The 108690-nt window shown below is 44.3% G+C and overlaps 1 protein-coding gene across 3 annotated transcripts; it reads left to right on the top strand.

Moving 5' to 3' along the window:
- Window positions 1–13798: 13798 nt before the first annotated feature.
- On the top strand, window positions 13799–79509 carry KCNG1 (potassium voltage-gated channel modifier subfamily G member 1). Of its 3 annotated transcripts, none has more exons than XM_088472202.1 (3): window positions 13799–14114; window positions 63612–64417; window positions 78158–79509. In XM_088472202.1, the coding sequence occupies exons 2-3, from the start codon at window positions 63659–63661 to the stop codon at window positions 78926–78928; spliced, it is 1530 nt and encodes a 509-aa protein (XP_088328328.1). In that variant the 5' UTR covers window positions 13799–14114; window positions 63612–63658; the 3' UTR covers window positions 78929–79509. The 3 variants fall into 3 exon arrangements, with proteins under 3 accessions (XP_088328328.1, XP_088328329.1, XP_088328330.1); XM_088472203.1 differs by having other exon boundaries at window positions 13799–13947; XM_088472204.1 differs by lacking the exon at window positions 13799–14114 and adding an exon at window positions 15584–15632.
- The last annotated feature ends 29181 nt before the right edge of the window (window positions 79510–108690 follow it).

The raw sequence follows: 108690 nt of genomic DNA on the forward strand, positions 1-108690 counted from the left end.
ACCTTTGATTTGCAAATTCCGAAATCTGTGTTTTTTTGGGGTTTTTTTAACTTGTATTTGCGAAGTAATTAGCGCATTTTTATTACTTTCTATTGTGACTTGTATTTGCGAAGTAATTAGCGCATTTTTATTACTTTCTATTGTGACTTGTATTTGCAAACTAATTAGCGCATTTTTATTACTTTCTATTGTGACTTGTATTTGCGAAGTAATTAGCGCATTTTTATTACTTTCTATTGTGACTTGTATTTGCGAACTAATTAGCGCATTTTTATTACTTTCTATTGTGACTCGTATTTGCGAACTAATTAGCGCATTTTTATTACTTTCTATTGTGACTTGTATTTGTGAACTAATTAGCGCATTTTTATTACTTTCTATTGTGACTTGTATTTGCGAAGTAATTAGCGCATTTTTATTACTTTCTATTGTGACTTGTATTTGCGAAGTAACTAGCGCATTTTTATTACTTTCTATTGTGACTTGTATTTGCGAAGTAATTAGCGCATTTTTATTACTTTCTATTGTGACTTGTATTTGCGAAGTAATTAGCGCATTTTTATTACTTTCTATTGTGACTTGTATTTGCGAAGTAATTAGCGCATTTTTATTACTTTCTATTGTGACTTGTATTTGCGAAGAAATTAGTGCATTTTTATTACTTTCTATTGTGACATGTATTTGCGAACTAATTAGCGCATTTTTATTACTTTCTATTGTGACTTGTATTTGCGAACTAATTAGCGCTTTGTGAAATGCTTATTCATCCTGTAAAATTGTTTGTGTTTTCTCTTGAACATTTGTTGCTTACATTTGGCCTCAATTTGACGTAGTGTGCGCAATGTCGTTTTGCTCTTTGCCCAAATGTGTGTTTCTCCCCTTTTATGTTTTGTCTTGCTTAAAATTTGGAATCAGAAATGGCCAGCATAAAATGATGTATATTTATGTTGTGATTATTTCCAGTTTGCACATATCATGACAATACCCTGCCATGTAAGCATCAATGGATGGTATCTTCAAGCTAAGTTAAAATTTAAATTTTTGGGGGGTTTAAAAAGCCTGACATTCAAATCTTGCCATTTCAGGTTGATCTGGGTCGGATTGTTCTGGCCATGCTCCCGGAAGCCGACCAACCTCAATCTCGTCCCAGGCGTAGGCATCGTAGGCGTGCAAGGCCCCAGATATTATGAAACACGTGTCACCCTTTTTGGAATGCCCGATGGTGAGGTTTTAAGATGCTACCGTCTTCCTCCAAAAATCATCATAGACACTCTCTCATTAATAGAGAGTGATCTTGAGCGGCAAATTGACAGTCCTACAGCAATACCACCACTTACGCAATTTATGGCGGTGTTACATTTCTGTGCCTCAGGATCGTTTCAAACAACGGTGGGAATAGTGGCGGGCATATCACAATCCTCCTTTTCCCGGATCCTGAGGGCAGTGATGGAGGCACTTTTCAAGCACCTCCATCATTTTATTCAAATGCCTTTGGATATGGGTGCCCTTAGTGTGGCCAAGGCCAATTTTTACCAAATAGCTGGCTTCCCACACATCATAGGGGTTGTGGATGGTACTCACATACCACTTCAGCCTCCAGCACGGCTGGAGGCAATATTTAGAAACCGGAAACACTATCACTCCCTCAATGTAATGGTGGTATGTGATGCCTCCCTCCAGATCCTGTCCCTGAATGCAAAATTACCAGGAAGTGCACATGACTCCTTCGTCATCCGGCAATCAGGGATATGGCACAAATTAACCAACCTACAAGCTGGTGATGCATGGCTTCTGGGTAAGTGGAGACCTTTAGTACATAACAATGTTAAGCTTCATACAGAGTGATCCTGATGTTGTCTATTCTTTTTCACAGGAGACAGTGGCTACCCTTGCACGCCCTGGCTGCTCACTCCTTATTTGGCTCCCACACCAGGGCCACAAAGTGAGTATAATTCCACACTTACAGCCACCAGGCAAGTGGTGGAGTGCTGTATCGGCCTTTTAAAAGGCCGATTCAGATGCCTCCACCGCTCTGGTGGCGAGCTCATGTATTTGCCGGATATGGTTTCGAAAATTGTGGTCCTGTGTGGGATATTTCACAACATCGCCATAAGGAGTGGTGTCCCAATGCAGCCAGAGGATGCCTTACCTGAGGATGGCCCCCCCGAGGTTGGTCGGAGGTCAGTATGTGGGGGGGCCATACGCGATGATGTGGTGGCCAGATTTTTTAGGTAATTATTGTCAAAACAACAGTGTTTATACCCAATGTGGTAGGGTTTGTTTGAGAACATCTAATTAATTTTTTTTATTTTCTCCATCTTCTGTTTTTTCACATAATCTTTGGCACTCCAACGATGACTACTTCCTGCTACCCTTAAAAAACCTGTATGTGGACATTTTGGGGATATATTATGGAACCCATATTGCACCGCCATATTTGTGGAATCATGTTGGCATGGTCCTTCGTCAACCAGTTCTTGATTTGTTGTGGTTTTTTTTGGTTTTGTTGGTATGTGTTGTATTTGTGATTATCATTGTGTGTTTTGTTTGTGAGTGACCACTTTGATTTTTGAGTTATGTTGTGAATAAATGTTTGGAGAGTGAAATTTTGTACCTTTTTTTGAACGTTACAAGCAAGTGTAACCAGGTTCACACACGTTACATTTGACTAAGGGGTAATCCAGTAATGACGCCAGTTGAGCTAAAATGTAATATGTTTTTAGGGTCCAAACCAACACCCAAAGGAATCCTGTACAATCATTTGGCTTCGTAATATTGGCCTAAGCAGCTTGCACCCCAACTAGGAACCTGTAAAATGTAGTAATATCTAATTGTGACTACACCAAAAAAGGGAAATGAGATTGTTACTGTTAGGTGTTTCTTGTGGCTGTTTTACATAAAAATACAACACACAATCTTAGGGTCAGGGTAAACAATCTCTGATTGTGAAAAAACGAATGAGCCAGAACGTTACTTAGAAAATAACAATTTATTTATAATTGTGCAAAAAACAAAAAAACTAGTCCCTAAGGAGGACCGACATATGGTCAAGGACCACCAGCACACCGATGATATTGTGCCGCATACGGGCCACACAGGCGGCTAATTTGGCCCGACGCCTCTGTTCCTCTGTGGGTGAGAAAAGTGTGGGGATTAATACAACAATAATGAAACCACATTAAAAAACAAGCCAAAACCAAAACCCCCCCCAAAAAAAAATAAATAACCATAATTACACCATTAAAACCCATCCACCCAAAATGGTGTAGGCCAAAAATACAAGGCCAATCTACAAATTCCGACAGGTGTGATATGTGTATGTTGAAATCAGCAGTAACAGGTAAAGGCAATCTGCAAAATCACCAAAAGTCTAGCAAAAAACGCCAAAAAAGGGAACGACACATGATTACATACAAACAGTTTGTGGCGATAAAAAAAACCAAAGAAAAACATACTGGAAGATAACACGGCAGCTCCAGAAGGCCCTCCCTCGTCCTCCTCGGAGGTGCCTCCATTCCCCAACGATCTGGGTGGGGTAATTACCGATTCCGGGGAGGGGGTAATGCGAAGAGGAGTGGTTGGAGGAGAGGGAGAATTGGGATGGAGGGGAAGGAGGCCCGAAATTTCACCCAGAGGGTCTTGGAAGGCTGGGGAGGAGTGGGGAATAGGGGAATTTGTGGTTATGGAGGGTTGGCTGGGGGTTGGGGAGAGTGGCCGTGAGCGCCGTCTGGGCTGACGATGACAGCGTAGTCTTCGCTGGGCCCCTAAAAGATGTGAAACAAATTGTGGTTAGTTTCAACACAAATCCAAGAAAAACACCATTTTCTAATCCCCCCCCAAAAAAAACAGGGCCATGCAGATATGAGTACATTGAATAAATATGAACTACATGGAAAACATGGCCATGCAGATATGAGTACAATTAATAAATATGAACTACATGGAAAACATGGCCTTGCAGATATGAGTACAATTAATAAATATGAACTACATGGAAAACATGGCCATGCAGATATGAGGACAATGAATAAATATGAACTACATGGAAAACATGGCCATGCAGATATGAGTACAATGAATAAATATGAACTACATGGAAAACATGGCCATGCAGATATGAGTACAATGAATAAATATGAACTACATGGAAAACATGGCCAGGCAGATATGAGTACAATGAATAAATATGAACTACATGGAAAACATGGCCATGCAGATATGAGTACAATGAATAAATATGAACTACATGGAAAACATGGCCATGCAGATATGAGTACAATGAATAAATATGAACTACATGGAAAACATGGCCATGCAGATATGAGTACAATGAATAAATATGAACTACATGGAAAACATGGCCATGCAGATATGAGGACAATGAATAAATATGAACTACATGGAAAACATGGCCATGCAGATATGAGTACAATGAATAAATATGAAGTACATGGAAAACATGCACACGCAGTTAGGGCCACAAAGACAAACATGAAAACCACAGTCCATAAAACTTACTTTCGGCGATCTGCATGCGAAAGCATGCCAGCAAGCAGGGCGTCCGCCGTTGCAGGTCCGACCACCTGCGCTCCAGCTGCCCGATCTGGCGGCGTGAGCCGAAGGAGCGCAGACGGGCCCGTACCTCCGCATATGCGGAACGCTTTTCGCGGTTGGTGATGGGTGGAGGCTAGCTGGTGATCCGCCTATCCATGACCTCCGTTAGCACCAGCAGCTCGCGCCTGGTGAATGCGGAGGCTCTCATGATTGCAATGGTGTATTTGTGAAAAATCATTTTTAATAAAGTGCCCAAAAAAATTTTGATTGGCTAATGTATTTGGGTAATTAACAGGACCAATTCTATTGGTTAGTGTATGAGTCATGTGTTCGACAGGGCCAGAAATCTCTTGAGACTTATGATAGGCTTGATGCAGTGACATGCGTAAGCAAATTTACATAAAGAAATGAACTCCAGGAAATATGCGGGTAGAAAAACAAATAGAACAATTGTTTAATTGGGGCTAACATGTATTTTGACAATTAAAAGCGAATGTTTAAGCCGTACGTATTCTGCGGGTAAACACAAACACGCACATGAATAAAGTTTATTGCATTGTGTTAAAAAAAAACAATTAAGCTAATTGATATATTGATTGGCAGGATACGATTGAGGGAGGTAGGCAGAATAAACGAGCAGTTAATCGAAATCTGACAGTCCAACTTCCGGGTAGTACGTGTGCGTGCGTTCCCTTCAAGCCACTTCGGGGATTTACGCTCGCTATTTGGCATGCTCGTTAGTTAGAGGAGGGGTCGCTTGAGTTTGGGGAGGATGTTTGGCTGCGAGCGAAAATACGAGCGAGTGCTTGAATTTAAATATTTTTTTACGTACGCCGAACGTACGAACGGCCACTTACGTCCGGGTCTGAATGAGGGCCAATGTGTTACTGTGACAGTAAAAGTGGTTTACAGGTGATAATTCTACATACAGTATGCTGAGAAAGCTGAGGACAGCAGGCAGGTATAGTGTCTCTGACTGTAAAGTCTGTTTTTTACTCACTAATCAGTTATCTCAAGTTACAGTCGGAACAGGAAGCATTAACATGATAACAAGAGTATGGTTCAAAATGTTGAAACGTTCTGAATGTCAACATTGATGTTATTGATGTTATGTCAACATGTGACATATTGACATGGTCATAATGTCAACATTGTGTACGTCAACAGTAGGCAAGTCAACATAACGTTTTTATACTATTAGGAGTAGGACGCAATTCAATTATTTTCAGCTCCCTTCACGTCTAAAGGAGATATTCAATTGTTGCTCCCGTCAGGCGCGACCAGCTACCGTTGCCGGCATTTCAGCTCGTACCCCCCAGGGGGTGGTGAGCTGAAATGCATGAAAAGTGACCTGTTTAGGCACCAAGACGGCACTTTTCAGGATCGCACCCAACACTTTGGTCGGTGTAGCCATTGAATAGCACCCTGCGATGTCCCGTCACTTTAGACGGAAGATCCAGCACGCTAAAACAATTGAATTGCACCTTTAGAGCCCAAACCCTATCCTAACCAAAACCCTAACTGTAGCCTACCCCCAACCCATATCTTGTAATGTCAACAATGTGACTATCGACATTCACAACGTCGACATAATGCCTATGTTGAAATTGTGAATGTCACAAAAATGACTACATACCATAACTGGATGGTGATCTACATGATAAGAAGAGGGCATTTTAACATATCTAAGAAAATAGTAAAGAGAAATATTGTGTACAGAAAAAAAATAAAGTGTAAGCAAACCAAGAGGAGAATATTAGAGGAATACAAAAAGACCACTGGGAAGTTGTTCTCTAAGTTCCTGGTGACACCAGTTTTAGCAAAATTAATATTAATAACTGGACTATGCTGTAAATTTACAGTACCTCTTTAATGAAGTGAAGATATCATGCAACCCACTAATTACCACTGCAATATGTATTAAAGGCTGTGCATGACTGGACTGGGATGAACAATATACTATACAGTACATGAAATAACTGGAGAACTCATGCCAAAGGATGGCCATCACGCTCTTTGTCACTCCTCTGCCGCAGGCTGCCATATTAGCAGGGAGATGATTTTCCAACTACGGCAGGCCATTAACCATCAATGCTTTTTTCAACCATCGATGGTCTATGGCCAGTGGGAATTGGGTTTTTTGTTTTGCCATCAATGGCGTGTCACTGATGTCACATGGTCACACCATCAATGCCGGCGTCCGATGTTGATGTCACAGCACTTTAACTGATCACATCTTTTTCCCCTCTATCATTATCATGAACTTAAGATGGCTTTAGCTGTCTCTAATGAAGTGGGATCGGATGGAGGGTTATATGCTTATGCATTTTATGTTTTAACAGTTCTGCAATTGCAATGTCAGTGTAACTCTGAACAATGGGCCTGACTCAGAGATTTATGTAAATCCGATATTTACGTAAATCACTGATGTTTAATGATCTGCGAATGTGCGGGAGATGCAATGCGCATGTGCAGATCTGGTCCTGTGATGTTGGTCGCAGTGCCCCAAAACCACAGTACGATTGACATGTTGCTGGCATTTAGAGACAGCGACATGGAGCGTTCCAGAAAACGGGTGATGTCAACCCAGTTTTCTGGGTGTCCAGAACCCATTGTCTGCATCCTTGGACACTTGACTGGCCCTGGCAGCATGATTTTGAAGGATATCCTGAGTAACCTGAGGGTTGATCAGATGTCCAATGTCCACACAGTTGAGCCGATGCTGCGTCTATGGATGCAGCAACGCATTAGAAAAGCCAGCAGTGGGGTCTTTTTATTTAAGATGCCTCCTGCAGCTTTCACATAATTTTGAGTACGCAGCGCAGTAGTATACATCTCTGAATCAGGCCCAGTGTACAGTGCAACACTTGTTTTGTGTAAGACATCTTTATTTTTGGTGTTGCAACTAATTTATGAAAGGGTGCTATGCCATTATGAAGCACTTTGCACCTATTAATAAATAAGGTTATTCACTTTAAAAGCTGCAAGATGGTATTTGTACAGCAGATGATTTTGGGCCTGATATAGAGATGGACACTAATGTGATCGCAGCTGCGTTTTCGTACACAACGCAGCTGCAAATATACGCTAATGTTTTGCAAAGACCACCCGAGTATAAAGATGTCCACTGCTGCCTTCTTACTTGGTGCAACCACGCATACCCGCGTAAATATGGGCAACATTGATGCACATCGAGCGGCCATCTTGCCCTTGCAGTAGGTCTGACCAGCCGCAGACTCAGCAGCTCTCTCTCACGCAGTGGGCTCTCACGCTGCATAGGTAATCGCAGTGGCTAATTTATGCACACCCATGACAGGGCATTTAAACTTACAGGCCAGCGTTTTTCTGACCACCCCCATTACCACCCCCAAACGCTGACAACATGTAAATCACTGGGTGATCTATTCCTATGTGCATCCGTAATCGCAATGTGATTGTAGCGCACGTGCAGTGTGACTTGTACGCTTGTGCGATGGCAAACAATCGCTCCATCTGCGTTCAGAATCACCATTGCGTTTATGTCTATATCAGGCTATCTGTGTGATAAAGAGGTTACTTTAAGTCTGGAATTAGAAGTTAATACATCAGATTTTACCTCCCAGTTTCCCAGGATGCAAACAAATCATAGTGTCGTTTCTACAGAGGAGCTTTCCTTACTGTATTGGTTGTGCTGCTCATGCAGAAGATTGCAGTGCAGAAAGATTATGACACCATCTCTGTAGTGTTTCACAGTTGCCAACATTTTAAAATAGTTTCCAGGGACTCTTTGCTGCTAAGCTGGTATAGCTCAGCACACTATGTGTAATATTATTTTGGCGAAAAAAAATAAATACTGAAATAGAATATACCGTAACAAACTTTTTTCAGCTTTAAAAAACATCAACTTAAAAAGAGAAAATTAAAATAGATTGTAGAAGCTGCATCTGATGAAGAGGAATTTGATTGTGCTTTTTGGACTATTTGATTGTGCTAAAGCCAGGGACTGTCCATGGAAATTAGTATGGTGTTTGTTGAAATGGACAGTGAATTTGGATGGCATAGCACTGTTCTCCAACAAGGTATGTACAGTATGTGCTCTGTGAGAGTTATGAGTTTCCAGGAGGTTGTGTGAAGAAATGTGCAAAATATATAAAATGAGAGAGTAAAACTGACTTTAATTAAACATTCAACCTGAAGGACGACATTTATAATCTGTTCTTTGGAACAAATCTGCACATTGGCAAATTCCCAACAAGTTCAGTTTCTCCACAATCCTCTACAGAGAGAACATTGCTGCAGATGACAGGTAGCAAAGGCTTGATAAATACCTTTACTGACAAATGTCCAACTTAGCCTCACACAGGTCAGGCGGTCAGGTCGCTACTGGCATAGCTGGTGCCTACTTGTGGGATTGGAAGTATGGTGCACACACAGACTCATTTTACCAACTTGCACGATAATTATTAGATCAAATTCAGTAGAATGAATATTAGACATCAGGGTTTCTGAGGCACATTGCCCAACAGCTCAGTATGTCACCAGCTTTACTGTACTTTGTGCTTTTCTCATACAGCATGTATATCTTGGCATAGGGATGGACATCAGAAGCCGATGATTAGCAACCATCATGTTCCCAATTCGATGGTACTACTTTTTCCATTGAATTGTGGGTATTCAATGGTTGCCACCCATAGGATGCAGCTTTCCAATGCCCATCCGAGGGCTGGCTGTTATTTTTCAGCTGCGGACACCTAGAAGTGGTGATGCCACATTTGCTACTTCTTTCTTTGGGAGACGAGAAACCTTGGCTCCACAGACTAACAGGGTGGAGCTTGGCTGTAGCATACTAGCCAAGTGCCACACTTCCAGCCTAACAATGACATGGAGCAGGGGTGTATCTAGGGATACAAGCGCCCCTGGCAATGTAATGTACTGGCGCCCCCTACCCCCCTTATGCAGTGCCCCCAGTAGTAATCCCCCAGTAGTAATCACCCCTATGCTGCATTGCCCCCAGTAGTAGTCCTCCCTATACCGTGCCCCCAGTAGTAGCCCCCTATACAGTGCCCCCAGTAGTAATCCCCCCTATGCTGCATTGCCCCTAGTAGTCCCCCCTATACAGTGCCCCCAGTAATAGTACCCAGTAGTAGTCCCTATACAGTGCCCCCAGTAATAGTACCCAGTAGTAGTCCCCCCTTTATAGTGCCCCCAGTAGTAGTCCCCCCTATATATTGCCCCCAGTAGTAGCCCCCCTATAAAGTGCCCCCAGTAGTAGTCCCCTATACAGTGCCACCAGTTGTAGACCCCCTATACAGTGCCCCCAGTAGTGCCCCCCCCCCCCCACTAAATTGCCCCAGTAGTGGCCACCCCTATACAGTGCTCCCAGTAGTGGCCACCCCCATAAATTGCCCCCAGTAGTGGCCACCCCAATACAGTAGCAGGCACCCCCCCCCATAAACTTCCCCCAGTAGCGGACAACCCCTATTTCACACACACACACAAAGAACAAAAGAAAACTCAACTTACCTGGTCCCCGCTCCTGACGCGACCGCCGCTGTCCGAGTCCCGGCCCGCTCTTCTCCTGCATGGGAGAGACGTCATGACGTATGATGTCTCTCCCATCACATGCTGCGGGGGGAGCCGGAACACGGAGCTCATGAGTGATCCAGCCGGCTCCCTCCGCAGACAACGCAGCAGCTAATGAGAGTCAGGCAGACTCTCATTAGTTGGCTGCTATTACAAACACACAGCACACTGTGTGTGCAGGGCCAAACGCAGCATTTGTAGGGAGGGGGATTCCAAATATGTGCTCTCTCTCTCTCTATATATATATATACTGTATATACAGGGAGTTGGGAATGTCCCTCTGCAGTGACTGTGTTCTAAGTGTGTGACAGTCCAAAATTCAAATAGGGGAGACAGACCAACTGCCAGTGAGTGGCGGCCGGCGATGTTTGGCAGCATTTGGAGTGGCAGTTGGTGTGGCTCCTCTATTTGAATTTTGGAGTGTCACACAAATAGCACACAGTCACTACAGAGTGACATTCCGAACTACCTGTACAAATATATAGAGAGAGAGAGAAATAGAGAGAGAGAGAGAGAGAGAGAGAATGGAGGGGCACACTCCTTCCTGGAGCAAGCCCCTGTACTGGGTGAATATGCTATTTTTTACCATTTTTTGGGGAGGGAACGTGGCCATGCCTCCAGAACTTTAGCCAACTCCCCCCTGCCCCCACAGTGTCAAGTCTCGCCTGAGCTCTCGACGGCCCTGCTGGTGAGGGTGCCGCTTGGGTATTAACTCGTGATAGAATCGGCACTTGACACTGGATCACATTTGTTTTTTATTATACATTTTCTTAATAAATTAAATACATTATTAAATTACCTATTCTGACAGTTTATTAAATTGAATACAAGTATGGTGAATCCTAAAAGCATAATTGTGTGTAATTACCTGCATTTTATTCCATAAAAAAGTAAAAGTAAATATTTAAAAAGTCATCCATAAGTGGTATTTGATGTAACGAAGAAACTGTTTTCATTGATTTTTATGGATTACTAGCTGAAGTATCCGGCGAGGCCCGGGTTTTAATCTTCAAGTTAAGTTTTATTATGCGATGTCATCCAAACCCATCCAGTGGAAGGCCCAGAATAGGCTCCCTAGGTCAAAGTTCTGCCCGGCGCACTCTGCCATGAGGTCCGACCAGGACCCCAACCACTCCATTAGGCATCCCAGACGAATACCATCCCTGTGAAGTTTTCATCCAAATAAATCCAGTTGAAGGCCCAAAACAGGCTCTCTGGGTCTAAGTTCTGCCCAGCTTACACCAAAGCAGGGGCGTATTTATAATGAGTGCAGGGTGTGCGGTGCACATGGGCCCCTGGGTCCAGGGGGGCCTGCACCGCATAACTTGCACCCATATTATAGTTACCTCTCCGGAGTGCCACGTTGGCGCCAATGTCAGAGCTGTAAAAAATGCCTGGAAAATGGCCGCCACGGCCTTTTTCCTGTCATTTTGCACAGTACAGGGAAAATGGCCACCGCAGCCATTTTTCTGATGACTGCGCATGCACTATAGACTCTTGGCACACTCTAGTGCCCAGAGTCTATCAGTGCGGCACTGGCCACGCTGCACTCAGTGCGCTGACTGAAAGGAGGGGGCCCATGACAGAGACTGCACACGGCTCCCTCCTCTCTAGAAACGTCTCTGCACCAATGAAGGGTCCAACTGGGACCTCAACCCCCTAGTATGTCTTCTGGGATCCAGTTAACCACTCTGTGAAGTTCTTGTCCAAATCCATCTAGTGGAAGGCTCAGTACTGGCTCCCCGGGTCAAAGTTCTGCCCGTGGTACAACAACGGAAGGTCTGACCTGGACCCCAACAACCCCCAAAACCTCTCCAGGATCCAACTGGACCAACTCATGTTGGTTTCATCCCAATCGGTGCAGGGGTGTCCAAGTGCATAATCGGGCAGGCAACAAACAGACCAATGAATTTTATATTTGAGATACTGATGCTTTAAAAACAAAACAATATTAATAATTTGGGCTGAATGATAAATGTGTGCAATACAGCAGATGATAGCTGTATTATTATGGGTGAAACCTCATGAAGTGTGCAGTAAATGATTCACATGCCTCCGATATTTGCTTTACATGGTAATATAACTCGGTTTACACCAGGGGCTTACACTGGCTCTTGTTCATTTGTCTGCACTTCCGAAACATTGACAAAACTTGATAACAACTATCTACATCAGAGCTTTTACTTAATAAAATGACAAAGGGCCTGATTCGTAGGTGCACATAATCTTGATTGCCGAACGCAAGCAGACAATGTTTCCGTCTGTGAATGCATCCTGATGGTTACCACTCTAAAACGCAGATCGAAATTCCATGCAGAGAGATGCAATTTCGGTCTGCATTTCAAGGAGGTAACAGGGGGATGGCTAGCCAAACGCAGGCGTGTCACGGCCAGCGACTCTATCCGAAGATGTAGTCCTACTGACACCGACGTCCATGTTCAGATGGAAAAATTGCACCTGCCATAAGATAGGTTCAGTCTTCTTTGTTGCGGCCTATGGTGCAATGACGGTGCATCTTAGTACATGCAACGAAGGAATATCACCGCTGCCAGTGGGTGTCTCAGTATGCTGCGAATCGATTGCAGCATTTGCATAAAGATGCAGAAGCTGTCATGTAAAAAGACGAAGCCACGGCTACAACCGCAACCCGCTCTGAATCAGGCCCAAAGGGGGTAATTCAAATGTTTTTTAGGTTGTGATAATAAATGAAAGCCCAGTTTGCTATTCAATTGTTCTCGGCGCTCATCAATTATCGCCCTCTTCGCCACCTATGAGACGAGGTTTAGAAGTGTAAAACGGCTAAACCTATCTAAAATTCTGGTTAGGCGCGCTAACTGCGGTTAGCGCGCCCTAACCAGGGGGTTTCACACACGTTTCTGCTTGCACCCTCCTGAGTGCATGCAGAAATGCCGGCGCCAGCGGCTATCGCGCCCTGACAGAGCAAAAATTGAATTGCTCTATCGGGCATCTTAAAAAAAAGCAGCAAGCAAAACATTTGAATCGCCCCCAAAGAGTGATCTCTTCCGACTCTGCAAAGACAAAGAAAGCTGTCAAAGGACAGCAGTTTAGGTCAGGGACGTTTCTAGAGTGGAGGGGGCCCGTGTGCATTCTCTGACACGGGCTCCATCCTCTCCGCCCGGTGGCCAGCAGAGCACTAAGTTATAGACTCTATAGCGTCTGCACAAGGCACCGGGAAAATGGTGGCCTTATTCCCTGTACTGTGCATGCGCAAACGACGGGAAAATGGCTGTCGCGGCCATTTTCTAGTCGTTTTACAGAGCCGGACGCCCGCAGGGTGTGCGGTGCTGGGCCCCAACGGACCCAGGGGCCCGTGTTCCCCGCACACCCTGCACCCATTATAGATACGCCCCTGGTTTAGGTACTATGCTTACATTAAATTTTGTACGGTGGAAAGGTGTATGGCTGTATACCTCTGAGCAGAAATGGTGACTGTTGCAGAACTTCTTTAGAAGCAAACAGACACAGAGCAGCATGAGTGAACGATGAGGGCTCTGTTCCATGAGTTTGTATGATGAAATCTACAACATATATGAAATAAAAAGCCAGCCCCCAGTTCTATCACCTCCTCTCTTGCTCGGGGACTTTTAACACCTCACACATTTTTCTCCTTTGCAACAGGCACAGCACAGGCCCCTCCTCAGTGCTCTGCTCAGTGATGGGAGCCTCCTCCCTCCTCAGCCACACACACACTGACTGAGCTGTCTCCGGCAATGCTAGCACCGCTTTCTCTTCAGCCACCTGCACTGGGAGCACGGGCAATGTCTGCAGCCTGGGCACCTGCTGCCAGCACGGCATGGTGTGTGACGAGAAGTAAGTGAGGTCCTGAAGCCCATGCATGTAGACACGTGTTGCATACAGAGTTGGTGTTGTACACTGACAGCCACTGGCACCTGGATTTGGCGTGAAGAATGGCACAATCTGCATTACTGCATGGGACAGCTTCCCAGGAACTTTAGCTCCAAGTTGGGACATAGCAGGTTTGTTGTTTGTTCTTCCTCCAATCGCCCGCAGCCTGGTGCATAGTATACATTGTTACTGTGTCATTTGTTACAGACTTCACAACATGCAGTCCTGTTGCTAATTCCAGCTCTGTGTATCTGCATAGAGAGGGACTTTCTTATTAGACCATAGACTTTGCAAATGTTTTAAGACATTATATTACAAGCTATTATATTATTTGTATTATATATGCTGTGTAAATAAGCATGTTCATTATGTGTTTTATAAGCATATACTGCAGTTCAATAACATTTTATGGTGTGAATTTCATTTACTAAAATTATCAACATATTTTATAGTTCATATTCCTACTTTGTAAACTATTCGTATTATGTAAAATAAATGTAAAATCTTAAAACAAATTAACTTATATTTAATCTGTATTGTACAATCACTTTGACCAATTTCAGGCGAATGCAACATGTGTTTGCCAACTAGTAGCCGCCAGTTACAGATTCATTTCCATTTGAAAAACAAATGTGTTTATTTGGAGACTGCATTGTAGTCAGAGCACACTGAGATTATCTGCAGATCTCTGAATGCACAACAAAAATACACTGTCAGGTTACTATGCAATTCTTTTTATGTGTGCGAGATAACAGAATATATCCAGATTAATATATATATATATATATATATATATATATATATATATATTATGTGTGTGTGTAATGTGGTGTTTCATAGTACTCTCCCCTTGCGAAATTACAAGAATCATATACTAGTAAAGTAATAAGCACAGCAGAAAAAAAAGGGTTGGGTACGCGATCCTGGCGCTGATAATGCCGGTGTTCAGAACCGGTATTATCAACACATGCAGGTAAGTATTCTAACCCTTTCCCTAACGAGCCCCTCCTGCAGCCTAACCCTAACCTTCCCCTTTGGCAGCCTAATTGTAACTGTCCCGTCCCCCTGCAGCCTAAAGCCGCACATCCACTAGGTGACGCCAGTATGACAGTACGATTACAATATTGCTGTTCCCCTGCAGTGCCTACACTGAACGATTGACCATTCAGTGATGGCACATCAATCATCTCTGAACATGGGCAATCTGTCGTTGACCAACATGTTCAGTAGATAATTGATGTCGGAAACGACCAGTGGGAGCGCGCATTGCTGGTCGTTTCTGAAATAATAGTGCCCGATTTGTGCACAATTACTGCGCGATTGCACGATTATAATGTCGTAATCATGCAATCGCTCAGTAACATCACGTAGTGGATACGTGGCTTAACTCTCCCCTCCCGCAGCCCAACCCTAACCCTAGTGCCTAAACCTAACCCTAAGCCTCCCTCTAACATTAATACTCACGGTCGGGATTCTGGAGCCTGGATTCTGACTGCTCTCGGGGTTCCGTTGCCGGGAATCTGACCGCCGGCATTGTGTGCGCCACGATGGTGACTACATCCCGAAAAAAAAAACCCATTAAAATTGAGGTCCATACCCTGAAAACTTTGCCGTCTAACAGGGTGATGGGAGACATACAACAACAAAAGGTAAGCCAGTGCTGGACTTCATTCAGCTTGCAGTTCACATGTACATGGCTATAACATTGCAGCAGTGCTACTGATTTAGGATGAAAGATTTCACCTTGTATTTCAAGTTGCATTTGGATGGATTTAGTAGTAGAGGGACAGAGTCCCAGAGGTCAGGAACAGCTAAAAGGCAGCTTTATGGTGTGAATTGGCAGTGATAGTGCATTGTGTAGGATGGAAGCAGCTTTGAGAAGAATGAAGAATACAGAGAAATAAGTGATGATCTCTAGAATGGACAGTTAAGGACGGTGCTTTGAAGGTGAGTGTGAGGACTTTAGGGCTAATATAGAGAATGAAGGGATTAATATTTCTATATGAAGTATATGGAAGAGTTTTTAGTTATACACATAATACCCCCATCTGCCTGCATTGGATTGATAGAGATTGTGTTTGTAAGTGGTTGAGGTGGGCGCTAAGGCTGGACAGATGGCATATCAAATAAAGTATGAAGGGAAGAGACATAGGTGTAATAGTTTATGGGATTGTGGATGTTGTGTCAATGGCACAAATATATTTCATATATTTCCATCTAATTTGAATGACATTATCAGTAGAGTAATATGCTGAGGTTTGTTTTACATTACCCAAGAAATTTGACTGTGCCAAACCCAGGTGCATGTCTGTTGTAAGTACAGTGTGTGTACACAGTCTTGTTTGGCTTCTGCATACTCTCGTAGCACAAGTACAGTATGTTTGTCCTTCAGCCTACATGTCTCATTGCAGTATCTGTAAGAATGAGACATGCAGCAATCAATAGAGTTGTATTTTGCATCTCTCCAGTTCCGGTGCAAATATCTTATGATTCAGATTTGAATTTTGTGCAGCACCAGAAACTCCTGATGGTTCAACACCATCAGCAATAAATCTGCATAAGATTTAAAGCATCACTTTGTTATACTGTGTACATATGTGTGTGTGTGTGTGTATATATATATATATATATATATATATATATATATATACAGTATATATATATATCTATATATCTATATCTATATATTTTGCTCATATACAAGTGGAAAAAGTTTTACACCAGTTTCATATATTTCATCCAGTCATAAAGGTCCAATTACACATTGTTTTGCTAAGACCTACAGCAAGTATTTGTTCATTAAAAATGAAACACGTGCACAAACAGTACTAGTAAGGTATGGAAAATACACAATTGCATGTGTATTTCCTTAAAGGACATCACCACCTTTAGTCATGATTTCGATAGTCTTATATGACCCTCACCTACAGCAAGTAGAGGAGGGCTCCAGGGGTCGGAGCACCCTGTGCCGGCTCTTTACAGTGCGCCCCAACATCGCATGGCACGCCTCCAAATAACGTCAGGCTGGCGGGAGCCTCACTAGCTGGGCTTCCCCCAGCCCCTCTCCCGTCGCTGACTGGATGCAGCACGCATGCGAGCAGCATCCATTCAGATTCCGGGGTCCAGCGGGGGTCCCCAACTTCCCGATTTGACCACCCGCAGGCCACTTCGGTCCTCGAGTGGAACAGCGGGACAGTACTGTCCCGCTGAAATTAGGATGTTGTCGAGCGGTGCATCCTCTGTGAGTGGCGCCTCTGTTCGACCGCACTGGTCGAACACCCCTAGAGCCGGTCCTGAGGGCCCCCATTGCCTGAAGCCATTAGCTAGCACGCAGCCATCAAAAGCCTACAGTAAGGGTTAATGTAACAAGTTCAGAGTTGAAGGAACTTTAAGTTTAGTGGCGAACTTATCGAAATCACGCCAGTTCCTTCATCTTGGAACCTATTACATAAACCCCCTAAGTCTGTTTATAGGTGTAAAGCATAAATCTGTGGACAGCTTTGCAGTGTGCTTGATTTGGCTGCAGTGAAAAAGTACAATTATGTGAGAAACAGCTCTTTATAGTCATAGGGGGCATATATAATTTGGGTAATAAGGTCGACAGGTTCTGAATGTTGACAGTCAGAAGGTCAAGATGGTCATTAGGTTGACCCTTAATATGTAGACATATATTTAGGTTGACAAGATTAACTTGTCATCACATTCAAAAGGTCGACATTTAACATGCCAACACAAAATGTCAACATATGTTTTTTCTTTTTAAACCTAACCCTAACAATCATCAATAAACCATGCTGCCGAGATGTTAACCCTTTGATATGTCAACCATTTAACTTTGTCGACCTAATTACATGTCTACATATTGGTGGTTAACCTAGTGACCATGTCGACCTTTTGAATGTTGACATTCTCATTCTGAATGCTGACCTTTTTACCATATACCATATAATTTATGAACATTACATTAGATGTGGCTATGCATATGTTCTTTTAAGGTTAACCCATCTTTTTATGGAGTTCTAAAGCCTGTTTTGAGGACAGATCTTACTACACTGTACCTGAGCATACAGAACTTTGAGCAACTGCGGGCAGTTCAGAGTTATATACATCTCTGCTGTCTCTCCACTTGCAGATGAGTGGCTGTAAGTGGGCGGTATTGGGGTGCTTGCATGTAAGATAAGTGTTCTGTGGGAATAAAACGGATATTCGGAGGTGTAATCAGACAGATCTTTTGCACCAAGGATAATGATGACAGCTATTTTCACAAACAGATGGGGCGGCGTGGCTGCATAGATACGGCAACTCTGAATACAGGCAAAGATCCACATTTATTTAGCCAATTTAAACAAAACCTTCTCTTTAAATATTTTATATATACTTGTCCTTGACTGAAGCCACCCCTCCTGCTGTGTCAAAAACCTAACATCATAGGGGTTTAACTAAGTAGAGTGAATTGATTTTTTGTGCTGCTCTATTTAAATCCAATGAAGTCAACTAGATTAAGTCTACTGAATTGCAACAGAAGTTTTAGAAAACATGCAATCAGTCCGAAGTGGTCGTTTTTTTTCCCAATTTGAACTGCACAATTCTTGATTTTTTTCACATTTAATCAGTACCAAAAAACAGAATATATATTCTACAGGTTTCACCAAAATGCTGCTTTTATTTCTCTTTGTCATAGTTGTTTAATGCAATACCACTTGCTTAAAGGATAAAAGAAGGTTCCCTTTAAAGCCATAAATCTTAATGGCTTCTGTGTTCGCTGTTTAAACACTCTAGTTATATCTTCACTGTACATCTTGATGCTTTTTTCCAGTTTACAATATTTCACCGCTCTACTTGAGGTACAGTGAACAGAGCCCATGGTGTGAAGACTGCTTGCTGGAGTTAAATTCTTAAAGCTGACAGTGTCAGAAATACATTTATTATGACTGTTTGCGGGAATCCAAACATGTTTAATTACATGATTCCCATAAAACAAAAATTAAACTACATTTTCTCTCTGCACACTCCCACGGCAAGCTGTCAAAACACACAATTAATGTGACACTGGCCAGAACGAATCTTTGTGCCAGGCATAGGGTGCATGTGATAAGATGTGAAAGACATTTCCGATCTTGATGAGTTGAATAGTTTCTGCACATTTTATTATGATATTTATATTGATAGCCTTTAATTTACTAACTGTAGAGATGGGTACGGGATGTCGGCGGTCGGGATGCCGGCGGTCAGAATCCCAACGCAGGCATCCCGACAGGGTTAGAATACAGACATTTGTTGGTCAGTACTCTAACCCTCCCCCTCTCCCTACCCTAACCCTAGCCCACCATCCCCTGTGTTTGACCCTAACCTCTCCCCCTAGTGCCTAAACCTAACTTCAACTTCCCCGCACCCTAAACCTAACCCTCCCCCCCTTAGAGTCTAATCCTAACCCTCCCCCTAGTGCCTAACCCTAACGCCAACCCTCCCCCCAACCTTGCTACTATCCAGCCGGCATTCCGAACGCACCCCCGTCTTTGTTGTGTTCATCTGCACAGGCAATTAGAAACATGCATAGAAACTTATGAAAGTACAGTACAGGTTGAGTCTCCCATATCCGAAATGCTCGGGACCAGGAGCATTTCGGATTTTGGATTATTCTGGTTTTCGGAATACCTGGGGGGGGCCCGGCGGGTGGGTCTGGAAGGTGTCGCGGTGGTCCGGCGTGTGCTACAGATGTCCTGCGGGGCTGTCGCGCGGGTGTTGCGGTGGTCCGGCAAGTGCTACAGGTGTCCGGCGGGTTTCATGAGGGGTCCGGTGACTGAGGCGGAAGGGTCCGGCAGGTAAGGTGGAAGGGTCTGGCGGGTGCTGCGGCTGTCACGAGGGTCCGGCGGCTGCCGTTGGGGGTCCGGAGGGTGGTGTGGACCACGCTCAGGCCGCTAGTCATTGGCCGCTGATACTAGTGATGTCATGACGTCAGGTCACGTCGTGACATCACATATGCACCGAAATATTCCGGTTTTTGGAATATTTTGGTTTTTGGAATAACGGATATGGGAGACTCAACCTGTACTTGTATTTTTCTATATTCATGGCCTGAAGAAGTGTTAATGCCATCACACACAGTACTTACTGCTATCAAGTTTGATTCTGCCCCGATTTATTTTTAGAAATTTCTAATAAAAAAATAGTATAATGTAATGTGGCGTTTATTTCATATGATAAAAATATATTTTTCATGTATTTACATGTGTCAAAAAATGTGATCCTGTAATGTGGGTTGAGAGATCTTTAGTATTCAATATTAAATATTACTCTCCCGATCTAAATGTTCAAGAGACCTCCTGGCATGATCTAATATTTTCCATAAAACAACCATGGATGAACCAGCAATGAATACAACATATCCCGCTTTATATTATAGAGGAGTCTCAAATCTAATACAAAATGTATTGCATAAAAATAGATAGAACCTTGGTGGTTAGTATATGATTGTGTGAGGGGCGGGTGCGGTGCAATGCCTGCTGCCATGCAGGTGTACGTCTGTTACTTACCTTGCGTCGCACCCTCTCACCTTCAGGCCGTGTGTTGAGCAGACGGTCCTGGAACCTCCGAATAGAACACGGACACGATGACCTAGGGGAAAGGAGACGAGGTGAGTACCGTCCTTCCTCACGTCGACCGACGCGCCCTACCGAACCGGGGGATAAATTCAGGTTTTAAGTGAAGATCATCATTGGCACTTTTGGCCTCAGATCCCGAATTTTCACCTATCGGTACTCACGCACCAGGTGAAGATCCGTCCTTGCACCGGGTTGCAAGGTTCACCGTCCGCCCAGAAGGAAGGAGATAGATAGTGACAAACAGGGAGAGACAGTACACACAGATATTCCTCACCGTGTCCACTCTTGCTCTTCGTCCGCTCACTCGCCTACAGGTCCCTGTAAGGAGATACACAACACAGCCGTGCAGGGCCTAAACCTATGTCAAGCAACTACACATACTAAAACGGCATCACCCTCAACCTACAGTGTGTGTAGTGCAACAGATATAACAAAAACTAAACATTTGCCCTGCACGGAACACCAAACACAGACTAAATACACAAGAGCAAAATACAGTGCTGTCCCTTTAAATGTCTGCTACCTATCCAGAGCTGGCCAGCTCCTCTTCTCTGTGACTGGGGAAACCACTACCTCATGGGTGGAAGCCGTACAGCTCTCCACCACTGCTCACACCTCTAACCATCTATGCGGGGGCTACCTTTCTATATGAGGGGCACACCTAATGGGCTCAGGGCCCTGGACCTAACGCCCAGGGTCTTACATGCGGCTCAGGCCTAGATGCCTGCCAAACGGTGGTAGGTAGTGGTCTAGGCCTAATGGCCAGATCACTTATTATGGGGCTCAGGCCTATTTGCCTGCCTATCTGTGGGGCTCATATATTGGGCCTAGTGCCCTCCTGTATGGGTACAGGCCTATGCCTGATTTATGGCCACGGGCCTGGTGCCCGCCTACTTTATTGGGTAGTGACCTGGGCCTAGTACCCAGGCCACTTATACCTAAGAGGGGATCCTTTTTGGGGCCTAATGCCCGCTATAGTGCCCCGGGCCTTGTGCCCGACTAATTGCCCACGGGCCTAGTGCCTGACAATGCTCCACGGGCCTAACGCCCGACAATCCTGGCGGTCTAGGGAGGGGGTATATGGTGGGCCTCACGGAGGGCCTACCTGCTACGTTGGGAGAGGCTGCGGGGGGGAGCTTTGTGACGCTCTTTTACTTCCCTCCCCCGCAGTCCTCTCCGGTCCTCAGCCGCATTCTTCTGCCGCTGGCCCGTCCTGGCCAGCGGCGCCGCCTCTTCTTCTCTTCCTCCAGCCGGCGCCGCCTGTCTTCTCTCTTGACAGCGGCGTCTTCTGGCCTCTTCCGCAGTCGCCGCCCCTGTTGCCGCGCCGATCTTCCACTCTTCGGGAGGTCTTCTCTCCTCCCTCTCCGCCGCCGAACTGCCCTTTCCCGCTCGGCGCCGTCTAATACAAGACGGCGCGAGTGGGCGGGGCTATGACGCAGCGAGCCGCGATTGGCTCGTCGCGTAGGCCTCTGATTGGCTGATGGCCCGCGAGCCAGGTTTGGCTCGCGGCCAGTGCCAATCGCCCACCGCGCCCAACGCCTGACTGGCGCTGGGAGCAGGTACTTTCTCCCAGCACCGGCTACCCGCCGCTTCTTGGCTGCCAGGCGCCAAGCTCCGCTGAGCTTGCGCCCGGAGCCAAGCTTCTCCCGGCGCCACAGTACCGCCGGCACTGGTGAAAGGGACCAGGCGGTCCCTTCACCAGGTGCCCGCGGTATCTGCACCGACGCTAGGGACATTACTGTCCCAGCGCCGGCAACGGATGTGTCCCGCAGAGGACACATCCCTTCTGCCTGCCCCTGCACGTCGGCGGATGCTGGGATCAAACACGTGATCCCAGCACAGCCTTCCACATTTCCCCCCCCTTTTTCCTTTGTAGTCCCTACAAAGTCTTCCTCCATCTCCAACATCCGCGGGTCAGGGTATTCTATGGTCCCTCCAGCGAGGATCTGTTCAAGGGCCCAGCCGGGACCGACTATGACCCCACATTCCTTCTCCACTGGCTCCGGGCTCTCCATCTTCGTACCTCCTGACTTCACTCTGCGGATCCTCTGTGGGAGTGGCAACTCGGAAGTGCCACTCACGATGGGCCACCATGGGGAATTTTCTTCTTAGGGTGCCGCAGCCACCCACTCTTCTTCCAACTTGTCTGGGGCATCTTCACTGAATTCAGGGTGTGGCACTAACCACCACCCAATAGTCGATTCCTCCGGGGCATCCTCTTCCTCCCAGGTCTCCGCCGACATTTTCCATGAGTGGACTCATCTCCACAGACTCCTGCAGCAAGCAACACTTTCCTTCTTCAGCGTACTCCATCTCTTCCTCTGACATCTCCGGGTATCCAGGTCTCGGACTCTTCCAGCATGGGGAGATCCTAGACTTCTTTGCCACTGGGTCTTCAAGCTCTTCCTTATAGTGTGGCATCTTCACCTCCCAGTCATCCACATCCGTCCTCTGCGGGCAAGGATCCTTCTTCACTGGGACCTCTTCGGGGCATAACAGTGTCACTGCCTCTTCCCAGGGACACTCATGGGCCAAGTGTCCCTGCCGCCGACACTTCCAGCACGGGGGTGCTGTTGCCATCTTCATCACAAAGGGGTCTCTACCCTTCGGCTCCTGCTCAGGAACAATGGGCCCCTGCGAACGTACTTCCAGCAGGCTCTTCTGCTCCACTTCCCTGGCTTCTTCTATCCACTTCTGGGCTCTGCCATTCAAGATCATCTGGTCTTCGTCCCACGGACAATCTCGAAGCTCATGCTCTGGATCTCCACATCCTTCACACCGGAATTCTTCATCCTCCTGGTGCCACTCTTCATCACGTGGACAGCTATTATGCTCATGCCCGTAGGTTCCGCAGAGCATACACCAGAGTCTCTTCTTCACAGAGTTCTTCTGACCACATCTCTGGACCGCTTGCTGGGCCATCTGTGTCATCTCCAACGGGGACATTTCTTCCTCTTCTGTCGCCCTAAACTCTCTCCAGGGACATTCGCTGGCAACATGTCCCAGCCGCTGACACGTCTTGCAGGGGATCACAGCGGATTTCTTGCGCCCCTTCTCCCGGCGCTCTTCCTTGCCGCGCTGTACTGACCGCTGCACCATCTTCATGATGTCTTCTCCCGACACCGTAATCCAGTCTCTCTTGTCCTCATACGCCCGGGGATGGTTCCACTCCGGAGCTGTCCGTAGGGGGGTCCTCTTGCCGGTGGTCCACATCGTGTCCGTGATCCTGCCGACTACGCCAAATGTGAGGGGCGGGTGCGGTGCAATGCCTGCTGCCGTGCAGGTGTACGTCTGTTACTTACCTTGCGTCGCACCCTCTCACCTTCAGGCCGTGTGTTGAGCAGACGGTCCTGGAACCTCCGAATAGAACACGGACACGATGACCTAGGGGAAAGGAGACGAGGTGAGTACCGTCCTTCCTCACGTCGACCGACGCACCCTACCGAACCGGGGGATAAATTCAGGTTTTAAGTGAAGATCATCATTGGCACTTTTGGCCTCAGATCCCGAATTTTCACCTATCGGTACTCACGCACCAGGTGAAGATCCGTCCTTGCACCGGGTTGCAAGGTTCACCGTCCACCCAGAAGGAAGGAGATAGATAGTGACAAACAGGGAGAGACAGTACACACAGATATTCCTCACCGTGTCCACTCTTGCTCTTCGTCCGCTCACTCGCCTACAGGTCCCTGTAAGGAGATACACATCACAGCCGTGCAGGGCCTAAACCTATGTCAAGCAACTACACATACTAAAACGGCATCACCCTCAACCTACAGTGTGTGTAGTGCGACAGATATAACAAAAACTAAACATTTGCCCTGCACGGAACACCAAACACAGACTAAATACACAAGAGCAAAATACAGTGCTGTCCCTTTAAATGTCTGCTACCTATCCAGAGCTGGCCAGCTCCTCTTCTCTGTGACTGGGGAAACCACTACCTCATGGGTGGAAGCCGTACAGCTCTCCACCACTGCTCACACCTCTAACCATCTATGCGGGGGCTACCTTTCTATATGAGGGGCACACCTAATGGGCTCAGGGCCCTGGACCTAACGCCCAGGGTCTTACATGCGGCTCAGGCCTAGATGCCTGCCAAACGGTGGTAGGTAGTGGTCTAGGCCTAATGGCCAGATCACTTATTATGGGGCTCAGGCCTATTTGCCTGCCTATCTGTGGGGCTCATATATAGGGCCTAGTGCCCTCCTGTATGGGTACAGGCCTATGCCTGATTTATGGCCACGGGCCTGGTGCCCGCCTACTTTATTGGGTAGTGACCTGGGCCTAGTACCCAGGCCACTTATACCTAAGAGGGGATCCTTTTTGGGGCCTAATGATCGCTATAGTGCCCCGGGCCTTGTGCCCGACTAATTGCCCACGGGCCTAGTGCCTGACAATGCTCCACGGGCCTAACGCCCGACAATTCTGGCGGTCTAGGGAGGGGGTATATGGTGGGCCTCAAGGAGGGCCTACCTGCTACGTTGGAAGAGGCTGCGGGGGGGAGCTTTGTGACGCTCTTTTACTTCCCTCCCCCGCAGTCCTCTCCGGTCCTCAGCCGCATTCTTCTGCCGCTGGCCCGTCCTGGCCAGCGGCGCCGCCTCTTCTTCTCTTCCTCCAGCCGGCGCCGCCTGTCTTCTCTCTTGACAGCGGCGTCTTCTGGCCTCTTCCGCAGCCGCCGCCCCTGTTGCCGCGCCGATCTTCCACTCTTCGGGAGGTCTTCTCTCCTCCCTCTCCGCCGCCGAACTGCCCTTTCCCGCTCGGCGCCGTCTAATACAAGACGGCATGAGTGGGCAGGGGCTATGACGCGGCGAGCCGCGATTGGCTCGTTGCATCCGCCTCTGATTGGCTGCTGGCCCGCGAGCCAGGTTTGGCTCACGGCCAGAGCCAAACGCCCGCTGCGCCCAACGCCTGACCGGCGCTGGGAGCAGGTACTCTCTCCCAGCGCCGGCTACCCGCCGCTTCTTGGCTGCCGGGCGCCAAGCTCCGCTGAGCTTGCGCCCGGAGCCAAGCTTCTCCCGGCGCCACAGTACCGCCGGCACTGGTGAAAGGGACCAGGCGGTCCCTTCACCAGGTGCCCGCGGTATCTGCACCGACGCTAGGGACATTACTGTCCCAGCGCCGGCAACGGATGTGTCCCGCAGAGGACACATCCCTTCTGCCTGCCCCTGCACGTCGGCTGATGCTGGGATCAAACACGTGATCCCAGCACAGCCTTCCACAATTGTGCCAGTATCTAATCAGCATTACATTATAGTTAACACCTCACTTTGGTCATTACTAGATGAACTGATGAATGCTCATAGCTTAATTGATGTTTTAAATATGGATATATTACGGATATGGATATCAGGGCCGTAAGTAGGGTAGTGCGACTAGTGCCATGGCACAGGGCAGGGGGCACTGTTCAAGCCATGGCCCTGGCACCAAAAAGTCTAGTTATGGCTGTGATGGATATATTATCATCAATAGACTGTTTCTTGCCACACTAAAACCCAAAGGTTTATTTGTATTGATATAATACTGTTGTCTAGAACACTGCTACCATGTTCGATGGAAGATGCATACATTACTATAGCTATATCTTATCCCGTTATGCTTATTACTGTATAGCCTCTAGTGTAGTGGGACTATGAACCTAGAGTTGCTAGGTGCTCCTCAAATTGCACAATCCTGCAATCAGTTGGTTAAATCCTTCGGGAATTAGATAATCTCCCCTCATGACATCACTCTCAATCTGGAATGCTTTTAAAATACCACCAGGGGTCCTTTTTATCAGCTATGCCTGGTCATAGAAAAGTGTTTAATCCAGGACTTGAATTCTCTGTAAATGCTTTACCAAACTTAAAATGACCGTACAAAACGTATAACTTAATTATAGAACATTGGCATACAGGCATAGGTAATATATCCCGAAATCGGTAAAGGAAGAAAAAGTAAATTATTGGTGTATTTGATAAAAGCTGAATCTACCACTAGAATCCTGATTGGTCACAATATATGAAAATAAAAACACAAAAATGTCCCCCAGCGGACCACTAAAATCCTAAAGGCAAAAAGCTGGCATTCTATTAGCATATAAAATGCAGAAGTCTTAATTAAACACGTTTGCAAATATATAATAAGCAACTCGCCATGTCACTGCAAAGTGTTTTTGGTTCCTATATTTGGTCATACATTCATGTGTTTTTAAATTGAGAGCTAATTTACCAGGATGTACCCCAAAAGCGTCCAATATGGCACTACTTGGACCTGCGATCCCTGCCAGTTACTAATCCCATATATGACTACTGAATAGTGATACACATAATGGAAGTCTTGTAACTAAGGGTCAGATATATCAATAGGAGATAACCACACTTTTTCTTTTTAATGCAATAAATATTTATTGGCAGTCACAGATAAACACAAAATAGCAATCAAAACATCAAGTACAACCAGATTAGTGCTTCTTTCCAAATACCAAAAAGACGAAAGAGACAGAACCTGGGAGAAAGCAATGGACAAGAGAGGGGAAAGGGTAGCCTGAAGAAGAAGGCAGAATAGCATTGGTCATTGCCAGCTGTTTGTTACCATAATGGTTGTTCTCGCAGCATGGGGATGGATCTTGGTTGGATCTCTCTTTGTGTGGATGGCCTTCAACTCAGAGGCAACGCTGTGGTTGTACAAAGAGATCTGTCTCCTCTGAGTGTCATGGGAGTGTTGTAGGTAAGGGATCGGTATGAATGACCCCCAGACCCACAGTATGTCCGGCGGTTCAAATCCCAACGCCGGAAGACCGGCAGCAGTAAAGATCCCAACAAGGTAAGTAACTAACTATCCCTAACCTTTCCCCCCTAACCCTAACCTACCTTTAGGTGTGCCTAACCCTAACCTACCCCCCTAGTGCCTAACCCTAACCCCCCCGTAAGTGCCTAAACCTAACCCCCTCTCCGCAGTCTAAAGCTAACCCTCCCAGGGGACTCCCTAACTCTAACCCCCCCTTCCCCTAGCCTAACATTCCTGGGGGGGTGCCTTACCCAAAGTCCCCCCCGGGAGCCCCTAACCAAACCCTCCCCCCGCGGCTGTCCATGCCTGCCACCCGGCTTACCTTCGTTTGGTATGCCGGGCATCGGGCTAATGATAGGCGATGGGATTTCGACACCTATCATTAGTCCCCTGTCGGGATTGCACAGTCGAGAAGCTGGCAGTCGGCAATTCGACCGTCAGCTTCCTGACTGCATCCCGTAGGTAAGTAGCTATGCTTTTGTGCTATTCTAAGTACAGAGAATGGAAGCCTGTGTCTGACGGATTGCACACAGCAAGCATAGAGGATGTGCAAGTGCTGATACTAATGCTGATGGCTGCAGATGTGGACAGAAAATTGTCAGTGAATTGGCTTTCCGCTTGAATCAATACTGATACCCGCATTAGCTTTAGGTAGTAAATCTAGCTTCTGCGAGTGCCCGCAAACACAGCCGACTCAGAATCAGGACTATTGTATTGAACTTTGGCACTACAAAAGGCTTCTCCAGTGATGCATTATTTGAGTATTTGAGAAAAATGTTTACCTCTTTAAGTAAAGATTACATACACTTATCAGCCATAACATTAAACCACATGCCTAATATTGTGTAGGCCCCCTTGTGTTAAAACAGCTCGGATCCATCGAGGCATGGACTCCACAAGACATCTGAAGGTGTCATGTTGTGTCTGGTACCAATACGTTAGCAGCAGTTCCTTTAATTTCTGTAAATGGCTCAGACTTGTTTTTCTAGCACATCCCACAGATGCTCAATCAGATGGAGATATGGGGAATTTGGAGGCTAAAGCTGGATACACACTTGCCCAATTCTCATCCAATCCAACGTCAGACCATCTGGTTTGTCAGACATTGTAGACCTCTGATTTCATACAATCTTGGTCTTCTGGTCTTGTGAAAAGATTTTTAAACCTGCTGAAAAATCAGGAGACCAGATCGCCAATCACCAGACCAATTTAGAAGTGTGTACGCTCCCTAGACTGGTTTGTCCAATTATTTTCCCAATTCATCCCAGTAAGTGGCAGCCGGTCTGACAAAGATTGGAAGAGTGTGTATGGTGACACAATCCTTTCATTAGATGGATTCAGCAGATGCAGATTGGAGTTCTGCTGCAAAATAGGACATGTGTGTATGCATAGATTGGATTTAGAATCCACGATGAGGTCTGCAGTAGAATTGCATCAACAATCTGATCTGGAGTTGGATCCCCAGAGGATTGGAAAAGTGTGTACCCACGTAAGTAAACACTCTAAACTCTTTCACATGTTCCTCAAATCAATGTTATTTTTAATAGCATTTTTATTGACACATAAAAGAAAAAAATACAACAGTTACTACAAATAAAATAGGTTAGGATAAAAAAATAAATAAAGAAACAGTGATTAACACAGTTATGAACGTAAAAATGTAGGTTAAAAATCAGACAATAAGGACATTAATGTTGTTAACACATCAGCAAAACACAGTAATAACTATAGAAAAAAAATAGAAAGAGAAAAGGGAAGTTACTCAGTTTTAATGCTAGGGCCAGTTATCTCGTTGTAGGACACAGCTCCTATGAAAAGTTTTCATTGCTTAAAAAAAAATGAAAATAGGAAATGACCCCACAATTAAAAGGGAGCCATTCCCCATCAAGAAGTGCCGTATTATACCAGAGTTTTAGCTGGAAGCTGATTTTAAGTCAGGTATACACTAAGCGATATGTGTCCGATCCAGCGCTAAGCTGGCAAACTATTGCGCAACTGGCACTTTAGTAGGATTTCTCCTCACACCCTCAGGAGTCCCCAAAGTTCAGTAGTGTTCCCCCTAGCTCTCCACAGATGCGTTTCAAACACTATTTTCTTTATCAAGGCTTCCTTGTCCCATTAAGGCTGCTTAGACATGATCTGAAAATTCACAAACCTATTGAATTTCTGCCACTCAAACTCCAAAAAACAATTAAATTACGATCATTAAGGCTGATGCCTTAATGGACGTAATACAGATATGGTATGTGAGATTGATGTCACTCACAAAATGGTGGAGCTGCTAATTCACAGAATTGTGTGCTCATTGGAATACACACATGCAGTCTATGCAACTGAGGTCTGAGCAGTTATGTGGCACACACATATCATTTAGTGGCCACAATCTTCCCATTCAATCACCACAATAATCCCACTGGATTCCAACATCCTTCTAAAGCAATACATATATATCATTTATTATACACATTCAGCTTTCTAATTGTTAAAACTATCATGCTCTGTCTATGCATGTACACTATCTTCGCATCCATGCTTCTATAACTTCCCTACAGTTGTGTGTTTTCCCAACTGTGCTAGTCTGCATGCCCTCATCTGCACCAATATGTCTTTCTCCATGTGCACCGCCCTGTCTTCCTGCATCCGTGCCACTGTTTCCTTCCATCTGCACCACTGCCTTGTACCCAGCCACGTCACGCAATGTTTTCCCCTCATCTCTGCCACTCTTTATTCCTCCATCTGCACCACTCTGTCCCTCCCAACCATGCCACTCTGTCTTTCCCCTCCCACCCGCACCTCTCTGTCTTCCCCTCATCTCTGCCACTCTTTCTTCCTCCATCTGCACCACTCTACCCCCCCAACCGTGCCACTCTGTCTTTCCCCTCCTATCTGTACCAATCTGTCTTCCCCAATCCCTATTATTGTGTGTTCTCCTATTGTGCTAGTCTGTATTCCTCATCCACACCAATCTGTCTTTACCCATCTGCGCTGCTCTACCTTTCACGCATCCATGCTACTCTGCATTTCCCATTCATGTTGCTCTGTTCCCCCAAACCGTGTCACTCTGTCTCCCCCCCATGTGCACCACTGTTTTCAACCCATCTGCATCACTTTGGCTCGCACCCCTCTGTACTGCTTAATCTTCTCCTGTGTCTGCCCCATCCACAACGCCCTGTATTCTCTCCCCATCCACCATACTCTTATCTCATCTGCGCAGCTCTATATTCTGCTCAGACTTCAGTTGCATAGACTGCATGTGTGTATTCCAATGAGCACACAATTCTGTAAATTAGCAGCTCCACCATTTTGTGAGTGACATCAATCTCACTCTGTGAGAGTGCTGAATCTGCAATTAACCACATGTCCATTAAGGCATCAGCCTTAATGATCATAATTTCATTGCTTTTTGGAGTTTGAGTGGCAGAAATTCAATAGGTTTGTGAATTTTCAGATCATTTCTAAGCAGCCTTAATGGGACATGTGAAACCGTAAGGTTTTTTGTCTATGTAATTTCATAGCTTTTTTAAAATGTATTAACTATCAGGGTTTGGATGAGCAAACCGGGCCACCTGCAGGGAAGAATGGCAATAAAATGGTACACTAATGCAGGTGGAAGAGGAGCCACACACAGGAGGTAGTTTGGGAGGAGCAGAGTGCGAGACGGCTGCAGGGGCAGGCTGTAGGCATGCGGGGTAGCGGCAGCAGCGGTGGTGCAGAGCAGTGGCAGCGGTGCAGTGCGAAGGGGGCATCAGCAGGCGACAGAGGGTTCACTGGTAGTGCGCATGCACCTAAGAAAATAAAATCAATTAGTCACAGATGCACGAATGCAGCAGTGAGATCCATCTATGCATCTACAGTCAGGTGCATAAATATTGGGACATTTTGACAGACTTTTCATATTTTGGCCTCTATTCACCACCACAATGGCTTTGAAATGAAACAAACAAGATGTGCTTTAACTGCAGACTTTCAGATTTAATTTGAGGGTAATTGCATCCAAATCAGGTGAACGGTGTAGGAATTACAACGGTTTCTATATGTGCCTCCCACTTTTTAAGGGGCCAAAAGTAATGGGACTATCAACTCAAAAGCTATTTCATGGACAGGTGTGGGCTATTCCCTCATTATTTCATTATCAATTAAGCAGGTAAAAGGTCTGGAGTTGATTCTAGGTGTGACATTTGCATTTGGCATCAGTTGATGTCGACTCTCAATATGAGATCCAAAGAGCTGTCACTATCAGTGAAGCAAGCCATCATTAGGCTGCAAAATCAAAACAAACCCATCAGAGAGATAGCAAAAACATTAGGTGTGGCCAAATCAACTGTTTGGAACATTCTTAAAAAGAAAGAACGCATCGGAGAGCTCAGCAAAACCAAAAGACCCAGAAGACCACGAAAAACAACTGTGGTGGTTGACAGAAGAATTATTTCCCTGGTGAAGAAAAACCCCTTCACAGCAGTTGGCCAAATCAAGAACACTCTCCAGGAGGTAGGTGTATATGTGTCAAAGTCAACAATCAAGAGAAGACTTCACAAGAGTGAATATAGAGGGTTCACCACAAGATGTAAACCACTGGTGAGCCACAAAAACAGGAAGACCAGATTAGAGTTTGCCAAACAACATCTAAAAAAGCCATTACAGTTCTGGAACAACATCCTATGGACAGATGAGACAAAGATCAACTTGTACCAGAGTGATGGGAAGAGAAGAGTATGGAGAAGGAAAGGATCTGCTCATGATCCAAAACATACCACCTCATCAGTGAAGCATGGTGGTGGTAGTGTCATGGCGTGGGCATGTATGGCTGCCAATGGAACTTTTTCCCTTGTATTTATTGATGATGTGACTGCTGACAAAAGCAGCAGAATGAATTCTGAAGTGTTTCGGGCAATATTATATGCTCATATTCAGTCAAATGCTTCAGAACTCATTGGACGGCGCTTCACAGTGCAGATGGACAATGACCTGAAGCATACTGCAAAAAGCAACCAAAGAGTTTTTTAAGGTTAAAAAGTGGAATGTTATGCAATGGCCAAGTCAATCCCCTGACCTGAATCCGATTGAGAATGCATTTCACTTGATGAAGACAAAACTGAAGGCAAAATGCCCCAAGAAAAAGCAGGAACTGAAGACATTTGCAGTAGAGGCCTGGCAGAGCATCACCAGGGTTGAAACCCAGTGTCTGGTGATGTCTATGCATTCCAGACTTCAGGCTGTAATTGCCTGCAAAGGATTTCCAGCAAAGTATTAAAAAGTGAAAGTTAGATTTAGGATCGTTTAGTTTGTCCCATTACTTTTGGCCCCTTAAAAAGTGGGAGGCACATATAGAAACCGTTGTAATTCCTACACCGTTCACCTGATTTGGATGTAATTACCCTCAAATTAAATCTGAAAGTCTGCAGTTAAAGCACATCTTGTCCGTTTCATTTCAAAGCCATTGTGGTGGTGAACAGAGGCCAAAATATGAAAATTCTGTCAATGTCCCAATATTTATGCACCTGACTGTATGTTAAAAATGAAATGTGTAAACCCCCCCCCCCCCAACCAGCACCGGGCTTTTAACAGCCAGTCCTGGTTGAATTTAAACACAGGGGAATGATGTAGGGGTCTTCTGTACTTAAACACAACCAGCATCGGGCTAGTCAGAACCAGCCCTGGTTGCCAAAATACGGGGGACAAATGACGTAGGGGTCCCCCATATTAAGCGCAACCAGCACTGGGCTCTGAGTTGGCCCTGGTTCTGGAAATACAGGGGGACAAATTGCCTAGGGTCCTTCTGTATTTACCAGAACCAACACTGGACTCTTTCTAGCAGGGGGGTGATGCCACAGCCATGGGAGCCCTTTCACCGGGCCCCCCAGCCGCAGTATCACCCCTGACCGCTAGTCAGCCCAGGCCGAGGAAAAGTGATGTGGCTGGGATATGGGGGTAGGGGTTAGCGAGCGTTAGCTGTGGCCGGGAACCAGGGACGGTAGCGGGCGTTAGCAGTGGCAGTGTAGCAGGCGTTAGGACCCGGAGGAGGTAGCAGAACACAGATGCAGTCTCGGATCTGGAATATCCGTAATACCTGAATCTGTGCTTAAAGAAAGTCAGTGATACCCGTCTGTGCTTCTGTGTTTAATTAAATAAAAAAACCTGTGTAAAAGAAATGGCATGGCCCCCCCAAAAAAAACAACAACCAGCACCGGCTTTGGAAAGCCAGTACTGGTTGTGCTAAATACAGGGGACAAATGATATACGGATCCCCCGTATTCAGCACACCCAGCACTGGGCTCTGAGTCGGCTCTGGTTCTGGAAATGAAGGAGGAAAAAATGCATATGGTCCCCCTGTATTTACCAGAACCAGCATCGCTCTTTCTAGAGGAGGGGTGATGCCACAGCCAGGGGAGCCCTTTCATCGAGCCCCCCAGCCCCAGCATCACCCCTGACCGCTAGTCAGCCCAGCCGAGGATCCCTGGGGACCCCCCCAATAAAGGGGTCCGTCTCCAGGGCACCTCAGGTCCAGGCTGATAGCCCAGGGCTATCCCCGGCACTCCTGGGCGGTGGGTGCCAGGTTGATTGTGTAGAGTGTGCTGCGGCCGGGATGTGGGGGTAGGGGTTAGCTGCGGCTAGTAACCGGGGATGGTAGCAGGCATTAGCAGCGACGGTGTAGCAGGCGTTAGGACCCGGGGGAGGTAGCAGAACACAGATGCAGGCTCGGATCTGGAATATCCGTAATACCTGCATCTGTGTTTAAAGAAAACAAACACAGAAGCAGGGACGGGTCAGTGAGACCCGTCTGTGCTTCTGTGTTTAATAAAGAAACCTGTGTAGAATAAATAAATAAATGGCGTGGCCCCCTCCCCAAAAACAACAACCAGCAGCGGGCTTTGGAAAGCCAGTACTAGTTGTGCTAAATACAGGGGACAAATGACGTAGGGGTCCCCTCGTATGAAGCACAACCAGCACCAGGCTTTTGAGAACTAGTCCTGGTTGCCAAAACATGGGGGACAAATGACATACTGGGCTCTGAGCCGGCCCTGGTTCTGGAAATACAGGGGCAAAAAAATGCGTAGGGTCCCCCTGTATTTACCAGAACTAGCACCAGACTCTTTCTAGCGGGGGGGGGGTGATGCCACAGCCAGGGGATCCCTTTCACCAGGCCCCCCAGCCGGGATCCCTGGGGAGCTGGGGACCCACCCCCCCAATAAAGGGGTCCCTCTCTCCAGGGCACCCCAGGCTGATAGCCCCAGGCTATCCCCAGCACCTGTAGGTGATGGGTGCGGGGTTGATTGTGTAGTGTGGTGCATATGAAAATCTAAATATTGTCTTTTGCAGTAGTACTACAGGTCCCAGCAGGCATCCCCACATATTGGCACTTGGAGAACCACAAGTACCAGCAGGCGGGGCACTAAGGGCCTGCTGGTACCCATAGTACGCCTTGAAAAGAAATATCATAATAAAACAAACAGACACCGTTTTTAAAAACATTTTATTTAGCAGCACCTTTACCTGGGAGGCGGCAGCCTTTAAGCTCTTTTTCATGGCTGCTGTTCCCCCAGGACTTCTGCGGCGTCTTCACCTGGACCTTCACCATTAAGCTCTATTTCCCGGCCGCCGCCCATCCAGGGCTTCCGCGGTGTCTTCTGTCTTCGGCAGCTCTTCTATGCTGCCTCCCAGCCGACGACTGAGTGGCCGGCGCCTCGTGCTGGCTGTATTTAAACCAGCTGGAGGGGGCGGGGCGATGACGTCGCCAGCCACGATTGGCTCATGGCGGCCATCTTTGAACTTCAAAAATGGTGCTGAGGTGCCATTTTTGAAAAGGGCACGCTCGGTTCTCACCATTGAAGTCAATGGTGAGAACAGCTAATTGGCTGAGAGGCGGAAGGATCGCCTCTCTCAGCCAATGAGCGCTCCGCACCGGGATTTCTGAACTGAAATGCCCGGCGGAGCTGTCGTTCGGGTAGTAGTGTCCTTAGATGACACTACTGATGTGCGAGGGTCTGCGTATTTGCATTTTTTTATTTTGCCAAGACCCTGGATTGCCTGATGAAAAGGACAGAGCCACGCATAGGAGGAGGTGAGTATGGAATTTTTATTACAGGTACTCCATTGGATTACCTACTGGAGAAGTGATTAGCTCGCGGTGGCCATCTTTGAATTTCAAAAATTTTGAAATTAGCGCCGCTGCCGTACTCAGCAGAATGGCTGGCGGGGAATGGATCCTCCCGGATCCAGACCCGCCGCCAATGCCACAACAGCCGCCGGTTCCCCCACCGCCTGGACTGCCGCCACCACCCACGAAACCACCGCCGCCGCTTTCGCCACTGACACCCGCACCGCCTCCGCCACTGATGGCTGCACCGCCACCAGTTCCCCGCCGCTGCTACCGCCCGCTGCCTATGCCGTTTTCCAGCGCCGCTACCACCCACAAAAGGCAGCCAACTTGCTGCACCCAAGTGAAGACACAGTGAATACACCTGCTGGAGGCTCCAACTGCGGCTGCGAAGGAATTGAATCTTCCTATCTCTATAATGGCGGGTTCGTGAGGTAATAGTTTAAAAACTGTAATTTTCTCAGTTCCCTGAACCCCAAAAGGTTCTATTCTGGAACATAAAACAAACCCCAAGACTAAATACGCCCCCTAGCCTGAGTTATGCCTTCCCAAAAATCCCCCATAGAATACAGCAGAAAAGTTGTCCTAATTAATAAGTGTCAGAAAAATGTGACAGTTGGAGCTTTAGATTACTCCCAAATCCTCATTTTTTTATGCTTTTGCCCTGAAACTTGGCACGCAGCACCGAGCGACAGTTCTACCTATTCGTGCCAAATTTCGGCTACGTACCTCCAATAGCTTTTGAGCCCTTATAATATAATGGCTTCCTTGGGGTTATGAATATATAACAGTAAGTTGTCTAGTGCTCACTCTACGTCCTGCATGGGGCAGGACGCCGGACCGTAGAGAAAGCACTGTAGCGTGCGCCGACGGTGCGCTCACCTGAGGCAGGTCATGGCTACTACAAAAGGTAGCATTTCTTTAAGACGCGCCCCCATTTTCATCCGGCACTTACCGACATGACAGGCTACCCCCAAGCTCTCCCCTCTCTATGATTAAAAGCCGTATGATGATCGCTGCACCACAGTTTTTCCCACCCACGGGACAGCACCTGGCAGTTTGTTTTTGCAGGGCGCCGCCAAAAGGGCAGGGCGGATTCTGCCCTTTTGAAATCGTGCAGGTCGCGGAGCCCCGCTAAAAAAGACTAGCATGAACACTAGTTGTCTACAAAAGCAGAAATTTTAATTTAATGTTTGGTTACAGAGATCAACATTTTCTCAAAATGTCTGAGTAATGGGGCATCTGGGTGTATTGAAAAATAGTGGCGAAAGGGGGCAACCATGTCTAGTGCCTTTATGTAAAGTAAAACTACAGGTATTTCAGGGGGATGTAGTCATATTACCGGCGGCCGGGATGGAAAGATAGGTGGAGAAATCCCGACGCCTAATTTTAGCCAAAATCCCGAACGAAGGTAAGTGGGGCTTCTTAGCAGTGGGGGGGGAGGGTTAAGTTTAGGCTTAGCCCCCCCCTCCCGGGGAGGGTTAGGGTTAGGCTATGGAAAGGGGGGGTTAGGGTTAGGCACCACCGGGGGGGTTGGGTTAGGCACCACCGGGGGAGGTTAGGGTTAGGCACCACTAAGGGCAGGTTAGGGTTAGGGATAGCATACTTACCACACCTGTCGGGATCTTCATGAATCGGCGGCTGAATACTGAATTACCTAACCCATTTCAGGCATTAATTGATAAAAAAGCGGAGGGGGAATTATAAAGTGTTTAAAATATATGATTAAATTCAGGACCAAAACGCCGAAAGTGGAAAAAAGGATTAAATGGGACCAATAAACTCTGTCAAAGGGTTTGCCAACGTCACAACTAACTACTAAATGTTTAGTTTCATGAGCTTGGTGCGGACGAATCATTGCTGTAATAAACGTTCTAATATTAAGAACAGAATGTTGCCCTTTAGTAAATCCTGTTTGGGCAGGATGAATTAATGTGGGCAAAATAAAAACATTTTGTAAACATAAAGCAATCAACTTTGAAAAACTCTTTAGATCCTGGTTTAAAAGAGAAATAGGGAGATAAGGAGATACTAGGACATGATTCCTGTTTGGGAAGAACTATTATGCTGGCTGTGTTGAAGTCTGGGGGCGTCATTACCATTTTAAAAGGAATTTTAGAGATTTGTTATAGGTTGTAATATGTAGGACATACTTAATGACATTCTGGCAGCACCACCGGGAGGGGACTGCCAGGTCGGTGCAGCAGGGAGGGTAGGGGCGTCTTAAGTGGGCAGAACGGGGGGTGTTGGCATGATCGCGTCATTGCTGCCCTGCCCCTCTCTTTATAATGCCGATATTACCTGCATTGTAAAGCAAGGGGTGGGGCTACGATGACGCGGTTTGCGTTGAATCGCGTCTTCGTTCCACTAAGTGCCAAATTTCATATGCGGGCGCTGGGGGTCACGGTGATCCGGCGGCCATTCCGGGGGACTTGCCTACTCTTGCAGTCCTCATGATTTTCGGGAGGCTCCTGGTAGTCCCTGAACACTAGGCAAGTATGTCGGAATAACAATTTGTAATAGTCCGCACTCAAGCCATTTGTGCCATGTTTCTTCCCTGTGGGCAATGATTTAATGACTGCCTGACTTAAATATCTGCTGTTGGAACAGTCAGATTGAACCGTTAAGTCTCTGTGGGGGCGATTCAATTCCTTTATTGGGCGCCTTAACTAATGGATCCCCGACGGAGCAATTCAATTGCTGCTCCGTGCGGGCACGCATTGCCGCAGGTAGACACATTTCTGCTCGCCACCTCCAGAGGTGGCAAACAGAAATGTGCGAGAAGACAGTACTCCCATTTGGGCACCCAGAGCAGTAGTTTAGATTAGTTGAGAAACTTTCCGCAGCTAAACCCAGTATTGTTGGGCGCACTAACGTGGCACGGGCCGACCAGACAGGGCAACAATTGAATTGCGGCCCAATAGAAGAATTGAAACGCTCCCTGCCTGTAGGTTTGCGTAGCCCAGCCTGATGCCAAAAATGTATGACAAGATCTGCATTGTTGACCCGGGCAACAGAGAAGGATTCATAATACTGAAAAAACTCATTGGCAAATTTATGTGGATGAAAGAAAATAATCCCAGAGGAAGTAGATTGAATTTTAGTAATATATTTAGGGGTTGTTCTATATTTAAGTAGAATAGCAAGCAGTTTCCTGGATTTATTACCCCATTTGAAATTTTATGTCTTGGAAATTCAAATCCATGAGAACGTGTTCTGTACATACATTATCATAGAGAATCCTTATGTCTAGATTATGCAGTTGGTTAACATAGAAAATATGAGTATGCCACTGACGAATCATTACTTAAAGCTTGGAATCTATGAGGGTTTTGCGTTTGTGAGCCGCATAGGATATAACATGACTCTGCATGCAGTCTTGGAGGCATCCCAAAACAGATTACTATCCTGACAATTTTGCAAATTGCCCCTCCCTTCCTAAAGCTCAACCAGCCCGGGCTTTTCAGAGCCAGTCCTGGTTGTGAAAATACAGGGGACAAAAGATGTAGGGGTTCCCTGTATTTAGCACAACCAGCACTGGGCTAAGCGAGCCGGTCCTTTTTTTGAAAATACAGAAGGCAAAAAGAGTAGGGGTCCCCTGTATTTTCCATAACCAGCATCAGACTCTTTCTAGCAGGGAGGTAATGCCACAGCCAGGGGAACCCTGGGCTGACTAGCGGTCAGGGGTAATGCTATGGCCGGGGGACCCTGGGGAGGTGAGGACCCCCCCAATAAAAGGTTCCCCCTCACCGGGGCACCCCACCCCTGTGCGGTGAGTGCTGGGTTGACTTGTATAAAAATGTGGTGTAAAAGATAGATGTAATAATATAGTATTTTGCAGTCAAACTACAGGTCCCATCAAGCCTCCCCCGCATGCTGGTACTTAGTTGCCCCAGGGCCCCCACAAGCTTTAATCCAGCCCTGTCAGGCACCCAGGGCCAGCCCAATTGCACAAGAGTACGCTGACACCAGTCAGCAGAGGGTGCCATGAGCAACAGAAACGTTTACTGCATGGAGCTGTCCCTGCCGGAAGAAGGATCACCGACAGTGCTCCCCCTACACAAGTCCACTCTGCCTTGAACTCTGCTCACTGGAGGCAAGCACTGCTAATACACAGTTTCACCTACCCAGAGCCTGTCATACAGTAGTGAGATGCAGAGGGAGCGCACAATGTGCTGCTGCTTACCTCCTGTAATAGCCCGGCTGTATAAAGTCTGGGGAGTACACCTGGTATACGCTTCTTACCAGGCGTATATGCAGGTTTCTGCTGGTCTGCATTTGCGTGAACACACATCAGTATTAGTTTTATACTTTTATGTAATTGCTTTTATATGCAATTATTCAGGAAGGGCTGAAGGTAGATTATTAGTAATTGTGACTCTTTGCTCTGTAACACTTTAGCAATAGGATAAGATTATTGTGTAACCAAATTGCCAAGTGATAAGCCTTGGTCATTAACAATGTACACATTTGATGCTGTTATAGGGTGGGATGTACTAAGCATCGCATCCGCAATGAGGTACTTTCTGCCTCTGAGAATATTGCAAAGTACAGCTCTTCTGATAAGAGCTGCCCCCCGACACCCAGAAGCCCCTCTGGTGGAAGGCCGCAGTGGTGATGGGAGGGATCCGATTGGTTCTCTCTCAGGGGGAGCGTCCTGAAAAGAAGCCCATATGCTTCTACTGGGTAATGCCACCTGAAGATGGCGTTACCCATCGGGACGTAGCGGTGCTTAGTACATATGGTGTATGAGGTAAAACGCCAGAAAACGGTATTTCAGGGGATTTAGTGCATTTTCCCCTTTAGTACATCCCGCCCAATGTCATATTGTTAGGAAGAACTGTAAGCTAGAGGTTATGCACTTTTTTGTAATTCTAATTTGAATTATATAATGAAAAATTGTTTCCACATTACTCGGCAAATATATAATTATATAATGCTTCCTAGTTTTTCATTAGCTGTTTATTATTATTTATTGCACTTTTTGGGCTGCAGTACCAGATAATGAAATTAAAACTTCACATATCTCCTCAGATGTCCGTGGAAAGAATATGAGTATTCTTGAAACTCCCTTTTATATGGGGATCTCTGAGAATACAAAAAATCCTGACATTAAGCGGTGAAACCAATGTATTTATTTTTTTTGTATTTTATGAGGACAGTTGCCATGGAGACAGGTGAAACACTGAGTAATTCACAATATGCTACACTATATCGGGCTAGCAATTTATTGCTGTAGTTGCCTTTTTATTTGACTAGTTTCTGCCCTTTGTCCGTGGTATTATGTGCAAATGTGAGAGGGGAGGCAGATTCAGCAGGCTCTATAAATATTATTGTTTCTGAAATGTAATTTATGAGACATGTAAGCAGTGGCGGAACTAGAGAGTGGTGGGCCCAGGTGCAAGAATATGCTTTGGGCCCCCTATGCAGTGCCCCCAGTAGTGGTCCCCCTATGCAGTGCCCTTTATACAGTGCCCTCAGTAGTGCCCCTTATACAGTGCCCCCAGTAGTGACCCATATGCAGTGCCCCCAGTAATGGTCCCCCTATGCAGTGCCCCCAGTAGTGGTCCCCCTATGCAGTGACCCCAGTAGTGGTCCCCCCTATGCAGTGCTCCCAGTAGTGCCCCTTATACAGTGCCCTCAGTAGTGGTCCCCTATGCAGTGCCCCAGTAGTGGTCCTCCCTATGCAGTGCTCCCAGTAGTGCCCCCAGTAGTGGTCCCCCTATGCAGTGCCCCCAGTAGTGGTCCCCCCTATGCAGTGCTCCCAGTAGTGCCCCTTATACAGTACCCCCAGTAGTGGTCCCCCTATGCAGTGCCCTCAGTAGTGGTCCCCCTATGCAGTGCTCCCAGTAGTGCCCCGTATACAGTGCCCCCCAGTAGTGCCCCATATACTGTTCCCCCAGTAGTGGTCTCCCTATGCAGTGACCCCAGTAGTGGTCCCCCCTATGCAGTGCTCCCAGTAGTGCCACTTATACAGTGCCCCCAGAAATGGTCCCCTGTATGCAGTGCCCCCAGTAGTAGTCCTCCTTATGCATTGCTCCCAGTAATAGTCCCCCCTATGCAGTGCCCCCAGTAGTGGTAGTAATCGGTCGGCTGGACGGCCATACTCTTCAGCCAAGTGTGAACCTGGCATAAGACAAACTTGGGGGCAATTCAAATCAGATGGAACTGAATAACGCCAAGAGGGAGCTCCCGGAGCTATTCAATTCAGCACGCTGGTTAGTCCGACTAATTAATTATTCTGGCAGCACCTGAGGGTGTGAAAAGAAATCCAACTAAAGTGCCGGCCGCGAGGCTGTTTTCCGGCTTAGCGTGGCGCTAACAGCCTCGCGGACTGCACCCATGTTAAGTTGTTAGAACCGTCATTCTCCAAATTAACTACTTCCCATCGGAGTAAACATCGATGTGAATTGAATAGCTTCGGGAGCTCCCTCCTGGCGTTATTCCCACTGAATTGATCACCCACATTGATTGGAAGAATGTTTTCATGTAGAACTCACACTTGGACAGATTCATGAGTAGACTGGTCAACTGCTCTCAGATGCATTCCTCTACCCTGGCTAGCTTAGGGGTGTGGGCAATTAGTAACTAAAGGGGACCCTGCTGGCTTTAGAGCAGTGTTTTCTTGTGTGGACACAGATGACGTGTAGTGATAATATAGTTGGGTTCCTGACCATATCTATTCCAAAATGTGTTCCCTTTATTCAACAACTCCAGCACATTACTTAGTTGCAAAATGATAAAGGAAAATTATCTACATCTCATTCTCCACACTTGGTCAGTACTTGGGTTATGACAATGCAAATTAAAATATATCTTCTAGCTAGAGCCTGTCATTCCAACCATATCCCCCTTCATTAATCACTGATCTTCACAGTTACAGGCACTAGGCATATGCTCAGCTCTTATGAAGTTACTACACTCTCCAAAGTGTTACATGGAGCTGCATCTCTTTATTTATCAAAGCTCTGCATCTCTTTATTTATCACAGCTCTGCATCTATTTATCACAGCTCTGAGGGGCCTATTCATCATTACTAAACTTTCCCTGGAGGTAATTAGGTTTAGAACTCGCATGGAGTTCTACCTAATTACCAGAGGAATTCATCATTCCTCCTCTCTATAACTATTTATTCTGAAAAGCTGCCATTTATGCGATGACAGCTTTTCGGGAAATAGATAGTTATCCCTGTCTACACTACCTTACCGCAGCTGGAACCAGTGCTGCGCATGCGCTGTTACATTTGTTAACCCAGTGCATGCGCAGCACTGCCTACATATGCGGTAAGTTTGTGTCCCCCCCCTCCGTTCTCCCCCCCCCCTTCAGCACTTACCTGTCCGCGCAGCAGCCTCCGGCTCCGTCCTGCTGGTCTGTCACATGGTCTCCCAGCAGACCACAGTACAGATTAGAAAAAAAAAATTTTTTTTTTTTGTAATCTTTATTGTGTTCTGCTGGGAGAACACAGTGTCCGACCAGCCTCCGGAGCCAGAGGACGCACCAGACCGCCGGAGGAAGACGCCGGGGTACCTGTTCAGCTGGAAGCAGGTAAGTTTCACCCGCTATTCGCCACCTCACAGTGGCAGATAGAACCTCCATCAAATTCCGAAAATTCATAGTTTTTGGAATTTGATGAATACCATAATTTCCACATCCCCATACTAATGTATAGTATGGGGAGTGTGGAAATTAATGCAGGGGGACTTACCAAGGAGATATCAGTGATATCTCCTGTACTAAGTGGCTTCATGAATACTAAAATAACGTTATTTAAGGAAAATGTCCTTAAAAATGTTAATTTAGTGTTGATGAATAGGCTCCTGAATCTCTTAATCACCGCACATGCTCTCTTTATCAAAGCTCTGCATCTCTTTATTTATCAAAGCTCTGCATCTCTTTATCATAGCTCTGCATCTCTTTCATTATTATATCTCTGCATCTCTTTATTTATCACAGCTCTGCATCTCTTTATTTATCATAGCTCTGCATCTCTTTATTTATCACAGTTCTGCATTTCTTTATTTATGACAGCTCTGCATCTGTTTATTCATCACAGCTCTGCATCTCTTTATTTATCACAGCTCTGCATCTATTTATTTATCACAGCTCTGCATCTCTTTATTTATCACAGCTCTGCGTTTCTTTATTTATCACACCTCTGCATCTCTTTATTTATCACAGCTCTGCATCTCTTTATTTATAACAGTTCTGCATTTCTTTATTTGTGACAGCTCTGCATCTATTTATTCATCACAGCTCTGCATCTCTTTATCACAGATCTGCATCTCTTTATTTATCACAGCTCTGCGTCTCTTTATTTATCACAGCTCTGCATCTCTTTATTTATCACAGATCTACATCTCTTTATTTATCACAGCTCTGCATCTCTTTATTTATCACAGATCTGCATCTCTTTATTTATCACCACTCTGCATTTCTTTATTTATCACAGCTCTGCATCTCTTTACCATAGCTCTGCATCTCTTTATTCATCACAGCTCTGCATCTCTTTATCACAGATCTGCATCTCTTTATTTATCACAGCTCTGCGTCTCTTTATTTATCACAGATCTACATCTCTTTATTTATCACAGCTCTGCATCTCTTTATTTATCACAGATCTGCATCTCTTTATTTATCACCACTCTGCATTTCTTTATTTATCACAGCTCTGCATCTCTTTACCATAGCTCTGCATCTCTTTATTTGTCACAGCTCTGCATCTCTTTATTATCACAGTTCTGCATTTCTTTATTTATGACAGCTCTGCATCTCTTTATCTCAGCTCTGCATCTCTTTATTTATCACAGCTCTGCATCTCTTTATTTATCACAGCTCTGTATATCTTTATTTATCACAGTTCTGCATTTTTTTATTTATGACAGCTCTGCATCTCTTTATTTATCACAGCTCTACATCTCTTTATCACAGCTCTGCATCTCTTTATCTCAGCTCTGCATCTCTTTATTTATCACAGTTCTGCATTTCATTTGTGACAGCTCTGCATCTCTTTATCTCAGCTCTGCCTCTCTTTATTTATCACAGCTCTGCATCTCTTTATTTATCACAGCTCTGTATCTCTTTATTTATCACAGCTCTGCATCTCATTATTTATCACAGCTCTGCATCTCTTTATTTATCACAGCTCTGCATCTCATTATTTATCATCACTCTGCTTCTCTTTATCACCGATCTGCATCTCTTTATTAATCACAGCTCTGCATCTCTTTTTCACAGCTCTGCATCTCTTTGTTTATCACAGTTCTGCATTTCTTTATTTGTGACAGCTCTGCATCTCTTTATCTCAGCTCTGCCTCTCTTTATTTATCACAGCTCTGCATCTCTTTATTTATCACAGCTCTGTATCTCTTTATTTATCACAGCTCTGCATCTCTTTATTTATCACAGCTCTGCATCTATTTATTCATCACAGCTCTGCATCTCTTTATTTATCACAGCTCTGCATCTATTTATTCATCACAGCTCTGCATCTCTTTATCATAGCTCTGCATCTCTTTATTTATAGCAGCTCTGCATCTCTTTATTTCTCACAGCTCTGCATCTATTTATTCATTACAGCTCTGCATCTCTTTATTTATCACAGATCTGCATCTCTTTATTTATCATAGCTCTGCATCTCTTTATTTATCACAGCTCTGCATCTCTTTACCATAGCTCTGCATCTCTTTATTTATCACAGCTCTGCATCTCTTTATTATCACAGTTCTGCATTTCTTTATTTATGACAGCTCTGCATCTCTTTATTTATCACAGCTCTGCATCTCTTTATTTATCACAGCTCTGCATCTCTTTATTATCACAACTCTGCATCTCTTTATCACAGCTCTACATCTCTTTATTTATCACAGCTCTGCATCTCTTTATTTATCACAGTTCTGCATTTCTTTATTTATCACAGCTCTGCATCTGTTTATTCATCACAGCTCTGTATATCTTTATCTCAGCTCTGCACCTCTTTATTTATCACAGCTCTGCATCTCTTTATTTATCACAGTTCTGCATTTCTTTATTTATGACAGCTCTGCATCTCTTTATTTATCACAGCTCTATATCTCTTTATTTATCACAGCTCTGCATCTCATTATTTATCACTGCTCTGCATCTCTTTATTTATCACAGCTCTGCATCTCATTATTTATCATCACTCTGCTTCTCTTTATCACCGATCTGCATCTCTTTATTAATCACAGCTCTGCATCTCTTTTTCACAGCTCTGCATCTCTTTGTTTATCACAGTTCTGCATTTCTTTATTTGTGACAGCTCTGCATCTCTTTATCTCAGCTCTGCCTCTCTTTATTTATCACAGCTCTGCATCTCTTTATTTATCACAGCTCTGTATCTCTTTATTTATCACAGCTCTGCATCTCTTTATTTATCACAGCTCTGCATCTATTTATTCATCACAGCTCTGCATCTCTTTATTTATCACAGCTCTGCATCTATTTATTCATCACAGCTCTGCATCTCTTTATCATAGCTCTGCATCTCTTTATTTATAGCAGCTCTGCATCTCTTTATTTCTCACAGCTCTGCATCTATTTATTCATTACAGCTCTGCATCTCTTTATTTATCACAGATCTGCATCTCTTTATTTATCATAGCTCTGCATCTCTTTATTTATCACAGCTCTGCATCTCTTTACCATAGCTCTGCATCTCTTTATTTATCACAGCTCTGCATCTCTTTATTATCACAGTTCTGCATTTCTTTATTTATGACAGCTCTGCATCTCTTTATTTATCACAGCTCTGCATCTCTTTATTTATCACAGCTCTGCATCTCTTTATTATCACAACTCTGCATCTCTTTATCACAGCTCTACATCTCTTTATTTATCACAGCTCTGCATCTCTTTATTTATCACAGTTCTGCATTTCTTTATTTATCACAGCCCTGCATCTGTTTATTCATCACAGCTTTGTATATCTTTATCTCAGCTCTGCATCTCTTTATTTATCACAGTTCTGCATTTCTTTATTTATGACAGCTCTGCATCTCTTTATTTATCACAGCTCTATATCTCTTTATTTATCACAGCTCTGCATCTCATTATTTATCACTGCTCTGCATCTCTTTATTTATCACAGCTCTGCATCTCTTTACCATAGCTCTGCATCTCTTTATTTATCACAGCTCTGCATCTCTTTATTATCACAGTTCTGCATTGCTTTATTTATGACAGCTCTGCATCTCTTTATCTCAGCTCTGCATCTCTTTATTTATCTCAGCTCTGCATCTCTTTATTTATCACAGCTCTGCATCTCTTTATTATCACAGTTCTGCATCACTGCCTCTCAAACTTTTGGTACCACATGCTTCCCTTACTTAAAAAAACAAAGGAGGGAATTGAATTCCTGGCAATGTGGCGCTGGGCATAACTGCGATGTCTGATTGTGTATGTATCAGCCAGTTGCATTAGCCTGTACATAACAAGTTTTGTCTTTATGGGGTGCGAGGGAAAACTTGTTATACCGGCAGACACGATGAGCTGTTCTTTTTTTTTTTTTTTAACTGTTTATTGAACAGCAAAATAAGAAATATACAAAGTACGTATCAAGAATTAACAAAGTACAATATCTTGTCATTGATCTGAGATGTTTCTTGACAAAGAATTAAAGAATCAATTGCTAACGGGTTTTTTTTTTTTCCATTAAACAAATATAATCTTGTGAAATATATAACTGTACAAAGAAAGTATCAGGAAGGGGCATATTTTTAAATATAGTTTATCTACTCTTTAACTTTTTTTTTGCGCATATACTGTGTATATATATATATATATATATATATATATATAAAAACAGAAAACCCAGCACTCACCATGTTTAAACACTCACAATGATGTATAAATAAGTAAATAAATAATGGGGATTTAGTTCATGGATTGATCAATGAATTTAAGCCCGCAGCCCACATCACGGGACCCCACTTTCTGCAGGTCCTACACTATCCGTCACACTGATGGAAACCTGTTAGCTGCTATCACATAGTTTAGACTGAAAAAATGTTACCTGGTTTAAAGCTCACCTGCCAGCTAATGGCTTTTAAAGGTAAGGCAGTCACCTGACATAGCTTCTATCACACTACCAAAAAGACAGCTGACACAGGTTAATATAAATGAGTATGCACATGGGGTGCATGAGAAAGCTATGATCACAAAAGGTTAATAAAAATTAACCGCATAAACAAAGTCAGAAATCCACTGCACTCGCCACTCCTAGATCTGGGGTGCAGACCTGCACTCGCCATTCCCAGGACTGGGGTGCAAGTGGCCTGTGACCACATTGCTTAAATAAATAAAAACAGAAAACCCAGCACTCACCATGTTTAAACACTCACAATGATGTATAAATAAGTAAATAAATAATGGGGATTTAGTTCATGGATTGATCAATGCATTTAAGCCCGCAGCCCACATCACGGGACCCCACTTTCTGCAGGTCCTACACTATCCGTCACACTGATGGAAACCTGTTAGCTGCTATCACATAGTTTAGACTGAAAAAATGTTACCTGGTTTAAAGCTTACCTGCCAGCTAATGGCTTTTAAAGGTAAGGCAGTCACCTGACATCGCTTCTATCACACTACCAAAAAGACAGCTGACACAGGTTAATATAAATGAGTATGCACATGGGGTGCATGAGAAAGCTATGATCACAAAAGGTTAATAAAAATTAACCGCATAAACAAAGTCAGAAATCCACTGCACTCGCCACTCCTAGATCTGGGGTGCAGACCTGCACTCGCCATTCCCAGGACTGGGGTGCAAGTGGCCTGTGACCACATTGCTTAAATAAATAAAAACAGAAAACCCAGCACTCACCATGTTTAAACACTCACAATGATGTATAAATAAGTAAATAAATAATGGGGATTTAGTTCATGGATTGATCAATGCATTTAAGCCCGCAGCCCACATCACGGGACCCCACTTTCTGCAGGTCCTACACTATCCGTCACACTGATGGAAACCTGTTAGCTGCTATCACATAGTTTAGACTGAAAAAATGTTACCTGGTTTAAAGCTCACCTGCCAGCTAATGGCTTTTAAAGGTAAGGCAGTCACCTGACATCGCTTCTATCACACTACCAAAAAGACAGCTGACACAGGTTAATATAAATGAGTATGCACATGGGGTGCATGAGAAAGCTATGATCACAAAAGGTTAATAAAAATTAACCGCATAAACAAAGTCAGAAATCCACTGCACTCGCCACTCCTAGATCTGGGGTGCAGACCTGCACTCGCCATTCCCAGGACTGGGGTGCAAGTGGCCTGTGACCACATTGCTTAAATAAATAAAAACAGAAAACCCAGCACTCACCATGTTTAAACACTCACAATGATGTATAAATAAGTAAATAAATAATGGGGATTTAGTTCATGGATTGATCAATGCATTTAAGCCCGCAGCCCACATCACGGGACCCCACTTTCTGCAGGTCCTACACTATCCGTCACACTGATGGAAACCTGTTAGCTGCTATCACATAGTTTAGACTGAAAAAATGTTACCTGGTTTAAAGCTCACCTGCCAGCTAATGGCTTTTAAAGGTAAGGCAGTCACCTGACATAGCTTCTATCACACTACCAAAAAGACAGCTGACACAGGTTAATATAAATGAGTATGCACATGGGGTGCATGAGAAAGCTATGATCACAAAAGGTTATTAAAAATTAACCGCATAAACAAAGTCAGAAATCCACTGCACTCGCCACTCCTAGATCTGGGGTGCAGACCTGCACTCGCCATTCCCAGGACTGGGGTGCAATTTAGCTGTTATATACTTGAGGAAGAAAATGAATCAGGGATATAGACATTCAAATGTCCTCAAAAATGCCATTTCCCTGCATTGGTTATAAGGCACAATGATCCCTATGGCTACATGTATTTTCTGAAAAGTATAGGTGTGCTTTCATCACTGAGTAGATCTTAATAATTGCTTTGGGGCTCATTTACATGTGGATGTAAGTCAAAATACAACACGCCCCTCAGATGTAGCAGTACACGCCCACTTTACCGCCGCACTCATAGGTGCTGCTTTCACAATCTCCCTGAAATGCTTTTTCAAAAGTAGGCAAGCATGCTCTGCTGTAAGGGGAGAGAGCACAGAAGAGAGAGTCTGTGTGGGGAAGGGGGATCAGGGGTGTTGCAGGTGGGGGGGAGTTGGGAGTTTGTCGCTCTAGGAGGAGAGAGGAGAGGGGAACCTGTGTGGGAAAGGGGGGGGGCAGGGGTTCTGCACATGGGGAGGATTTGGAGTTGTGAGGGGAGAGTTAGGGTTGGATCTGTGAGGGGAGAGAGAGCTGCAGAGGAGAACCTGTGTGGGGGAAGGGGGGGGGGTCGGGAGGTGCCGCGAATGGGGGAGAGGTCATAAGGGGAGAGAGAGCAAAGCTGTGGGCCTCTGACAGGATGGGATGTAGTGTAGCCGGCGCATGCAAGAGGACCTGAAGGAACAATGATAGAAGCCCTGCGGTGGATATGATGAGGAGCGGACCTTTGCTATGCGGCTTACCTGGCTTCCAATGGTGACCGGAGCCGAGTGCGGGGTGAGTGTAGCACTGTCTGGTGACGCGTTGTGCGGAGCAGCGGGGACCCGGTGACTGGCAGCCCATGTGACAGGAGGTAGACTAAGGGGGCGGAGACCATCGGGCTGGCTGGAAGGTTTGCTAGAGCCCTGAGGCAGCGTGTAGTGCAGACTGTTTAAAGAACAGTTGCATTGACATCACAGAAGGGGTGTGGCTTATTTTCTCTGCTCCCTACTACACTGTTTCTTCTAGAGGTAACTGCTGCTGCTCTGCTGGACCGGCCCATGTGGCCATCGGCCCTTCTGGCATTTGCCAGAACTGCCCGATGGCCAGTCCAGCCCTGGCTGTGAGGTGGTCAAAATTGACTGGAAAGGTTAATAATACTGTAGAAACAAAAACAGACCCTAATTTTGTGATTTTAGCTGTTTTTATAATATTTTGCAAAAAATACAGATCCAAAACCAAAACAAGTGAGGGTGTTTTGCAAAACCAGAACCAAAACCAAAACACAAAAGTTAATCCAGATCCAAAATCAAAACACGGGGGTTGGTGCACATCTCTAATTGAATTACAGTCTGAAGGTGACCATACTAACAGGATGCGGTTTTATCTAAAAGTAATCTGATTGCCCTGATTATTGGCCAGTTGCCAATCAGTAATCTGATTGGCAACTGGCCAGTGGCAACTGGCCAGATCTTACCATAGCTGGCCACCATGCATGGAATTTAAAAACTTAAACTGAAGCTGTGACTAGTGCTGTGTGAGTGGGGCCAGTTTTACTAAATACACAAAAGTAAAAAAAAATTTGCATTATTTTATGTCATATAGCATACCTCCCAACTGTCCCGCATTCAGCAAGACAGTCCCATTTTTCTGGGACTGTCCCGCTGTCCCACCTGCGGACCGCAGTGTCCCGAGGTGGGGGGGAAGTTGGGGAGAGCACATACCGCTGCAGCGAGTGTGCAGAAGGTGAACAGATGCCGTGCGCATGCGCACGGCATCTGTAAACCTGTGTAGGGAGAGCCTGGGGGCTGGCCAGCATCTGGGAGCGTGCTGGGCACGCCCCCTATAGTGACTTCAACGTGGGTTGCCGCGAGGCTCTGCCCCATTTCCAAGAGGCCACGCCCCCTCAAGCGAAGCCCCGCCTCTTTTGTGTCCCTCTTCGTGAAGAACAAAAGTTGAGAGGTATGATATAGAAATACAATTTTATACATTATGATTTATGATTGACCATGTGGCTAGCTGGGCAGCTGGTCATCATCATTCTCTCATGATGATGGGACTAATTTTTGGGAGGCCTGGGACAGTAACTCAGGTAGGTAGGTGCTGAAAACCTTCCAGCTTTAAAAAAAAAATGCAATTTAAATAAAACTAAAAGTTGAAATAAAATTAACATTACAGGGTAAATTCACTAAGAATCGAGATAGGTCGAGTTTGTTTTTTTTATCTCGATTTCCATCGCCTAAACTCTTGTTGTTTTTTTGGGGGATTTTGGAAATTTACTAAGAAGCGAGTTTAGCTGAAAGTGAGATTCCCGATGGTGAAGCAAATCGAGATTTTTCTCCCGAGTTAAAGGTGAAGATGTGATTACTAACCCGAGATTGCAGTGTTTTCTCACTGCAAATATCGCCCGAGCTAGCAGCCTGTACATATCAGTGAGATATGTGCTGGCTGCTTGTGTTCTACCTGTAAAAACGGGTTTGTTTGTTAAAAAAAAAGACATGATGTCCCCCCCCCCCAAAACACTAACCAGCCCCGGACTTGCCAGCCTGTCCTGGTACCTAAAATTACGGGGAACAAAATGAATAGGGTTACCCCGTATATTAGGTACCAGCACCAGGCAGCAGGGACAGGGTTGGTTTTAAATATAGGGGCAAAAAAATTGCATAGAGGTACCCCTATATTTAAAACCTGCCCAGGACCCTTACTAGCGGGGGGCTGATGCCGCAGCCAGGAGAGCCCTTTCACCGGGCCCCCCAGCCCCAGCATTAGTCCTGACCACTAGTCATCCCAGGCCAGGGATCCCTGGGGAGTTGAGTACCCCTCCAATCAAGGGGTACCCCTCTCCAGGGCACCCCTAGCCTAGGCTGATAGCCCGGGGCTATCCCCGCCAGTGGCGTAAGTTCATCCCAGGTGCCCGGAGGCAAGTTATCATTTAGTGCCCCCCTATTCCCCATATTTACAGCCCTAAGTGGGGTGACTACATTGTGGGTGATGGAGGAGGTGCCCCTTCAGTGCTGGCGCCTGGCGGCAGGCGCCTCCATTGTCTCCCATACTTCTGCCCCTGATCCCCGCCACCCCTTGGCGGTGGGTGGCGGGTTGATAGTGTCGGTGTTCTGTAAAATTAGAAAAATCAACATTGTCTTTCCGGTTGAACTAAAGGTGCCAGCAAGCCTCCCCCGCATGCTGGTACTTGGTGAACCACAAGTACCAGCATGCGAGGCATTAAGGGCCTGCTGGCACTTGTAGTTCACCGGGAAAGAAATGAGTAAAAAAACACTACACACACTGTGAAATTAAAGTTTTATTACACACGAACATACACTCACTGACTTACCTGCTGCCAGATGTTCATGTCCACTTGTCAACGTAAAGTATCCTTGGGAAAAACCTGAAAGAAAAAGCCAATACTCACCCTTAAGTCCCGCAACGTTCTCCGCAGATATCCAATTCTGTGGGTGGATACACTGTAACAGCATGTATCAGCATGCTGTTACAGTCTTGCTACTGAGTTCAGTCTCCCGGACGCCAGCCAATCAGCTTCCATTAGCGGCCGTTCATTGGCTGGGACCCACGTGGAGGAACCGCTCATTGGCTAAATCCACGTGATGCTGCGGCTGGGGGGCCCGGTGAAAGGGCTCCCCTGGCTGTGGCATCAGCCCCCCGCTAGTAAGGGTCCAGGGCTGGTTTTAAATATAGGGGTACCCCTACGCAATTTTTTGGCCCCTATATTTAAAACCAGCCCAGTCCCTGCTGCCTGGTGCTGGTACCTACTTTATGGGGTAGCCCTATTCATTTTGGTCCCCATCATTTTAGGTACCAGGACAGGCTGGCAAGTTCGGGGCTGGTTAGTGTTTTGGAGGGGGACCTCACGTCATTTTTTCCAAAAAATAAAAAATTAATTTTTCGCCATGTTTCTGCATAACTCGCTGATCAGGAGGTGAGTGTTTAAAACGTCAATTTGACAGCGAGTTTGCTGGCATCTCTCCCGAGATTGTAATCTCGATTCTTGGTAAATTTGAGAGTTGTATATCTGACAGTAAAAAACTGACCGATTTTTGCCGATGGCGAGTAACGGCGAGATTTACATCTCCGGAGAGAAAAAAGTGAGAAAACCAAACTCACTAAAAAACCCACCCGGGTTTGCACTTAGTAAATTTGTGAGATGAAAAACATGCCTAAAAACACACGAGATTGTCATCTCGACCAAACTCGATTCTTAGCAAATTTAGCCCTACCTCTCATTTTCATACTAAAAACAAAATCAGTTAAGGCCACAGTTTAAAAATTAAGTTAACATTGTGTGTATGAATGAGGACTGAAGACAAGCAAAACAGCTGCTGTCCATACTCTTTGGGGTAAATGTACTAAAGTGAAAGTTTTTAGAAGTGGAGATGTTGCCCATAGCAACCAATCAGATTCTAGCTATTATCTTCTAGAAGGTGCAAGTTATATGTTAAGTAGAATCTGATTGGTTGCTATGGACAACATCTCCACTTCTAAAAACTCTCACTTTAGTAAATGTACCCCTTTCTGTTATTTTCCTACATTGTATAAAAGGATTACAGCTGTAACTGTGCACGTGAATCAAGTCTATCTCCATGTTTAGTTCTTCTTCTGCTGATAAACAGTACTTGTGTAGCAGATTGTTTTACAGGCAGGTACACTGTATGAGTGTTGTGATAGACATCGGGCATTCCAAATACAGCACTAAGTTGCCAACTAAAGGAAGATTATACAAACTATGCAGTAACATTCCTCTGGCATGTTGTAACAGGAGTTAATATAAGGTGTATTTATACATTGCCAGCTGTAAAATATAAGTCATGTTCATTGAAAACATGGGTAGTGCAATAACCGGCATTCCAACTGGTGCAAAGCTGCAACTTACATCATCTCAGCCGGCTGTGCTGCTGTCAGTTACAGAATTATGGCTGCATTAGTTATTCAGTTTTTATTCTGGAACTCCAATACATAAAATATCAGAAACTAAAGCAGCTGTAGTCTAGTTTTAATCACAAACTCATTATTTCTATAAGAATGAAACACAGTAAGGGAACTCAGTCATCTAACCATATCTACTTAGGATTAATGACAATAACACTTATGGCATTTCTCTCTGGTGGACAGGAAATGGCTATTCAGTTTTTAAACAATTATATGAACAATGACTTCAATTGTATAAGTAGATTTCATATACTGTAGTTTGAGGGAAAACATCCAGCATATTATATGCAGTCAAATGGCCAAGTGAGCAATTGATCTTTGTGTTGTGCTAGAGTTGACCTGAAAAGGTGAGTATCATAAAACTGGCCACAGACTAGACCAACTTACATCCAACCATCCAACTAGTTGATTGGTTGGAATGAAAATCTGGTAAGGTATGAAAGCAAATGACAATCAGAAATTTGCTCCCAAACGCCAGAAAATGGACAAAAACTGTTGTTTGAATAAATTGTTTAGATCAAACATTTAACAAACTTGTCTGACGACCATGTTCATGTTTTCTGACAGTTAGGAGCAAATTGCTGATCATCAGTTACTCCCATACATTACCAGATTTTCATTCCAACCAGCCAACTAGTTGGATGGTTGGATGAAATTTGGTTTAGTGTGGCCAGCTTAAGTTACCAGTTTTGGAAGAAGAAAGCAAAGGTATTGATCACCAATGATTTTTACTCTATGCTTCGGAAGCCCTGCTGCTGCAACCAATCTGTTTTGGAAGCCCAGTTGCTGCAGCCAATTATTGCTCTTTGTGGCCGGCCACTAGTGCTTGGCTAGCTCATCTAAGTAATGGTCTGGTAATTATTGACACGGATTGAGCCCAATATGACAATGTTTTTCAAACTGTCTCTTTAATTTTTTAATAGTCTGAAAATGGATTTTCCACTTCCAAGGCTTAATACATTGTGCCCTGCAGTGCATAGCCTGCAGTCGCTGTTATTGTGATCTTCCAGTATAAAAGAGCAGGCTGGTTTTGAAAGCATGCCCGTAACCTGTTACCTACTTGTGTGCTGTCTATTAATGATGTCCATTGTCAGAAGCAAGGCAATCAGCCTGCCCTGTAGAAAACATAATTTACTGCTGGTATGGATGGGGCTAGACATCCCACACAGGATCACAATTTACGCATCTTTGGCTCCAGTTCATTATGTTGCAGCCTTCGTTTCTCTATATATCTGAGCAGATTTTTTTTCTTTAAACTGTGTGCCAAGGACACAGGAGGTTAAACAGTTCTTAATCTCCAATATTAAACCACCATCAAATAATTTAGCTTTTCTGAGGTATTTAAGGGAAGTTTAAACACATTGCAGGATAAGCCCATCACAAACTGTGTGGACACTTAGATATGGTCATAATAGACCCAAAGGATACATTTTGTAAAGAGAGGTCAATCATACCTATCGTTTGGGTCATCGGGATAGATTATGAAGGTAACTTCACTGGAAAATGATTTAGCCTAGATAAAGTCATTAAGCTCTGTTAGAAATGTCAGTAGGTCTCGGCAATGTAGTGACCAGCGACGGCAGGAACGGATTTAGGGGTGAGGCCGATCCTAGGCACAAAATGAATGATTGCACTCCCCCTAATTTAATTATTTTCATTAATAGGTTATAAGTCCTAATTTGGCATTTGCCAGTATTAGATAATGTAATAATAAAACAAGCAAAAAGCTATGACATTTCATATGCTACGGTATGTGCCCACTTGCTGGGGTATGGTGGCACTCGGATGCTCATTTTAGTACCGCTTATTTTATTAAGTGGATCACTTGTACCAGTCTGTCAGTCTGAAACTTCCCATTAACTACAAACTATTTCCATTGTAACATACCATACACCATCTTGAGTGGAGTGCAGAGAAGTAACATAACCGACTGCATGTGCAACCCAGTCAGAGAGATACTTCAGATAGCTGGGCAGCCGCCTTCCAGGCACGCCTGCTGATTGGCCAGCCCCTAGGGCCGGATACACCGTGATTGGTCCATCCATTTCCCATTAACTACAAAATATTTTCACTGCTCTGTATGCAATCTAGAGTAGAGAGTGGACTAGCAGGACATATGCAGATGGAATGAAGTGTGTTATGGTGCGTACACACTGGCCGAATAAAGTGGATGACTGAACGATAATGATATTGTTATTGTTCAGTCGTCCACTTTATCGTCCATTTTTAACACAAAAAAGATGAACGATAACGACGACGCGCGTTCCCGTGGGTCGTTTGTCATCATCGTTCATCGGGTTAACATGCAGGCCAACCTGACGATGTCGTCAGGTTGCTGCATGTTATGGAATGGGGGAGAGAGTCCGGCGCTGAACGATATCGTTAATGATATCGTTCAGCAGGTGTGCTCAATGTCATGAACGACATTGAGCACACCCTGCCGGGGACACACTAGACGATATCGCTCAGGGAGCATATCGTCTAGTGTGTATGCACCATTAAGCTACGGTACAGTGGAAGTATTTTGTAGATACTGGGAAATCTCAGACTGACAGCAATAAAACAAGCATCTGAGTGCTGCCACCCCCAGCAAGTGGCTCCCCTAGGCATGTGCCTTGTGTGCTTAATGGGAAAATCATAACTGGACACTTGGTAAGAGGTACCAAGAGATTGCATACTGAGGTAATTTCTTCTAAAGCTATAGTGTCCTCTCTTATAAGAGACACATCTCTAGCCCCATGTAAAGAGTAGCTGGGTGGAGTGATGTTGATCATTTTATTGGTCCAGGCATGTTTAATAGGTTGCTGATAGTTCACGATGGTAGTGATTGTACCTGCTATATTTTAATGGCCTATGCTCCTGAGATTTACCTTGTGGCTGCTGACCCAGTTCTGTATATTGGTTATTGTTGTACTTATTCTGGCCAGAGCTATTCTTATGAGCACAATTTGTTTGCTGCCTGTCCTGACCATCAAATGTTTAAACATGCTGTCTGCCTCCAGCCTTTGACCTTGTCATCTACTATTGGATATAATTGATTACCATCTGTATGGACTTGAAAGTATATTACTACACTTTATCTGCTCTCAGATATTGTTGATGGACATTTTTATTATTATTATTATTATTATTATTATTATTATTATTATCATTATTATCATACTCACAATGGGTTGTGAAAGAAAAAAGTGTTGATTTAAACATGACATGAGGTACACAGGTGTGGGTAAGGTTAAGAAATCTAGTTGATGTACACATTTCATTACACACATTTGATTGTGTTTTCAAAGAGCAATTAAAACAATTCTTTGATGTCCTAGTAGTGTGAAAATAGCTTTGAAACATAGGTACAATATCAAAGATGCCCAGAAGCTGTGAGTCAGGAGGTAGAAGATCATAGGTTTGTGATTTGCTTAAGGGGAGCACTGCAGCTAGGGGCACAGAGAGGATGATGGTTAGGTACAAAGTACAGGGGTTCAAGACTGCCAAAGAGATGCAGCCACTTGTCTAACATGATAGTGTTCAATCTAGGTCCGGCGCCGGACCTAGAGGAAGGGCACTTCTGCGTGCACCTGTGGCGTGCACGTCCAAAAAGGGAGCATGACCAATGCAAAGGGGGCATGTCTTTATGAAACGTCCCCTTTTTGTAACTCTTGGGGGCGTACCCGGCACTTATGGACATGCCGGGCAGCCCCCCAAGCGATGCGGTAACTGTGTATGGATGCCGGGCGCATGCGCCTGGGATCCATTCACCTGCGGTGACCGCTGCACCACCATTTTCCTCACCTGCAGGACACTGCGGCCCGCGAGAGGGGACAGAACCCACAGGCTGTTTCAGCGGGGCGCCACTTTGGAGGGCAGGGTGCTTTCTGCCCTTTAGAAATAGGGCATGGCGCAGCACCCCGCTGAAACAGCCTAGTTGGAACGCTACATGATGTGGACCCCTGTAGCAAAAAAGCTAATTTCACATCAAAATGGGCATAACTGCAAACGATATTGTACCTAAGGGGGTCCCAAAATGGAAACTGTGATGGTCTGTCTCGACAGGAAGACGACAGCAGCCCATCCAGTCAGGGTAATGACAGCATTCAGAATACAGCATAGGAGACCGCGGCATGAAGTGTCTCTACTCACATGCTAATCATAAAGGTGAAGGTGTAGCGGAAAAGCTCATTTCACATCAGAATGGGCATAACTGCAAATTATATTGTATTGGTAATAACATGTATTTTTCCCTCTTGAACAGTTGTATGTAAGAATCCTTTGTAATCAGCATGAGGCCTGGTGTGTGGAGAGGTGACAAAACCCCTCGTGACTAGTTCCCTTTGAAGCTGGGCAAGAGAGATTGTAAGAAGGTCTGTCTTCCTGAATCAGCCATAAATATGTCCCACTGTATATGGCATAGAAGAAATATGTCTGTGGAATTATATGACAGCTGGCCAGGCCCTTCCTAAAAGAGTCATTAAGAGCCCTGTGTTCTGTTTGGAGACAGTTATCTAAAAAGAATGGATGGACCAGGTAGACACTCGGTCTCCGGAGATGTGAATCTCCTCACCTAGTCACTGGGCATGTTTATTGACCCAGGCCTGTTTCCCAAACTTTAAATAGAGCAGAGTGTGTAATTAAAGAACCCCTGCTCATGTGGCCAGGAAACCCTGAGCTTCAGCCAGCTAAACAATCCACTCTGAGCTGGAAAGGGTTAAAATCATCCCCAAGGAGGGGTTGAGAGGGGTGCCTGGAAAAAGCAGGCATAAATATGTGAGTCAACCCAGACAGATGATCCAGAGTTCTTCACTGGGAAGTCCTCGTCCCAGAACCATTTAATCCGCCGTGACCCAAATGGTTTGTTTCCCCCTTTTATTTTATTTTCTGGAAAGTGTGAGTAACTGTGTGACTTTTTTAACATTATTATATTCTTTGTAACCTTTTGTACATAAGCTTTGAAGACATTCTTGAATTAAATATTCATTCTAGTTCTGGATCTGTGTTTTTATGACCCAAGGCCTCATATGGCTCATGTTACCTATTTTTCTAAGTATTGATAATTGTGTGTGCAGGTATGAGTAGAAGCTTACCTTATGCTTTAGCATTATATTCTTCTTCTGCTGGTTGCAGTTACCAGGTTTAGTTAACCATATGTGCTGAGGTAACCTGTAAAAGTCACGTGCGGCAATTCTCAGATTGGCGAATCTGGAGGGTCAGCCCGCAAGACCGTGACACCCCCTCTTAGCTTTAGCATAGAGCCAAAATTCCCAACATGGTGTGGCCAACACCCTTTTGTAATGGGTCCTGATGCTTCTCATGGCAGCCCTGACGGCTGCACTCAGAATAGATGATAGTTCAGCTGAATCAGAAAGAGAAGTTTGTTACAGCTGTGTACAGCAAGTTTTTAAAAGCACTGGAAGGTAGGAATTAGTGTCTGCACTAGGATTTTTTTTGGTTAGGGTGCTGATCATTTTCATCACTCTAGGGCAGTGATGTCAAACTCGGGCCCTCCAGCTGCTGTGGGACTACATATCCCAGCATGCCCTGCCACAGTTTTAGCATGCCCTAATAGCAAAGCTCTGGCAGTGCATACTGGGATGTGTAGTTCCACGGCAGCTGAAGGGCCCGAGTTTGACACCACTGCTCTAGGGGCATGCCCAGCACTTCTGAAATTGCTGGGCTGCCCCCAGGGCTCTCCCGACACTGTGAACATGTAACATGTGCATGCACACAGCATCTATTCACTGGCTTCTCTGCTATGCAGTAGTTCTTCCCTCAACTTTCCCCACCACAGGACACTGCAGTCCACGGGTGGATCAACGGTACAACTCCAGAAAGTGGGACTGTCTTTCCAAAAGCGGGACAGTTGAGAAGTATGGACAACACATGTCCCATTCAGTGCCCCACAAGGTCATTTGTCTGTAGGAGAGACAGGAGACTTGCAGACTGCAGGGACAGAGAAGCAGTAGCGGGATGAGCGGGATATGCACAGAGTCTCCACTGCAGTTAGAGATATTTCCAGAGCGCCTGCTCACAGAAGACTTATGCTAAGTCCATTGTGCAGTGTGTTGATATTGGTCTGGCGTCCGGAAATGCATGGAGACGAGTGATGGGCGCGATCAGAATCTGGGAGTGTCTACATCAGAGGCAAGTATATTATTTGACTATATATCTACTAAGGCAGGGCACATTTTTACATCTACTAGTTAGGGAGGGCGTGGAACCCTGCTAAACTCCCAAGTGGGAACATTATTATGGTATAATGTTAAAGTGGACCTGTCACTACATATAAGTAGAGACAATCATTTTGTGAGCTGGACCAATAGTTATGAGCATGCAGCCTATCAATTCAACAAATAAACTATTATATACTATTATTTATTATGTTTTATATAAGACCTGTGTGAAAGAGTGTGATTAACTGTCCACATCAGGCCTTGCTCCATTGTAGCTGACAGTCAATATTCTTCTCTGGTAGTCATGTGAAAAAATACTGCGTTCTAGTCTCTGTATGTCCAGTCCATCATCAGTATAAGGTCAACTGGCTCAGAAGTGAGTTAGAAAGAATTGTAGACAATCAGATATTCCTGGTCAGTTGATCTAGTGATACATCTGTACTTGTTCAGTCTTCTCCTCGTATGGCATGGCTCGGCTGTGTGCAATTATTTCTGTAAGAGATGCCAATGATTTCAGGGACAGATGAAAGCGGCAAATTAACAAAAGTGAAATGCTTTTATCCCCATCCCACATTCCTTCACAGCTAGGAGCCAATTTGCACACGGTATGGTCCAGTGTTTCCCCATCTACTCTTATCCAGCTATGTAGTAAGTAAGGGATCTTAAGTTGTAACGAAAAACTTCAAATTAGAATAATAAGATTTTCAGCTAAAAGTGCAAGATAGCCTCATTACAGCTATAGCCTGACAGAGCGTTTCTGATTGGGGGTAATAATTGTGCCAAGGTAAAGATTTGTTTTCCAGAACAGTACACAGAATACATTACTTACTAGGATATAATAGTCTGTAGCACCCAGACCTAATTGTACTAACTGTAGATATCAGAGGCAAGTATATTATTTTACTATATATCTATTATCTATCACCAACACATTTGTATTCTATCTATACCATACAATACTGTATGCATTATATGTTGCAAAGCTTTATCTGCTTCTTACTCTGGAAAGAGCTCACCTATCATAGAACAATGTCAGCGTAAGTGCTTGAGCAATAATAGAAATGTCAGTGCAACAGTTCTAATTCATACTTCAATCAGTCTGGTCTAGGGGGATTCTGAGCACTTGTAGCCTTCCCCCCAATGCACATGCATATGCCAAGTGGAGCCTTTACTTGTAGCCAATTTCTCATCAGTGGTCCAATTAAGGGGATAGTCACTGTGATAAATTATGTACAGGAACGTGCTCTCTGATCAGTGTCACATTTGTTCAGAATTGAAGGGGGGCACAATTCGTTTTGGTGCCATTCCACGTGTCTATCTGTGAAAGGCTCTGCAGAATATACATTCATCTGCAATAGTTGTAACATAGCATTGTAGAAGAAGTATTCTACAACTGAGCAATTGTAATGTTCTGGATGATATACCCAATACATATGTGAATCTCATTATGAACAAACTAAAATGTATTATTGTGCCAGTGATCTGTCATATGTTGTACAGTATCTTGTACCTTACAGAGGTAGGCATTATTAGTCTCTATATTAACCCTTTGAGGATCAATGGCACAATAGATGTTAGTTACTGGAAGAGTTTAAACAATATTTCCAGCTAACGTTAGAATCATATATTTGTTTTTAGTGTAACCAAAATGTATATTTCATTTTATACTACTGTAGAATAAATATTGTTTTATTTGTTATTTTATTTGTTTATTTTATTTAGACTTCTAAGCAAAATGGGAGAAAAAACATCCTTGGTTCTATATATTATTATTATTATTATTATTATTATTATAGCACAGAATCAGATATTTTCTGCTATTTCTTATTCATTTAGATATCAATCATGCACGATCGTAGAATTAGGGACCGCTATATGATTTAGAAGTGGAAGTGTATTTTGCTGTAGCCAAGTCTCTTTCTCATGCAGATGGTTCCTGGTGAGTCACTAATAGATAGAGAAGTCTTGCTGTGGTAAACGTCTATTCGGACAGTGCTGGAGGCAGTAGCGTTATCTCATATTATCTGTGTTATAGACAATATCTTGTTCAGCTGGTGTAAACGCCCCGCTCTTAAATCCTCCAGACTTGTGGCTAACACCCAAGAATTCTTGGCTAATGTGGTGATGTAATAAACAGATTGATCGCATCAATAAAATACTTCCTAATACTTTGTGCTCACTCTAAGTGTTTTCTTTCATCCGTATAATTAGAATATACTTTATTTTCAGTGCTTTTCCATCTCATGTTCCTAAATAAATAATCTTCCTTGTGCAGCGCTGTCTGTCACCGCTGTCACCAGCTTGACTGCGACACTTGCTCTGCTGAGCAGCCGAAGCAGCTTGGTTTCAGTTGCCTATGTTTATTGACGTTTGCATTGATTTTATATTGTGATTCATTCAGGTCTGGACACATTTAGGTAAAATTTAGGAGTCATTAAGTTTTTATTTTAAAACTTGTGATCCATGCAAAAATTCTTAGTGATGAATTGCCATGTAAGCAATGCACATTGGCATCGATTTCATGGCAGTCAATATCCCCTACCCCCACAAAAGAATTATAAACATTGTTTTCATTAAACCCACCTTCGTCCCCACAAATCCATTACACACCAGATTGTGTGCCCCCAGCTTAGTAATCATAATGACAGTTCAAAATACTGATCCCTGTAAATGACAAATGTTACATTTATTAAAATTGGTACCCATATTAATGGGGAGATTTAGCAAATCTTCGAAACAGGGCAAGTTGAGATGTTGTCCTTTGCAACCAATCACATTTTAGCTATCATTTTATAGAATGTACTTGAACCTGATTAGTTGCTATGGGTAACATCTCCAATTGTTCTTTTTAGAAAGTTTAATACATCCTCCCCTTAGTGCTTACAGCTCTGTGAGAAAACAACAAAGAGCTAGGCTACTGTGCAAAACCCTCTTCCAGTGCAGGACTGGCCGCACAGAACACGGACTACCTGTGGTCCGCATGTCACATGTTTTTGTCACCATGGCAACTGGAAATTGTCCAGCTCTAATTTTGTTTGACTACACTTTGTATGGAAACAGGAAATGTTGGGATGATACAACTTACATGTATATTTGCACAGTGCAGCTAAATTTACTTGCACACTGACTTTTTATATTAAACTAGCTGAGTAACCGAATATGGTACACTAAAGTACACAGACAGTTTAGATGTGAACACGTACCAACCTCGTGACCTTATGCAATTAAGTGTATATATGATCTTTATGTTTAAACAATAGTTTTGAACCCTATTTTCTCTATTATAGAATTCTACTTGCAAAACATCCACAGAATGTGATTGACAGAGATCAGTATGACTCTTCTCGGAGGGGAAAATTCAGACTATGACTATAGCGCTTTAAGCTGCGCTTCAGACACATCTTTCAACCAGACCTTCTTTACAGAGGCAGAATCTCTAAAAGGAATATTTTACAAGAGGGCCAGACTCATCCAGCCAGGAGAGGACCTCTTTAAAAGTGTCCACGTTGAAGACCGCAAGCACCATGCCATTATAAATGTTGGGGGTATCAAGTATTTACTTCCATGGACGACTCTTGAGGAGTTTCCGCTGACACGCTTAGGACAGCTTAAGCTGTGCAGCAATTTTGATGAGATTTTAAGTATTTGTGATGATTATGATGTGACTTGCAATGAGTTTTTCTTTGATCGAAATCCTGGAGCTTTCAGAACTATCCTGACTTTCCTGCGTGTGGGGAAATTGCGGCTTCTGCGTGAAATGTGCGCTCTTTCTTTCCAAGAGGAGCTGCTGTACTGGGGAATTGAGGAGGACAATCTGGAGTGGTGCTGTAAAAGAAGGTACATTCAAAAGATGGAGGACTTTGCAGAACTCAATCTACGGGAGGATGAGCTGATCGAGAATGAAAACCCATCAGAGCCTGAGGACGAGAGCCAATTAAACATGTGTATGCGTCACCTTCGGGACATGGTGGAGAAACCACAGTCTGGACTGCCTGGGAAAATCTTTGCTTGTTTGTCTGTGTTATTTGTAACAATCACAGCAGTGAATCTTTCCATCAGCACCATGCCAGATTTAAGGGCAGAGGAGGATAAAGTAAGACCACTGTGTTTTTGTTAATTCAATATTACATCAATATAAACATGTTCCACTTCATACAGATATGCCTGGCTTTCTGCTAAGTTGTCATTAAAAACATATGGGTCTATTTACTAAGCTTTGGATGGAGATAAACTGAACTTAGATAACCTACCAGCCAATCAGCTGATAACCTACCAGCCAATCAGCTCCTAACTGCCATGTCACAGGCTGACAGTTAGGAGCTGGTTGGCTAGTACTTTATCACCGTCCACTTTATTTCCATCCAAGGCTTAGTAACTAGACCCCACAGTCTATGTACTAAGCCTTGAAGAGAGATAAAGTGGACAGAGAAAGGGATCTATTAAGCCTTGGAGAGTGATAAAGCGGAGAGTGATAACCAATCAGCTCCTAACTGTAACTTTACAGGCTGCGTTTGAAAATGACAAGAGCTGATTGGTTGGTACTTTATCACTCTCCACTTTACTCTCCAAGGCTTAGTGAATAGACCCCAAAGTACCAAAAGATTAGCTCTTGTCACTTTTCAAACACAGGGGCCTATTCATTAAACCTAAAAATTCTCTGGAGATAATTAGCTTCAGAACTCTCATGGAGTTCTAGCTAATTATAGGAGGAATTCATCATTCCACCTCTCCATAAGTATCTATTCCGAAAAGCTGTCACTTTTGCGATGACAGCTTTTCGGGAAATAGATACTTTTCCCTGCCTACACTACCTTATCGCATCTGGAAACAGTGCTGTGCATGCGCTGTTACATCTGTAAAACCAGCACATGCGCAGCACTGCCTACAGATGCGTTAAGTTTGTGTACCCCCCCTGACCCCTAACCCACCCCCCTCCCCCCTCCGCTCACCTCCCCCCCCCCCCCCCCCCGACTTACCTGTCCACGCAGCAGCCTCCGGCTCTGTCCTGCTGGTCTGTCATGTGGTTTCCCAGCAGACCACATGACAGATTAGAAAAAAAAAAATAACTTTTTTTTTTTTGTCTAAACTTTCTTGTGCTCTGCTGGGGAGCACACATGTCCGACCAGCCTCCGGAGCCTGAGGACGGAGCAAAGCGCTGGAGGGAATCGTCGGGGGACCTGCACACGCGGATACAGGTAAGTTTCACCTGCTATTCGCCACCTCACAGTGGCGAATAGTAACTGCATCAAATTCCGAAAATTGATAATTTTCGGAATTTGATGAATACCACAGTTTCCACATCCCCATACTAATGTATGGGGAGTGTGGAAATTAACGCAGGGGAACTTAGCAAGGAGATATCTGTGATATCTCCTGTGCTAAGTGGCTAAATGAATACCAAAATAACGTTATTTAAGGAAAATGTCCTTAAAAACGTTATTTTAGTGTTGATGAATAGGCCCCACAGCCTGTAAGATGACAGTTAGGAGCTAATTTGTTGGTACTTTGGGGTCTATTTACTAAGCCTTTGGATTGAGATAAAGTGGACGAGATGAAGTACAATTCAACCAGCTCCTAACTGTCATTTTTCAAACACAGCCTGTGACATGGCAGTTTGGGTTTGATTGGTTGGTACTTTATCACTCTTCACATTATCTTCATCCAGGGCTTAGTAAATAGACCCCTATATCTCTCTCCACGTTATCTCTCAAAGGCTTAGTACATCTACCTCACAGCCTGTAAAGTGACAGCAGCTGATTGATTTGTACTTTATCTCAGTCCACTTTATCTTTCTCCAACGTTTAGTACATTGGGCTCGATTCAGACCTGTTCGCTAGATGCGTTCGAATGCTAGATGCGTATGCAAATTTCGGCAAGGCAAGTGATAGCACACCAAGGCATTAGCACGTCCACTATATCTTGGCAAACGATCGCTGTGTGTATGCAGACGCCCACCAGCTTGTCATAAGACGCCCACTTGCGCATGTCAACTCCAGGAAGTGTATGCAACCACTGGTACATAGAGTACCATTGGAAGCGCCTGCGTTAGCACCTCCACTCCCCTGTTTTCTCAGACCAACCCCTGTTACCACCCACAAACGGCTTCTCCTGTCACTCACTCAGCTGGGCAGTCTATTCGCAGTGAGCGAATACTTCCTGATCGCTCGGACTGGTTCACTCACACTGCGATGCGCACGCATGCGCAGAATGCTAAAAATCGTCTGGCTGTGTGTGAACGCATCCTAGCGAGAGGGTCTGAATCAGGCCCATAGACCCCGATGTCATTTAGACTAATCTAGCACTGTTGCAGAGCTGTAACACTCTCCTTCATTCACATGATTTTAGGTACCAGTTTCACAATCACAGTACATGCAATCTTTTTTCCTTAAGCTGGCCATACACCAGGACGATATTGTTCCAACCAGCCAACTAGTTGGCTGGTTGGAATGATAATCGTCCAGTGTGTGGGAGCAAATGATAATCATTCGTTCACTCCCACAAACGGCCAAAACGGTTGTTCCAACTAGTTGGGAAAATCAAACATGTTTGATTTTTCCCAACTAATCGTTCGAGTGTAAGGGGAAAGTTCCCCTCAATTGAACGATAAGTAGGCAGACACTGGCCAGCAGTGTCAGCCTACTTATGATGTGACTGCAGGGGCGTATCTACCCATTGGCCAGGATGGCACTCGCCAGGGGCGCCGACCAAAGGGGGGGCGCCACCCAGCAGTGCCACCAGTATCCAAGGGGTGGACAAGTCCCCCAGCCCCACAAGTGTAGCGGTCTGCCCTACACAGCTTAGAAACACACATCTGCCAGCGGCGGCTGTGTGTTTGTAATAGCAGCGAGCTATTGAGAGTCAGACAGACTCTCATTTGCTGCTGCGTCGTCCGTGGAGGGAGCAGGCTGAAGCTCACTAATGAACTCTGTGTGCCGGCTCCCCCCGCAGTATGTGATGGGAGAGACGGCGTACGTCATGACGTCTCTCCCATCCAGGAGAAGAGCGGCCGGGACTCAGGGCCTGATTCAGAGCCGGACGCTCTGACAGAGCGCTCGCTCTGAATCAGGGCCGTCCTTCTTTTTTTTCAGAGCGGCCTCCTGGTGGCTCGCATAGTTGTGGGTGACCACCCACAGCTATAGCGAGCGGCCAGGAAGATGGTCACGATGGTCAAGACCATCGCGACCATCGGGCTTGCGACGAGACCCTTGTAGTAGGGTCTCGTTGCCGCAAGACCTAGACTACTTTCGGCTCTACCAGAGCCGAAATCACTCCCACTGACATCACTTGTGGGAGTGCACCAGCTGTTCTCCCAACAATACAGGGCCACCGTTGGTGTGGATTTTGGGGATTGGGTAAAAACCGGAATACTCCAGAATGCCAGAACATTCAGCGGCTCTGCTCCCTGCGCTGCCCCCTTCTTCAGTGGAACTTGTAGTGTGCATCCTGGGGGATGTTTCTGTGACAGCTGTCACACCAGAAACTATGCAGGGAGACATTACAGCCTCCTATCCCACTGTTGCTGCTTCCGAACAAAGGGAGCACCACGATATGTCTGCTGATGCCTAGAACTAATCTGTTTATAAGCTCACTACACTTACAGCATAGATAATCAAATAAGCAGGACCCGAAGAAGCTCAGTACATACAACACTCTCCCCCCTGATACACAATCACATCCAGCAACTGCTCCCCCCTGTAATGCACAATCACATACAGTGCCCGCTCCCCCTTTAATGCACAATCACATACAGCACTCTCTCCCTCCTGTAATGTGTCATTTCATTTTTATTATTAGACATAATTATAATGTCTGCGCCAACAATGTGCAGGAAATTCGTCCACTTTAAAAGTGAATGATTCCATTAGGGCCTGCAAAAATTGTAAGTAACAGCCGCCCTATTTTCTCAGCTAGTAATGCAGGAGTTATTGCAGATACAGTATCTACCGTGCAGGGGCACATTGGGGACTAATAGTGGCCCTGGAATAATTTCTGGAAGTGGCCTCACATGGCCGGCACCCAATCAACTGTAGGCGGAGCCAACACTGAAGTAGACAGAATTACCACGTCACTTTATCTGGAAACATCGGTGCACTGCTGTAGTTGGTGAGGTACCTAGTTAGTGATGGGACTCTGGGGGTCATTCAGACCCGGTCGCAAGCACCGATGTGCTCGCAACCGGGTCGATGGGTAGTCCTGCGCACACGCAGCAGCTGCACTGCGCGAGCGCAAGCCCCGGAGCGAGAGAGAAACTCTTCTTGTTTGTTGCCCTGGAAATAAGTGTACACAGGCACAATTTATTTTGTTGTTTTGTGACAGATAAAGCTTTTTTCTGATAGCTATTTGTAAAAAATAGTATGTGGCTACAAATTACCACCAAAGAAAATTGCCTTATTCTACTAAGTATAAAAACATGTGTCCTTACTTTTGGCATAATATAAAGCTCAACTCTATATACTTGGCACCAGGCTTAGTTCAGTACATTATAACAGGCAGCAGATATGGGTTAGCTTTCTTTACTTCACACCAGATACATCTCATCATTATATATTTGTCAGCAAATAAAGCTTAGCATTTCATACTTGGCACCTGATATGGCACTTTATAAAGTGACTCCTAATTTTTGTACAGATTTGACAAGGCCTGCTTGTACAGTAAGTGCCCCCAGAGGCTGCCCTGCCAACTCTTTGCTAAATGACAGTATGTACTGTCATCTCTAGTTAAAGAAACATAATTAAGAACAGGCTTTCGGAGGCACGTGTATACTCTCTAGCAGGAGCTTTTCACCACTTTTAGTAATACTGCAGTGCACCTCCGTTCTAACTGTAGTGCGAGATGGACAGTTAAATATACCAAATAAAAAATGGGATTTTGTGCATTGGTTCTGTTTAATGCAGATGTGTCCTCATACACCTAGAGGGGAATTCAATATGAAATGTAAACTTCGCTGTCGAAGTTTACGTTTCATATCGGAGCTTTTACCTGGGATAAAGTATCGGGCGCGCGCCCGCTTATCCCCGTATTCAATATGAAACTAACGAAAACGGGACCTGGCGAAGTGGGATTTGCGTAAAGTTATGAAATTTTCCTTAGAAAAATTGTAGGACCCCCCTAAAGTTGTAAAAACATGGGGGATCACTATGGGTACCCCCGTTTTAGCCTGCAAATGAAAGTCGGGGATTTAAATAGCCGCAGCAGGTGTTTTTTTCCCGACATTGAAGAAGTGTTGCAGTAGAGCACTTAGGTTATTTTTTTCGTTTTTTTAAGTGATCCCATCAAATTTGGGGTACATGAAAATGGGTACTAGCATATTTTTATGTCCCTAAAGTAAGTTTTTTAAAATTCTGCAACTATGCACCTGCCGCTAATAATCTATTCTAGAATACACCTGCCGCATATTTGCAAAATAGCCCTGAACCTATTGTTAAACAATTTTTTCCCTTTTTTTTTTTTTACCCCAATTTTGAAAATAATTTTTTGGGGTGTCCCTATTTTTTTTTTAAACTTTTTTTGACACAGTTATCTTTTAAATGTCATTCCCAGGGGTGCAGGCTATTTTTTTTAAGCCTGCACCCCTAAACCCCAATTCTGCACTTTTTTTTCGCCACCTATTCAGTGGCGAAAAGTTATCCCCGTTTTTTTTCAAAGACTTTTTGAACCTGCGAAAAGTCTTTGAAATTGAATACAGTGTAAAAGCAAAACCTGCGATAATGACGTCATAGCTGCGAAAACATCGCAAAAACGATGTTTTGGCTCCCATATTGAATACCCCTACTAGAGGTATATTTACTAAAGTGCTGGTTTTTAGAAGTGGAGTTGTTGCCCATAGCCAGTGGCGTAACTAGGGCAGGGCGAGCGGGGTTCGTGCCCTGGGCGCCGTTGGACCGGTGGCGCGGGGGGGCGCCGCCGGCCACGGTACCGGCCCGCCCGCCCTAGATAGCCAGTGTAGCGCCGACCGCAATGAGTGCGGTCAGCGCTACACATTTACACAGGACCAGCACTAGGCTTCCAGCGCCGGTCCTGTGCTGCATGCCTGAGCCCGTTCCCTCCCCCTGAGCGCTTGCCCAATAGTGCTAGGAGGCGGGCTCAGGCTGTGCATAACACACGCATCGCCGCCAGCGCTAGCGGCGATGCATGTGTTAAACAGCAGCCAATGAGAGTCAGATAGACTCTCATTGACTGCTGCAGCACCCACTGCAAGAGCCGGGCTTCCGTCCGGCTCCTGCAGTGGGTAATGGGACTGACGTCATGACGTCAGTCCCATAATGCTGAGCGTGCCAGCCCGGGCGGACTGGCGGGCGGGAGCGGCATCGCGGACAGCAGCAGGAGCAGCGTGGAATCAGGTAAGTATATTTTTATATATATTTATTTATTTTTAAACCTATCTGCACAACGGGGGAGGGGTTGGCTACTACTGGGGGGACCTCTACTGGGGGAGGTGTGGCTACTACTGGGGGTGCCATTGGGAGGACCTCTACTGGGGGGGCTACTCTACTGGGGACTACTACTTGGGGGGGGGACTACCACTGGGGGCATTCTAAAAGGGGCCTATTACTAGAGGCACTGCACTCGGGGGACCACTACTGTGAGCAATAATAGGAAGGGCCACTACAGGGACCACTGGATAGGGGGGGGTCACTACTGGGAGCCTGCATCAGGGGGACCACTACTGGGGGCACTGCATGGGAGGGGGGACACTACTGCTGGGGGCCCTATATAAGGGACTTTCTGCTAGGGGCACTGCGGGGACCACTACAGGGGGCACTAGATAGGGGGGATCACTACAGGGTGCCTGCATAAGGGGACCACTACTGGGAAAACTGCATGGGGGGGACTACTGCTGGGGGCACTATATAAAAGGGCACTGCATAGGGGGGGGACTACTACTGGGGGCACCATATAAAGGGCACTGCATAAGGGGATACCGCTACTGGGCGCACTGCATTGTGGGGACTGCTACTGGGGGCACTGCATAAGGGGGAACACTACGTGGGGCACTGCACTTGGTGGGGCCATTACTGGGGGTACTGAGTAAGGGGAACTAAGTGGGGGCTGTATAAGAGGGACCACTACTGGGGATACTGTATAAGGGGCACTACTATGGGCCTGCATGAGAGGGACCACAACTGCATACTGGGGGTACTGTATAAGGGGTACTACTGGGGTTAAGGTGCATATGGATAGGAATGTTCAGTTTGAAAATAAAGGGGTGTGTCATGTTGACACGCCCCATTTTTAAGTGACCACGTCCATTTTTTTGCACATGGGGGGCCTCCCTATTCAAATTTGCCCTGCGCTCCAAATACCCTAGTTACACCACTGATGTGTAGTCTCACTGAGCTGCTTGTCCAGCAGTCTCCACTTTAAGGTCCCACTATATTTTCTGTGCAGGTCTATAATTAGCTCTAGCAATACCTTTTATATGATGTTTAAAGCAATGAAGGGGCCAGGAATTGTGGCCTCATTACTGGACCTCCATCTGCCACTAACAGCAGGGGACAAGCAGTGGTGACGGTCAGTCAAGGTTTTTATTTTGACATTTATGAACATGGCACTATAACGCATATAAGCAGTGCCAGATTACCAAACAGGCAGAGTAGGCACCGGCCTATAGGCCCCGCAACTTTTAGGGGCCCAGCAACAACAGATCAAAATAATATTTATTTGATCTTGAAAGAAAATTACAATCAAGTTTTCTTAAATTGTTTCCAAAAGAGAAAAAAAATTAATCAACTCAAAGAAACGAGAACTTTGCATTAAAGACTCTATAGAGAAAATACTGTATTAATGTAATGTAGCCATTAACAAATTAAAGTACATAAACCATAGACATAACATTCACATTACAGTTTGTCTCATAAAAGTTCATCCTCTGTCAGCTGTCAGTTTGTAAAAAAATTTCTGTGCAACCTACGTACGAGTTACTAAAATTGTTGGTTGGCAAAATTAAAAACATACTGGGCTCTATTTATTACAATCCGCATATTGAATGCAGATTGTAGTGTGATATTACCGAGTGAATTCGCATTGCAAATTCAGGCAATATCACAGGGATTTACTATAAATCCCTTGCAGGGACAGAGCTTGCGATAAAGCTCTGTCCCTGCGGATCCCATCCGCACTCTAGTTGCGGTATTTTCGGAAAAAATACCGCGACTAAGAGCCCGCACATGCTCTGACCCACCGTCACTGCTACCCCCACCGATGCTAAGCCCTGCCCCCGGCACTAAGCCCCGCCCCCCGCGATCGCGGACCCCCGCAACCCCCCCTCCTCCCCCCGCGACCCTCCCCTCCCTTCATTACACTTACCTGCATCCTCCTGGCCTCCGGTGATCTTCTCCGGGCTTCCCGATCAGGTGATCTCCCATACTGCACTGGGGCCCGATCACCTGATGACCGGGCAGCAGTGCACTGTGGGAGACCAGCTGACCGGAGAGGAGCCATCACCGGAGGCCCGATCACCGGTCCCTGGATTCAGGTAAGTAAAAAAAAAATGTTTCATTTTTTTTTCTTTTTTTTTACAGCAATCAGCTTGCGGTCTATTTAGACCACATAGCTGATTACTGGTAGCGGCTCCCGGCTCTGCTCTCCCCGTTAGAGCAGAGTGGGAGCCCGGTAACCGGGGGAGACCCTGGATAACACCTCCAGGTGGCGTTATTATCACAGGGCTTCCCCCGGTATTTTTTTACAATTTATTTTTAGTAACTATGGTCGGATCACATTTCCCATTACAATTATGGGAAATGTGATCTGCTTTACTAAAAATAAGTGATAATTAGGGGTTGGAGTAGAATTTTACTAATTCTACTCCAATTGCCCTATAGTAACTACAGGTGAAACTAAAATAATGTGAAAAGGGTATGAAAACACCCTTTTTCACTTTATTTTAGTAAAAATAATGTTAATAAATAGAGCCCACTGGGAGATAATTTGTGCGGAGTGGGTGAAGATTTTGACTGCCTAGGGGTCTGCGCAGGGTTTAATCCGGAACTGCATATAAGGGTTTTAAATGTCTGATTGTGGAAAGTGACAAAAAAACATTTTTGTAAAAACCAACTGAACATATTCATTTATTCACTATATACATTATATGCATTTCTGTAGTATTATTATGTTTGAGTAGTTTTTTTCTGATTCTTCCACTCAGTATGTACTATTTCATTGAACAAACCAAGCAATACAGAATAGGTGGCGGAGTGTAGTTATTGCCCAGTCTGCAAAGGTTACATCCCATAAGCACCGAACATGACAGTTATATTATTACTTGACGCATAAATAAATCATATGTTCTTAGCTGACTAGGTACACTGACCTTTGTATCCACAGGTCTTATTTTTACTGTACACTCATTAATTATACTGATAACAGTGTGACAAGTATGAAATAATCACAAATGTTGTGCTTGATCTGTCACTATATTACACACATTGTGCTATTGGCAATTACTGGTATGAGAAAGCCAAAATCAATTTTGTGCCTCATTTTTCATGTGCTCTAAAATAAATGCATTGAATTGCAAAAGTATTCACACCTCCTAAAAAAAAAAAGTCAACAGATTTGTTTGTATTATAATATAAATGACATTTACACAGATTCATTCTGACAGTATTTTTATCGTGAACGAGTAGGCTCTTAAAGTAAATTTTCAAACTCATAGGGGGCGATTCAATTTAACGTGAATTGAATAGCGCCGGGAGCAAGCTCCCGGAGCTATTCAATTTAGTGCGCTGTGTGGTCGGAGAATGCCGGTTATCGTGCCTTAACAAGGGTGGTAAGGCACGTTAACCGGCATTCTCTCACCAAAGTGCCGGGCGCTAAGCAGAAAAACAGCTGCGCGCCCGGCACTTTGGTCAGATTTCTCCTCGCATCCCCAGGGAGGTGCGAGAAAATCCTTAGCCCACCCAAACAGCGCACTGAATTGAATACCTCTGGGGGCTCGCTCCCGGCGCTATTCAATTCTCGTTCAAATGAATCGTCCCCATAGTTATCAGCTGGAGGGTTTTTTAGATAAAACAGAAAAATGCTGCTTAGATATGTATTCAACTCCTGGGCTGTGTAAGATCCATGTTTACACAGAAGAAAGATATTGCCCGACACAAATGGCTTTCAATTAGCCTTTACCTGTGAATCATTAAAAAAGGGCAGCTTTTATGGATAAAAGACCCCCTAATTCAAATAACATTTTTTATACTGTGAACCAGAAGCAAATCTGTGAAAATTAGAACCAAAGAGCATTCTAAAAAAATATATCGTAGTTTCAGGAGAGAAGGTCTGTCCTGTTTCCTCATTGTGTGCGCAGTGGAAGCCTGGACCCTGGGCATGTGCCCCAAAGACTCCCACTGCGGGGGAGACAGGACAGACTCTGGAGAGGAGGATTGGCCACTAGGGTAAGTATGTGGGGAGGACAAGGTTGGAGCATCAGGGGGGTTTTGGGACAGATCCGCGACAGATTGGGGACCAGACTGAGCAGATGCTGGGGTGGGGAATAGCAGAGGAGGGATGGGCACATGATATAGACATGCACACGATAAAATGAGACTACAATATAATATGCAAGTGCTTGACTAGCCCTGTGACCACAGTCTTGACCCTTGACTACATTATTGGAATTACGCTGTCTGATGCTCATGCTGACGTTGGCTGCGTTTCTGGAGACGCGTGTATCTTACCTGTCCTGACCTCTGACTGTTTTACTGAGGCATGCTCAATTGTTATCTGCCTTGGTTTACTCCTGGTCTCCACATTTTTGAGCTAGCTGGCACTTAGATAAGTCCCTAGGGGCATCCAAGTACAAGTGAGCATATCAAGCTTTATGGGAAAGGCAGCTTGCAATAGGTGAAGATATCAATATGTGTGTTCTAGGGATTCATCTATTGTTCAGCAGAAGCCATAACACTACAATGCTATAATTTCAAAATGGACCAAAATCTCTAAGGAGTGTTTCTGTCACCTTATTACATTCATTCAACAAACAATTGAGTATGTTCTGCGGGTAAAAGGGGGTCCTAGCAAATACAAAGAGAGGAATCTAGAGTATGCATCCCAAATAACCATCTTATTAAATGCAGCAATACCTACAATGTATCAACAAGGCCTATAACTTTATATCAGTCTGTATATTCCCATACTTTATACCAACCTGTACCCCGCACATCATACCAATCTATATCCCCAGACAAACACTAGCTTGTACCCATTCACAATATACCAGCCTGTGTCCTATATGATATACCAGCCTATAACTACTGTAAACTCATTATACCAGGTTATGCCCAACACATCTCTATATATACATAAAATAAAGTTCCTGATTCTGGGGTCTGTGTGTTCGTTTGGGCTAATTTCTTGATCCACTGGATGGATTTTAATGGGGTTTTCACTATTCTATACAGCATTAGTTGAGGTAGGTTTAGATGTATGAAACATTCTTCTGTGACAAAAGGGAGTCAAGCAGTGATGATTTTACTGAAGCAGCCACAGAAAAAAATCTAATCTTACAAGTACAGTAGCTGCCCATAATGCTGAAACAACAAAGTGAGAGACAATCGGAGCTAGCAATGTGACCTATTGCTTAGCAGCAGTATAGAGAGGGGAGGGGGTCAGGATCATGTCTGAGAGCAGACAGAGGGCCCAATTCAGATTTGGGAATAGAGTAAGAAAGAGCAAGTAACTGTGCATCTTGGTAAACCCATGTTGCCCTGCTGGTTGGGCAGATTTAAAATGTACACAGAAATTTAGATTTTGGAGGAGTGTGTCCAAACTGAAATTAGAATTCCAGTTTAAAAATAAAGCTGTCCAGCATTTGTAGGGGAATCAGTATGATATGCCGGCGGATGAATAGCCGGCTGAAATCCCAACAGCCGAAGCCCGCATGGCGCAGACTCCCGACAGCGGTAGGTAAGTACCCTAACCACTCCCTTCCCTCCCCTAACCCTCCCTTGGTGGTGCCTAATCCTAACCTTCCCCTGGTGGTGCCTAACCCCCCCTTCCCGCACCCTAATGGGGGGTACCTAACTTCCCCCCAGTGGTGCCTAACCCCCTTCCCCTAGCCTAACCCTCCCCGGGAGGTGCCTATCCCTAATTTCCCCCTGTGGGTGGCTAAGGCGTCGGTATATCGACGCCCGACATCCCGTCCGCCGGCAATATGACTGCATCCCTTTGTGGGCTATATGCAAAAGCATCCAGTATTTACCCCACATGCAAAAAAAGGTCTGTATTTGCACTCCTTGCATTGCAACATGATTTGTCCAGGTACAGTTACTTGCTCTTCTTACTCTATTCCCAGCAGCAGAAGTGGGGGTTGTGGTGATACAGGTTAGATACAGGGGCCAGGAGTGAGAAGCAGGGGGTTGTCTCCCAATACATTGATAGCTGAAAATAAAAACATATATTTTATTGACTCATATAAAATCCAATCTGTTGGTTTTTTTTTTAGATCAAGCCACTTGCTTGTTACAGCCCAATGACCCAGTCACCGGGCTTTACACTAACTCCGGGAGCCGTTTTAAATATGTACCTGCAACCCGCTGGGAAGCAGAAGCCGCTACTTCGTAAATTCTGCCCTAGGTCTGTCATTGCTAAAATGTGGATGCAAACTGTCCCCCTTATGAGTTTGACCTTGACTAACTGAATTGGGCTCATTGCTTCCATGGAGTGCATTGCCAGTCTTCAAAACAATATGGTAGCTAATTTTCACAATATTTTCTGGTCATTGATACCGGCTCCATGATGTTCCACTAATAGAATACTGTTAGTACTTTTTGTACCAACCGTTTGTTTCTTATTCTGTTTTCCCTCTTCCATACCTCACTCTTCATACCCTCCTCTTGCTGTCCTGGGTTTCCTTGACAATGTAAATTATAGCACTATAATCTCCCACCTTCTCATTGTATAATGAAAAGTGTGTGTGTGTGTGTGTGTGTGTGTGTGTGTGTGTGTGTGTGTGTGTGTGTGTGTGTGTGTGTGTTCATATCAATGCTCCATTGCCATCTTCACTTTTATTTTATTGGACTCTTAAGCTGGGTACACACCTAACAGATATATCTGCAGATCGAGATAGTTACACACTGAACAACCATCATCTTATGTCTGTCAGTGGGTCCCGCTGGCCGGGGATCGTGCCACGACCCCCTCCCCGCGGCTGCCACTGCAAGTGTACGGGCGGTGGACAGATATATCTACCATCGGCTGTGCAGCACAGCCGACATCGTTCACAGACTGCTGGTACACACTGGCCGACGGACAGCAGATATATTGGCCGATCAATTGATCGGCCAATATATCTGCCAGTGTGTACCCAGCATTATATAAAGCTTTTTGTTTGACGTTGCTACTTCAATAAAAGCTATTGCCTAAATTTTTTTAAAGACAAATGAAGTCCTCCTAATGTTCAACTTATGCTTAAATAGGATGAACCATCAGGGATTAGTTATTGCAACCATCAATTATATTTCGTTTGACATCAAATGCTTTAACATTTAGTTTTATTGTAGACTTGAGAATGGACATTTCTAAAAAATTGAGAAAGATAAAGGTACCAGACAACCAGATTTTTAAAAAGTGTTCTTATTGTAACATGTTTCCCTCCATATTATACAGTATGTTGTTTAATAGAAATGATTCTAGATCACTTTGTATGTGTCACCTACTGTAGCTGAGTTCCTTACATTTATTGCAGTTATCTGTGCAGTTTTTGTCCATTGGTTAGCAAGTGTATTAAAGATAATCACAGTGGTACATATATAAACATTGGTTATGGTATAAATAAATTGAAGATAATTTTCTGTCTATAGCATTATATTTTCTCTTTAATGACACTTGTATTATCTTTTCCCAGGGGGAATGTTCCAGTATGTGCTACAACATATTCATTGTGGAGTCTGTATGTGTGGGCTGGTTCTCTCTTGAGTTCATCTTGCGATTCATTCAAGCTCCCAGCAAGTTCGCATTTTTGAGGCAGCCGCTGAATCTCATAGACATTGTGGCCATTCTGCCTTACTATATCACGCTGGTCGTGGACAACACATCAACAGAACAGAAGAGACCTGGATCAGGAAATAGCTATCTGGATAAAGTAGGCCTCGTGCTGCGCATACTCCGTGCCTTGAGAATCCTGTACGTGATGCGTCTCGCCAGGCACTCATTGGGGCTGCAGACGTTGGGCCTCACTGCCAGACGCTGCACTCGCGAGTTTGGCTTATTGCTGCTCTTCCTCTGTGTAGCCATAGCCCTTTTTGCACCCTTACTCTACTTAATAGAAAATGAGATGGCTGACTCCCAGGAGTTCACCAGTATCCCTGCATGCTATTGGTGGGCAGTAATCACCATGACAACAGTTGGCTATGGTGATATGGTGCCCAGGAGCATACCAGGCCAGGTGGTGGCACTCAGCAGCATCCTGAGCGGCATTTTGCTGATGGCTTTTCCAGTGACTTCCATCTTCCATACATTTTCTCGGTCATACATAGAGCTGAAACAGGAGCAGGAGAGACTAATTTGCCGGAGAGCACAGCTGCTGATGAAGACCAAGTCTCAACTAGGCATTATCTCACATGGAAGTGACATATTGTTTGAGAGCTTGTCTTCTGAGGTAAAAGACAATGATTGAAAGGGAACAACTTACAATGCACAGCCATTGCTAAAGAAATATGTATGAGTACTTTACAACAGCAGCTGAGCCTCTCTCCCTTCAAGACAAAACTATGCTGCTTCTAGTAATAATACTGAGTGTCATCGTGCACCCGGCTCCCACATAATTCCAACCAGACTTAAAGGCAAATGCTCAATATTGGTCAATAAAATAATATATATATTTTTTTAAATCTTCTCCCGTCAAATTAAATGAAGTTACCTCAATTGTTAGGAGATGCATTCAACAGTTATACCCCTATATTGTCCCTTATAGTGCAGGTTTTTGAGTGCTTCGGTCAGTGAATAATTGTTCCTGTTTTGCGTAAAGACAATGCATAAGAACATAAACCAAACAGCTTAATCAGAAAGGATGTTTTCATACACTAAAGGCCAAGGGGGCAGTAGATCGCTACCCTGGAGAGACAACCGCGTGCAATGAATGACGTCAGGTGAGCGGCTGGGTGCCGACCAGGCATCTGCGCCCTGCTACTGCACTACCTAATGTTTGTTAGTTCAGTGGGAGGGGTTACAATTAAAATTTTTGTGTGGTTGCACATCCCCTTCAAGATTTAGTGCAGTGGAGGCTCCAGGGGTGGGGTTGCAGTGCAGGCCAAAATTCAAATAGAGGAGCCACACCAACTGCCGTTCCAAATGCTGCCAAACTACGCTGGCCAGGAGTCACTGGCAGTTGGTGTGGCTCCCCTATTTGAATTGTGGACTGCACTGCAACCCCACCCCTGGAGCCTCCACTGGTGCAGACTATAAAAAATATATGTTGTTATGTGGATCTGGTTAACAATTTGTCACATATCAACCACCATCTTGGTTTATACAATACAGTGACAAGCATCCTTTTCGGGGTCTGCAATCAATATGTTTTTTGTTTTTTTTATCAATTTATTGTGATTGATATGTGAAGACTGAACATTTTTAGAAAAGAAAGAAGGATCAGAATATTTTTAAGTGATTGGCGTTAATGTTATATTCTCCCCCGTAGAATGAGCCTGTTTGAACAAAGGTGGTTTAGCAAGGGAATACTGTAAAACATCTGGAAAGACTTCATTTAGTGGCTGGGAGTGTTAGATCATACTGAATATTGCCTCTGCTGGTAGCATGATAACTTTCAGGACTGGGTTTCAAAATTGTTCTTAATATGGTTGCCATTAATTTATTAACAGCCAGGCATGATAGCTGAAGCTGATCTGACATATGCTATATATTTATCTGCAATGATCCATCTTAGAAGCTCGGGATTAATCACTTTACACTGCTAGAAGAGCCACATTGCGGAATGAAGCATTTGCGATAAACTTTAACATAAATTTACTGAAAACCAACGAAAAAAAACCCTTTAGAAATATAGTCACTCCGAACTTTCATAGCTTTAATAAAACATTATTGTTGCAAACATAAAAAATATGTGTAGTTCAAAATCATATTTTTGCCATAAATTATATTATATATGAGATTAAATATGTAAATATATGTACATACAGATGTGGCAACCAGGATTATGCTTAATAAAGTGGTAAAAAAAAAAATGCATTTTTATTTTTTTGTGTGTAAATACTTCACCTGTCATGGCTGGAGAAGGCAGAATGTTTGGGGTCTATTTAGTAATATATATGTCGAAAACTCTAATAGTGTTTATCCCAAGCTATTGCAGTGATTATCATACAGCTGTTATCTCACTTTATCAATAGTCAGCTGGGCGATACTCAGATACTTCAGCAATACTGGCCCAGGGCAGTAAGGGGTAACTCACCACTTCACAGGGCCAAGCCGAGGGCATGGTGCAATTGTATGTGCAGTGGGAGAGAGAGCACAAACTTTTTGTATGGAAAAATAAATATATATATATATATATATATATATATATATAATATATATATATATACGTACATATATATATATATAGTTACATACATATATATAGTTCTGATAATAGCAGACAAAGATTAAAAAAAGGTAATATATAGATAGATAGATAGATAGATAGATAAATAGATAGATAGATAGATAGATAGATAGATAGATAGATAGATAGAAAACTTTTTTTAAAATCTTTTTATGCTATTATCAGAACAACTATTGTGGCTGTACATCCATCACCACAGGACTGTTCGCTGGGGGATCCACCTTTGATATATACAGTAAAACCCAGTTTCGATGGCCATGTGGCTGCTATTTGCTCTATGATACTGTAAGTATCCCTCTGGATACTGCAGGATTTCAGCGTGTTTTCCTTTTGAACATTCTGCGTGGCAGAGGAGTTTTGCCATACACGGGCACCCATATGGAGTATTAGAAGAGAAAATGAGTCATTTCAAAACACAGATGTTCTATAACTGGTTATCTTGGTGGGGGGAGGAGATTATATGACAATTGTAACAATAAGTAGGATTGTTTGTTTCCCAGACTGAGCAAGGCTTTGTGCTATAAATGATAGCTAACACTGATTATATAATCCGGGCCTCTAAGGAGTAATCCGGAAAAATGCTTATTGTTGTCTCATTTGAATAACCCAACAAAATGTGTTTCTCTCTCGGCAGCTTGCAGGGTATGCTGGGACCAGTTGTTCTCAGACAGCTGGAGAGCCACAAGTTTCCTAATTTAGTTCTTGAATAATAATAACTGCCTTTCCTGCATCAGGCAGTACTTTTTTCTCTTGGCTAATGTGGAGGGTGGGTTGCAGCTGGGAATAAGTAAAGATAGATATAGAAGATAGTAGATATTTAGGGATAATATTTGATTTACAATAGGATCAGATTCCCAATATGAAGTATATTCAGTTATTATCTTTGTCCCTGAGCCAGAAGGAAAAACAGAATTAATGCTAAATTATTATATTTCTGCTATGTATTATATGGGGGTAATATCATTTATAAGTCTACTGGGGGCACTGCAATTTATTTTTAGACTGCTAGTTAGCAAGGGGACCAACATTCTCATGGCACTACTAGTGCTAGAATGCACTGCTGCACATGTGAATGCTGGTACTTGTAGTGCCACTAGAGTTCACCATATATTTTATTTAAAAAAGTTTTTTAAGTACTGCAATCAGTACACATGAAAATGACAAAGACAGTATTCTACAGTATATCTCTATAATAAGCCACATAAACAGCACACAAAAATTGGAGACACAATATATGAGCCAATACTCTGGAGCATATGTAGAGCATTTAAGAAAAACATCCAACTTGGTCAAGAATAGATTATTTAGTTTTTGGAAATCGTGATCAATGGTTATGTTACAGGGGTCGGAGGATGGAGAGGGTAAAAGAAAGAAGTGGGGAGGGAGAGATGGATCTCTATGTAGTTTTAGGACCATCCTCTTACAGAAGAGTTTGTAAACTGAAACCAGGTCTGCCATGTCCGATGAATTTTGAAAGGGTGTCATGTAACAGGGCTGTTATGTATTCCGTATGGGATATATGGCAATAATGATTAGTCAGGACAGAGTGAGTAGGAGAAAGAGGTGACTCCATTTCCTAGCTATACTAGTCTGGTGTATTTACAGTTCATCTGTCTGTTTACTCAAGGAACAGATACTGTAGGTTGATTAAGTAAGAGTATGAGAGGGTCTCCTGGTACCTGGATCTCAGCAAGTCATACAGTCATATAAAGTGTGGGGCACAATTGCTAACTAATGGCAATCCTATCAAATGTGTAAGAATATGCCAATCTCCCCATAGTTTTTCTGCCAACAGTCGGATCAGAAGGGATATGTTCTATCTGGGAAGAGGTAACCAACACTAATGCAATCTGTTTCCGGATTACGTACTATCCCTCGCTACTTCAAGTCTCTCTCTTAGGCTTCCTAGTGATGTTCACAGTTGGGAGGAGCAGGAGCTGGGATAAATCATAGAGATTGCACCCTTATATATACCAAAGAGTAGATACATTTAAGGGAGAAGGAGGGAAGAGATAATGCAAAAGCCACTGAGAAGGAATAGAACTTTGGATCTGCCGGTACTGGAAGTGAGAAGATAGGTGGAGCTGGTTTTCATCTTCCCATGTGAGTGAATCTATCAATAGACTTCCAGAAATTAGCCGCATCTGAACTTCCCATGGAAATATACTGAGCTAAGGCAAAGCATTTATTTGCTATGTCCCATGACAAGAAAGGGAAATTAATTTAGGGATTTGAATAGAAGGCTGGTCTGTGAACCTGGAGTATCCATGGGAGATTGCTGACATCAATGTCAGAGACCAAGCCTTTTCAATAACAATCGATTTTCTTAGACCTCGATTTAGAGTGTCATGAGATAATGTAGCTGAGTTGGACCACGTAGAGGTAGTTCTGGATGATTGGATGACCAAGATCCCAGCCTCAGCAGACATTGCTAAAGTTGTCCTTCTGTGTCTAGCTTCTTCACAACCCAAATAATTGTACCAAATAGTGATTGTAACAAGGTAAAGGCAGAGCTGGGGATTGCTGTAGGAAGGGTTTGAAATAAAGTAGTTGAGGGAGAGTGTTCATTTTAAATGGTGGTTATCCTGGCAATCCAAGAAATGTACAGAGCCTTTCAGTTTATTATGGCTTGGTAGACCTGATTAGTATAGGGGTATCATTTAATTTATATAATTCAGTGTAATATTTATTTAATACTCAAGATACTGAAATATTGATTCAATGCAATGACCCTCTACTTTGACCAAATTAATAAAATCCAATACTGTACAAAATCAGTTAGTAATTTCAGAATAGAAACACTCTAGTAAGATACCCATTCCAGGTAGCCAACGACGGAGGATTATAATAACTTGGAAGGCACATAGGAATCGACTTCTAAAACCAGAGGGCTTGAGTGTAAAACATGAATGGGCAACAAAAAAAAAAGGTCAATTGTTTTCTCCATGTTTTACACCAATTTAACCAATAGTGTGTTGTTCTTATGATAAATAAAGTTGATGACTATAAAGGTGTTATCCGAAGTTGGAATGTTTGGAAATAAACCATCTGGTCAGGGTCATTAACAGTAGGTTAAGACTGTAGGCCAACACTTTGGCAAATAATTTGATATCGATATTCAGGACAGATAGGCTGATAGTTGGAACAGACATTAACATCTTTGGCTTCAGGATAACTAGGATATTAGACCTAGTAGAGTAAGGATGGAATTAGACCCACTAAGGATGCATTAAAGAACTGATCCAGATGATGTTAATGTTAACTTCTTCCTTTGAAATATCTTTACTTAAATTTAGTGCAGTGGAGGAATGGAAAATAGAAAAGTTACAAAATACAAGAAATACATGGAAGCCACATTGGTTTTATTGGCCATCCTAGGACAAATCAAGGTAGCTCTTCAATATCCTAGGGTTTTAGGTAGTTACCATTTTTACCTCTGAAGGAGGTTATATTGTAGTATACTCACTTGTTTTGTTGGCCACGATAGGCTTTATTACCCTTGTAGTATTCCTTTTGTCCCAGCCACCAAAATTTCTACTCAAAAAAAGTGTGCAATTCACATGTGAGTGTTTTTAGCTGCCTAATGACTGGTCCTGAATAGATGGGCTTGTGGGTCACCTCTAACAATTGAATCCTGGATGTGAAATAACCAATGGCAGCAGAATGTTACCTCTTGTTATGAGTAACCAACTGTATTATCTCCCCCCTGGTCACTAACTGCTTCTTCCAAATTCTCGGGAGAAGGACCCCAAGTGTCAGGTTCAAGTCAAAACTGTCTCTAAGTTTAGAAGTGATTAGTTTCGAGATAATTTTAAGAATTTTAAGAAGAGTGAGTGTCCAAGGCGTGCTTTCTTATAAAGGATCCATCAGATCAAAGAGGAGATCGATCATGGAGAGTTAAGACCAGTGTTAGAAAGTATGTATAGATGCGGTAGAGGGGGAGTCCACCAAGGATGCACAGCACAGGAATATATCAACCCTAGAATAGTAGTTGTGTCAAACAAACCTGCCTCTGGCATAAGTTTATGAACATGCCGTGAGCACTACATTTAAACCCTGGTACCCATCAGCCAGAGGTATCACAGTGGTAGTAAGCACCATGTTAGTACTAGTCAGCAATGGGCTGTTATTCTCTAGGAGCTATTTGTTTATACCTTCTATTGGTATGAAACCATAGGAGGTTAACAATAGTCACCAGTGGAATGTGAATATGGGCTTTAGGCCACAACAGTGTTTCTTAACCAGGCTTGCAGGGTTATTGTAGAAATACAGCGAAACAGACAGTAATGGCTGTAACAGAGGTATATGCAATTACAATCAGGTAAGTGAGTATATGATAGCGCTCTGTTCATGAAGGATATAGAGTATTTGTACACAATATTTGATCACAATATTTATCCCCATGGCACAAATAAAATATTAGGACTTATTGAAGGGAAAAAAAAAACATTTATTACGTGATAAATAAAATGGACATAAAGAAATACAATAAAAGGTTCAAAAATGATATATCAATTGGACAAAATTTTAAGGGCAAATGGATATATACTGTATAACCCTCAAGCGTGAAAAAGGATGTTTAACTCCGAAATGCGTTGTTGGAGCGCTGTGCTGCATTACCTAGGATTTGGATGAACCTTCTCTCCCTCTCTTTGGACCTCCCTTTGGGAAAAAAAGGCTAAAAGCTAAGTGATGTGAAGCCAAACTGGCCTTGGATCCGGACATTAGGCAGTTACAACATTGTTTGCTCACACCACCAACCATAAAGGGTATGAGCCTGAGGGTTATATATATCCCTCAGGATATATAATATATAATTATATAAAATTGATATATAATTTTTGAACCTTTTATTGTATTTCTTCATGTTCATTTATTTATCACATAATAAATGTATATTTTTCCCTTCCTTAAATCCTAATTTGTGACTTGGGGATAAAATATTGTGACCAAATACAGGTTGAGTCTCCCATATCCAAATATTCTGAAATACGGAATTTTTTTTGTCTTGACTGAGATAATGAAACCTCTGATTTTTGATGGGTCAATATACAAAAACTTTGTCTAAGGCTCAAATTATTAAAAATATTGTATAAAATTACCTTCAGGCTAAGTGTATAGGGTATATATGAAACATAACTGAATTTTATGTATGTACACAAACTTTGTTTGAGCCACAAAATTGTTGAAAATATTGTATACAATACCTGTAGGCTGTGTGTAAGGTGTATATAACACATAAATTCATTCTGTGTGTATATTTTCGTCCCTTTCCCAAGATATTTCATTATGATATGCAAATATTCCAAAATACGGAATATTCCGTTGTCCAAAATACCCCTGGTCCCAAGCATTTTGGATATGGGAGACTCAGCCTGTATTATGTACTAAAAATACTCTATATCCTTCATGAACAGAGGGCCTGTGCGCATGTGTATATGACGCAGTGCTCATGCGCGAACTAGTCCATTCAATCGGGAAGAGTTCGCTCGCAGCGCATAGCTGTCCCGCTAGAATGAGTGACAGGACGAGCCGTTTGTGAGAGGTGACAGGATGGTCGATGGAAACGGGTGTGTGGTGGTGCGAACGCAGGCGTATCTGAGAATCTTAACGCCATTTCAAGGCGTGCATAATTAAGACGCACTGTCATAATACACGTGACATGGATGAATTACACACTGAAGCACACGCGTTGCTTGCGGTAGGGTATGGTCAGCCACAAGTGCTGCGTATGGATCCGATGTTACTCGATGTTACCGATTGTTGCATACACTTCCTGGAGACGATGTGTATCACTAAGGGAAAGTGGGCGTCTTAAGACAGGCTGGTGGGCGTCTAAATTCACACCACGATCGCATTCCAAGACATAGTGGGCGTACGAATGTTTGGACGTACAATCGTGGGATTTGCATACTTTGGCTGCGTGCGAACGCTTCTAGCGAGCGGGTCTGAATTGGGCACAGAGCGCTATCATATACTCGCTTCCCTGATTGTAATTGCATATATCTCATCTGGTGTTTCACTTGTTATAGTGTAAATAGGAGCAGCATATGTTCAAGTTAACTGCGCAAATTTTGTGTAATTTCTACTCTTCGCAGCAACAGCATTATAAGCTGTGACAGCGGAGATAAGTGGCAGACCATGCAGTCATGTAGTACAGAGGTATAACAGGTACTCACGTCCGTAGCTAAGTGCTATACACATCCTTAAAGGAGCAGACTGGAGATAGCACAGCAGCACACTCTTACCTAATGCTGAGTACACACTGGCAGTTGATCGGCCAATATATCGGGTGCTTGTCAGTGCACCAGCGATATGTCTGTGAACGACGTCGTTGCATCGCACTTGCAGCAGAGGCCACAGGAAGGGAGGCGGGACATGCCCCCGGCCAGCGGAACCTGCGGCCAGAAGAAAATGATGGTCGTTCAGTGTATATGAACGACCATCATCTGCAGATATATCTGTTCAGTGTATACCCAGCTTCACACTAGTTTCAGACCATTCTCTTTTTATTTTCTTTCCTGGCAGAGAAGTGCAGGGCTGCTGTTTAGTAGGTTGTGCTGGTTTTTTTTACTTTAGTTGTTTCTTTTTTTTTTTTCATCTTCTGACATGCAATATATATGTTTTAAAAAACATGCATGTATATTAAGTATTCTGGTACAGGAGTGTTAGAGCCCACCCTGGTATAAGATTTGCTGCCGATTGTGTGGTGCGCTGGTGATCTTCTGTTTTTTTCTATGCAATATATATTGCTTTTCTGTGTGAACATCAGTTGTTTTTTTTTATCTTAATAACTAAAAATAAGTTCCATGCGGGTTGACACCGCTTAATACATGGCATGACTTCTATATCATACCTCGTATATAAAACTCGAGAGTCCAGTTTTAAAACTTTGATGTGCAGTTTGAACTTCAGTAAATCTCATGGTTTATAGACTGCACATCAAAGAGTAGAAACCTGCATGTTAGTAAATCTACCTAGATAGATTTTAGAACATGAAACAAAAGACAAATGAATAGTATATTTTGATGAAACCCTGGATACACAACACATCTGTAAACACAGCATTACAACAATAATTGAGCTTCCAGAACTCACCAAGTGCAATTGTGATACTGGTGTGGAGGCGAGCTAAATAGTATTGGGGAAGGAATGTGAAACGGCCTGAATAGAATACTGGAGACCACCCAAGTTGACATTTACAAGATGTCCATAGTCACTCTAATGCCTGAATCGAAGGACTGTAACCTGCAGCTACAACTTATTTAAACCCTATGACCAAAGTTTGGGGTGAAGATATATTTGAATTCATAGGGAGTATATCACAATAGCTAGAGAGCCACCGCTTCCTCTGGATGAGGCAAGTTAGTTAGAGGCTTGTTGATAGTCCTTTCTATTGGTAACTGCAACAGGTTCACTGACCTTTTAGTATATGCTATCTCCAGGGACATGCAGTCATGGTAGCCAGGGAAGGCAGAGCCTCCCCTGTCTTACTCCTGAGATTTGATATAAAATGATTAGAATAATACATAGAAGATATTTATAACTTATAAACATCTTCTTTGTTTATTATTGTAATCATTTTTATAGTTAACACTCACCAGCTTTGTGGATCTCCTTGGGCCTGCAGGGAGATGAGAAATGAGGCAGCTTCTGTATAGTCAGACACTGCTTGCAGAGCTGGGAATGGGGCCACACCACGGGCAGTAAGCTGCACAGAAAGAGAGCTAATAGAGGCATGTCTCTGAGTATGGGGTGTGTGTCTTCAACACTGATGGACACCTTGGATGTGTCATGTGACCAGGGAGTGCACTGCAATGTTTAGAGATTGGATCTCAGTCAGCAGCAGCAAGAGAAGACACAGTGATGCAGGTAGGAGAATCAATGGACACTGAAGCTTAGTGTAGTGAAGGGAGAGTTACAGTGAGTAGGGGGTGAGACAGGTTCCCAACATTCAGACCCATCTCCATGTGTGCCTCGCCAGCCATTGACCTCACTACACATAACTGGCTATCTCCTTAGGGATGGGGTTCCCAAACATGGTACTTAAGGCACACAAACAGTCCAGGTTTGAAGGATAGCCATACTTGAGCACAGGTGTCTTAATTAGAACCTAAGTTATTTTAATTTACCCGTCTGTGCTCAAGCATGGATATCACTAAAATCTGGACTGTTGGGGGTAAATTTACTAAGATTCATGTCGGTCCTGATTTGATCTGTTTTTAAACACGGATTGTATCGATCAAAAACGGCCATTTTTAATTACAAAAAAATTCAGGAATTTACCAAGCTCCCATGTTTGACAGGATCGTGTTGTCCGATGGTGCATTTGATCAATCCTGTCCGTGTTTAATCCCCGAGTTTCCTCCCCGAGGTTTCCCTCCCGAACAAGCAGCATGCACATATCAGAGAAATATGTGCAGGCTGCTTGTGTGTGTTAGTGTAATGTAATGTTTAAAGAAAAAATAAAAGACGTAGGGTCCACCCCCAAAAGACATAACCAGCCCCGAGCTGCTCAACCAGTCCTGGTTTTTAAAAATACGGGGGGGGGGGGAACGTGTAGGGTTCCCCCGTATTTTAGGAACCAGCACCTGGCTGCTGGCCAGTCCTGGTTTTAAAAATAGGGGGGGGAATTGTGTAATGGTCCCTCTATGTTTAAAACCTGCACTGGACCAAAAACTGACAGGGGTATAATGCCACACCCAGGGCACCCTATCACCGGGTCTCCAAGACCAAAGCATTATTACCCAGGCTGGTCATCCCAGGCTGGGAATCTCTGGGGAGCACCCCAGACTTAGTCTGAAGCCCGGGGATCTTCCCTGCACCCCTGGGCTGTGGGTGAAGGGGTAATAGTAGTGTAAAAATAGAGAAACTATTGTATTTTACAGTGGAACTACAGGTGCCAGCATACCTGCCCTTTGGCACTTGTGGAACTACAAGTGCCAGCAGACGGCCAGCCCCCGTACCCCCACTGTAAAATAAATAGTTAAATAACCACAAAACTCACACACCATGTCAAGTATAATTTTATTACATACACCTACCTATCACACTCACACATACTTACCTGCTGCCAGGGGATCTGTCCACTTCTCCATGTAGAAATCCAATGGGAGTACCTGGAAAAAAGATCATATACTTGCCTCTATCCTTGCGTCGGTCTCCGTAGCATCCACGATACTTGGCAAAAAAAAAACGAATAACGTTCCATGCCGGTCTAGTATAGGAATATGTATTACCACACATATCTATACTTCGCAAAATGATAGAAGACAGCAGTCATCTGAAATTCCCACGAGCCGCCAGCCAATCAGAGGCTGCTTTACATGACGCGGCCACTCATTGGCTATGACATAAGTGGGTGCCTGCAAAAAACTCTGAATAGAACAAAACGAAATAATGGTAAATTCCTGTTTTATGCTGAAGTGAATGAAAAGTACTTCCAAATTGAGTCGATTGTATATACATTTTTAGTGCAGAAAACGTCCAAATTTGTGGGATTAACATGGCCGAATTCACACCCCCTAAATGAAAAAAACACCCGATTCTAACAATAGTAAATACCTGTGTTGGTAAAAAACAAGATTTACACCCGAGATTGCAATCTTGGACCAACACGAATCTTAGTAAATTTACCCCTTAGTGTGCCTTCAGGACCGAGGTTGGGAAACACTGCCTTAGGGATGTGAAAACAAATGTGCAAAATGTTTTTATAGCGCTATCTGCCTTTCATTTTATTTAGCAATAGTCCCTTGCAATGGCCACTTACGTACTACCAAACACATAGTTTCTGGTTAGGTATCGTGACCATAAAGGAATTTCTGTAGTGGATAAAATGAAAGTGGTGCTGAGAAGTGCTTAGCTGAAAAGTTACACTAAACGACTGAAGAGACGACAGCCGAACATGAAACCAAAGTGACTAAAGCTCCCTTCACTGAATATAGTTTTTCTAGTTTAAATATTAGGATTATAGAAGCTGCAGGTTTCAAAACTCCTTTGTAAATGGCTGTAAAGCACCTGTGTGGGGTACATCTGATCATGCACATGTTACTCCTCTTGCAGTATCAAAAGGTTGCAGCTACTAATAGATTTGTCATGACAGGTTTCTGCTGTTTCTTATGAAATCTGGCTGCCGATCCAAAGACTGAGAGTGAAGCAGTGGCATGCAGGGCAGAGGGACAATTGTAGCTGGAATTGGTATGACTTCAAAACGCAGTCACTGCAGAGATAATCAAAGCTTCCAGAACCTATTTGTAGCACTTTAATTGTACACCTTTCTATGGGGCTTTGAAAATTCTACAAACACTTCCAGCCAACTGTTGGCAAGGTACCTAATTCCAGCCTTACAAAGCAAAGACCTACAGATTTGTTCAATGTGGTTTCACTAACAGTTATGTTGGAGTTTTGTAATGACCAAGGTTCATCTTTTAATGTATATAAGAGGGCTTTCTTGCCAGCAGTTATATGGACCTGGAGAAATAATGATGGAATCATTCCTAACAATACTAATACAGTATAGATTTCTGATTCCTACAAAGTCAACTGTATGCCAGATACACAGAGAGAAGCAGTAAGCAGAAACACCAAGGATAGCACAGCAGATGAGATCTCTGATCTTGCTTAAAAAGACCTTGAAAGGGTTCTCAGTGGGGGGTACAGTAGCTAAGTAATTGAAGAACTTATGGGTCTATTTACTAAGCATTGGATAGAGATAAAGTGGACAGAGATAAAGTACCAGCCAATCAGCTCCAACTGTCACTTTAGGGGCTGTGTTTGAAAAATGACAGGGGTGGTTGGCTGGCACTTTATCTCCGTTCCTTTTATCTCTATTCAAGGTTTAGTATATAGACCCTGTAGATACCAATTGGCTTGACTAAAAGTGTCCATATCAAATTGCATCTCTCCTGGTAAGTTCCAATTTGTAAAGTGGTGCAGGGTGGGATAATGTAGGATGGGATCATGTAATACAAGGGACAAAGGTGTATCTTGACTGAAATGAAGAAAAGAATTTACAGCATCGATGCACAACCTGGGGCATCAGGGCCTCACACAGCCGCAAGATCATTTTTTCTAGCTCACAACAAAAACTAAATTTTTTTTTTGTTGCCCCTTTATTTCCAATCCTGACTGACAGAGGACCTGACTCAGGGATGTACGGTAATGCCATCGCAGCAACTCATTTATACGCAGCTGCTGTGCCCAAATATGCCAATGTCGCAGACACCGGGAACTGCACTGAGACTCCCAGAGACAGCATCGCAAATCCAAACATCTTTGTGTAGAGAGATGTAACATCTGTGGCAGATCCTTGTATAATTGGCCTTCTAAGTAACCTTACGTTTGCGCAGAACTGAGACGCCAAAGGCATTTGTATTGCACACGGGATTGAAAACAGACTACATATGTTGCTATAGAATAGAGGTGTCAAACTCGAGGCCCTCCAGCTGCAGTGGAACTACACATCCCAGCATGCACTGCCACTGTTTTGCTTTTAGGGCATGCTAAAACTGTAGCAGGGCATGCTGGGATATGTAGTCCCACAACAGCTGGAGAGCTGAGAGTTTGACACCCCTGCTATAGAACAACCAATATTGTCCACTTAGTTTTACATATTGTAACGGTGTGTGGCCTGAAAGCTACAATGATGCCTGATATTCATCCAATGTAAATTTATCAGATCCTTGTTTAGGATGTCAAGTGCTGCCCGGAGCTAACTGCTGTTGACCTGTCAGTGTCACATCTTCCAATTAAATTAGCAGGTCTCAAGGGTGCAGAATGGCTGGTAATCTGATTTAGGGACTAAAATGTGACCCTATTAGACACTGATCCTGTCCTTTGATGCTCATGTTGAACATCAGGATCAGCCGTATGGTCATCTTAAAAAGATAATGCAATTCTGCTCATCAATTAATTATCTCTGTCAAGAGTTGGGTGACAGAATAAGAAAGAGGGGAGGGGAGAAATCCCTAAAGTGCAATCTTAATGACCTCTTAACAACATAATGACACAGGCCAACTGTATGTAGCCAACTGTATGGTAATTCCAGGACTTGGGAACTTTCCTCTATGGTTGCAAGGGTTAAACCATACTCTGTTCTCCAAACCACATTTACCGTCATATGTGCTGTAAGAATGTGAGAAGGAGAATAACCGAATATACAGCACAGAAGGAACTGCACCACAAAGCATACCAATTAAAGTTCCCCATGTTTCATATCCCACTCCAGGGACACAATCCTGCCGTCTCGTTAGCTAAACAATAGAGAGTGACACTAGCTGAAGTAGGACATAGAGATATTGTTCTAAAGATAAATAACATTTGTGATGAGTAAAGAACAATTCATTCTTTACAGATTAACCATTACATATTTGACTGATTTGCTTAACCCTTTTAAACAATTTACCCCATGTCATATAGGTAACAACACATTATTATCTGTATTCCCCAGGTCCACCTATCACAGACAAATTATGTCTAATCTGCACTGGATGTTATGTTGGAAGGTATATGAAAATAAAGTTGGAATGACACATGGAAAGGAATATGGAAAATGCCCGACTGTCCCATCTGATACAATAAAAATTGTAATAATGCAATAATATAATAAGAATAATGACTAGTATTTTGGACACATTATTCACCGGGTCACGAGCATGCAAAATGCATGAAAAAAATGCAAACTGCATGGGCACCTATAACCGAACAAATAATTACTTATGCATTTGAAGATGAGATGAAGATGAAAACTGTGTCCCCCTAGGGCAAGGGATGTGGACCCTCTTCTGTGTGTTACCCCCACAAGGTTTGCTAGACAAAGCGTGCCCAGTAAATGTGCCAAAACCATCGCTGTTTGGAGTTGTTGAGTTACTGCGTTAATACTTCCTTGTACATGACAAGTAAATAGTTGGGGCGGTATTCAATAAGTTTCGCACCCGCTTTACTTTTTCGGCTGCCGGACTACACTCCACCACTACTAACTCCACCGGACTGCACTCCACCGATACTTTTTCGCCTGCCGGACTGCACTCCACCACTACTAACACACAACTAATACCACAGTGTGGGCTCAAAGCCATATTAAGATGCTTTGGGGCCCTAGAAAAGATATTGGTTTTCCTCCTTACCCACATTCATGAAAAGGATTATGCGGGGTACACACTTGGCCAACAGACCAAGTATGTGCCTGTACATACTACATACACACTTACCAATCGGCGAACCGATATGTCCAACTAGAAGATCCAGTGGTGATATCATTGTTCATGTGGCCAGCATATGGGTTGGTTGGTCAGTCGTCCTTACACACAGATAGATATGCACAATATATCTGTATGATATATCACATCTGCCGTGTCGCACAGCTGACACGATATATCAGTGAATGAGGTCGTTCACAGATATATTGTGTGTACACACTGGCCGATGGACTGAACAAAATATTGTGTACCCAACATTAGAGTAATTCAAGGCCACTCAGTGCCCACTGTGCCCTAGGCAGGAGCTTTGGTTGTCTAATGGATAATCTGGCTATGCTTGGGCTGTTACCACTAAAACAGGTAGACAATGAGGGTGGGGTCCCTTACAAAATCAGCAGACTATAGGTCTGATTCAGAGATGTACACTAATGCCGGCCCTGTAGTGTATGTGTGCACAGCTGCTATGCAAAAATATGCAAATATCACAGCCACCGGGAGATGTATTGAGATGCCCACCTGCGGCTTGCAATTGCAAGCATCTGCGTAAAATGTCGCAGCATCTGCATATAAAGAAACAGCATTGGTCGCAGATCATTCCATTGTTGCTGTCCTGAGTAAGTCTGCGTTCCCGCAGAATGGCCATGGGAATTGAGAGCTTAAATAGCTGAATTATACCAAGATGGTATTTATGTGTATTTCTCATGTATCATGTATAATATTTCTCATAATTTTTTTTTGTTAGAAGAACAAAGGGATTTAATATAAGATGTATTTTATAACAGCATATAACAAATTATTAATCATCTTTATGATATGTATATAAAGTGTTTACAAGTTTGGATTTTAACCATGAAACAAACTAAAGGTATATAGAAAATTACTGCCATCTTGTGGTGAATGCAGTACATGCACAGCAGGCAAGCAACAACTACAAGAAGCTAAAAATAGACATAACACAATGGACAAATAAAAGCAGTACTGCACTGGAGTAATAATAGCAAGAGCATTCCACATCCATTATTGTCAGATTAACTGTTGTATCCATAAGAATAGAAACTCTTAAGAAACTTTCACTGTGCTACCAGATGCATAAATTCTGAATGGTCAACACAGAGATGGATGAAAGAGAGAAAAATAAAACCTAGGCAGCACCGAGGACAACAGCTATAGACAGACTGATTGATTGATTAGAAAGATAAATCACAATACTAGGCTCGTAAAGAGCAGGCCCAGTCCCTGGTTATTTTCAGGGTGTGGCCTGATGGGAGGTGTGGCCTCCCTTATGAAAAATGTAAACAGGCTGTTATCTGGAGAGCGGGGGAGCTGTGAGCCTTTCAGCCAGGGACAAATCCAAGGTGGGGCGCGATTAGGGTGATCTCTCTCCCCAGCCCAGGGGCAGAGGAAACTGCAGCTGCTCCTCAGGGGCAGCAGCCTCCCCGGCCCCACTCCAGCCCAGCATACAGCAGCATGTGCTGGGCTGAGGATACTGACATGTAAGAGGGGAGTGGCAGCAGACCCGGGCCCCTCCAACAAGGCCAGAGCCATGTAATTAGTAACTGCCCCCACTTCTCTTGGCACCCCTGCACATTACTCTATGTCCACCTATGTTATAGTTATATCTATGACTGTCAGAACACATATAACAGCATCAATGGCCACCATCAGGCAGGTATGTGGGTTAAAGACTTGGGGCTAGACAGGGGGCCCAGGCCTCCCAAGAGGGCTTAGCCATGACCCCAAGGTGGCGTGGTCAGACTAGCTGTAGCTTGTAAAGGGAGTCCTGGTATTTGCAACTTGATGTGACCATACCATCACACATTTAACCACATCGCTACTTAAATAGGGTTACTGCGCATTCAAGGTCATCAGACCACACATGTGCAAGGGTTCATTGCCAGGGAAGGATCTCTCCTGGTAAGTATGTGCTGCCTATAGTCAGGGCTGTAACTAGAGGGGTGTGAGCAGTGGCGTCACACAAACTTACACCACGGCCCTTCCTTCTTTCTAGCAGAGTGCTTGGAATTGCAGCCAGTATCCTTTGGGTGCTCCAGGCACGCATCCTGCCATTATCTGGAATCTGGGCATGCGCAGGACCCGATCACAGATACTGACAGGAGGCGTCTTTTCACTTCAGATGCCTCCCGCAGCATTTGAATTTTAGCAGGATGGAATTGAAAAGACGCTTGTATGCCTCTTTACAATTATGTCCACTGCTGAATCAGCCCCACTGACAGGTGAAGTGAATAACATTGATTATCTCATTACAATGGCACCTTTCAAGGGCTGGGATATATTGGGCAGCAAGTGAACAGTCAGTTTTTCAGGTTGTTGTGTTGGAAGCAGGAAGAATGGGCAAGCATAAGGGTCTGAGCATCTTTGGGAAGGTCTAAATTGTGATGATTAGACGTTTGGGTCACAGCATTTCCAAAGTAGCTACCAAAAGTGGTCCAAGGAAGGACAACCAGTGAACCGGTGACAAGGTGATGGGAGGCTAAGGCTACCTGATGTGCGATCAAAGTGCATCACAGCTTGCTGAATATGGGACTGCATAGCAGCAAACCCATCAGAGAACCCATGCTGACCTCTGTTCACCACCGAAAGAACCTACAATGGTCACGTGAGTGTCAGAACTTGACCATGGAGCAATGGAAGAAGGTGGCCTGCTCTGATGAGTTACATTGTGTAAAATAAGTATTGAACACATCAACATTTTTCTCAGTAAATATATTTGTAATGGGGCTATTGTGATGACATTTTCACCAAATGTCAGCAACAACCCATGTAATCCACACATGCAAAGAAATCAAACAATAGATGTTCATAAACTAAGTTATGTGTCATAATGTGAAATGTAAATGCTTACTGAAATGTATTTAATACTTTGTACAAAAGCCTTTGTTGGTAATGACAGCTTCAAGACGCCTCCCGTATGGAGAAACTAGTCACATGCATTGCTCAGGTATGATTTTGGCCCATTTTTCCACACAAACAGTCTTCCAAACTTGAAGGTTCTGTGGGCCTCTTCTATGAACTCTGATCTTTAGTTCTTTCCATAGACTTTCAATTGGATTCAAGTCAGGGGATTGGCTGGGCCATTCTAGCAGCTTTATTTTCTTTTTCTGAAACCAATTGAGAGTGACCTTGGCTGTGTGTTTGCGATCATTGTCTTGCTGAAATACCCATCCTCGTTTCATCTTCAGCATCCTGGTAGATGGCAGCAGATTTTTTATCAAGAATGTCTCGTTACATTTTTCCATTCATCCTTCCTTCAAGAATATGAATTATGCCAGGACCGTATGCTAAAAAACAGCCCCACACCATTATTTTCACTCCTCTGTCAGCAATCTTACGAGGAGCACTTAGTCGTGGCCGGTTTATGGTGAAATTATGTTCTTTCCACTTCTGGATTATGGCCCCAACAGTGCTCATTGGACCATTCAAAAGTTAGAAATCCTTCTGTAACCGATTCCATCATTATGATTTGAAACAATAAGGTTGCGAACGTCTTGAAAGAACTCTTTGCTTTTACCCACCATGAGATGTTTCTTGTGTGACACCTTGGTAATGAGACACCTTTTTATAGGCCATCAGTTGGGACTGTACCAGCTTATATTAATTTGCACTGACAAGGGTCAGGATTGCTTTCTAATTACTGATAGATTTCAGCTGGTGTCTTGGCTTTCCATGCATTTTTGCACCTCCCTTTCTTCATGTGTTCAATAATTTTTTCCTGTGTCATTTCACATTATTACATATAACTTAATTTATTTGCAATTTATGGGCATCTATGGTTTGATTTCTTTGCATGTGTAGATTACATAGGTTGTTGCTGACATTTGGTGAAAATGTCATTATAATAGCCCCATTACAAATATACTTACTGAGAAAAATGTTGATGTGTTCAATACTTATTTTACCCGCTGTACATTTTCTTTTACATTATGTGGATGGCTGGCTGCATGTGCATCGTTTACCTAGGGAAAAGATGGCACCAAGATGCACTATGGGAAGAAGGGAAGCTGGTGGAGGCAGTGTGGGTCCTGGCATTCATGTGGATGTTGACACATACCCCCTACCTAAACATTGTTGCAGAGCAAGAACACCCCTTCATGGTAAAGGTATTCCCTGATGGCAGGATAATGCTATGATGAGTCTGCCCGCCGACCGCAGCATCAGTAGACTATGGGCACATACGCAAGTCGAGCATCTGTGGGATGTACTGGAAAAAACTAGTCCGAGCTATGGATGCTGCAACTCACAACTTACAGGATTTAAAGGATCTGCTGCTAAAGTCTTGGTGCCAGATACCACAGGACACCTTCAGAGGTCTTGTGGAGTCCATGCATTGACGGGTAACAATGTGGTCCCAGATAGAGACATCTACCATGGAAATATCACAGTAGGACAGACTAAATAGAAGGGATTGTCCAAAAGTGGAAAACCCCTCTAAGTGAATTCACAAGTCATCTAGATTTGCAGCATTGACTTCAGACAGAACTGCTGATTTATTATTTATCACATAAGAATGACAAACGCTGTTTGAATTAAATCTCTCTTGTAAGTGAAGAGACTGAATGTACAATTACAGGAATATAAAGACATTTCATTCCTGTTGCCTACCATTTAAATTATACATCCTTCCCAGTAATGTACTTTACATTTTCAGTAAACTGCCAGCATTTTCACAAGCCAGGTCTGTAATTTGGATATTTTAATCCCTTTGGGTACGTTTACAAGACAATTTAAAGTAGGAATAAGGATGAAAAAATAAAAAACAAGATCATATCTCACAGATAGTTGCAGAATCAGTTATTATTTCCAGTACTGCGGGAAAGTGCTTTCTTCTGTTCAGCCATAGAATGTCTGGTATCGTGAACATCACCATGAATCGATTCACATAGCAAGATGTTAAATTACAGGAGAAGTAAAGGGTTAAACATAATTCACTGTTAATGTCCTCTACTCTAATGTGTGCTTAATATTTTTACATTTTTTTGATAATTTTTTTTACAGACAGCTGCAACTGTTTTTAGAACCGTGTTAAGAGTTGTTTAAATTATTTACAAGCCATTAAAGTAGTTTTCCTCTTTATTTAAGAACGTTACTAAATCCCCTCCCTTAAGAATAATAGTACTTTAGTAGAAGCCCTCCACCGTTCACAATATAGCAAATGGTATTACCAGAAACGATTTAACGCAGTTATTGGCACCCTATACAGGAACACCTAATAGAACATTGTGTTAGACAATTGGAGAAGCATTGATGGTCTGCCAATGGGAAAGACAATTAATTAGAAGATGTAAATACATTTTCCTCTGACATCTCAGCTCATGATAAGACACATTAATGATTGATTGTGCAATAAAAGTATAATGTCACTAGGTAAAAAAGTTGCACCCAGTGCAGCTAACAGAGAGTAACTGCATACATCGTAGACGAGTAGCTAATGTATAAATTACTTTAAGAAGCTAAAAAAGAAACCCAAATATTGCATGAAGGTTCGCTTCAGGTCTGTACATCCAGAAATGTCACTATAAGGATTGCTTTACAATGTATGGGCCTGATTCAGAGCCAGACGCTATTTGTGCTCGCTCGTTCATTAAAAAGGGGTGGCTATTCAAATGAACCGTTCGCACTTTGCGGTCTGTTCACGCCTCTATGTCTGAACGAGCGAACAAAACTTGCGGTCGTAATTTTGAAAAAGACGCCCCCCTGGCCGCTCGCACCATACGTCATGTCCGCTATTTAAGAGATTAATCGAGTACATCGAACAGCGTATGAACTGCTTGCTATTCTTGTGGTTGGTTTTTCCTACCACAATCTTGCGAGCAGTTCTGACTATAAATCAACCAAGTGACGTGGTTAATGAAGCTCCTGTATTAATTATGCACACCCATAAAACGCCCGTTTTGACCTTTAAGCACGCCTGCGTTCTGATTTCCACCCCCAGTTTTCAAGCACCTTCCCCTGTTACCACTCACATACGCCTCCTCCTGTCACTCAAAATAGCAGGCATTCGCTATTTAGCGAACAAACGATTTTCGGCCGCACTGACTGGTTTGCGCATGCGTATTAAAATCCGTACGCATGCGCAGTTGTGCGAACATCGCTCGGAACGAACGAGCGGCTGCTTACGAGCGGCTCTGAATCAGGCCCTATATTCTCCAAGGTGATCTGTCATGAATGTAATTTTGGCTACAAGCTCGACAATCAAAAATAAATTGATAGATCGAATATAAAGGTAAGATTACTCTTTTGCTTTTCAATTACATAATTTTATTTTTAATTAGTTTTTTTAAATTAATTATTTATGTCACATAAAAGCTTTGATCTTTTATTTTTACCTTCCCTGTGTAACACTCCACCTACTAGTCTATCTAGTTCAGGGGTGGCCAAAAAGTCAGAGCAGAGTACAAAAATATCTCTAGGTATGTCAAAGAACGGAGATCTTGTGCGTGCAAAAAAAAAGGGGCATGGCCACAACCAGGGCCGGATCTACCACAAGGCACTATAGGCCCTAGGGGCCCCGCCTCTCTCTGCCTGTAAAATATGTAATTAATTACAATGTGACCGCTCCCGGGTCCCAGCCAATGAGCGCCGCTACATGTAAAGCGGCCGCTGTTTGGCTAGCGGCCCATGGCAACTAACAGATGATCCCTGGTCATCTGTCATTTGTTGAGGTGCAAGCATTATGTCACAACATATACTTGCACCTGTTCGTATGGTTCGCAGTACGCATGTACGTGGATGCTACGGAGAGCAGCGCAAGGATGGAGGTGAGTATGGGATCTTTTTTCCAGGTACATCTGTGGAATCTACATGGGATAAGTGGACAGACCAGCTGGCACAGGTAAGTATGAGTGAGTGGGTTAGGTGTATGTAATAAAGTTTTACTGTATACGGTGTGTGTGTACTGTGTGTACTGTGTACAGCAATACAGCAGTCTGGCTTTCTACAATAAATATTATCCCCCCGGGCGGCACGCCCACGTACGTCTTGTGGCTCCGGGACTCCACAGCGCTGGCCACCTGTGCACACAGGGGGGGTTTCCGAGTACCTAGAAAGCCCCCCTGCCCATTACTCCATCACTGCCAGCACAGAGAGCAGAGCTAACAAAATTTTTTTTTGCAAAGAGACACTGCCTGGGCTGGCTGTATTAGCTGCGGTGTGCAAGCCTTTCCCAGTCAGTTCCCATAGGCCGGGGCTCAGTGATTGGTTGTGAGTGCCTGCCGCCGGGACACTGGGCCTGATTCAGACACGCTCGCAGGCGCTATGCGCTCGCAAGTGGGTCGATGGCTGGGCAGTGCGCACGTGCAGCGTGCGCGAGCCCCGGGGGGAGCGAGAAATCACTCGCTCCGGGGCTCTGAACAAAACGGGGTGGCTGTCGATGTTGATCGACATCTCGCCCCGTTTTGTAGGCGGGGAGGGGGGGTGGCTGGCCAAATGGAGGCATCCCAAAGGAATGCCTGCCATTTGAGGGCGGCCCTACTGACATCACTCGTAAAAGAGCAGGAAGCTCACTGGGGCTTGCGGGAACGCCTCCGTTTGGCCAGACACCCCCCCTCCCCGCCTACAAAACGGGGCGAGCTGTCAATCAAGATCGACAGCCACCCCGTTTTGTTGCGAGCCCCGTAGCGAGTGATTTCTTGCTGGCTCCGGGGTTTGCGCACGTGTCGCATGCATCGATGTGGTGGAAAGGTCAAATAAGTTTGTGGGGAGAAATAAAGCAGTATGACCAGAGCCATAACTAGAAATATCAGGGCCTGGGGCATGAATCAACATAGACAACTCCCAAGCACTCAGTTGTAGCAAAGCTTACTTGTGTAAGTAAATGTGTACTCCCATTCAGATTTACACCCTGGACTACATCACACTCCGCCAGAGCAGAAGCATCCAGTGTCCCAGCAGCAAGTGAGGTGAACTGCTGCCAGAATCTGTCACACATCCCATGATCACTGGTGGTGCCACCTCACATCACTTATCCTGTCGGGTGGCCGACGGTGCAATTCCCGACAGCGGTAGCCCAGCAAGGGTGAAGATCCCGATCGTTAAAAAGGTAAGTAGCGCTAACCCTATTTTCCCCCCTAACCCTCCCTTAGGGGTGCCTAAACCTAACCCCCCCTTCCCCGCAGCCTAACCCTAAGACCCCCGGGGGGTGCCTAACCCTAACCTCCCCTGGGGGTGCCTAGCCCTAACCCCCTTTTCCCCTAGCCTAAACCTAACCTCCTGGGGGGGTGCCTAACCCTAAATCCCCCCGGGAGCCATAAAACCTAACCCTCCTCCCCTGCGGCTGTCCGCGCCCGGCGCCCTGCTTACCTTCCTTTGGAATGCCGGGCTCCCGGCGTAGGTCTAATGACAGGTGTCAAGTTAGTACCTTGCCGGGATTAGAGAGTCGGGAAGCTGGCGGTCGGCATTTAGACCGTCGGCTTCCTGACTACATCCCATCCTGTCCAGTGAGATTAATTCTCCTCCATCTTCCTGTTCAACATGTGAACTGCATTACAGACAGGTACAAAAGTAATTTTACTCACATTTTAATTTGCCTACAATAAACAGTACAATGGGCATAACTAAATATCACACTGGCAAAGGGGAAACATTTTTTTTACTTGAAGTAACTAAAGATATAGGTAGGTACCTGGGAGTTTATGTCTATGAGAAAACTTCTCACTCCAGTTCAACCGGAGAAGAGCCTCAGAGCTCTATCATACAGTAGTGCACTATGAAATGGGAGACAGTAGTGGTTCTGTTGCAGTGCTAGGTTGGGACGGCAATACTGTATGACCTTTACTGATAATCCTTTTCAGTTTGTGTTAACTTCTATTCAAGTTCATTCACATTTCTAGTTTAATCTATGAAATTTAATGATATTGGATGTAAGGACTGCTTAAATTGTGTTCAAATTGTGTTCATTAAAAAAAGCTTGTATCCCTCTTGGACTCGTTAATATATGTTATATTAGTGGCTCTTGAACGTACTGTAATGAGCACCATTGTTCAAATAAACCAATACTAAATCATGTGCTGCCATCCAGTGTTCATTTTAAGTAGTACAGTATATGTATTCTAACTACAGTGCACCAATATTGAATCCTGTACTGCCATCCATTATTTACAATCAGTATTACAGCTTGTCTTGTGTTTAAAATTCTTTTAAATGAAGCACAACAAAATTATACAATTACAGGAAAAGTTACAAGAACCGTATTGCAAAATAGACATGGATAAAACAAATTACTAATGCTGGCCATACACGCTACAATTATCGGGGCGATCCACCTGATATCGGCGGATCGCCCCGATAATTGTAGCGTGTGTGCGGGCAACCGAGGGTTAAATATTGCTCGGTCGGGCATGCAGGATTGTCCAGCATGCCCGTCCGATGTGAAATTTACCCGGTAACTGTCGGCCGCATCGGGCAGTGTATGCCCAGCGTGGGCGTCAGACAGACATTTCCTGTGTTCCTTCCTACAGAAGGAACAGGGAAATGTCTCCTCCCCCGGGGGCGGAACGCGGATGTCGGGCTATACACTGTGAGATTACTCTCACAGTGTATGCCGGCGACATCTGCGGCTGGCAGCCGGCCAGATAAAATGTCTGTCGGTCTGACAGACATTTTATCTGGCTGTGTATGCCCAGCATTACATGTTATGAGCATTCTATATCATATAGAGAAAACATAACATCACATATCGGAGTCAAAGGTAAGGAGTACAATGCACAAAAAAGCTGGTACATATAGAGATGACACATCAAGCAAAAGGAAATATAAATTTACCAAGATGAACTGTGTTTAAGAGGGAGAATATAAAACATAAGAGTGGGGGAGTGTAAATAACACAATGAGATCAGGTGGGATCAGGGCCAGAACTTCCAGAAGGCGAAATAGGTGGCTGCCGAGGGCCTGATGAGTGCTAGGGGTCCGTGTGCCATACAGCTCTGACATATCTTCTCATTCTCTTTTTTTCTATAAGTACAACACTATCACCAGCCCAGCACAGCGATCTGCGCACGCAGTGGGGTGGACACTCAGAGACAGAGCAGTCAGTGCCTTCATGCATGTAGCAGAATCCCCGGCTGCTACATTGTTGGACACATCGTGACAGAGGGCCTGATCCAGAGATGCTAATGCGTTCGCAGCTGCAATTTCATACGGAAAGCAGCTTCGAAAATATGCTAATGTTAGCAAAGATCACCCAAGCATAAAGACGCCCACTGCTGCCTTTTTACCTGCGTGCGACGACGCATACCTACGTAAATATTGGTAACATCAAAGCACATCGGCAGCCATCTTACCCTTGCGGAAGGTCTGACCTGCCGCAGCCTTGGGTGCTCTACTGACACACAGAGCTGCGTATGCACTAGCAGTGGCTAATTTATGCACACCCATGTAACGGCGTTCTAACGGCCAGGCACACCTGCGCTTCTCAGACCCCCCCCGTCGTCACCGCCAAACACTCACTTCCTGTCAATCACTCTGCGATGGGTCTCCATGGCCTGCGCATACATGCCTACTCTCCCGGGAATCGCAGTAGGCTCCCGATTTTTCAGATAAACCCCGCACCTCCAGAAGGGTAGGCATATCTCCCGCATACTGCCCACTTCCTAGGATGGGGAGATTTTACCTGGAATTTTTGGGTCCATAGGGAAGGGGCTGGGCTAAATGGTGCAAATCGCGTCATTTAGCCCCGCCTCCTCCTCACGGACCGATGAATAGCGAGTGTTTATGTAAAGGGGGCAGGGCCTAATGTAGTCTATCGTCTGGCCCCACCCCCTGAAGAGGAGAGCAGCAGGTCCCCTCCTGCTGCTCCTGGAAAGTTGCAGAAGAATGTCGGTAAGTATGGGCCTGCGTGATCGCAGTGCGATCGCAGGCCCCTTTGGGCACTGCAATGCATACGCATGCACAATGGCAAACAATCGCTTGATCTGTGTGAAAATTGCATTAGCGTCCATCTCTGAAACAGGCCCAGAGTCGGTAGGGAAGGGTCCTGCGGCTCTGACACTTTCTTGGGTGAAAGACGGTTGGGGAAGCGGGAAACAGGGGTGCCATCAAATGCAGGGAGCATTAATTGTGCCACGGCAACCAATGCCTTAAAGTATGTTTAAGAGGCACCGCAAGGTGCACAAACAATTACATAGCAAGTCCCCATTTCCTCCACCTCTTCTCTTCCTTACTCCACCACACACAGGGCCTGATTCAGACCCGGACGCTATTTGCGGACGCTCGTTCTTAAAAAGGGGCCGGATATTTAAATTGAGTGCTCGCTCTTTGCGGTGTGTTGACGCCTCTATGTCTGAGCTAGCGTCCGAAAAATGCGCTCACTATTTTGTAAAGACGCCCCGGGAACATCGAAAGGCATCTGAACTGCTCGCAGTGCTTGTGGTAGGATTTACTTCCCGCTATCACTGCGAGCAGTTCAGGCTAAAAGACAACCAAGTGACGTCATCGATGACGCTCCTTTACTAATTATGCACTCCCATTAAACGCCGTTTTGACCGTTAGGCACACCTGCGTTCGGATCTCCACTCCCCCATTTTGAAACACCTTCCCCTGTTACCACCCACAAACGGTACATTCTGTCAATCAAATTAGCAGCCCCTCGCTGTTTTGCGAGCGCACGATTTCCGACCGCAATGACTGGTTTGCGCATGCGCATTATGACCCATACGCATGTGCAGTTGTGCGAACATCGCTCAGAGCGAACGAGCGGCCGCTTACGAGCGGCTCTGAATCAGGGCCACAGCTCTGCAAGTGCAAGACCAGGCAGACACTGTCAAGGAAGGGTAGGTATCTGTACCTGGGGAGGGGAGGGTGGTGTATTAATGTTATTTAGACGGGTTTACTGAATGGTTGGGGGAGCAGAGTAAGATTGATGAAGCAAATTTCAAGTAATGTGTATGTATGTGTAATGTTTATGTGTGTGTGTGTGACTGCATATATATGTATGTAAATGACAACCACCAGAACACCATCGAATGATTTCCATTCGATGGTGGCAAACATCAGACCTCCACCATCAAATGGTAAAAACGCTACTATCAGAGCAAAAACATCAATGGTTAGTATTGTAACTATCAGATTCCGATGTCCATCCCTATGCTGAACTTGCAGGTGGACTCCAGACACCACTCCTCCACTGTGAAATGTCCGCTCAACCACACGCCCTCAGTGAACAGGAGGCACCTCCAATGGAAGTCAGCGCTGTTCTCGGACAGGGGCACCATGGCGAGGAAGCTCATCAGGAAGCCCTCCCCTCCTCGTCTCTCTATTACTGGCTACCATCACTACTTGCTTAGTGAATACCATTCTCCACTGAGATTGGAGAATATTCAAACTGGCTAGGGCTCATCTCCATCCACTTTATATCTCTGCAAAGCATAGTACATAAACCCCTGTGTTATAAAAAATTACAGTTAGGAGCTGTTTAGTTGGTACTTTATCCCTCTCAACTTCTCTCTTCAAAAGTACCAACCAAACAACTCCTGTCATTTTTTATACAAAGGCAGTGGCAAACGCAGGATTTCTAGAGGGGGGTTTCCGAATGCTTGAGTGAGTGTGGCCAGTCCATGAAGAGTGTAGAATTAGCACTTAACCTACTTTAATATGCGTCATACAAAGTATATTGTGTGTCATAATTCCATCATATAGAGGACCAGCGATCACAGCAAGCCATTAAATGCTGCAGTAGGGCCATCCTGCCTGAGATGAATGTTTTTATTTTAGATGTAGGCACTATTCCAAAGCAGTAGAGTCTGGGGGAGCAGCAGAACCTAGCACTGCCCTGGACATATATGGACATATTGGGCTCTATAGCAGCACATTCTAAACAGTGAATGTTTTCCAGATCCCCTAGTTGGTGCACAGGTTATTTATTACTGACTGATACATGTTAAACACATGTTTACATGTTTGTGATACTGTGAAGAACATGCAGCACTAGTAACATTCTATTACATTACTATTTCTATTGTGGTCATTGTGTGGGCTGGGGAGGGGGGTTTCCAGGCATACGGAAACCCCCCCTGCGTTTGCCTATGAAAGGGTTCTATGCACTAAGCTTTGGAGAGAGATAAAGTGGATGTAGATAAAGTACCAACCTATCAGCTCCTGTCACTTTATAGGCTGTGTTTGAAAAATGAGTTAGGAGCTGATTGGTTGGTACTTTATCTATCTCCAATTTCTCTCCAAAGCCCGTATTTAATTAGGGGAGAAAAGTCAGTTTCTGTGGAAAGGTATCGCCGGTGACGTAATTTCGCCTGACGAAAACTTATCCCCGTATTCAATTCCAAAGACTTTTCGCCGGTGCAGAAAGTCAATGCATTGGAATAGGCGAAAAAGATTCGCCTATGAAAGCTGTCGAAAAAAAGTGCAGAATTGGGGTTTTGGGGTGCCCCCCTAAGGTAAACTGTGTCAAAAAAAGTTGAAAAAATACTTAAGAACACCCCAAAAAAGTACTTTGAAAAAGGGGGCGAAAAAGTACAAAGTTGGGGGCAAACTTAAAAACCAGCAAAATAGACTCCAGGGGGTCCCCAAGTATGCCCCAGGTGTTTTTAAATTTGCAGGTGGTTGCGGCAGGTGGATTTTTACTTTTTTTTTAAACTTCACTTTAGCAACTTTACCCCAAATTTGCTGGGACTATTTAATTCCCCCCCAAAAAACTGCAAAATGCTATTCTTCACTTGTGCTAAATAGCAGCTATTGAGAGCATTTAAGTACCCCAAATACCTTCAGTAGGGCTATTCGGGGGTATCTATAGTGATCCCCAATGTCAGTGCATCTTTTGGGGGGTGTCAGGCTGTTCCCCAAATCTGACAGCACTTTTCGCCAGGTCCGAATTTTCCGGGTTCCGTTTTCAACGATTTCTAATTGAATACGGGGATAAGCGGGGACGAGCGCGATACTTTTTCCCATGGAAACACAGCGATGTTGGCGAAAAGTCCGGGACTTTTCGCACCTAATTGAATATGCCCCCAACGCTTAGTACATCTCACCCAATGAAAACAGCTTGTATGACGTTGTAGCATAAATATATTACTACGGATCGCTATTGCGAACGCAGCTGCGATTACGCACGCAGATCTGCTGCGAAAATATGCTGTTTGCAATCGCAAAGCCAGCATACAGATTCCCACTACTGCTTTCGCACATCCGTAAGGCCTCGGAGACCTACACATACATCGGTACCATATAGTAACATCAGCCCCTCACCAGGGCCGAAACTAGGATTTTTGTCACCCGGGGCAAGACAGTAATTTGGCACCCCTCTGGTAATTCCTGAATAGTAATGCCCCCTTCAGCAGTGCATCTATAGTAATGCTCCTGTAGTAGTGCCCATATAGTACTGCTCCTGTAGTAGTGCCCATATGGTAATGACCCCATAGTAATGCCCCTGTAGAAGTGTCCATAAAGTAGTGCTCCTGAAGTAGTATCCATACGGTGGTGCCCATGCCCCCATTGTAATGCCCCTGTAGTAGTGCCCATATAGTAATACCCCTGTAGTAGTCCCCATATGTTAATGCCCCTGTAGTGCACATATAGTAATGCCCCTGTAGTGCCCATATAGTAATGCCTCTGTAGTGCCACTTACAGAAAAAAAACATTACTTACCTTAAACCCCGCTCTGAC

This window comes from Taudactylus pleione, unplaced genomic scaffold (assembly GCF_031769625.1).
Source record: "Taudactylus pleione unplaced genomic scaffold, aTauple2 ptg000121l, whole genome shotgun sequence".
Taxonomy (NCBI): Eukaryota; Metazoa; Chordata; class Amphibia; order Anura; family Myobatrachidae; genus Taudactylus; species Taudactylus pleione.

Coding starts and splice junctions, on each gene's coding strand:
- KCNG1 (XM_088472202.1), top strand. CDS start 63,659: ATGACTCTTCTCGGAGGGGAAAATTCAGACTATGACTATAGCGCTTTA. Junction 64,418..78,157: donor TAAGGGCAGAGGAGGATAAA/GTAAGACCACTG, acceptor ATCTTTTCCCAG/GGGGAATGTTCCAGTATGTG.